General features: G+C 37.1%; 1 protein-coding gene across 4 annotated transcripts; it reads right to left on the bottom strand.

Moving 5' to 3' along the window:
• Positions 1 to 32,007: 32,007 nt before the first annotated feature.
• On the bottom strand, positions 32,008 to 108,491 carry LOC131148940 (calcineurin-binding protein 1). 4 transcript variants are annotated; one of them, XR_009135092.1, is made up of 21 exons: positions 108,189 to 108,448; positions 108,000 to 108,074; positions 101,689 to 101,808; positions 101,537 to 101,577; positions 97,774 to 97,985; positions 95,629 to 97,538; positions 83,451 to 83,666; positions 82,650 to 83,321; positions 82,267 to 82,502; positions 81,925 to 82,135; positions 81,635 to 81,790; positions 75,550 to 75,707; positions 75,258 to 75,450; positions 74,588 to 74,982; positions 74,153 to 74,333; positions 73,411 to 73,643; positions 72,421 to 73,084; positions 71,473 to 71,539; positions 70,941 to 71,200; positions 69,952 to 70,224; positions 32,008 to 32,378 (listed from the first exon to the last, which is right to left on the bottom strand). XR_009135092.1 is itself a non-coding variant. In XM_058098918.1 (20 exons), exons 1-19 carry the CDS (start codon positions 108,189 to 108,191, stop codon positions 70,947 to 70,949), a joined length of 5,997 nt encoding a protein of 1,998 aa, XP_057954901.1. In that variant the 5' UTR covers positions 108,192 to 108,448; the 3' UTR covers positions 69,306 to 69,767; positions 70,941 to 70,946. The 4 variants fall into 4 exon arrangements, 3 of the variants coding, with proteins under 3 accessions (XP_057954901.1, XP_057954900.1, XP_057954902.1); XM_058098918.1 differs by lacking the exons at positions 32,008 to 32,378; positions 69,952 to 70,224 and adding an exon at positions 69,306 to 69,767; XM_058098917.1 differs by lacking the exons at positions 32,008 to 32,378; positions 69,952 to 70,224 and having other exon boundaries at positions 70,844 to 71,200; positions 108,189 to 108,491.
• Positions 108,492 to 144,179: the final 35,688 nt, after the last annotated feature.

The raw sequence follows: 144,179 nt of genomic DNA, 5'->3' as shown, positions 1-144,179 counted from the left end.
TGACATAACATGCAATATTCACGGCTTCTGCTTAGAAATATTTGGGTAATTTATGTTCATTTAGCATTGTCCTACCCATTTCTTGCAAGGACCTATTCTTTCTTTCTACAACTCCATTTTTTTGTGGGATCTTAGGTACAGAAAAATTATATGATATGCCCTCTAAGTCATAATAGTTTTCTATGCCATCATTTTTTAATTCAGTTCCCCCATCACTTCTTATGTGAGTGATTTTATAGGCTATTTCATTCTAAATTCTTCTACAGAATTTCATAAATTATTCACATGATTCATCTTTATGAGAAAGGAATAGCACCCATGTGAACCTAGAAGAATCATCCACAATAACAAAAAGCATACAATTTTCCACCTGGACTTTTGAACTTGATTAAGACCAAATAAATCTAAGTGTAGCATTTCAAGTGGTCTAGTGGTAGATATGAATTTCTTTTTCTTAAAACTTGATTTTTCTTGCTTACCCATTTGACATGCATCACAAATTTTATCTTTTACAAAATGTGTTTTAGGTAAGCCTTTAACCAAATCCTTTTTCACAAGTTTTGATAACAAATCCATACTTCTGTGTCCTAAACGTCTATGCCATAACCAGCTAACTTCATTTATTGCAGAAAAACATGTAACTTGTTAAGAAGCTAAATTATCAAAACTAGTTGTATACACATTTTCATGACATTCAGCTGTAAAAAGTACTTTATTATCTTATTCACTCTCAACAATGCATTTATCATTCTCAAAAGACACTTTGTACCAATTATTACATAATTGGATAATACTTACCAAATTATGTTTCAAACGATCAACAAACAGTACATTATCAATAACCAGGGAAGGCTCCTTACCAACCTTACCTACGCCGGTAATTCACCCTTTTGCATTGTCGCCGAATGTCAAGTATCCTCCATCTTTGGGAGGGATGGATGCGAACTTAGTTTTGTAGCTAGTCATATGTTGTGAGCACCCACTATTCAGGTACCACTTGTCATTGGAGGAGGATGATCTCAAACACACCTGCATGAAGGACTAAGTAACTGACACTGGTCCCCAATTATGTTGGGTCCACAAGGATTAGTGTCTGGATCACCTTTGACTCTCTACACTTTTCTAATTTTTACATGCTTATTTATAAGTGGACAATCAAACTGGATATGACCAATTTTCTTACATTTAAAACATATCATTTGACACCTATGATCTTTAGGTGGGATTTGGGATTTTGATTCTCATGTAAAATATCCCAAATAAAGATAAGGTCATCTCACATTTTCAACCCCATTAAATCCAAAGCCTTCCTTGCTAAGAGAGTTTGTTTGGGCCCCTAGGAGTTTTTCAAATTTTCGTTGGCCCTCAATAAATTTAAAAACAAGTTTGGATCTATTCGCCAACTTTCTCCCAAGCTCGGAAATTTTCAAATCTTTTTCTTTAAGAATCCAAGCATGAAAATTCTTTACAATTTCAAACAATTTTAACCAATTTTCACATTTTTTTTTCAAAACTTCATTCTCCTTGGTCATTTTTTTTTAACAATTTGGATACTCAAATATATTCATATTGCAATTCTCTAAAAGTAGGCATGTTATCAAAATCACAATCATCATCAAAATAATACGAAGATAAAGAACAAGATGATAATACCTCATCGTCACGTGCCATTAGGCACAAGTTTGCAATCTCAGAGTCGCTTCTATCTGAATCGGAATCACTGTTTTGTTTATCCCACAAGGTACCTGCTTTCATGGCTTTCTTATTTTTCCTAAACTTCTTTTTCAGCAAAGGGCAATCAGGTTTGATATACCCGACTTTGTTGCAATTATAGCACGTGGTAGCATCAAAATTTTCTTTTCTTTTACTAGACTCTTCCTTTTCAGATGCAGACTCCCTAAACTTTTTGCATGGATTACTGTTCTTCCTGAAGAACTTGCTAAATTTTCTAGTAAGCATAGTCATGTCATCTCCATATTTAGGTTCACTGCACTCACTAGAAGTATTAGTAGACATTTTTAAATGCAGTCACCTTTTTCATCCTATTGTGCTCATTCAGTCTCTCATTAACAGCTAACTCATAGATGATAAGTGAACCTATCAATTCATCTAATGACATAGCCTTGAGGTCTCTACCCTCAGCTATGGTCGTAGCCTTTGCTTCCCAAATAGGAGGCAAACCCCTAAGGACTTTCCTAATCATTTCATATATAGGATAGGTCTTACCTAATCCATGCAGTGAATTAATGATGTGTGTGAATCTAGTGTACATGCTCTGAATGGACTCACCAGTGTTCACCCTAAATGCTTCATACTCACTGGTCAACATATCAATCCTACTATCTTTTACATCTCTAGTACCCTTATATGTGACCTCTAACTTATCTCATATCTCCTTTGCAAATGAACATGTCATAACTCTATTAAATTCATTAACATTAAGATCACAATACAAATTATTCATGGCAGTAACATTTAAACTAACAGCTTTCATATAATCATTAGTGTACTCCTCTTCAGTCTTAGGAACTCTAGTTGTATCTTCAGTTCTCATAGGAACATAGTTTCCCTTATAGACAACTCTCCACACTTTCCAGTCAATATTTCGAAGATAGATGTGCATCCTCTATTTCCAGAAGGTGTAATTGACACCAATGAAAATCGGAGGGTGAGTGGAAGAGGGTCCCTCAGGGAAAGGGGTTACAGTACTATGAGTCATTTCGATCTTTTGCAAAATAACTATTAAGTCTAAGCTACTAGGCTTTGATACCAATTGTTATCTTTACTGTAATCCCAATAGGGGGTGAATTGATATCTTAAAATTTAATCCCCTAGGTTAATCCACTAGCAGCAGTATTACACAAGCCTAAGGTCAATCTAGTGCGTATAAAATAAATCAGTATATTTATTCAACGGAAATTAAACTGCACAAGTAATTTAATTAAGCATGCACGATAAAGCAGTAAATAGAGACGACACTAGAAATGTTATCGAGGTTCGGCAAACTGCCTACGTCTCCACCTTGGCTCACAAGCACAAGGATTACACTATAGGCTCACTTAATAAGTGGAGCGGCACCTAAATACAACCAGGTCAATTAGCACAAGGCTGACCTCAACCTACAAAACCAATCCTTTTGGGCTAGATTACCGTTCCCTCGGGCCACGCCTAGAATACAACAGTATTTCAATACAAGATGTGTACAAATAAATGCTTCTCAATCAAGCAGATTGTACCAATAAAAATCAGAAAACACCAATCATGCAACAACAATATGGTGTAAATGTGCAATCAACACTCAGAATAGTAATTATCTCAAATCAAGCACAAAAGTGTATTTACAAGCAAATATTTGAAACTAAGTAATGACAAAATCTCAATCTCAGTTTAGGGTTTCAAAGATTCAAACCAATGAATATTTAGAATATCTCAAAAATAGTTTTTCTCAATATCAAGCACAAGGAGATATTCAAATCTGATCTTGTAGAAAATAAATTTTGTGCACAAAAATAAAAGCCCTAATGAGTCTTGCAAAAGACCCACAAAGCTGAGATTTTTCCCAACCAAGGATTTATTATATAAATTCAAGGGGAAAAAATCTTTGCTTAACCCTCAAATAAAATCAAATGCACAAGAACAAGTGAGGATTTCTAGCAATAATACTCAATGAATAAAACACTCACAATGCTAGATATATCAAAGGAATGGAAGTATTTGAGTGAATGGGCTTAGTATAGAAAAATAGGGTTTAGGATTTTTGAGAGAGTTTTTTGCTATTTAGTTTGCTAATTGTTGGCTAATCCAAGCAAATGAACCCCTATATATAGAGAAGGGCTAATTTTTGACCGCTTGGGACATAGGGGTAATTATTAAATTTGTCTTAAAACTGTTTAAGAAAATTAACCCCATTTAACCTTTCTTAACCGTGGTAAAAATTAAAACAACCCGAGAATTTCGGGCGCCTAATCCATGATTCGGTCGCCCGAACAGACACAATGAAAAAAGTTAATTTTTTAAGTTCAGTCGCTTGAGTGTGGGTTCGGTTTGCTGAACCAACGCAATTTTCATTCTGTCCGAGGTTTGGTTGCCTAGTCCTGAGTTTGGTTTACCAAACTCATATGTTTGGCAGCCCGAGGCATTTTTGAACGTGAAGTTCAGGCTATCGAGTTGGTGGAAAAAGTCAAAATTATTATTCGGTTGACCATGGACGGTATGTCCCTTTTGGTTCGGTCGCCCAAGACCAAGTCAACATTCTGACTTGTCAAGTGTTCGGTCACCCGAAGTGTTTTAAACACAACTGTTCGGTCACCAAAAGCCTCACCAAAAGCCTCACCAATTTTACCCTATAAGTCCAGTTTTACTTCAATTAATTTCCCTAATAATATATGTGTTTTTGGGGACATCTTATGTGTATGTGCAAAGACCTAAGGTCTTTCTTAGGTCTTTTGAGCTCATTGCATCTACATGCATGATATGCAGTGATTATTAGAGACCTTTTCCTAAGTTACTATTATAGACCCGAATGAGCATAAATAAATTGCAACAAGAATAAGTCTTCTGGGTCTTTAGACATTATTTCTTCTCAGCCATCAAGTAATCTTGCAAATATAAACCTGAACACAAACTTAATAGACATTAAATACTTGAGTATTTGTCATAATCAAAATCGAGTATGACCTATAAGGTCAACAAACGGCCTCAAGTAAACATCAATATCATTACCAGGTGCCCTTGGCCCAAGAATAAGCAGAGACATGTAAATGAAGGGTTCTTTCATATAGAGCCATGGGGGCATATTGTATGGCATCATCATAACTGGCCACATGTTATATGGGTTGTTCATGTTATTGAAAGGATTGAAACCATCTGAAAGTAAGGCCAAGTCTGATGTTGTGAGGATCACTACCAAACCATGGATGCATTTTATCAAACTCAACCCAAGCTTTCGAGTCTGTTGGATGACTAAGGGAGTTTTCCTCTTGAAGATGTTTCTCTTTATGTCATCTCATATCTGCATCAGTCTTTCTGCACATGTATAATCTTTGAAGCCTCAATATTAATGAAGAACATCGTAAAAAATTTTTGGAGATCTTTTTACCCTTCCTCTAATTACTTTTATATCTCGGTTCACCGCATTTTGGACACTCGTTTGCATTTTTGAATTAAACATAAAAAAGTGTGCAATTATACCTACACGCATGTATTGGAGTGTAACTGAGATGCAATTCACACATGTATGTCTTCGCCTCATAGAAATACTTTGGAAGTGTTTCACCATCAGGCAGTGTCGCCTTAATGAGGCTTAAATGTATGTTGAATGTGCTCTAAGATAACTCATGCATTTTACTTGCATGGAGCAACTTTATCAGGTACTTCAATTTTGAGAATTTTTTACAGTTTAAATATAGGGGCACCCGTGCATCCCTCATAAGATTAGCAAATGGTTTACTGATATTATTTAACTGACTAGGATCGCAAGGTATGGTACCTACTGAAAGTAGATTCAGCATCAGTGCGCGACATATTGACATCCTTTGTGTCCACTGCAATCCCCCTTTGCAAGACACTTAACATTTCAATCAACCCTTCCGAATATGTATCACCACCTATTATATTTTTCCCCTGATGTAGGACAGGAATGGTCAACCTAGTCCTACGGTTCAACCCTCACACAAGCACATACAATCAAAACACTTTGGTTTAAGAATTCTATTAACTAACATGAACATCATAAGTTGTGTGACATCTCACATGTTGTTGTATTTTGAGAAGGTGTATGATTTTGTTCAAAAAATAAGTCGCTTGGGTTCCTTATCAAAGAATCAAGATTAATGCATAAAGATGCTAATTTCAAAGCCAAGATCGCAAGTTTTAGCTTAACAAACTAATATTCATACAATTGATTTTAGCTAGCAAGTGTCAATGTTGCAATCTGTGGATTCAAATGGGTTATTCAAAGATGGGTTTTTAATCTACTAGAAATGGTTCACAAAATTTAGTAAGGATTCAAACAAATATTGAAGTTACCAAGAGATTTGTTTGGATGACTTGACGTTGTTCCACACATAGTTTAATCACATTGTAGGTCCATTGAACAAGCATCTAAACACCAAGATGAACACAACTATGGAGTGTAGGGGAGGTGGTTGTGGGGTGTATGATGGTGGTGGCCGTGTGGATGTTTTAGAGGGGAGTCCATTTGGGTTAAAGGGAGGAGGTGGTGATGGTATCTCTAAATAGAGTGGTCTCTCACCACTTGATCTCTAGAGAGAACGTCGTAGCCTTACTGTAATAACCCCAAAAATGATTATACAAGATTATTGGGGTGATTCCCAAAAAAAAATTTTAATTAAATTAAATTAAATTAATTTTTTTTAAATAATTAATTAATTAAGTTTATAAAAAAATAAAAAATATTAATTAAAATTTATTTTTACTTTTATTAATAAAATATATTATTATTATTAATTAAATAATAATAATATTATTATTATTATTTTATGTTTTATATATATATGTAACCTCCTAAAGCATTGCTTCAAGGGGATTGGATTGAAGAAAAAAACCGCAGAGACCCCCGTGGAAGCCTCGCTGATCCTCCGTCTCTCTCTCCCTCTCTCCTCATTTTTTCCGACGAATACTCGCCTGATCGGAAATCGAAAGATACCACTTGACTCTGTTTTCCGTAGCCGTCATTTCTACTAAAGCGGATTTGTGGTAGGAGCGGTGTAGGCGTATCTCCTAAGGTAAGCTAATTTCCCATTCTATCTCAATCTCTTGCAAATTATAAGCCCGATTGACGATCAGACACCACCACGAGAATCCAGGAATGATTCTCTACAAGTCTAGCAGAGCGGATTTGTCGTGGGGTCGTCGTGGGCATAACCCCAAATTTAGGATAATGGGGTTATTAAAGGGCTTATTATCATTTAATTGGTATTAATTTAGAAATACTAGAATGTTGAGCATCTGAAATTGAAGTAGGATTTTAAAAATTTAGGGTCCGGGTGAGCGCCGCGGGTGTAATTTCGGAACCACAAACATAATTTAGAAAATTAAGGGTGTTAAATATTAGTTTAAATGATAATTTGGGGTATATGGAGCCTAGGGAAGGTTAGTTGAGTATTATTTTGGAAAAATGAGTTAATTAATCTGGGAAAAATGCAAATTGCAGGATTTGAGTTTCAAGGGCCAAGGGCGTAGGATTTAGGGTTCTAACAAGACTCTCAGTAAGTCAGGTAAGGGGGAATATATTATAACAGTATTTTTAGAACTACTATTTGAATTAATATGTGAAAATGAGCATATGGTATTTTGTATGGAAATTATTATGATGTAAATATCAGATAAATCGTGTGGCATTTGAGTAATATTAAATTGTGATATTTTGGTGTGTGAAATTAATATGTTATGAATATTAGATAAGAACTATGTGGCATATAACATGTATTGAAAAATGTGAAATATAACGATGAGTAATTTTAGAGAAAATATTAAAATAAGAATTGTAGTTGTGATTAGTGGAAAATAATGAAATATGGTATTTATATGTGAGTAAAAATGATTTTTATGAAAAATGAGATTTTGCGAATTACTGAAATGAGTATTTTGAGAAATGTTGAAATACGTAAAACACGATATATACTATTATTAGATGATGAAATGTGCACAGAAAACGATGAGAACATTTATATTGAGATGAATTGAGATATACTGGTATGAGAATAATGATGTTTATTGATATGGAAATACTGAGAGGTGAAAATGGGAAATATGAATACTGCAATATGGAATTGAAATATGATTGATGAAATGTCAATACCGCAAAATGATTGCGGGTATGTGGTAGTGAACCCTGATGGATGGTTATGATATTGAGCACGGTATCATTGCTAGTGGTTTAATGCAACCACACGGACTCTTGAAGCATGTGGCGTGACAGTCAACTGAGCCATTTTGTAGAGTTGTTAGGCCCCCTGAGTCCGGATCAGGGCTATAGGCCAGCTTGTCGTACTACAGACGCGATATGTGATATGATATTTTGATCTAACCGGGTCAGCCAACCGCAATTAGGTCCAACCTTCGGGCCGCACAATCTTGACCATGGGGGGAAGCATGGCGTGGAAATAAAGATCCTCAAGGTGGCCATGAGTTACAGACGCGATATTGGTATTTGATACCAAGGATACTCATGATCGAGAAAGTAAAATGGAAACAGAAAGTGACAGAATGACAAAATGGGCTAAAATGAGAAATGAAAGAAATAATGGAAAATTGAGAAATAGAGAATGATAAAATTGAGGAATTGATTTGTGTGAGTTAATATTATAAATAATTGAGACGAAGTGAAACTCTTCGCCTGGGGGATTACTGAGTAAGGTGAGTGCCCTGATAGATATCAGATGTGATCATCCCTGGCTGTATAACGTGTTAGGGCAGAGGGAAACTACCTATATGGGCGGGTAATCTTCCCTATTCTTAAGAACTTCATAGGTAAATATGTGTTGGAAATGATTGAATTTGAGAAATGATTTTAAAGCTTATAAAAGCTTGTGTTGTATATCTATACGATTATGAGAATATGGTCATCAGTATATTTTTCTCAGATGAAATTTGGATTTGAAAAGTAAAACGTGTTATAACTGAACTCATATGGCCACACACTATAAATAATTTATTCCTTCTTATTGAGATGTGTTTCACCCAAATTATCTAAATTTTTCAGGGAATAGGGATAGGCCACGTGATAGAGCTTCGTGACCATAGGGAGCTGGGACCCTGACACATAGGGTGAGTTTTTGGATTGGGGAAGGTGTGATTCCCCTAGAGTTGAGTTGTTTTTTATTTTGTGATAGCGATGTGTGTGTGTGTATATATATATATATATATATATATATATATATATATATATATATATGTATGTTGGTACTCTAGGTATTGTATTCTGATTGTTATGCATATACTGTCTTCCGCTGTTAGGTTGTATAAATGAAATAACTTTTTACCCGGTACCCAATGCGGGTCGGGTCATATGAATGGTAATAGGGTTGATAACGTGTGGATATATATTTATTATTGTTTAAAAAAATTTGTACGAAAATTGGGGCATCACAGTTTGGTATCGGAGCCTAGGTTGCTAGGTTCTGTAGACTTTAGTAGACAGCGGAATACAATGCCAGAGTATAGGAGTGGATTTTGTGGGGAATAGGTGATGGGTAGATTGAAATGTGAGTTAGTGATTGTTAGAGGATGAGGTGAGAATTTAGGGTTCTATCTTGCAGCCTAAAGACAAGAGTACTGGGGTTGTTTCTGTGTTTTTCCTGAGTTGACGATTTCAGGAAAACCATGGATACTATCGTTGGGTCTTGTTTTTGAGTGGTAGGGCTAAATCCTAAATGGGGATTAAGGATTTGAAGATAAATGGTCGTAGAAGGGTAATTTATGAATTATTGCAGTGTATAGGTAATGTGATAGTAATTGTATGCTGAGATTAGTTGCTCCCCTTGCAAGATGGATTCGAGGAACAGTAACACGAATGTGGGAGATGATGGAGTGGGACCTTCCAGTATTGGGGGTGGAGACCCTGACGCGGTGTTGCGTTGCATCACTCAGCAGGTGATGGCTGAGATGGCCAGGATTTAGGGCTGCACGATCGAGTAGTTCACGCGTATGCGACCCCCATCTTTTGCTGGAGGAGCGAACCCACTAGTAGCAGAGAATTGGGTTCAGGACATAGAGGATATATTGGCAGTCCTCTTATGTACATATGAGCAGAGGGTGTTATTTGCCACATTTAAATTGACTGGGGAAGCAAAGCGCTGGTGGAGGTCGGTGAGATTACTGGAGAAGTAGAGGCCTGACCCTGTAGCGATGACGTGGAGTCACTTCAGGGAGATTTTCTTCGAGTGGTACTTTCCTGCTAAAGTCAGGAGTACAAAGGCATTATAGTTTTTTTATCTAACACAGGGGCCTTTAACGATGCAGCAGTATGCAACGAGATTTATTGAGCTGTCCCGGTTGGCCCCGTATCTGGTGCCAGATGAGAAGAGGAAGGCAAGGAAGTTTGATAAGGGCCTGAGGCAGAACCTGTATGAGCAGATGGTAGGTTTCTGAGCTCGGACCTTCTCAGAGATAGTGGACAGGACTGCAGTGATTGAGAGTGGCCTACAGAGAGGCGCAATAGCAGAGAGCTAGAGGAAGAGGCCCGCGCCTTCTAATTTTCAGGCAGGGTCCGTGGAAGAGATATGATAGCAGAGGGGGATGATGATAGGGAGGAGGAGATCGAGCAATATAGAGCAGAGGGGGATGATGATAGGGAGGAGGAGATCGAGCAATATAGGGCAGACAAATGCCTTCTCCTTGTCCCAAATGTTTGAGGAGACACCCAGGAGAGTGTCAAGCAAGGGAGGTTATCTGCTATCAGTGCCACCAACCTAGGCATATCGTGAGGAACTGTCAGGCACCGCCAGTAGTAGCGTCTACTTCTCAACCATATAGAGGAGGCTATCACGCACCTCAAGGTGGACAGCAGAGGAATACTGCCCCGGCACGAGTTTATGCATTGACGAGGGAGATGCTGAGGCGGCGGGAGATGTGGTGACAGGTACTGTTTCAATATTGTCATTTAAAGCTACTGTCTTATTTGATTCTGGGGCGATTCATTCTTTTATCGCTCGAGAATATGTGAAGTTGCGTGGGTTTGAGCCTCAATAGTTAGATATTAGTTTGTCTGTTGCTATGCCGACTGGGGATGTAGGGATATGCAGAAAGGTACTCAGAGACTATCCAATGGGTATTTAGGGGAGATCCTTGTCAGCTAATCAGGTGGTTTTAGACATGCATGGGTTTAAGGTAATATTGGGAATGGACTGGTTAGCTGCCCACTATGCCAGCATTGATTGTCATTAGAGAGAAGTAGTGTTCAGACCTCCAGAGGGACAGGAGTACATATTCGTGGGATCATGTGTACGTACCCCACCTCAGTTACTATCTGCTATTCAAGCACGTAGATTACTATTAGAAGGCTGTCAGAGATATTTAGCCTGTGTGAAAGCAGTATCAGAAGGGGAGCTGAGGGTGGAGGATATCCCAGTGGTGAGGGATTTTCCTGATGTATTCCCCAAGGATTTGCTGGGACTACCTCCTAATCGCGAGGTAGAGTTTGTTATTGATCTGGTTCTAGGGACAGCGCCGATTTCGAAGTTGTTGTATAGAATGGTACCGGCAGAGCTGAAAGAATTGAATGAACAGTTGCAGGAACTATTAGATAAGGGCTTTGTTCGGCCCAGTGTGTCGCCCTAGGAAGCACCGGTTTTATTTGTGAGGAAGAAGGATGGGTCGATGAGGTTGTGCATCGACTACAGGGAAATAAATAAACTATCAAGAATAAATACCTGCTCCCGTGTATCGATGATTTGTTGGATCAGTTACAGGGGACACAAATCTTTTCGAAGATAGACTTACGCTCCGAGTACCATCAGGTGAAAGTTAGGACATAAGATATTCTGAAGACGGCATTCAGAACACGGTATATACACTATGAATTTCTAGTTATACCGTTTGGATTGACGAATGCTCCTGCAGTGTTTATGGATTTGATGAACAAGGTCTTTCACCAGTATTTTGATCAGTTTGTGGTAGTATTTATTGATGATATACTGGTGCATTCAAAAAGCCCAGTGGAGCATAAGGAACATCTGAGTATAGTGCTTCAAGTGTTGCGAGAAAATAAGTTGTATGCGAAGCTCAAGAAGTGTGAGTTCTGGTTGGAACAGGTTACCTTCCTGGGACACGTTATATCCAAGGGTAGTATTTCTATTGATCTGAGTAAGATTAAAGCAGTAGTAGACTAGGTACAACCAAAGAATATGCACGAGGTTAGGAGTTTCTTGGGATTGGCCGGGTACTACTGCAGGTTTGTTGAGGGCTTCTCTAAATTGTCAAGTCCATTGACCAGATTGACTAGGAAGGGAGCGAAGTTTGAGTGGTCTAATGAATGTGAACAGAGCTTCCAGGAATTGAAACAGTGACTCATCACTGCACCTGTGTTGACAATTCCTTCAGGAGAAGAGGGGTTCGTAATTTACAGTGATGCATCCCATAAAGGGCTCGGATGCGTGTTGATGCAGCGAGGGAGAGTGATAGTCTATGCCTCACGATAATTGAAAGAATATGAGAAGAACTACCCTACCCATGATCTGGAGTTGGCAGTGGTTGTTTACGCACTGAAGATTTGGAGACACTATCTATATGGGGGTAGGTGTGAGATATTTACTGACCATAAGAGCTTAAAGTATTTCTTCACGCAGAAGGAATTAAATATGAGGTAGAGGAGATGGCTAGAGCTAATAAAGGATTATGACTGCACTATCAGCTACCACCCAGGAAAGGCTAATGTGGTCGCTGATGCTTTGAGCCAGAAATCAGTGGATTCATCTATATATGTAGTGGAGATTTAGCATCTGATCCAGATGGATCTGGAGAGGCTCGATGTGGAGCTGGTAGAGGGTGATCATCAGACGTTTATTGCTGACTTGGTTTTGCAGCCAACTCTACAAGAGAGAATTAAAGTAGCTCAGAGGAATTGATACAGAACTAGTAGAGCTTATGGGGAAGGTACAGGATGGTCAGGAAACAAAGTTCAGCATCTCAACTGATGGAGCCTTGAGGTTCCATACCAGGTTATGTGTTCCTTGTGACCTTGAGATCAAGAAGGTTATTCTAGAGGAAGCACATCAGTCCATATATAATATACATCCAGGTAGCACTAAAATGTATAGGAATCTTCGAGAGTCCTTCTGGTGGAGCAACATAAAAAGGGAGATAGCCCAGTATGTGGATCAGTGTTTGACGTGCCAGTAAGTGAAAGTTGAGCATCAGAGACCGGTGGGATAATTACAGCTACTCCACATTCCTAAGTGCAAGTGGGAGCACATAATGATGAATTTCGTCACAGGATTACCGCCGACGTTGCATAGACAGGACGCTTTCTGGGTAGTGGTGGATCGACTAACAAAGACTGCCCACTTTTTACCAATCAGAGTTAGCTACTCCATGGACAGATTGGCTGAGTTATATATCGAGGAGATAATTAGGCTCCACGGCGTCCCAATGTCCATAGTTTCAGACAGACACCAAAGGTTCACATCTCCTTTTTGGAAGAGTCTGCAAGGGGCCATGGGTTCTCAATTATTGTTCAGCACAACTTTTCATCCTTAGACAAATGGGCAGACGAAGAGGACAATACAAATTCTAGAGGATATGCTGCAAGCATATGTGCTGGACTTTGGAGGTTGTTGGATACAGTATGTGCCACTGGTCGAGTTTGCGTATAACAACAGCTACCATGCCAACACTGGGATGGCACCGTATGAGGCGCTGTATGGAAGGAGGTATCGATCCCCGTTATACTGGGATGAGATTGGGGAGAGACAGATATTGGGGCCAGAGCTAATACAGTAGACTCAGGATAAAGTCAGACTCATCAAAGACAGGATCAGAACAGCACAAAGCCGGTAGAAGAGTTATGCAGATACTCGCCAATGAAAATTGGAGTTTGACACAGGAGATCACGTGTTCTTGAAGGTGGCACCAATGAAAGGTGTTATGAGGTTTGGGAGGAAAGGTAAGCTGAGCCCTAGGTATATTGGACCATTCAAGATTCTTGAAAGAATGGGTCCAGTTGCCTATCGATTGGCATTACCACCGGTCTTGTCTAGAATCCATACCGTATTCCACGTTTTTATGCTAAGGAAATATGTCCTAGACCCCTCTCATGTGATCAGCAATGAAGCACTGGAGTTGGGTGACACTTTAGTTTATGAGGAAATGCCAGTGCAGATCATTGACTGGAAGGAACAGAAGCTACGCACAAAGAAGATTCCACTGGTGAAAGTTTTATGGCACAACCATGCCATTGCGGAGGCTTCCTGGGAATTGGAAGATCAGATGCACCAGAGATATCCACACTTATTCAGTGGAGTTTAGTATTCAACCAATCGGAATAAAAGGAATAATATTGTGTATTTTTATTTGTATAGTGTAATGTAGGATAGATAGAGTTTCTAGTTTTGAAACGTGAATGGCTTTGGGAGAATTTTGAATAGTTGTAATCTCCCAAAACCCTCGTTGTAATTACGGTATTCCTCCGCCATAAGTGAGGGTAATTAATAAACTTTGAAGTGTTTTCTCTAAGGATGGGAAACAGATGAATAGCAAATTTCAAGGATGAAATTTTGATAAAGAGGGGAGAATGTAATAACCCCAAAAATGACTATACAAGATTATAGGGGTGATTCCCAAAAAAAAAATTTAATTAATTAATTAATAAAGTTTATACAAAAAATAATAATAATAATAATAATTAAAATTTATTTATTTTTATTAATAAAATATATTATTATGATTATTAATTAAATAATAATATTATTATTATTAATTTATATTACATATATATATATAAATATATATATATATATATATATATATATATGTGTGTGTGTGTGTGTAATCTCTTGAAGCATTGCTTTAGAAGGATTGGATTGAAGAAAAAAAATGCAGAGACCCCCCTGGAAGCCTTGCTAATCCTCCGTCTCTCTCTCCCTTTCTCCTCATTTTTCCCGACGAATGCTCGCCTAATTGGAAATCAGAAGATACCACTGGACTCCGTTTTCCGTCGTCGTCATTTGTACCGGAGTGGATTGGTGGTAAGAGCGACGTAGGCGTATCTCCTGGGGTAAGCTAATTCCCCCTTCTATCTCAATTTCTTGGAAATTATAAGCCCGATTGACAATCGGACACCACCACGAGAATCTAATGATGATTTTCTACAAGTCTAGCAGAGCAAATTTCTGGTGGGGTCGTCGTGGGCATAACCCTAAATTTGGGATAAGGGGGTTATTAAGGGGTTTATTATCATTTAATTAGTATTAATTTAGAAATGCTAGAATATTGAGCATCTGAAGTTGAAGTAGGATTTTAAAAATTTAGGGCCCAGATGGGCGCCGCGGGTGTAATTTTGGGACCCACAGGCATAATCCATAAAATTAAGTGAGGGGGTTAGATATTAGTTTAAATGATAATTTGGGGTATATAGAGCCTGAGGAAGGTTAGTTAGGTATTATTTTGGGAAAATGAGTTAATTAATCAGGGGAGAATGCAAATTGCAGGATTTGAGTTTCGAGCGCCAAGGGCGTAGGATTTGGGGTTCTAACGAGACTCTCAGTAAGTCAAGTAAGGGGAATAAATTATAACAGTATTTTTAGAACTACTATTTGAATTAATATATGAAAATGAGCATATGGTATTTTTTCTGGAAATTATTATGATGTAAATATCAGATCGTGGGGCATTTGAGTAATATTAAATTCTAATATTTTGGTGTATGAAATTAATATATTATGAATATTAGATGAGAACTATGTGGCATATGACGTGTATTGAAAAATGTGAAATATAACGAAGAGTAATTTCTGAGAAAATATTGAAATAAGAATTATTGTTGTGATTAGTAGAAAATAATGAAATATGGTATTTATATGTGAGTAAAAATGGTTTGTATGAAAAATGAGATTTTGCGAATTACTGAAATGGGTATTTTGAGAAATATTGAAATACGTGAAACACGATATATACTTTATGAGATGATGAGACGTGCACAGAAAACGATGAGAACACTTATATTGAGATGAATTGACATATACTGATATGAGAATAATGATGTTTATTGATATGAAAATACTGAGATGTGAAAATGGGAAATATGAATACTACAATATGGAATTGAAATATGATTGATGAAATGTCAATACCGCATAATGATTGCGGGTATGTGGTAGTGAAACCTGATGAATGGTTATGATATTGAGCACGGTATCAGTGCTAGTTGTGTAGTGTAACCACACAGACTCTTGGAGCGTGTGGCGTGACAGTCGACTGAGCCATTTCGTAGAGTTGTTGGGCCCCCTGAGTTCGGATCAGTGCTATAGGTTGATTAATCGTACTACATACGCCATATGTGATATGATATTTTGATCTAACCGACCGCGGTTAGATCCAGCCTTCGGGTCGCACGACCTTGACCATGGGAGGAAGCATGGCATGGAAAGAAAGGTCCTCAGGGTGGCCATGAATTACAGACGCAATGTTGGTATTTAATACCAAGGATACTCATGAGCCGGAAAGTAAAATGGAAACAGAAAGTGAAAGAATGACAAAATTGGCTAAAATGAGAAATGAAAGAAATAATGGAAAATTTAGAAATAGAGAATGATAAAATTGAGGAATGGATTTGTATGAGTTAATAATATAAATAATTGAGGCGAAGTGAAACTCTCCGCCTGATGGCTTACTAAGTAAGGTGAGTGCCCTAATAGGTATCAGATGTGGCCATACTTGGCTGCATAACGTGTTAGGGCAGAGGGAAGCAACATGTATGGGTGGGTAATCTTCCCTATTCTCAAGAACTTCGCAGGTAAATATGTGTTGGAAATAATTGAATCTGAGAAATGATTTTAAAGCTTATAAAAGTTTGTGTTGTATATCTATACGATTATGAGAATATATTTATCAGTATATTTTTCTCATATGAAATGTGGACTTGAAAAGTAAAGCGTGTTATAACTGAACTCATACGGCTACACACTATAAATAATTTATTCCTTCTTACTGAGATGTGTCTCACCCAAATTATCTAAATTTTTTAGGGAACGGGGATAGGTAAGGTGATAGAACTCCGTGACCATAGGGAGCTGGAACCCTAACACATAGGGTGAGTTTTTGGACTGGGGAAGGTGTAATTCCCCTAGAGGTGAGTTGTTTTTGAGTTTGTGATGGTGATGTATATATATGTATGTTGATACTCTGGGTATTGTATTATGACTGTTATGTATATACCATCTTCTGCTGTTAGGTTGTATAAATGAAATAATTTTTTACCCGGTACCCAATGCGGGTCGGGTCATATGAATGGTAATAGGGTTGATGACGTGTGAATATATATATGTATTATTGTTTTAAAAAAATGTGTACGAAAATTGGGGCGTCAGACTTACACTACACAATCAATAGATTGGACAAAGCTTTCAAGCTTTAGCAAAGAAAATTCTTTCAATATTCAATATCAGCTGCCATAAGAGTTCTTACAGTGGAAAGATATAAAGTTAGCATGGTGGGAGGATAAGACATTAAACAAACTTTCACTTCCCACACAAGCATGGGAGACAAACATATTAAATTCACTTACTAACTACTAACACATTTACTACTCTCACAACTTACTAAGAGCACATGAGATAAGTTGTCTTGAAATATTACAAATTAAATGTGAGACATTTGCCAAAAGGGGGGTCCAAAATCATGTGGGGCTCATGGAGTCGGGGCCCACGTGGGTCTTGAGGTGGATCTTGCTTCAATACTTTACTTGGGTCTTCAAGCACCTAATTGTAATGACCCAAAAAAATTTTAATTAATTAATTAATACTTATTATTTAAATAATATAGAATATTAATATATTAATATAATATAATAATACTATTATATATATATATATATAAAGGAAGTGAATCTTCTTGAAGAAGATTCAATTCCAATTTACAATTGCAAAGACCCCCTCCCCCACGGTTTTCTCTCTTTCTCTCTCCTCAAACTCCCTCTCTCTCTCTCTCTCTCTCTCTTCAATTTCTCTCTGTATGTAAGGAAAATCGAAAAACGAACATCATATTCGAGTCCCAATTCCACTCTTGAACGTTTTAACCGGAGTGGATTCATCGTTGGGACGTCGTAGGCACCACTCCAGAGCTAAGGTAAGGGATATAGATTATGTCGGGTTTATTTTAAAATATTTTTGATTGAATTTGAGTACGTGAATTTAATTAGATTTATGTTAATAAAAATATGCCCGGTTTAAATTGAGCATGTGAAATTAATTATATCTATGTTCAGATTTTATTTTAAAAATATGCCTGAATTAAATTAAACTACAAGGATTTGACTATATCTTATTTTTGCGAATATTTTAGAAATAAATTAATCTACAGGGATTTGAGTATATCAAGTTTTCTTGGAATATAATGGAATGAAATTAAATAGGTAAAATTAATCATACCCAAGTTTTCAGCAAAAAATATATATTTTCCCCTAGCAGTTTATTATACTATGATTTATCAGTCAAATCGTGTGGCATGAGAACAGTTATTATTGTATGATTAAACATGATGGTTTTTATATAATTATGAAATGACAGTTCAACCGGCTTTATGCCGAGTTCAGACAGTTTTATGCCGAGTTATCAAATGACAGTTTTATACAGAGATATGATATGACAGACTTTATACAAAATTGTGAACATGTCAGATTTTATACAGACTTACGAAAATGAGGTCATGTTACAATTTTATTATATGAATTATATTTTATAGTAGCAGAACCTTGATGGACTAATTATGATTCAGAGCACAGTACCATAACTATTATTACATGTAGTGCAACCATACTATCAAGAAGTGTAGGCGGATGCAGTCGATTGGCCCTTGGAGTTTTAGTATTGCAGGAGTTAGGTTACCCACCGGGTCCGGACCAGGTTGGGTGGGTAATCGTACTACAAACATAACAATTTTGACTTAACCTGGTAGGCCAGCCATGGCTAAGTCCAGCCTTCGGGTCGCACAACCCAATCATAAGGGATCATACATGATATTATATGACAGTTCAGTAAGGGGAAATTCTTCTATGTATATATGTAGATTTACGAAAACAGAATTATTTATTTAGCTACAAGTTTGTTTGAGTAGAAAATGTGTATTTTAAATGTTAGAGGTGTGAGTTATGATATATGCAGATGCCTTTTCAGTTAAAGTTAAATTAAAGGCTATGTTTTGCTTATGTAAAAACTCATCTACCACACACTAATAAAAATCTATTCTGTCTTACAAAAAAGTGTCTCAACTCATCATTATCTAATACTTTTCAGATGCCATGAGGAGTAAGTAATCAGAGTAGCATAGTGGAAGCGTGGGTGGGATAGAATGCCTTGTTTAGAATTGTTAATATTTTATTTGTATTGTGATGAGTTCAGAGCTTTATTGTGATATGCATTATTTGATAAGTTTAGATCTTTATTATGATATTGTGATAGTTTAGTACTCTAGTAATTAGCATTTGAGGACTTCCACTATCTTTATCAGTGATTATTAAAATATGAAATATTTAAGTTATTACAAGTGGTATCAGACAAATTTAAGCGAAATTTTACGGGTCGCTACGATTGGTATCACAGCCTAGAGAATAGGTTCTGTAGACTCTAGGGATGATTATTACCAGAGTGTAGGCATGAAGTAGGGTGAAGATAGGAATAGGTAGGCTGGGTGTTGTAGGAGCGATCAAATATAGGATGCATAGTGGAGTAAATTACAACAAGAAAATTGGAATTTTTGAGTTTTGACTTGCAGCTGAAAGCATAAATTCATCGAGGGTTTTCTATGACTTTTTCTAAAACTGCTGGTAGTTCAAGAAAAGACATGGCAAACCATTGACATTTTTCTTCCAGAATGCTGCACTATAATCTTGTCTTATGTAGATAGTCATTGCAAGGAATGAGATACCATTTGCAATACTAGAATATTTGAAATAGAATTTTGTGTGTTTTTGGAATGTGCGAACCTTTGCAAATTGGAGTGTACTCCAAGTTTGGAAGGAATTGAATTTAAGGCAAAGGTGGTGGGTGGAGTATTTGGAAGATTAGGATTTTAAACTCCATTATCATCTAAGGTGAATGATGTGGTAGATGCTCTAAGAAAGAAATCTCAATATACATTGGAAAATTTAAAAATTTGAAGGTGGAAAATGTTGGAGACAATAGATTCTTTTAACCATCAGATGACCCATAAAGGAGATAAAATTTGTATAGATAACTTAAAGGCACAACCAACTTTATTGGTGTGAATTACCAAAGGACAAGAGTAGGACCCTTAGTTTTTTTTAAAATAATAATAATAATAACAATAATAATTGAGAGGTATTGAAGTGGGAACACACTCTGAAGGGCGGACAAAATCTTTTCATGGGGGACTTTGTTATTTGGGTAGGTTTTTTGTTGCACGTGATTTGAAAGAGGAAGTCTTGTTGGAAGCACTTTGTTCTAGATACAATATCCATCTTGGCAGCACTAAAATGTATAGACTCTGACAATGCCTAATCGCTTATCCATAATAGCTAGGAACATAGGCATTATGGAGTTTGGATGTTCCAGATATATGATATTTCTAGTTTCTTTTGGTGGAATGTTTAGTAGCACAAGCATTCGATAATGGACTTGGCCTTTTAGCCAAGGCATGATGAGAGAAGTGAACAAGTTGAAAGTTGCATTCAAACCTTGTGGATATTCTAAAAGGGATATTGTTATTCCAATTGTTTAAATATGATTGAAAATTTATCTCCAATGAATGCATATGAAGACTGCATGTTGGCTTACTAGGACAGACATGACATGGTTTAACGGTTAAGAAGAAATTAGGAAACGTGTTCGCATGTGTGATCAATTACATTGTAAAAAATGTCTGGAGATTACCTTTTTCCAAGTCTTTGAATTTTGAGCTAGTGTATTGTTGTAGCCTTCTTCTAGGGACGGTGTTGAAGCGGTGCCTCCCAAAACTCTTTAGACATTGTGTTCCATTACGTGGCATCTAAAACAAGGCCATTTTGTATTTTGAAGCTGTTAGACATGTTCATGCTTGTGTTTATGCTTGTCCTTTATATGATTGTAGGATTCAAAAAAAAAAAACAAAACAAAACAAAATAAAAACAAAAACGAAAAAAAAAATGTTGATTGAAAAGTGTAAGTCTGTGTATTAATTTGGCATTGAAAAGGAATTGGGTGATTAGAATTCCAGGGAATGCTTAGAAACCCATATAATTTTTGCTTAAATGAATTACAAAGTTATGATGAGAGTTTTGAAGTGTCTTTTATACATTTGATCTGACAGACAAATGATTACACATCCTAGTTTGAGATATCCCAGCAGGTATGGTGCTTGATGAGCATAAAGTCATCATTGCAAGTTCTCTATTTAAAGGTGAGGCTAATTATTGGTGGGAATCTATGCAATGGGTAAGAGATGTTGAGGGTTGAGGCTACGAGTTAGGACTGACTTTAAAATAGTTTTCAATGGGAAGTATTTTCGAAAAGCACTCTAAGAAGCCAAATTACAGGAATTTATGTAGTTGAGTCAAAGGAATTTGTTTTGTACCTAATAATATAAAAGCAAATTTGTTGAATTATCATGGTTTTGCCAAGAACTAGTCAACACTGAGGAATTAAAGGTATGATTCTTTTACACAACACTTGGGCAAGAGTTTTATTTGATTTTGGTTCTACCCACTCCTACATTGTTGCATCCTTTTTGAATATGTTGTGTTTATAGTTTGAACATTTAGAGTATTGTCTTGTGAGTTGCTTCACCTATGGGGAAGACTAAAAATGTGGACAGAATATGCAAGCATGCATTTTAAAATATTGGTGGGAATGACTTCCCAGTTGACTTATTAACATGGATATTTTGGATTATGATGCAATCCTATAAATGGAGTGGTTATCTATTTATCATACACTTAGTTGATTGTTTCCAAAAGAAAGTAGTACTCGAAGATCCAAATGGAGTGACGATTTCCTTCCAACTAACAAGCTCTCATGTTTGATATCTTGAGTGCTTGTGAAAGGATGGAGTTTGGGCACATGTCTGGGGTTTGTAACAGCAATTAAAGAAAATACGCAAGTTAATGAAACCCAAACTTCTTTACCCATAGGTGATGAATTTCTAGATATTTTTTCAGATGATTTATTGGGGCTACCTCCAAAAAGGAGATTGAATTTAATATTGATTTGGTGTTAGGAATGGAGTCTTTGTCAACTGCTTCATATAGAATGGCATTAGCTGAACTAAGGCAACCTAGGGTGCACCTAGAAAATCTCCTTGACAAGGAATTTATTCGATCTAGTGTATCACTATGGGTTGGACTTGTGTTATTTTCTAAGAAACGTAATGGGTCCTTGAGGCTATGCATTGATTATTAAAAGTTGAATCGGGTTACATTAAGAATTGGTATGGACTTCCAAGAATTGGTGGACAATTTGATCAATTGGAAAAATCCCAAAATTTCTGAAGATTGGCTTACAATCAAATTATCACCAATTGAGATTTGGGAATTAAACATCCCAAAGATGGAATTTAGTACACAGTATGATCATTACAAGTTTCTTGTGTTACCATTTAGGGTTACCAATGCCCCTTGCATTTTCATGGATATGATGAATCAAGTTATTCAATCGTACTGGGATCAATTTATTATAGTTTTTATAGATGATTTTTGATATATTTAAAGACTCAAGAAGAGCATGAACAACATTGGTGATTAACTTTACAAACATTATGGGAGCATCAGTTATATGCTAAATAGGCAATGTGAGTTTTGGACAACTAGTGCAAAATTTTTGGGTCATGTCATAATCAAAGAATGGTTTTTATTGATTCTTCTAAGGTTGACGTTGTATTGAGTTAAGGAACCCCTAAAAATGTGGCTTAAATTCATAGCTTCCTGGGTTTGGTAGGGTATTATCACAGGTTTGTGCAGAATTTTTTCTAGAATGCATGTGTCGCGGATCAAGTTGACAAGGAAAAGGTGGTTGCCTAGGGATCATGACACTTAAAGCCTCACAAGTGCAATTATCTGACCCATGACTTGGAATTAGCTGCTATTATGTTTGCATTAAAATTATACCGTTCATACTTATATGGAAACAAATTTGAACTGTATTCGGATGACAAAAGCCTTAAATACTTGTTTATTCAGAAAGAATTTTATTTTGGAGCTAGAGGATGATAAGAGGGTGGTTACTAGGGATCCTAACAGTATTGCAACTTAATTACTGAATTTTGTAGGTACCACTTTTAAAAAAGGATTAAGAATATATTATCTATTGAGAGAGAAAGGTTATGTCGGTGTTAGATCTTTGGGAAACTAGAAATGAAAATTAAAGTTGTAGAGTGTTGGTGCTGAAATAAGGGGTATTAGGATAGGATGTGTAATCCATCGTTTCGTGCTAGTTACCAGTTGTTGATAGAATTATTTTCGGGTTCAACTCAAACTTGCTGATTTACAAAGGATTTTATTCAAATTTATATTTAACAAATTTGGAGGACGAAATTTTAATGAGGGGAGAATGTAACGACCCAAAAAAAAAATTAATTAATTAATTAATTAAAAATAATGATTAATTAAATAATATAATATATTAATATAATATTATATTATATTATAATACTATTATATATATAAAGGAAGTGAATCTTCCCAAAGAAGATTCAATTCCAATTTACAATTATAGAGACCCCCCCCCACGGTTTCTCTCGTTCTCTCTCCTCAAGCTCGCTCTCTCTCTCTCTCTCTCTCTCTCTCTCTCTCTCTCTTCTCTCTCTCTCTCTCTCTCTCTCTCTCTCTCTCTCTCTCTCTCTTCAATTTCTCTCCATCTATAAGCCAAATCAAAAGACGAACATCATATCTGAATCCCAACTCCGCTCCTGAACATTTTTATCGGAATGGATTCATTGTCGGGACATCGTAGGCACCACTCCAGGGCTAAGGTAAGGGGAATAGATTATGTTAGGCTTATTTTAAAATATTCCCGATTAAATTTGAATATGTGAATTTAATTAAATTTATGTTAATTGAAATATGTCTAATTTAAATTGAGCATGTAAAATTAATTATATCTATGTTCAAATTTTATTTTAAAAATATGCCTGAATTAAATTAAACTACAGGGATTTGACTATATCCGATTTTTGGGAATATTTTGGAAATAAATTAATCTGCATGGATTTGAGTATATCGGGTTTTCTTGGAATATAATGGAATTAAATTTAATAGGTGAAATTAATCATACCCTAGTTTTCAGCAAAAATATATATATTTTCCATGGGCAGTTTATTATAGTATGATTTATCAGTCAAATTATGTGGCATGAGAACAGTTATTATTGTATGATTAAACATGATGGTTTTTATATAATTATGAAATGATAGTTCAGCTGGCTTTATGTCGAGTTTAGACGGCTTTACGCCAAGCTCATACAACTTTGTGTCGAGTTATAAAATGACAGTTTCATACAGAGATATGATATAATAGATTTTATACATAATTGTGAACATGTCAGATTTTATACAGACTTATGAAAATGGGGTCATATTACAGTTTTATTACATGAATTGTATTATATGGTAGCAGAACCCTGATGAACTAGTTATTATTCAGAGCACAATACCGTAGCTATTATTACATGCAGTGCAGCCACACTATTAGGAAGTGTAGGCGGATGCAGTCGATTGGCCCTTGGGGTTTCAATATTGCAGAAGTCAGGTTACCCATTGGGTCCAGACCAGGTAGGGTGGGCAATTGTACTATAGACATAACATTTTTGTCCTACCAGGATAAGTCCAACATTCGGGTTGCACAACCCAATCATAGGGGATTATACATGATATTATATAATAGTTCAATCAGGGGAAATTCCTCTATGTATATTTGTAGATTTACGAAAAACAAAATTATTTATTTGGCTAAAAGTATGTTTGAGTAGAAAATGTGTATTTTAAATGTTAAAGGTGTGAGTTATGATATATACAGATGCCTTTTCAGTTAAAGTTAAATTAAAGACTATGTTTTGCTTATGTAAAAACTCATCTACTATACACTGATAATAATCTGTTCTGTCTTACTGAGAAGTGTCTCACTCCATCATTATCTAAAACTTTTCAGATGCCATGTGGAGCAAGCAATCAAAGTAGCCCAGCAGAAGCGTGGGTGGAATAGAAGGTCTTAATTAGAATTGTTAATATTTTATTTGTGTTGTGATGAGTTCAAAGATTTATTGTGATATCCATTATTTGATAAGTTTAGATCTTTATTGTGATATTGGGATAGTTTAGTACTCTGATAATTAGTATTTGAGGACTTCCACTGTCTTTATCAGTGATTATTATAATATGAAATATTCAGGTTATTACAGGTGGTATTAGAGAAATTTAAGCGAAATTTTACGAGTCGCTACATAATAGTCTTAAAATAACATATGTAAGCAAAATATAAAATTAACATAATTATAAAGTCTTCAATAAAAGTCTTCCATTAAAAAAGTAGATAATCTTCAAGATAGTCTTCAATTAATCTAATGTGTACCTATAAAACAGATTTAATGATAGCGGAAATCTGGAGGTCGTCCACGTGCCACCATATCAGCAAAGGAGTAGACATCGGGAGTGTAACGACCTGCTTATCTTAATATATAAATAAACACAATAAATAAAATAGTCAACTCGAACACATGGGTAACAGGGACATCTGTCATTCACAGCGGAAACCTAAGCAGCAGTAGGTAAAAAAATTACAACCATCCAACTATAAAACATAATATCAGAGTCTACTTACACCAAAATAACATACATATATTTTCAATCTCCCATAACATTCCAAATACAACTAGGATCTCACAACAAAATAATCCTGATCCTAGTACAAAATTTTACCCTCCTAGTAGGGTAACTCAACAAACTCAATAGTGGCCACAACCCGCCGGTCTTTCTGGGTTCCCTGAAAATCATTTAATGTTCAGGGCTGAGACACTTCTCAGTAAGGGAAAATAAACTAAATACAACCGTGTGGCAATATGAATACTAAATGATAATATAGATATATAGTACAAACTTCATACCAGAAAACATTCATCATTTAATAATTACAAAAACATATACTTCCATATTTCTAATACATCATACTAATCACAACTGTCTAGTATAGCTAATAATACTGAAAACATACACAGGATGAATAGCTAGCTGATGTCATGTATTACCCCCCATGATGAGTTGTGCAGCCCGAAGGTGGGACCCGACAATGGTTGGCCGACCACTGCGGAGTCAAAAATGTCTGTAAGTACGATGGACTCGCCACACCCTAGTCTGGACTGCCAGGTGGATGTCTACAACTCTACACTGAAAGTCACATCAACTATCCATCTCCCACCCCCTCGTGGGGTGGTTAGCACCAATATGAACATAGATATATGATCTATAAGCTACGGTATCGTGCTCTTGAACTAAACTAAACTAAAATTCGGGTTCTGATAACATATAATACATGATAATATAGCGTTTAACATAAATGGATTGATAGCATTTTCTATAATTTCACAAATACGGTCTCGTGCCGAACATTTCATAAATACGGTCTCGTGCCGAATATTTCATAAATACGGCCTTGTGCCGAAAAGTATACATAAAACATGGTCTCGTTTCGGCTATCAATCACAGCCTTGTGCCGAATATCTCATACATATCATTCTGAATAATAGATCAATTATCATGTATTTTCAACATCATAATGTACTGCATCTTTCATAATCTTTGAAAAACATACTTCATTCATAACATTGTCATATCATAATATTTCTCACGTAAAGTAATATTCATGCTACACATTTGTTGTATAAAACCATACATTGTTTTCTATGATCATAATTTTTGGCATCTCATACATATATATACATTTCAACATAATAGCAGTATTTTCCCAAAAGTACATTTCTTTCATAATATACAGATATAATAAATGTTTTCCTGAAAATTAATTTACTAATAAATAATAATAATTTGCATGAAAAATAACTGGTTTAATTTATTCTCTTACCTAACACTGAAAGAAACCCCTTAAAATTTTCGGTCCTACACTCATAGGGTTCCCCGTTCAACTCCCTGAAAATAATAATTCGCAGAACTAAAATTTGGTATTTTCATGTGAATATCATTTCCTATAACTACAGTAAGACCAAATTTGGCATAAAAAGCCTTACCTCAACTCAGGGATGAATTTTGACTAGCTTCCACCAATGATTCGCTCCGGCAGATTTGGTCAGATCGTCAATCCGGCGAGCGACGGAGCCAAAATCGAAGAGATAAGAGAGAGAAACTGAAGGGAGAGAGAGAGAGAGAAAGAGAGAGAGAGAGAGAGAGAGAGAGAGAGAGAGAGAGAGAGAGAGATTTTTTATTAATTTACTGCATTTAAATTCGGGTTTTTTCTATTTATAGGGTTGGATTCGTCGACGAGTCCTGTCGAAAATTCGTCGATGAGCCTGCACCTTTGTTGACGAATTTCAGATTTCCCCAAAATCCTTTCTCGGTATCTTCTCGTCGACAAAACTTGTCTTCATCAACAAGGCCCTCTTATACCCTCGTCGGCGAATCCCCTGTGTTCGTAGATGAGGACCTAATGAATTCCCTCGGTTAATACTCGTAAAGTGCAATGTCGTCGACGAACGCTCAACTGCCTCCTTCTATTACTATTTCCATTTCCCTTTCTCTTTATATTTAAATGCCATTATTATTCAGGTTGTCACAAGGAGGTTGTCCATGTGTCACCATATCAGCAAAAGAGATAAACAAGGCATGTTGATCCCCATTATCTCTCTCGAGCCCAAAAGAATTCTTCTTCAAAGAATGAGAAATGATGTATCGAGAAAACAACTCCAGGTTAAGACGAAGGAGGTCCTCTTTAAGAATCCAGAGCCTCTCGGAAAGTGGTTTGCCTCTCCACTTGACCAAGAACTTTTGGTATGATCCTACTCGTGTCAACGTAGTCTTGTCATCCAATATCTCTTCAATCTCATCAAGGTTCTTTGGTATGGGTAAAGGTGGAGGCAAAGGAAATTTTGGGTTTTCATGCTCATGAAGGGTAGGGAAAGGAGTAGGATCACCTGCAAGGTTAGAATTTGAAGGCTCCACAAAAGATAATGCTTCGAGAAAAGGGGTTAGATCTTCAACATTAAACACATTGCTTATACCACAATCAATAGGAATATCAAGCATGTAAGCATTAGAACTAATTTTCTTTAAAACTTTGAAAGGTCTCATATTTTTTAGCATGCAACTTTCTTACTTTTCCTATAGGAATCTAGTTGAGATGAATACGGACCATAACCATATCATCCTCTAAAAATTCTTACATCCTACGATGTATATTAGCACTAGATTTATAATGCTCATTATTCAAGTTAATTTTAATTCTTATTTCAGATTGTAAATCATGTATATGCTTTGCAAAAGCATCAACTTGCTCACTCACTCTAGCCTATGGAGGTAATGGAAGGAGATCTATGGGCTTCCTAGATTGGTAACCAATGACAACCTGAAAAGGACACAATCCTGTTGTTCTATTCACTGAACTATTAAATGCAAATTCAGTCATAGAAAGACACAAATCCTGCGTACCTATGTTTTCACCCACTAGGCATCTCAATAGGTCACCAAGCTCCTATTAACTACCTCAGTTTTCCCATTAGTTTTGGGGTGGTAAGCACTAGAAAGCTGGAGTTTGGTACCTAGAAGTAGCCTACGACCTTCACATCCCTATTGAAAACAATGGTTTTGAGAAACCTATTCTTGACGATAATCTTGTTGATTGATCTATTATTGATGCATGTTCTCCAAGTGTCTTCTTTTTTTCGAAGTAAGGAGAGTAGGGCAGCCACATGAACTTATGCTTTCTTGAATAGAGTCATGTTCCCTCAATTCATTCACTTGTTTCATCAACTCCTCATGTTCTCTTGGGTTCACTCTATGATATGGTAAATTAGGTAAAGATGAACTAGGAACGAGGTTAATAACATGTTGAAGGTATCTCATGAGAGGTAACTCATTAGGTGGCTTAGTGATGACATTTTTAAAACTCGAAGAGTATGGGTGATACTTCTAGTGGTGTTTCATGCTCAGGAAGGGGTGTTTAAGTCTCCCTAGTTGTCACAAAGTTTCGTGGCGAACTAGACAAGGTGGTCTTAAAAATATTTTTGTGAAAAATAAGGTGTGATGGAGTCGCCACTAACCTTTTGGAGTGTGGTTAGAACACTTGATTATTACCCAATTAAGGATAGAATTGGTCTACGTTACTAGAGTCGAGTTTGAGAGTTTAGTTATGCGAGGGGAAGGTATTAGCACCCCCTACACGCTCATTCTACGAACGGGACCTACTTAATTAAAAATTATCCCACAAATTAAATTTAATAAACCTTCGAAATTACTCCCTTTCAAATAATTATGAAGAAATGCACAAACTAAATATTATATGAGTATTCCTCAGAATCGAGGCATATCGTACTCCGAAGAGCTCATGCCTCCCTTTAAAATCATTGGGATGGAAAATCGAGAAGATATTGTACAAAAAGTACACTCCCAGGATTTTTGAAATTTCTAGGATTTTTTTAAGTATGAAAATACTATTCTGGGAGGTTTTGGAACTTATTTGGGGGTAAAAAGTTTGCAAAGACAAATTTCCAACCTCAAAATATTTTTTTATATATTTCTGTGATTTTTCTAAATTTTTATAGTATATATATATTCCTCAAATTTTCAAATAACAAAAATTCAATTAAAGAAAAATAGTGAAAATCAAGTTAAAAATATTTTTAGAATTTTCTCATGAGTTTTTTTGAATTTTTTTTTATTTGTTGCATTATTTTATTTTTTGGTGTAAAAACAACTTTTGGTCTTGCAAATACTTTTGTGATTTTTTTTATTTTTCTTAAGTTTTTTAAATGACCAAAACGATGATTAAGGCAAAACAATGAAAATTAAGTATGAAAATATGTTTTGGAATTTTCTCCTAATTTTTCCTAAATTTTTTGTGATTTTTTGAAATTTTTATGAATTTTTTTGTGAATTTTTGAATTATTAAGGGTTTAAATGATAATATCATCAAATAATTAAACCAGTTCCATACCGGTTCAGGGAACCCAACCAGTTTGGGAATGAACCAATCAAAGGGGGAGGCCCGGTCAGGGCCAAGGCCACATGTCAGCATCTAAACGGTTGGGAGCGTACAAGTTGAATCGGCTACGCGGCACCATCCTGTTCGTTGATAAGGGCAAAGATCCAATGGCAGGGAGTGGGGTGCTTTATGCATTAATTGCCCGGGGGACAGGTAGCCATGTGTCGATAAGCAGACGGGAGAAGCAGGCGTTCATTATGGCTTCTGATAAGGGGGTGATCACCACCATTGATGCAGAATGGGGATCTAACAGTAAAAAGTGATTCCACACCTCCAATGAGCAAAATTTCATACGGCCCTAATTCAAACACGTAGATCTTCAAATTAATGGGTAGATGGAGCTTTACGTGTCATCGTCCTACAGTTCCCAAGCTTAAAATACTTAAACAAATTTTTCTTTCTTTCCCCCATTTTCAATCTCCCATTTTCCCACATAGCAACTCTCTCTCTCCCACTCTACTCTCCTTCCTCTCTCCCCTATCCTTCTTCAAATACTCTTAGAAACCCTAGGGCTTCTAAGATCCTCTCTGCAACTCCAACCTCTCTTTCTCCTTTAGATTCTTTGCAAAAGCTCTTTGGTTATCTTCGAGCAAACCTCACACTTAAACCCAAATTTCTAAAGCTCTTCTGCTCTTCTGGTTTTCTCTCTACTCGGAACCCTAAACTACCTTCTCTACTCTCTTCTCTCTCACCTATCTCCTTTCTCTCCTGAAACCTTCTTGCCTGCAAACAAAACCCCCCCTGAAAATCACTTTCCCTCTCTCTCTGATCTCTGCTATTTACAAAACGAAGACGCTAATTCCCCTAACCTTATGCTCGAAACTTCTTCTCTGAAGCTTTCAAAGCCCTAGGTCTTCCTAAGCCCCATCTCAGTCTCTCTTGAACTCTCTTCCTAAATCTCCACGATGATCTCCTTTTCTCGCCACAATTCTCTCTTCTAAGAAACCTTTTTCTCTCTCACTCGTAAGATCTGAACTCTAAAAAGAGAGAAAAACCCTAACTCCTTTTATAACGACCCGAAAAATAGTGGTTTTTAAATAATGAAGAGGGAGGGAAATGGAAACAGAAACAGAAGGAGGCAGTAGGCTTCGTCGACGACATTGCATTTTGGATGGAATAACTCGAAAGTAACATATGGGGCCTCGTCGACGAACATAGGGAACTATCGACGAGCGCATAAAGGGGCCTCGTCAACGAGAAGATACCGAGCAGGGTTTTTGGACAATTTGAAATTCGTCGACAAGGGAGGAAGTTCATCGACGAGGTGACATTTCTCGTCGACGAATCTAGCTCTATAAATAGTGAAAACCCAGATTTTTTATGGAATTTCAACATAGGAAAACCTTCTATTTCCCTCTCTACGCCCCTCCCTCCTTCTCTTTTCGATTCCGAGTCCGTTTCACGCCAAATCGACGATCTGAAGTCACCACGACGCTCCTGACGAAATTCTCTGCAAGTCTGTTGGAGCTTATCGTTGGTGGAGTCGGTTTGGATTGCGTCCCAATCTCAGGGTAAGGCATTTTATGCGGTATTTGTCTTTCCCTCAGTTATAAGAAATACAATACAAGAAGATATACTGATATTTTGTTATGGGGGATGTGGTTTTTAGGGTGTTGAGTGAAAAACCCTGCGGGTATAGGGTTAGAGTACAGTAGGGACTTTTCAAAGATAAGTTAAGGGAAATATGCTATGCTAGGAATTTTTATAATGTTACCTGAGATTTTACGCATATGTAAACACCAGCTTATTACCTAGTTTTACACAATATGAGTTTTAAATGCTTGTGTGGCCTGAGTAAATATTTATGTGATGAATAACTTACATAGTTTTTACAGTATATCATACTATACAACATACACAGATATAGACAGTATATTATAATTTTACTCAGATCAGTATGTTATAGTTTTACACAGATTAGTATATCACAGATATTTATCCAGAATAGTATATTATAGTTTTACTCAGATCAGTATATTACAACTTAATTCAGAACAGTATATACAGTATTTATAGTATGCATGTTTCCTATTACCATAACATACAGAGTATACAGACAGAGTATACAGATAGATATACAGAGATAGCATCAAGATGCTACTGATACAGAATATAGAAATTACAGAGTTTACAGTACAGAAAGATAGTGTTATGGTAATTTTGAAAACATGATGAAAATAGTAAAAGGGTATATATGTGTATATATATAAAGTATCATTTCCCTGAGGAAGATTACAGACAGATACAGTATAGATAAAGAATACAGAACACGGTGCCATTGCTAGATACAAATAGAGTGCAATCACATATCTCAGATAGTATGTGTGTACCGTCGACCGTCCTTGGAGAGTATGCAGCTCCCCAGTTCACTGGGTGGAGGGGGCCAGTTTGACGAGGTAGCAGCCAGACCCAAGCCTATGAGTGGATGTAGTTTTGCCGTGCTGAGGTAGTATAGAGTATATTGACTTATCTGTAGGGCCGACCAGATTAAGTCCCGCCTACGGGCCGCACAACCCTGTCATGAAGGGTCAAATCATGACATACAGAGTTCTAGGGATAAAGCACAGTTATGTATATGTATACAGTTTTACAGTATTTGATGAGAATAGTATGATATTAGTAGTACGAAAAGTAGAAAGTATAGATGATACAGTTATATTTTAAATTATGAAAAGAAATATATGCTTCACAAATTTACTATTGTATTATAGTTCAGTTGTTATTTAAACAGTATTCCTAACTTAGTTGCCACACACTAGTAATAACATATTTTCATTTACTGAGCGTCGACTCATCCCATGACTTCAACATTTTTCAAGTGAGCCAGCTGGGCGAGTAAATCAGGCTTGCGGATAAAGAGTATATTGATTACCCTGGTTTAGAGAGTAAGTTTGTGCAGGGTTTTGTATTTTGGGACAGATATTTTTGGAGAGAGATGTATTATATAGTTATGGTTTAGAAATACAGATCTCTAATATTGTATGATGTGTATGGATGTATGGATTATGTTTCCGCTGCATAGGTATGATTTTATATTCAGATTTACCCTGGTGCCTTCTGAGGCTCGTGTTTCATAGCAGAGGGTACCCGAGTTGACTCGCACAAGTCAACACCAGGGGAACTATGTTGGCTTGGGTAAGTCACAAACTCGGGTAAGCCCGAGTAGGCTAGGGCACATGTAAGGTTGACACGTGAGGGCTCGGGTTGATTTTTTTAAAATATTTTTTTGAAAGCAAAGGTCAGTCCAAATTTAAGTCAGGGCCCAGAGAGTTTTGAAATGAGACAAGCTCAGGGGTTTCAAAATTTGAGGGTTGGGCCTCAAACACTTTTGTTTAGAATGGGCCTTGGTTAAAACTATTTTAATGAAGCCTGAGGGTTTTTTTTTTTTAAATGAAACGGCCCCGAGAGTATTTGAGGTTTGAGAACTGAGCCTTCATTTTAAAATCAAAACTAGGCCTCAAGTCTTTAAAAGAAATGGGTGCTGGTTTTTACCTTAAAATTGAAACCAAACCTGAGGTTTTTTAACGTCAAGTTGGGCCTCGATTAACTTAAAAATAAATGGGCTTCAGGGTTGACTTCAAAACAAGGCCAAGGTTAGTTTTAAGACACATGGGCTTTGGGAGATTTCAAAATGGGCTTGTACTTTACAACTCAAAACGAGCCTAAGGGGCTTCCAAAACAAAGGGACTGGGTCTTTTGGAAATGGAATTTGATGGGTTTCAGTTTGGGTAGTTCGAACCTGAATTCAAGTCTAGGTTTGAGGCTCGAGTCTGGTGGTCTGGTTCAATCGGTTCGAACCTGGATTTGGGTCTGATCTAAATCAAGGTCTGCTCAGGTTCCAGTTTGAACCTGAGGCTTAGGGGGTGATCCTGCATTCAAAACCCTACATTCATACTCATATACAATTTATTATGTAGAACAAAATAGGGGTAAGAGATTTGAATTTTACGCTCCTCTTCTTCTTTCCTCCTTTCTTTCTCACTTCTTTTGTGTCTATCTGTGCCTGTCTAGTTTGTGTTGTGTGCTCTGAATATTCTGTGGCTGGATTGCTCCACCTTTGCTTCTAAATTGCTCCACCTCTGCTTCTGAATTGTTGTTCTATGCTCTGAATGTATATTGTGCTTTACGAATTATTGCTCTGCTTCTACTTACACACAAACACACACACTGTAATGCTCACAAATTTTTGGTAGAGTTTTTCTTATCCTTCCTGGTTTCTCTCGATTTTTGGAGAGTGCTTTCACTATACCTTTTTTTTCTTTTCTCTCAATTTCTGTAGGGATTTTCTAATCCTCCTTCTTTTTTCTTTTCCCCTCAATTTCCACAAAGTTTCTCTGTTGCCTCTTTCTTCTTGTTGCTACAGTGCGAGCCTCCCTATTTATAGGGAGGCTGGGGGTATGATTGGCGCCAAAATTCTCTCCCCTCCAACATAATTCCCCTGAGCTGGCAGGGAGTATTTTCTTACAGACTCTTTTTGCACATGTGATTTCATTCTTATTTTGAATTTCATTTGCTAACTGATGTGCAATTTCTCTTTTTACGTAGGTGAATTGGAAGATGCTTCCAGCTAGCAGGCAGGGATTGGAACTTTGCTTGATTTTTTTGTTTTCCTTGTATTCATTTTCTGTGTATTTCCTAAATGTATGTACCCCCATACCCCCTTTTCCTGCAAGATTCTTTGGTAACACTTTTTTTGTTTTCCTGTACTTTTGCATCTTATTTCCCTGTATTTTGTATTTTATTTCCCTGTATGCTTTCAGTTGTTACTTTCTACATCTACAATCTTTCTTTGTATTTTCTCCCTGTGTGTACGCAACACAATTTGCAACCAACTCACTGTACCTCAAGATTTTGGGCACGTGTTCCTCCCTCTTTTGCAATAAAATGTGACCTCAAGTCTTTTTTCAATTTTGACCAAAAACCAAAATCCTAGTTGACATTACCTTAACACCCAAACAAATACCCAGTTTTAAAATTAACAGACCCAATTTTGAAAATTAAAAGGCTAAATTTAAAAACTTGGAAAGGTTAGACTCCAATTAAAAATTTCTAGACTTAAATCCAAGAAATGAAAAACTCAATTGAAGGCTAAAATTAAAAGGACTCAAAATTTTTTTTTTTTCAAGACTTAGACCACAATACCTATCCAATAAAGGAACCTGGCTTTGAAATTACGGGGTCTCGGAGATTAATTTTGCAACTAAAGGAACTTACACTAGGATAATAAAAACTAAGTTTACAACTAGAATCAGGGGGCTTATTTCAAAAATCTAACAACTTGGTCTGAAAATTCGAGAGACTCTATTTCAGAAAATCAAGGGCTCAAATTAAAACATTACAACACTTAGTAAATGAAAAGAGAAAAAAGATCAATGTTTTAGAATTTTTAAGTGACTCGACAAACTGAAATCAAAGGGACTCAAATGTTTTGAAATTGGGGAGACTCGGGGTCTTAATTTTAAGACTCAGGATCATTCAGGACTCAAAGTCAAACTTTACTATGTCGTGTCTTCGCGGGAAGGCCTAGTTAAAATTGAGGTGTCTACACTAGTAATAACCACCGACACTACCTGTGTATCTCGGCTTTGCTGCTCAAATTGATTTTTACTTATGATATTTAATGATTCACCACTAGTTTTTGTCTTTTCTTTCTTCTTTTTCACATTTCAGCTCTAGGAGACTCAAAATAATTCTTTTGCCATTACACCTAAAGGTATAGGTGTTGTCACGACCCACTTATTTTTCTCTTTTTTAAAAAAATAAAAAATAAAATCAATATCATATATCTCAAAACCCAGCTCAACCAATCATAATCCACCTGGACCCGTGGGTACCAGGGATACATCAGAACACAATTGGAAGCCTAAGCAGCAGGAAATATATATATTCACAATATTGTAAATACAAAACATCCATCATTTTACGACAAATACCAGAGCCACTACAACCACCGTATTTCCATATATGCATCTCAAAAATAAGACCTAGGGACATTTCCCCAAAAATCTAACCATCCCTACAAAACTTACCCTTCAAAAGGGCAGATACACAGCACTAGTTCAACGGGGCTTTTCCCACTCTCTTATCTGGGGTTCGTGAAAAGTTAATAAGATTTAGGGGTGAGACACCTATCAGTGAGGGAAATAAACTAATACTAGGGTCTGGCAACATGAGTATTCTGTATTCAACATATATCATACATAACATGTTCAGTACTGTTTATCAAATATGAGAAAACATACATATACCATCAAAACATGGCAGAACATACTGCATTTTTCATAATCATATTTCATCTCATATAATAATAATAACATAAAACATTTTTGGTAGGTTAGCTGGCTGTTGTCATGTATTACCCCCACATGACTAGGTTGTGTGGCCCGAAGGCGGGACCTGACAATGGTTGGCCGACCACTACCAAGTCAAACAGTAGTCTGTAGGTCCGATGGGTCTGCCAGACCTGGTCCGTACACCAGGGGCGATCAGCACACTTCTTATAAACCATATCGACCATCCAATCTCACACCACTCCGTATAGCGGTGTTAACACAAATATCATGATCACGAAGACCATGAACACATAGCAACGGTACCGTGCAAGTGCTAGCCTAGACCAAGGCAACCAGGTTCTGATATCATATACATATACTAAAATCGTGATACATGGATATCTCATATCAATAATTATCAAATCAATCATATCATTTTTCACATATACATATTTCATGAAAATCATCGGCTCGTACGCCGGAATTACACATTTTATCATAGCTCGACCTGTACGCCGGCAAATCACAGTCACATAGCACGGCCCATACACCGGCAAATCATATAAAAATCTCGGCCCGTACGCCGATTTTTCATCATAAAAATTCATATCATCCACATTCCTAGAAAACAGTATTTCACAACATTTTTACTCATGCCACACAAACGGATTTTTACATATTCAATCATACGATCATTTTCACAATATTTTGCAAATATAACATATATATATATATATTTTTCATAAATCAGATGCTAAATATATATATATATATAAGTATTTTCTCAAAAAAAAACTAGTTTAGTTTATCCCCTTACCTGACTACTGAGAAAGCCCCCAAAACAATCTAGTCTAACCCCCGTAAGATTTTCTTGATCGTAAGATTTTCTTGACCAATACCTTGAAACTGAAAAATTCTCAATATTAAATTTCAGTATTTTCGTACGTACAACATTTTCTATAATAGCCACAAAGTAAAATTTGACTTAAAAAGTCTTACCTCAACTTAGGGATGATTCCTAACGTTTCCAATCAACACCCCTGGAAACAAAAACTCCCAGTATTAAACTTTAATATTTTCAACGCGTATAATAATTTTTTCAATTGTCACAACTTCAAATTTGGTTTAAAAAGCCTTACCTCAACTTAGGGATGATTTCCAAGTTACTTTCTCCAACAATCCGCTCTGGCAGATTTGCAGAGAACTTCACTAGGAGCGTCGTGGTGGCTTCGGTTTGTCGATCCGGCATAAAACTGGCCCAGAATCGAAGAGAGAGAGAGAGAGAGAGAGAGAGAGAGAGAGAGAGCACTAGCGCAGACACAGGAATCCAATTCAAATTGGATTTTGGCTTTTAAAGCTTCCTAGAGAAGCTTGTAGTATTACATATATATATATATATATATATATATATATATATATATATATATATTAATATCATAATTACTTACTAGTTGAAGCAAAGCTTCCTGGAGAAGCTTATGCAACTTTATATATATATATATATATATATATATATATATATATATATATATTTCCTTATCATACTATTCATTTTACTTGTTAATTTAATTAATTTATTTTATTTTATTATTTTATTATTATTATTATTTTATTTTTTAAAATTTTATTTTTCCCGGTTACTACAGGTGTTGGCACGACCATTGTGTGAAACATCAAGGTTATAAAGCCAAGGTCTTCCTAAAAGAATATGGGCAACATCCATAGGAAGGACATCACACCAGATTTCATCTTCATACTCCGCAATTTTGATGGGGACTAAGCATCTATGGTTTACGGGCATTGTTGCTACATTTACCCAAGCAACTTTGTAAGGATGGGGGTGGGGTTCAACTTTCAAATTCAATCTTTCTGAAGCTGATTTTGACATTACATTCATGCAACTCCCTCCATCAATCATCATTTTGCAACTTTTATTCCCACACTTAATGTAAGTATGGAAAATAGAAGTATTGCGCCAATCCTCTTGTTCTCAAGGAGTCACCATGATGCATCTCATGACATTCACAGTAGCAGCATCATTTTCACCAATTGACAACCCATTTTAACTTGCTACTTCCTTGGGGATATAGGGTTGTTCTTCTCCCAAATCTTCTTCTTCATCCTCTCTTTCAATTGCCAAATTTCTAGTTGGGCATTGCTTAGCAAAGTGGCCTCTTTTGTGACACTTGTAGCACACATCATTCCCCGAATTTTGTTTTGAGGACCCATTCATGGGTGCCTTTCCTTTATCCAATGGTTGTTGGATGGTGGGTGTAGGAACCTGAACCAAGACAAGAAAAATAAAAGAAAAGAAAAGGAGAAAGAAAAAGAATAGCAGGAAAAAGGTTTGGCACAGGACCAAACCATCGATGGTTTTAGGGAGCTCAGGAAAACCGTCGACTGTTTCAACAACCGAGAATTTTTATATGTATAAAAGGGAAAATTGGTTTGGTATTACTTAAGTGAGAAGTAAGCTTAAATTTTATAACTTTTCATACTACTCTCTATCTCTCCAAAAATTAGGGTTTCACACTCACTCTCTCTCTAGCTCAGGATCTCTCCACAAGTGCTCTCTGGTCCTTTCTCCCTCCTCTCGGCTTGCTGGTTGTCTCTCCTCGGTAAGTTAAGTAAGCAGGGTTTCCGTTCTCCGAACGCTGTAGGCAGTTTTTCAGGAATAAGTAAGAGGATTAGATTATGTCAACTATTTTTAAAATATGAACCGATTAAATTGAAGTATATGATTACAGGAACAGTATATATGTTTTTTTTTTTTAACGAATCAGGCATATGAAAGTGATAGTTTTGATTATTATTTGTATTTGGGGAAAACTAAAGTGAATGGGTTGATCATCTAATTTTCAGTTATACGGGTGAGTATAGTTTTCAAATGTCATTTTCTATTTAGTTAAATAAATGGAAATATAATGTTCACAGTAAAACTTATGTTACTCATACACTGATGATAATCTAATCTGCCTTATTGAGAAGTGTCTCACCCCAATATCCAACTCATTTTTCATGTCTTACAGGGAATCAAGCCTAGCGTGCTATGGTGTTGGGTTTAGTTTTTGGTAGATATTGTAAGTGTAAGAGAGACACTTATTTATTATGTTTATGTTTTATTTTGGGATGTAATATGCAAAACATGGAGATATATATGTGTAACTGGGATGGTTCAAAACTCTAGTAAACTGTTTTAAGGTTGTATGTCTTCCGTTGCATGTTTTGTTTTCAATTATGGACAGGAACACTCGGGACCCCTTTCGGGTTCGTGCGGTTATAATAGATATGGTATTAGAGATAGATAGATATATATATATATATATATATATATATATATATATATATATGCATATATGCATGTATGTATGTATGTATGTATGGAATAATAGCACTATGGGCCCCACCGGGTTTGGGGCGCTACAGTGGGATTGCTACTTTTAGAAGTCACTTGACCCGTGTTTGTGGGTCTTATCTTCTCATATGATGTGGCCTTTATTTAATAAGTGTCATTGGAAGTGTTTCCAAATTTCCTTCCCATTTGATCTTTCCTCATTTATTCATAGTCATGTGCCAAATTAAATACATGCTCAAGTGAATCAATGTGATGGGGAAACAACTCTTTTCTCAGTTCGGGTTTCAAGTCAATCCTAAAACAAGAAATTTTTTGGCTATTACTTTCTTCCACATCACACCTAATGGAAAGTTCATCAAATTTGCTCATATATTCAGTGACACACAAACTTCCTTACCTAAGGCTATAGAGTTGGTCCATGAGGCATTCTTTATAGGAGATTGGGACATACTTTTCTTTCAACCTTTCTTTCATCAAATCCCAATGCTCTATAGGCCTGTGACCAAGATGAACTTCTTGTCTTTCAACATTCACCCAATGAAGCGTAGTTTGTCTAGTCAACCTCATTTTTGCAAATCTCACATGATGCGGGTCACTCATTTTATACCTACCAAAATATGAATCCATTTCAGCTAATCAATAATGAAAAAAATTTTGATCCATTTGACCATCATATGTAAGGGCTTCAATTTTTACTCTTTTCATCACATCCACATATGGATCATGATTTTCCCTACGGTATGGTAAATTCCTCTTCATCATAATCCTCATCATTCCAATGTGGAACATAAAGGTCATGACGTTGGAACCTTCTAAGAGCATTTGGTCTTTTGTGGGGGAGGAATGGGAGGTCATTGTTGAGCTGGTGTCCTCTCTCTTGGAGGCTTGTTTGGCTCCCTAGAGTAATGGGAAGCAAGCTCACTGTCAACCTCAAAGGGTTGTTCCAAATTTTCTTATGGTGGGTTAGGAGCTAAACTAGCTTCCAGGCTCTCAATTCTTGTTAGTACATTGGTCAATTCTTGGGTTAAGACATGGACTTGGTCTTGTAGGTCATCTAAGAGTCTATCATGGTCCATATCATTTCTACGGCCATGATAACAATTCCCGACTCGGATTGCCATCAAAACACAATCCTCCTCCTTGGAGGTTTTTCCCCTAAACCTAACCAAACTAATGTTCCAAATATCAAAATTCAGAATCTGTGTAGGTTGTTCTGGACCAATTAGTCGACTGTTTGTGGTAATTAGTCAACTGTTTGTGGCAATTAGTCGGTTGTTTGGGGCAAAATAGAAATAGTCTGAATTTTGGAGCCAATTAGTAGACTATTTGGGCCAATTAGTCGATTGTTTTAGACAAAGACTATTTTTTTCTGCTACTCTAAGGAAAAATGGGACTTGGAGGGTTCGCCTAAGCTCTGATACCAAGATGATGTAGGATGGGAATGGTTGACCTAGTCCTATGATTCAACCCTTACACAAGCACATACAATCAAAACACTTTGGTTTAAGAATTCAATTAACTAACATAAACGCCATAAGTTGTGCGACATTTCACATGTTGTTGTATTTTGAGAAGGTGTATGATTTTGTTCAGAAAATAAGTCTCATGGGTTCCTTATCAAGGATCAAGCTTTATGAATAAAGATGTTGATTTCAAAGCTAATATTGCAAGTTCTAGCTTAACAAACTAATATTCATACAAATGATTTTAGCTAGCAAGTGTCAATATTACAATCTATGGATTCAAATGGGTTATTCAAAGATGGGTTTTTAATCTATTAGCAATGGCTCACAAAATTTAGTAAGGATTCAAACAAGTACTGAAGTACCAAGAGATTTGTTTGGATGACTTGACGTTGTTCCACACATAATTAGATCACACTGTGAGTCCTTTAAACAAGCGTCGAAACACCAAGATGAACGCCACTATGGAGTATACGGGAGGTGGTTGTGGGGTGTATGATGGTTGTGGTCGTGTGGATGTTTTAGAGGGGAGGTGTAGAGACCCGAAAAATATCATAATAAAAGAAATGGGAAAAAGTGGATTTTTGGCTTAGGGACGAAAAAATCGGCGACGATTTTCTGAGAAGTATAGAAAATCAGTGACGGTTTTGGTATATTACCGCAGGTCAATAACAAGTAAAATGATAAAATCTAGCTGGTTAAAGAGAAAATCGGCGACAATTTTCTCGGAGTGCAAGAAAACCGATGACGGTTTTCTCGACAGTTCTAAAATATAAGAAATCCCATGAGCCCTCAAATGAAATTAAAAACCAAAATTCTCTCTCTCTCCTCTCTCAGACCCTACACTCCCCCACCCTTCCGCCTTCGATTCTGGCTCCGTTAAGCCCTTTTTGACTATTAGGAACCACCAGAGGGTTCCTGGGAAGATTCTTTACAGCTTAGGTGGAGCGGAATTTCAGTTTGGGGTTTCAGGGCACCATCCCAAAATCAGGGTAAGTGAAGTAATATAGAATTTTATGGTTTATTTGGAGTATTTGGGTCCTAGGGAATATGAATTGATAATATTCTAGTGATTAAGTTGATTGATTTGGGAAAAATATAATTTCAGGGATTTGAACTTCGAATGCCACAGGGGCGTAGATTTAGAGCTTTAGCAGGCTTCATAGGAATCAAGTAAGGGTAATATGTTATGCGAGTTAAAATTTAGAAATTTTATCAGTAAAACATAGTATTTGATTATGGGGTCTAGAGTATGATTTTAAATAAATCAGAGCATGAAAATTATACAACTTTACAGATTACAATATAAGGGTCGTATTTATTTAATTGTGTGGTATGAGTAAATATTAGTTTAGTACAGAATTTACATAGTTTTCAAAATATCATGATTTTCATATATATATTTATACAGAAAGATGTTTTATAGAAATTAAAGAATTATGATTTACAGAATACACACAGAAGGATATTTTATAGCATTAGCAGAATATCATAATATACAGATTACAGAACCATAACATATTACAGTTTATTCATATTAGATTTTACAGTGTTATGGTTATTACAGCTGAAACAAAATCATGGTAAAATAGTAAGATATATTAAATAGTATTATAAATTATTAAACCCTGATGGAATATATCATATTATAGAGCACGGTACCGTAGCTATTCAGTATAGAGTGCAACCACATATCTTAGATAGTGTGTGGATTTTATGAGTAGTCGATCATGCCCTGGGAAAGCTTGCAGACTCCCCAATAGTCCGGGTTGAGGTGGCCAATCTGACGACATAGGTTTCAGTTGACTTATCCTAGTAGGCCAACCAGTGTTAAGTCCCACCTGCGAACCGCACAACCCTGTCATGACAGGTTAAATCATGACATATAGTCATCCAGTTAAGTTTTCACAGTTTTATATATATATATATATATATATATATATATATATAAAACAGCAGTTATATCTATAGATACTAAAAGTATGATTAAATAGAAAGTTTAAAAATAGTTTTACTTTAAGCCACATAGGTGTAAGTTATATTGTATTTCTCAGTTTCAATTGATTAACAGTATATTGTTCATGTAAACTCAGTTTCCATACACTGGTAATAGCATATTTCGTCTTACTGAGAGTTGTCTCATCCCGGTAATTTAACACATTTCAGGTGATCCAATTAGACGAGCATATCAGGCTCGGAGATAGAGGGGATTTTGTATTTCCCTGTCTATAGGGTAAGTGTATGGTGGGAGATGTATTGTTGTGTAGATTATAGATGATCTAGTGGAGAATACTTTAGAGATATGTATATAAATGTTTCAAGAGATACTGAACTCTGGTATTATAATTATGGTTGTATGATTTTATGTTTTCCGCTGCATAGGTATGTTATCTTATGAACAGGGATTCTTCGGTGTCCACTTTGGGACTGAGATGTTATAGTAGATGTTATCATGGGTATCAAAGTAATATGATTTTATAACACATAAAAAAATGGCAAGAATTTTTGGGTCGTTATAGTTTGATATCAGAGCCTAGATTGTTAGGTTCTGTAGACACTAGTGTACAGCGGAAAACAATACCATAAGATAGAAATAGAATTTTTAAAAGGATAGAAAGTGGGATAGAATAGAATTTTAGTGGGTTAATTTTGGGAAATAAATATGAGAATTTAGGGTTCCGTTCTGTAATATGGAAGCGGGAACTTCGAGGTGGTTTCTGTGATTTTCCTAGGGTGACGATTTCAAGAAAATCATAGTAAACTATCGTCGGTTTCTATTTCCATATGATAGGACTAGACCTTAAATTGGTGATAGGTGGTATAAGGATATCTTAGTTAGATTAATGTAAGAATAGCAGTATGAGGTCCGGATTCTCAGAATAATTTGGTATTATTACAGGATGGACCCTAGAGATAGTAGTGCTCATGCTAGCGGCGATGATGGTGCAAGGCCTTTTAGCATATATGATCGGGAATCAGATGTTATTTTACGCAGCGTAACTCAGCAGGTTATGGCTAAGATTGCATGGAGCTCCAAGGAGCATGGAAGCCCGTCTACCGTCCAGGGGTGTACGATAGAGAAGTTTACCAAAATGAACCCTCCAGTGTTTTCAAGAGGAGCTGATCCTGCAGTTGCTGAGAACTGGATGTAGGAGCTCAAGAAAGTGCTAACAACGCTCCACTGCACCGATGAGTAGAGGGTCTTCTATGCCACGTACAAGTTGATAGGCGAGACCGAGAGATGGTGGACGACTACGAAATTATTAGAGGAGCAGAGACTCATACCAGTGGCTACGACCTGGAGCCGGTTTAGGGAGGTATTTTTCCACATATATTTTCCTACCATCGTCAAGAAGGTTAAGGTAGTAGAATTTCTGAATTTGACACAGGAAAATCACACACTTCAGCAATATGCGGCGAAGTTCATAGAGTTGTCACGTTTTGCTCCTTACATTGTACCAGATGAGGCTAATAAGGCAAGAATGTTTGAAAAAGGATTGAAGTAGGAAATCCATAAATAGGTGGCAGTTCTAAAGGTGTAGGACTTCTCTAAACTTGTAGACAAGGCAACAGTAGCAGAGGAGAGTATATTGAAGGATGTTGAAACGTAGAGACAGAGGAAGAGGCCCATGCCTCCGGGTTTTCAGGTGAGTTCCAGCCGGGGCTCATGGAGAGGAGACCGGGTATAGTGGAGGCCAGAGGCAGATGACGGAACACCGTGGTTTTCAAGGTGAGCAGACTTATCCCACCTGCCCAAGGCGTGGCTGGAGACATATGGAAGAATTCTGGTTGGGAGAAAACGTCTACTATCGATGTGGGAGACTCGGTTATATAGCTCGAGTTTGTCAAGGACTGCTGACCCACGCACCAACTTCGAGACCATTCCAAGGAGGTTATATGGCACCCCGAGGAGGTCAGCAGAGGAACACAACTCCGGCGATGGTTTATGCACTGACGCCGGGAGACGCTGAGGCTACCGAAAACGTTGTGACAAGTATTCTTATAACTTTACCATATAAAGCTGTTGTTTTATTTGACTCAAATGCCACTTATTCTTTTGTATCATCGGGATATGTTAAATTATCTGGGGTTGAGGCACAACTGTTAGATGCTGAGTTGTTAGTAGCCACGCCGACTGGATCAGTAGTGAGGTGTAGGAGGGTACTTAAAAACTATACAATGGGTATTTGTGGGATCATGTGTGCGTGCCTCGTCAGAGCTAGTGTCGGCTATTCAGGTGAGGAGGCTACTTTGGGGTGGTTGTCAGGGGTATGTTGCTTATATTAAGGAGATGCCAGAGGAAAAATTGAAACAAATTGATATTCTAGCAGTTGGAGAATTTTCATATGTTTTTCCAGAGGAATTACCTAGTTTACCACCAGATCAAGAGATTGAATTTGTCGTGGATTTATTATCAGGGTCAACATCGATATCTAAAATGCCCTATAAAATGGCTCCATCTGAACTGAAAGAATTGAAAGACTAATTGCAGGAGTTGTTGGATAAAGGATTTATCAGGCCTAGCATGTTGCCTTGGGGAGCACCAGTTCTGTTCGTAAAGAAGAAAGACGAGACTATGAGGATGTGCATTGATTATAGAGAAATAAATAAAGTGACAGTCAAGAATAAATATCCTCTTCCCAGAATTGATGATTTATTTGATCAGCTCCAGGGGACCCAAGTCTATTCCAAGATTGACCTTTGGTCGAGATATCACCAGGTGAAAGTAAAAATCCAGATTTTTGATATTTATAGGACTGGATTCGTCGGGATATCACATCATCTCGTTGACGAGTCCTTCAATAATTTCGTCGACGAAATCCACTCCTCGTCGACGAAATTCAGACTGTTCCAAAACCTCTCTCGGTATTTCCTCGTCGACGAAACCAAATTTCATCGACGAGGCCCTCATCGGTGAATCCCCTGTGTTCGTCGACGAGGCCTCTGATAATTCCCCTTTTTCTTTATTATTTTTAAATACCATTTTTATTTGGGTTGTCACACATTATTAGTGACGGTTCTAAAATCGTCACTAATATAAGACTGCCGTCACTAATATATGACTATTAGTGACGCTTTGGATTCGTCATTAGTACCCGAAAAAATGTCGTTAATATTTTCCCGCTATAGTTTTCACAGAAAAAATGGTTTTTAGTGACGAATGTATTAGTGACGCCTTCAATTTCGTCACGACAAGTGCAGTATTAGTGATGGTTTAGAAAACTGTCACTAAAAAATAGTGTTTTTGTAGTGTATGGGATTGGCTAGATTGGGTTGGGTTTGTTTTACTTGGAAAATGGGTAGATTTGAACTCTTGGTCAAGTTTGACCAGGTTCAAGTTTGGTTGACTTGGGTTTGCGGGTCAATTGACTTAGGTTCTCGAGTTGGGTTTGTGACACCCCGATTTTTCATACCATTTTTTTTCATACAAATAATACATACACCACATATCAGCCACATCAACTACTGATACCATAATACATAACCTGACCCGAAAGTGGGTATCGAGTATACAATCAAACTCATATACATAATCCTAACAGCAAAAGTCATTTCATAAACATATACATACCACAACGATACACATACCAAAGTGCTATGCCATCTATATATACAAGTTTAATCCATAAACCTCTAGGTGAATCAAACCACCCTAGCTCAAAATAGTCACCCTGACCACACAACGTATCCACTCCCCTCTACCTCGGAGTTCTATCACCGGGTCTATCTCAGTTTCCTGAAATATTTAAATGATTGGGCGAGACACATCTCAGTAAAACGGAATAAATTATTTATAATTTGTGGCAATATGAGATTCATTATATCATAGCTTATAAACATATTTGTGACAATATCTTCCGAAAAAATTTAACATTTCCATAATCATATCATATAGATATACAACACAAGCTTTCATAAGCTTTTTCTTCCATTTCCAAAATCATTTATTCTTATCCCAAGTTTACCGATGAAGTTCTTGAGAATAGGAAAACCTACCCGTCCAGAAAAGTAGTTTCCCCCTGTCGTGATATCATTTGCAGCCTAACCCGATTAACTCGGGTTCAGCTACAACTGATACTTATCAAGCACTCACCTTACTTAGTAAGTCCTCAGGCAGTATGTTGTACTTCACTTTAATTATTTATTAACTCACGCTATTTCATTTCCCATTCTCTTTCTCGTTTCCATTCCCATTTCATTTCCATTTTCATTCCATATCCATTATCATTTCCTTTTCATTTCCATTTCCATATCAAGCTTATGAGTGTCACCTTAACCGATACATCTGTGTCTGTACTCGTGGCCATCCTGAGGATATTCACTACCTCATGCTTCCCCCTATGGTCAAGGTTGTGCGGCTCGAAGGCTGGGCCTAACCACGGTTGTCTGACCCAGTGAGATCAAATACCATCATATATCTCATATCTGTAGTACAGCTGGCCGGCCAAAATTCGTTATCCGAACTCAGGGGACACAACAACTCTACTATATAGCTCAGTCGACTATCATGCCACACGCTCCACGAGTCTGTGTGGTTGCACTAATACCACTAGTAATGGTATTGTGCTCTCAATATCACAACCCATCATTAGGATTTCCATATCTATCATTCAGGGTTATCACTGCCACAAACCTGCAATCATTATGTGGTATTGGAATTTCATCAATCACATGTCAATATTCCCCTTTCAAAATTTCACATTTCTTTTCTCACAATTTAATATTTATATTGCAGAATTAACGGTGCAATATTCACATTTCACATATTTACATTTCCCATAATCATATTTCTCATATTCGCATTTCTCATTTTCATATTGCAGAATTAAAATTGCAATATTTTCATTTCACATATTCGCATTTCACATAATCATATTTCTCATATTCACATTTCTCATTTTCATATTGCAGAATTAACTTTGCAATATTCACATTTTTAGTTTTCACAACTCACTTCATCTCATAAATACATATACATATTTCATTTCATGAAATTCACATTTCTCAATAAAACCTTTCTATATCTCATATTCATCATTTCTCAAAAGATGTTCATTTTTCAGTACATTTCACTTTCAACATTTTCCCCCATTTCAAATCCCATATCTCAATTCATATTTTCAATAATCTCGTTTCAACTTTCAAAAATCATTTCATCAATTCAGTAATCACATTTCCATATACACATTTCAACATAAATCATATGTCACACAAGTTTTCATCTGATATTTATATCATAATAAATTTCAAGTAAAATAGTATAATTCCATTTTCACATAATAACTCATCTAGTAATTCTCAAATCAATTGTAATAATTTATTTCCCTTACCTGGCTTACTGAGATTTCACAAAAACACCCAATTTCTACGCCCTTTGGTGTTCGCAGCCCAAAAACCTGCAATTCACATTTTTTTTTTTCCTAAATTATTCAACACAACTCCTAGAATAACTTCCATATAACACTTCCTACATTTCATATACTCCAATTTAACTTAAAAACCCTAAAATACACCACTTACCCTGATTTTGGGATTGTGCCCTAGAACCCCAAATTGAAAATCTGCTTCGCATAAGTTGCATAGAATCTTCCCAGGAAACCCGTGGTGGTTCCTGATCGTCAATCCGAGCTTAATTGAAGCCAGATTCAAGAAGGGAAGGACGGGGGGTTCGTGGGTTTGGGAAGGGGAGAGAGTGAGTTTTTTATTTTGTTTAACAAAATCACCCGCGGGATCTTCCTTATAGAGCTCTCAGCACAGAAAATCATCGACGATTTTCTCCAGCTCTCAAAAAATCGTCACCGATTTTCTATTTAACCGGCCCAACTTACCTTTTCACCTGTTACTGTTCCAAGGTAAATACCAAAACCGTCGCCAGTTTTCTCCTTCCCCAACCAAAAATCACTTTTTCCCCTTTTTTTTATTATTTTATTTTCCCGAGTCTCTACATTCTCCCCTCCTTATAAAATTTCATCCCCAAAATTTGTCATCCTCCACATTTCCATTCTTAAAGAAAGACACCACCATTTTTATTAATTACCCGCACTTATAGCGGAGGAATACCGTGGTCACATAGGGGGTTCTGGAGATTACAACCATTGAAAAAAAATTTTTCCCAAAACCATTAAAACCAAAACACTACCTATACTATGCAAATTCAATTACATAACTTAATCATAGTTTTAGCTAAACAGCTGTCGATATCTCTAGCGCATCTGCTCCTCTGATTCCTAAGAAGCTTCCTCTACTGCGTGGTTGCGCCATAAAACTTTTACCAGTGGTATGCTTTTCTTACGCAACTCCTATTCTTTCCAATCTAAAATATGCGCTGGCGCCTCTTCATAAGACAAAGCATCACTGAGCTCCAGTGCCTCATATCTGATCACATGGAAGGGATCTGGGACGTATTTCTTCAACATAAAAACATGGAATACGTCATGAATTCTTGACAAAACTGGCAGTAATACCAACCTGTAAACAACTGGACTCACTCTTTCAAGAATCTGGAATGGTCTAATATACCTAGGGCTCAGTTTACCCTTCCTTCCAAATCTCATAACTCCTTTTAACAGTGCCACCCTAAAATATATGTAATCTCCAATGTCAAACTCTAATTCTCGTTGGCGAGTATCTGCATAACTCTTCTGTCGACTCTGCGCTGTTTTGATCTTGTCCCTGATGAGTTTGACTTTATCCTGAGTCTGTTGTATCAGCTCTGGCCCCAACATTTGTCTCTCCCCAATCTCATCCCTGTACAATGGGGATCGAAATTTCCTACCATACAATACCTCAAATGGTGTCATCCCAATGTTGGCTTGATAGCTGCAATTATACGCAAACTCTACTAGTGGAATAAACCATAGCCAACTGCCTCCAAAGTCCAACACACATGCACGCAACATATCCTCCAATATTTGTATCATCCTCTCCGTTTGTCTATCTTTCTAAGGATGAAATGTTGTGCTGAACGATAACTGAGAACCCATGGCCTCTTATAAACTCCTCCAAAAAGAGGATGTGAATCGTGGGTCTCGATTTGAAACTATGGACACTAGTACACCATGCATCCTCACTATCTCCTGTATGTATAACTCTGCCAAACGGTTTAAAGAGCAGTTAACTCTGATAGGCAGGAAGTGGGCAGTCTTCGTAAGTCGATCCACAACAACCCAGATGGTGTCCTGTCCATGTAGTGTCGGCGGTAACCCAGTGACAAAATTCATTGCTATATGCTCCCACTTCCACTCAGGGATATACAGTGGCTACAAAGACCCTTCCGGTCTCTGATGCTCAGCTTTCACTTGCTGGCATGTCAAATAATGTGCTACAAATTAAGAAATCTCTCTTTTCATTCCGCTCCACCAAATAGATTCTCGAAAATCCTTATACATTTTAGTGCTACCAAGGTGTACCGTATACAAGGATTGGTGGGCTTCCTCCAGAATTACTTTCTTAATCTCAGGATCGGCAGGTACACATAACCTGGAACAGAATCTCAAGGCCCCATCATATACGATACTGAAATCCTCCTCCAGACCATCCTGTACTTTCTCTATAAGCTCAACTAGCTCTACATCGCTCCTCCGTGCTGCTTTAATTCTTCCCGGTAAAGTCGGTTGCAATACCAGGTTAGCAATAAATGCCTGACGATCACCCTCTACGAATTATATCCCCAGCCTCTTCAGATCCATCTGAATCGGATGCTGGATCTCCACCGTAGATACTAATGCATCCACTGACTTCCGGCTCAAGGCATCAGCCACCACATTAGCCTTTTCCGGGTGATAACTAATGGTGCAATCACAATCTTTTATCAACTTCAACTATCTTCTCTGCCTCATGTTCAATTCTTTCTACGTGAAAAATATTTCAAAGTCTTATGATCAGTAAAAATTTCACACCTACCCCCACAAAAATAATGTCACCCAATCTTTAGTGCGTATACCACCGCTGCTAATTCCATATCATGGGTAGGGTAATTCTTTTCATATTCTTTTAACTATCGTGAGGCATATGCTATCACTCCCCTGCTGCATTAGAATACAATCAAACCCTTTATGCGATGCATCACTGTAAATCATGAAACCCTCTTCACCTGAAGGAATCGTCAACACCGGTGCAGTGATAAGCCGCTGCTTCAACTCCTGGAAGCTCTGCTCACAATCATCAGACCACTCAAATCTCACCCCCTTTCTTGGTCAATCTAGTCAACGGACCTAACAATTTAGAAAAACCATCAACAAACCTACGGTAGTATCCATCCAATCTCAGGAAACTTCTGATTTCCTACACACTCTTCGGTCGTACCCAATCTACTACCGCCTCAACCTTACTCAGGTCTACTGAGATACCACCTTTGGAAATTACATGTCTAAGGAAGGTAACCTACTCTAACCAAAACTCGCACTTCTTGAATTTCGCAAACAGTTTTCTTTCCCTCGACACCTCAAGTACTATCTTCAGATGTTCCTCATGCTCCTCTGGGCTATTGGAATACACTAGTATATCGTCGATAAACACTACCACAAACTGATTTAAATACTGGCAAAATACCCGGTTCATCAAATTCATAAACACTACAGGAGCATTTGTCAATCCAAATAGCATAACCAAGAATTCATAATGGTCACATCGAGTCCTGAACACCATTTTTGAAGCATCCTCTGCTCTGACTTTTGCCTAATGATAACCAGATCGTAAATCTATCTTCGAAAAAACATGTGTCCCCTATAGCTGATCAAACAAATCATCGATGCGGGGAAACGGGTACTTATTTTTAATAGTCACTTTGTTAATTACACAGTAGTCGATGCACATTCTCATCAACCCATCTTTCTTTTTCATAAATAATATCGGCACTCCCCAGGGCGACACGTTGGGCCGAATAAATCCCCTATCTAACAATTCCTGCAACTGGTCATTCATTTCTTTTAATTCTGCCGGTGCCATTCTGTACTGCACTTTTGAAATCGGCATTGTCCCTGGTACTAGATCAATAGAAAACTCTACCTCACGATCAGGAGGTAGTCCTGGCAAATCCTCGGGAAAAACATCAGGAAAATCCCTCACTATTGGGATATCCACTAATCTCAACTCCCTTTCTGATGTCTCCTTTACACAAGCCACAAAACCCTAACAACCCTCTAGCAGCAACCACCTCGCATGAATGGCGAATAACAACTGTGGTGGGATACGCACACAAGACCCCACAAACCTGTACTCTTGTCCCCTTGGAGGTCTGAACACTACCTTCCTATGATGACAAACAATACTGACATAGTGAGTAGCTAGCCAGTCCATACTCAACTTCAACTCAAATCCATGCATATCCAAGACTACCAAATCATCTAATAAAGATCTCCCATAAATACACATTGGACAGTTAGTAAGTACTTTATCACATAACCCCACAGCCCCTGTTGGTGTAGCCACTGACAAACTGACACCCAACTGCTGTGTTTCTAACACATAAAATTTAACAAACTCCGAGGTGATAAAAGAATGAGTTGCCCCTGAATCAAATAATGCAGTAGTTGTAAATGACAGAATTGAAACTATACCTGTCACTATATTCCCTGCTGCCTCTGCATCCCCCAGTGTCAGCGCGTAAACTCAAGTTGGGGCAATAATCCTCTATTGTTTGCCTCTAGGTGCCTGATGACGTCCCTGATATGATCTAGGAACAAGTGCGGAAAATGGCAGTGCATGACAATCCCTCGCCATATGCCCGGGCTAATAACACCAACAACATATCACCTCCCTAACCCGACATTCTCCCAAGTGTCTCATGTAGCATATAGGACAAGGAGGGGGCATCTAATCACCATATACAGCCCGATCTCTCACTACCTATCTTCGTACACCCCTACTGTCCTACCTTCTCCAAGGCCCTTGACTGGACCCTACCTGAACATCTGAAGACGCAGACCTCTTCCCCTGACTCTGTTCTACGGTGCCTCTCTGAAGGCCACCCTTAATCACTATAGCCTTGTCTACTACCTCTATAAATGTCTGAGCCCGAAAGCCTATAACCTGCTCAAAAAAATTCTGCCTCAAACTTCCTTGCTTTCCTCTCCTCATCAGGTACTAAATACGAAGCAAACCGAGACAGCTCAATAAATCTTGCCTCATACTATTGTACTGTCATCGATCCCTACATCAGATGTTGAAACTCCACTGCCTTCGCACTCCTAACTGTATCAGGAAAGTACCTCTCAAAGAAAATCTCCCTTAAGCGGCTCCATGTTACCGCTACAGGGTCCGGTCTCTACTCCTCCAATAGTTTCACTGATCTCCACTAGTGCTTTGCCTTACCTATCAACTTAAACGTTGCAAATAACACTTTCTACTCATTTGTACATTTAAGAACTTCTACCATGTCCTCCATATCCTGGACCCAGTTCTCAGCCACAAGTGGGTCAACTCCTCCAAAAAATGATGGAGGTTTCATCCGCGTGAACTGCTCAATCGTGCAGCTCCGTCCTCCCAAACTCCTAGTCATCTCTGACATCACTTACTGGGTGACGCTACGTAGTATAGCATCTGGGTCTCCACCACCCATACTAGAAGGCCCTGCATCATCACCTCCAGCATATGCACTTCTATTTCCTAGATCCATCCTACAATTGAAACAACATAGTCTCAGAACGCTATCATCATATCTTACTAACACACCCAGCATACTAAAATCCACAAATTATGCTGCTACAAACATTCCTCAATCCCCATTTAAGATTCAATCCTACCACTCAAAAACACAATCCGACGATAGTATCTATGATTTTCTAGAAGTCATCACCCCATGAAAAACACAGAAACAACCGCGGAAGTCCTGCTTCCAGGTCGCAAAATAGAATCCTAAATTCTAAATTTCATCCTCTAACAACATTTAACTCATATCTCATCAATATTCATTCATATACTCTGGTATTGTATTATGTTGTTTACTAAAGTCTGCAGAACCTAGCATACCTAGGCTCTGATACCAAATAGTGACGCCCCAATTTTTCATACCATTTTTTTTCATACAAATAATACATACACCACATATCGGCCACGTCAACTACTGATACCATAATACATAACCCGACTTGAAAGTGGGTACCAAGTATACAATCATAGTCATATACATAATCCTAACAGCGAAAGTCATTTTATAAACACATACATACCACGGCGAATACACATACCAAAGTACTATGACATCCATATATACAAGTCTAATGCATAAACCTCTAGGGGAATCAAACTTCCCTAACTCAAAATACTCACCCTGACCACACAGCATATTTGCTCCCCACTACCTCGGAGCTCTATCTATTTTGGTTTTTTGGAAATATTTAAATGATTTGGTGAGACACATCTCAATAAGACGAAAAAAATTATCTACAGTGTGTGGCAATATGAGATTCATTATATCATAGCATATAAACATATTTGTGATAATATCTTCTAAGAAAATTTAACATTTCCATAATCATATCATATAGATATACAACACAAGCTTTCATAAGATTTTTCTTCTATTTCCAAAATCATTTATTCGTATCCAAAGTTTATCAGCGAAATTCTTGAGAATAGAGAAACCTACCCGCCCATACAAGCTATTTTCCTCTACCCTGATATTGTTTGAAGCCTAACCTGATTAACTTGGGTTCAACTACAACCGATACTTATCAAAGTACTCTCCTTACTCAATAAGCCCTCAGGCGGTGTGTTTTACTTCGCTTTAATTATTTATTAACTCACGCTATTTCATTTCCCATTCTCTTTCTCGTTTCCATTCCCATTTCATTTCCATTTTCATTCCATTTCCATTATCATTTCCTTTTCATTTCCATTTCCATATCAAGCTCATGAGTGTCACCATAACTGATACATCTGTGTCTGTACTCATGGCTACCCTAAGGATATTCACTACGCCATGTTTCCCCCCATGGTCAAGGTTATGCGACCCGAAGGCTGGACTAACCACGGTTGGCCGACCCGATTAGGTCAAAAATATCATCACATATCTCATATCTGTAGTACAAGCTAGCCAAAATCCCTGATCTAGACTCAGGTGGCACAACAACTCTACTATACAGCTCAGTCGACTGTCACGCCATGATTACGCGCTTAAATTGCTTAATTAGATGGTTTAATTCATGCATTGGGGCTTATATTTTTAATTAAGTACCTAATCACTCTCAATATTTTAACATGGTGTCCTATTTATAATACTTCGGTTTTATTCAGCAATTTATGACTTTTTAGCATTTTTTTTATCGCAGGAAAATTATCGGGAGCTAAAACCGGCATCAGTTCGTAATTCACACATAATTTTTCCATCCGAACTCAGATCGAGACGATTCAAAATTTTAGAAAAATATGAGAAGATTATCTACGACTTTCGTGTTTTGAGTTTTGAGAGAAACGGGCTCTAAGATGGTCAAAATCATCTGTGTTCGCTAAAAAAGAAAAGAAAAATAAAGAATAAAAGAAAAAAAAAATATGTATATATATATATATATATACCTGATGTGACTCGGCCATGCAGCTGGGTCCGGACCCTCTCGTGGCTAGGCGTAGGGCATCTCCTTTCCCCCCTTTATATTTTTCCTCGTAAACACCTCGAGCTCCACCTTCTTCCTTCCCTTTTCTCCCTTCTCTTCTTCTCTCTTCCTCTTTTTCCTCCCTTTCTTTTCCCTTGTTTTTTTTTTTTATTGCTCTCGTTACACAGTGCCGACCCTCCTCTATTCTTCCTCAACTCTCCTCTTCCTTCTCCTTCCATTTCTCCTTATTCCTTCCTTCCCCTTCTCATTTCCTCTCTCTTTTCCTACTGCACCAAGCCACCAACCCGAGGCAGCTACATTGCTGTTGCTGTAGTTGGCTGGACCCGAAGACCCAAAGCCCTACTCTAGCTCTCTCTCTCTCTCTCTCTCTCTCTCTCTCTCTCTCTCTCTCTCTCTCTCTCTCTCTCTCTCTCTCTCTCGGTGGCTGCCCAAGTCTCCCTCTATTGCTGCTGCTGCTGTGAAGGTTTGCTGCAGCTTCTTCCCTATTCTTCCCAACCAAAGACCCGAGTTGCTCCTTCTTTCGTGCTGCCGTGAACCAGCAGCCTAAGGTTCCCTTGTAAAGAACTGCTGGTGTTGTGCTGCTGCATGTCTAGAGCCGAGCCACCCATGGGCTAACTCTCTCTTTCTCTCTTTCTCTCTCTCTCTCTCTTCTCCTTTCCCTTATTTATATTTAAATGAATCTTGTTAGTTTTTTTTTTTTTTTATTAAGGATTAATTTAAAGTTGTAAACTTTGAATCTTGTTTGGGGTATTATTATTATTATTCAAGCAAGTTTATTTATTTATTTATGTATTTTTCTCAATTAAAGTTATTATTAGATTTAATTATTGTTCGAGTTATTTAGCTAATTAATTAAAGTCTGGTTTAGTTCTAAAAAGAAGAATAAAATACAAAAAAAGGAAAAAAATATTTTTTTTAGAAGTTAATTTAGTAGTTTTCCTTAAATTTTAATCTTGTTTGTCGAAGTTCGATTTAGTTTGGGTTTAATCTTATTAAAGTTCTTGTTTTTATTGTGTTTAGTTATTGTTTAAGTCATTAAAACTTTAAATTTTGTTCGAATTCTTGTTTGCATTTAATTTTTTATCTTGATTCAGGTTCTTGATTTTGTTAAAAGTTCGGTTTTTCTTGTTCGCGTTTGAATTTGATTGAGTTTTCATTATTGTGTATTTTAATTACGTGTTAAAGTTTTCGTCTTTAGTTTTTATTCCAAAGTTTAAATGCATATTTCAATTCTGGCCTGATTAAGCATAGGATTTCTATTTCTCGTTATTAAATTCAGTGTGTGTTAGGATTAGATTTTAATTTGCATGTTCATTTAATTTGTCAAAAGAAATCTCAAACAATCCTGAAAACCCCGAATCTGAACTGAGTTCAGAAATTTTTTATTTTCGATTGGAGAAAAAAGTAAAATTTGATATTAAAACGCATTCCCTGAGGAAACGATCTGGCATTTGGGCTGAATATTACACGACAAAACTCTTATACTTGGGATAGCTTCCAAGCTGCTCATTTTTAGAGTGAGTCACACCACATGCTCCCCAAGTCTGTGTGGTTGCACTAACACCACTAACAATGGTACCGTGCTCTCAATATCACAACTCATCATTAGGGTTTCCATATCCATTCATCAGGGTTATCACTACCACATACCAGCAATCATTATGTGGTATTGGCATTTTATCAATCACATATCTATATTCCCCTTTCAAAATTTCACATTTCTTTTCTCACAATTTAATATTCATATTGCAGAATTAACGGTGCAATATTCACATTTCACATATTCGCATTTCCCATAATCATATTTCTCATATTCACATTTCTCATTTTCATATTGCAGAATTAACTTTGCAATATTCATATTTTCAGTATTCACAACTCATTTCATCTCATAAATACATATACATATTTCATTTCATGAAATTCACATTTCTCAATAAGACCTTTCTATATCATATATTCATCATTTCTTAGAAAATGTTCATTTTTCAGTACATTTCACTTTCAACATTTTCCCCAATTTCAAATCCCATATCTCAATTCATATTTTCAATAATCTCATTTCAACTTTCACAAATCATTTCATCAATTCAGTAATCACATTTCCATATACACATTTCAATATAAATCATATGCCACACAAGTTTGCATAATAAATTTCAGGTAAAATAGCATAATTCCATTTTCACATAATAACTCATCCAGTAATTCTCAAATCAACTGTAATAATTTATTTCTCTTACCTAACTTACTGAGATTTCACAAAAACACCCAATTTCTACGCCCTTCGACGTTTGCAGCCCAAAAACTTGCAATTCACTTCTTCTTTTTTCCAAATTATTCAACATAACTCCCAAAATAACTTCCATACAACACTTCCTACATTTCATATACTCCAATTTAACTTAAAAACCTCAAAATACACCACTTACCCTGGTTTTAGGATTGTGCCCTAGAGCCCCAAATTGAAAATCTGCTCTACGTAGGTTGGAGAGAATCTTCCCATGAACCCCATGGTGGATCTTGATCGTTAATCCGTGCTTAATTGAAGCCAGAATCAAGAAGGGAAGGAGAAGGGGTTCGTGGGTTTAGGAAGGGGAGAGAGTGAGTTTTTAACAAAATCACCCATGGGATCTTCCTTATAAAGCTCTCTGCACAAAAAACCGTCGACGGTTTTCTCCAGCTCTCAAAAAATCGTCGCCGATTTTCTAGCTCCTCTAGAAAACCATCGCCGATTTTCTCCTTCCCCAGCCAAAAATCACTTTTTCCCCTTTTCTTTTATTATTTTACTTTCCCGGGTCTCTATAGGGTTGACCGAGTTTGGTTGACCAGGTTATTAGGTATGTCTAACTCAGGTATTCGGGTTAATTTGACTTAGGTTCTTAGGTTGGTTTGATTGGGTACATAGGCTTGGCTGATTAGGTTATTGGGTATGTTTGACTTGGGTATTCAGGTCAGGTGGACTTAGGTAATTGGGTCAGATTGACTAGGTTATCGGATTGAGTTAATTGGGTTTAAGGGTTAGGTGACTTGGGTAATTGGGTAGGTTGACTTAGATAATTGGGTAAATTGGACCAGTTTTCAGGTTTGGGTATCTAGGTCAGCTAGGTTGCATTCTGGTTTTGTGGCGGTCTTGAAATAAGATAAAGATGTGGAGACCAACTCACTCGATTATACTTATGCCAAACCAAAGTTGAAATAATCCAACCATTTCACAATAATTCAAATGCAACTCAGTTTACTTTTGAAAATGGTTAATCATTTTTCATTCCAGGATAATGTAGCTCCAAAGCATGCACAATCAAGCCTCAATTGGCCATGTAATTGACCTCACATTCTTAAAATACATAAATTATTCGTGTAATGGATCCTAGTTGCAAACTGCTCTACAACATTCAGTCAATCAATCCATCAAGACCTCCAATGACACTTGTTGAGATAGATCAATATGCACATACCACCATACCAACACCTAATCACCTAAAATTAATTTAGGGGTTCCCCTCAACATACGCTAGAATAGACTAATTGAAAAGGCAAGAGTAGAATCCTACCTTAAGAGCTTCTTTGCACTTCCTTTTTGCCTTGCTCCTTAAAATCCTTAACTCGAAGCTACTTTGCCCTTCCTTTCTTCCCTATAGGTCTTCCAAGTATGCCTTTCTATACTCTTCTTCTCTGGGCCTCCTTCTCGCTCTCCCTTTTCTTTTTCTTTTTTTGGTAAAAGAGGGCGGCACCTCCTAACTTTATTAGAAAACCCCTCACTTATGGCGGAGGAAGACTTTGGGACAATAAAAGCAAACTCCAAAACCCTAAAACTAACTTAATCAACATAAACCAAACAAAAAAACCAAAGACCAACAATTAAACAAAAAAACTAAGAACTAAACCACTAAAAGTGGAAAACAAATAAAACTCCAGAAGATAACACAAAACATCATGAGCGCAAAGAAGGAAAACCCAACAAATCCAATCGAATCATTCCCCTGACTTGTTGAGGAAGATCATCCTGGCAATTATATGATCGAGAAATACCAGATTCACCCTATTTAGCAAAGAAATCTGCACTTTTATTCGCCTCCCTGTAAACATGTTCCACTTTGAACTGTATGTCTCTCAATGCTAGCATAAGCTCTTCCCACAATTCCCATAAGTTCCAAACCGAGCACTTTCCAGAATTTATCCATTAAACCAACAAACCAGAGTCACATGCAATCTCCACTTGATCAAATCCAAGATCTTTGCATAGATTAATCCCTAAAATAATTGCCCTCAATTTAGCCATGTTATTTGTTCCATAACCCAATAATGAGAAAAAAAAAAAAAAAAAAAAAACTGCTTTAAATAAACCTTTTTCATTTCTTATCACTCCACCACCACAATTACCTGGGTTATCTCTACAGCTCTCATCCACATTCAACTTAACCCAACCTATCCCAGGTTTACACCATCTGACTACACGAGGAAGAAGAACCCCCACATTTTTTACTTGATATCCAAAGCATGAAGGATTGCAATATCCGTGCAAGAAGTAGGTGCACATTTATTTAACTTTTCAAAATTTGGATTTCAACCAATATTTAATATCAAACCACACAGTTCTCACCGAATCATGAATTAATTCCATCCTGGCTCTACATCGACGAGTCCAGAGTCTCCAAATGATGAGACTAGGTATAAGACCTACCAAAATGCCTAACTGTAAGGCCCGTCTTGCACAACTAAACCAAACATTAACTTTGCCTTTCCAAATACTCGTTGCCATACAACTAACACCCAATGTCACTGCTGCTTTTTTCCATACCTCCTAAGCAAAAGATCCGGTGCAAAACACATGGTCTAGAGATTCAATCTTGGCATTTGAACAACAATCACATCGAGAGGTCATCTGAACACCTACTTCTTTAATACGAGTATCAACCGGAAGACAAGTGAATCAAGACTTCCACATACAAATTGACACCTTGTTTGGCAACATAGGATGCCAGATCCATTTTGAAACTGAGAATTCCTCTTTATGCTCCCTTATAATTTCCCAAGCACTTGCCGTGGTGAATTTCCCATCTGTTGAAGGTTCCTAAATTACTGTATCTGGACCCTCCTTGCAAGAAATAGCAGAGTTCATTACTTCCTCAGCCTAATCTTCACCCAACAGATCCACTAATAAATCAACATTCCACCCATCTCTATCCCAACAATCTCAAGTTCATAGCTTATAATTACTGATTTCCTAAACAATAGCACAAAGGGGACCGAAAGCTAACCAACGATCAAACCAGAAAGAAGCCGACCCTTCTTTAATTCGAACACAGACATACTCTAAAACTTCAGGAATCACACGAACAATCGATCTCCAAAATATGGTTCCTTTATCTAGTTTCATTTCTCTCAAGTGATGTTTCTTATACAAATACTTAGCTTTAAAGAATTGAATCCACAGATTATCCATAGTTAACAATCTCCACACAAACTTCATATGCAATGATTTTTTTACCTCCTCCAAATCCCTAACACCCAAACCACCCTCAAAAATAGGCTTACATATATTAGACCAGGAACATCAATTCCTTTTCCTTTTGTCATTTACTCCACTCCAAAAAAAATTCGATAACATTGAATTTATCTTTTTGAAGACAATATTAGGAATGTCCAATACCACCAATTGATGAACCGCCATTGATGATAATACATGTTTAATTAAAATTAGGCGCCCTCCTTGAGATAAAATCTTAAATTTCCAACCCGCTATCTTTTTTCTCAATTTATCAACTAGGGGCTCTAAAATACGAGCCATAAGTTGTCCCGATTCCAAAGGAACACCCAAGTATGTAGCAAGGAAACCTCCTTCTTGCTCTCCTTTGCTTTGCCTCTCATCCCTCTTCTAACTCCTCTAGTTTTTTAGAATTGAATAATAATCAAATGCACTCTCCCAAATTGCTTGTTCAATTGCTCTCCCTCTCTTTTATTCGAATGTTCTCTCAAAATCTCCCTTTCCAAACTCTCAAATCTTTTATTTTTCTAATCCTTCTACTCTCATTCTTTGAATGAATGGCTTCCTCCCAAATTATTAGCCTCTAGCCTCCATTTACAGGATAAGGGGCAATAGTTGGATTCCCTCATAATTTCCATTTCCCTTAACTTTTAGGGTTGCATAAGATTTTTGGGGAGGATAGCGGAGTAGGTTTTGTTATAGGCCAGTGTAGTGGAGACAAGGTAGTGGGAAGCAAGGTAATGGAAGCAAGTTGTAGGGATCAGGCTCTACTAGGGGCAAGGTAGTGGAGTGGGGTTAGCAAGGAAATATAACTTAAGATGGGAGTCTAACTGCACCACCTAAAGGCTAAGGAAAGGAAAGCTTTGTTGGGAGATTAGCTACACCAACATAGGGGGGAAAAATAACCTTAGATAGGAGTTTAACTGCACTATCTAAAGGTTGGGAGAGAAAACTATGAAGGGGCAGTGAAATAGACACCAACGTCAAATGGCCACACATGCAAAAATGATGCATGACATGTTTTCCTACACTAAGTATGCTCTTCATGTTATGCATATGTACTTCAAGGCTAGGGATGAGGTTTCACTACTCGATTGTTGCCTCTATTCCACTTTTGAATCATCAAGTGATAAGGCAAATACTACTCTGCCTGACCCTTCCCTAACTCAAAATTCCTTTACTTTGTCACTGTTGGTAACCTTATTGGACCAATCATTCAAAATTGATCCTATGAGTGCTCCGAGCTTCTAAAAATGAGAACAAATTTACTCCATAATTTCCTATTACTTTTGAGTCATTTATATCATTATTGAATTTCATGCATGAATATATATATATATATATATATATATATTAATGTTGTAATAACATGAAATTTTTTGCCACACATATAAACTTTCCTTGGATAAATTTTAGCATATTTTATGGTGGTTAGTCACTTCCATGCAAAATTTGCTAGTACTATAGGCATCTTTTGTGATAAACAATTCCTCATAGATAGTAAATTTTGTGTGGCATTTCGATTAGAGAATTTCATCATCCTTCGTTTGAGGATCGATATTCATTACTAAAAAGTTTAATCTTACAATGAAAATGTATCAATATTTACATCATCCATCATCGTATTATTCCAACAATAAACATAATAAGGAAAAAAATGTAGACAAGATACATAAATTTATGTGGTTTGACTATAAAGCTTACATCCACAAGAAGGGGGCTATTGCTCCACTATTGAAAAACTAGTACATCGGGAAGATTTCTACTTCAAACTTACAAGTATTACAAATGGAAGGCAAACATTATGATAATAATATGGACAGAGAAAAATGAAAGAAATATGAATAATAAACACATTAACTTAACATCAATGTGATGGTCCGGCTCCATCGTGACCTACAATCCTCCTTAGACACCAACTGCGGTTATGACCTTCTTTGTGACAAAAACCATACCTCATATTCCTCCTACCCTCTCACATGTCCAATTCTTTATGCGATCTCGAGCTCTGCAAATGACCTTTATGTCAAATTAAATGTTGATTCTCGTACAACATTGTTACTACTAGATCTATCCAGTAATCTTCATGGAGAACAAGGATGCGACGGTACCCCACTCTCCTTGACCCACACACAGCTAACAAATGTGAACAAGGGTAGTGTAGATTTTGCCACTTCCCATATGTACAGCGTCACTCCTTTATATAAAGGTTTGAACATTTCGACCCTTATTTGGTTGGTGTGGTGTGGTTCAAATGCTGAACAATTCCTTTTCAATATTAAAATTTATAATCTTATACCCAGCATATGTCCTTTCCCTCTTTTACATTTGCAACAACAAATATGGGATGTAATCATTCCCCGACTCTATCACTTGTCGAGATGCCTCCCACCGAGCACTAAAGTACTACACAATGCGTATAGTAAAACGTCATCTATACAATGATAGCCATCAATGAACTATGAGTTTCTTCTAACTCGAATTGCCTTCGTTGGCCTAGTATTGTACTCAATACCGATCAATCCATATATAATTTCTCCATCAATGTATAATAAAACCATAATTTTGTTAGCAGACGAACTTGATGTCATTCTGAAATTTCAATATAAAATCTCAATCAGTTTTCAATTATAAGTGTTGTGATATGTGGCTCATATACTGAGTGGAACGCATGTACAAAGAGAAAATATGGTAGAAAATAGCAACTGAAGTTTACAGGGGTTTTTAGGAGCAAACCGTCGATGGTTTGACTTAGGAACCCAGCGCAAATTTTCAAATTTTGAATAAGGGACGTTAAGTTGGTTGGGGTTTGGAGGGAAAGCCTCTAGGAACTTTATTTATGTCAATTATGATGTATTTGTTATGATTGTTCATGTCTTTGACACAAGATAGTAAGAAAGATTGCTAATTGCTCCCGTGGATGTAGGCATTATCAAACCACATCATTCCTTTGTGTCTTTTGTTATTGCTTTCATATAATCTGCGTGGCTGTGTTGTTCTGTATTTTACCATTGAGTACTGCATTTGTTTGATCCAATATTCCGCTATGCAATTCAATTTTCACAACAATACGTAATAGATTCTTCTATTTGAAATCCTTATTTATTGATTATTATCCTAAAGATAAATATCTTCGTACTCTAATTTCCAAATTTTAATGAGTTATAACTTCCTAACCGTAATACTCACTAATAATCTTTTAAAGGAACCTAACCAATAGAAATAATACTCATCGTCACTAAAACTTTATTATACTCACTAATAATTAATTCGAACATCACTATGCGGTGTTCTAAATGATTGCTAATCATTATTAATTATATTTTATATAAATAAACGTAACCTTAAAATAGAAAGACTAATTTTAATTCTTATTTCTTGAAATCTCCTAATACTTAATCTAACCAAACATATATATTGCTCACTAATACAATTTTCAAATTATAAACACTAACTAATCACTAAAACTAAATTATAATAAGTAATTACTAAGTGGCAAAATCGTCAATTTTACTTCTAATTTATACAAATTACCTACTACTTAATCTAACCAAACATAAATATTGTTCACTAATACTATTATGAAATTATAAACACTAAATAACTATCGCTAAAACTAATTTATAATCAGTGATCACTAAGTCACAAAATCACTAGTTTTACTTCTAATATATCAAATTACCTAATACTTAATCTAAATATAAAATATTGCTCACTAACACTATTCTCAATTGCAAACATTAAATAAATATCGCTAAAAAACTAAATTATAATCAATAATTACTAAATCATGAAAACACTATTTAAGACTACTAATGAATTTAACTACATTTTATATAACTAAAATCAACAATTTTAATTGTGCAGTTTGTAGTAAATCAAGATATTTAAATTTTTAACTCAATAATGTAAATATTTTTTTCTCATAAAGACAAAAAATTAATAACAACTTAGATATTATTTCAATTTTATAAAATAAAAAATTATTTTTGAAGTAAAAACTAATTGTTCAATTGACTACGTTTCACTAAATAACTAATTTCAAAACAAATTATTGTTATTCCAAATATCAACAAATATTAAGCTCTATTTAGAATAAATATCTCAATAAAAAATTTTCAACAAATATTAACTTCTGTTTGCTTTAAATCAATTTTCTTTCTAACAAAATTTCAGCAAAAAAATGATTTTCATGTCATTTAAAACTATTATTTTCACAATGATGTATTATCGGAATTCAAACAAATAATTTCGCATGTAATCAAATAATGCAAACAACTCTTATTTCATCTACATCACAATAATACCTCAATAGCAGCACAATAATAAATATTATGATTAAATAACAAGAAAATCTTATTTCACATACATGTTGACTTTTGTTCAACTTGAACACACGCAGCGGAAGCACACAATCAAATATGAAACAATCAACAACCACTAATGCAATCACTCAATGATGAAATATACTCAAGAAGCAATCAAATGATAATAAGAAGAATCAAAAATACAACTACAACACACAAGATATACGTGGTTCGGCAATAGCCTACGTCCACGGGAACAACACTTCAGTTTTTACTATGAACAATGTCAAAGCTATAATCTTTGAAGTTTACTTGAAACTTAATCTATTCTAGGGTTATATAATAAACATTATATAACTTTCTAATGTATATATATAGAAGTATTCTAGTATACCTAAACTACATCTGTAGCAATCCCTCGGAGGAAAATCCTCTAAATAAGCTCAATCTACAAGCCCCTAATTTGAAAATATGCAATCTACGCCAACAAAAACTATCGACGATTTGACCAAACCATTGACGATTTGGAGCAAAAGAAAAACACTTTGCAACTATTTCCTGAAACCGTTGACGATTAGGCCCTAAACCGTCGACGATTTGCCCTCCTTGACTGCACCTTACTTCTGTCTCTTTCTCCCTTGCGACAGGTAGTTTTCTCCGGTACATGTGATCCACTCTGAATATGAGTCACATCCCCAATAATCTCCACCTCGGCAAATATTCACCACCTTGGAGATCTAAAAGCATAATCGCTGCTCCACCTGAGCCTGTAGATTGGGACCCGCCTCCCCTCTAACACTTGGAGACGTAAACCGAGTCCAAGCCACGCTTGAACTTGATCGTGGTAATAGGAACTCCACCTAGTTGAACACCTAGCTCCTTAAACGATCCTCTGAACCACAATACTACCTCGGCAGCCTCTACCTCTGCCAAGATTTCCGATCTAGTTGTAACCAGCGCACCCTGAGACTTTATCTCGAACTTCCAACAATTAGCCATTCCCACAACATACCCCATTGCAAGCCTCTTGTCATCCAAGCCCCCTACGTAGTCTCCATCAGTGAATCTCACAACTGATGGAACCCTCTGTTGCTCGTTGAAGCACCCAACTGTACTGGCGTAGGAAACCTTGAATATCACCGTCCATCCTCGAGTATTGAGCGATAGACTATTTACTTAGATTCACCAACGGTGTACCAGTGACAAGTTTAACATCAACTATGCTAAACCTCACCAACACCTGATCCCCAAAAACCACCCTGAGATAACCACAATCTCCATGTAGTTTTGTCCACACAACCGCTCTGAGATAACACCAATCTCCTCGCAACTACAAAGTCACCCTGAGATAATCTCAATCTCCCTATAACCTTACGAATCTCCAACCCAAGAATACTTTTGGCAGCACTCAACACCTTCATATGAACTTCCTTTCTCAACAAATTTCCCGACTGATTTACCTTAGTTGGAACCTTTCTAGCAACCAGCATGTCACTCACATAAAACAATAGAATATGTGCCCACCTGCAGCCTATCTCCCGCTCCCTCTCTAGGAACTCCACCAACCCCCTTATCTGATTTTTATACAATACCTCCATCTCCTCTACCATGGCACCTATCCACCTACCCTTCTCCTGGTCATGCACTACCTCCTAAAAGGTAGTAGGATCCTTCCTGATAGTAATGGTTGCATAAGACATCAGATCACACCTGAGCAGTGGCCTGATAGTGCCTCTGAGCTCATTCCTGAGTTCAAACTCCTTGCATTATTACCAACGTCATCTCTATCCTGAGTCTGAAACTCCATCGGCATGACAATCTCCTTTCTGTTTAGTTCATCATGTGATACCACAAGTCTCCTGAGTTAGAACTCCCTGCACTCCTGCCCTGAGTCTCCAACTCCACCTACGCGACATGCTCATTACTGCTACTACAGCTTTCTGGCACCTGTTTCTCTTCATATACATGAGTACGCTATCTTATTCCTTTAACACCTAAAACCATGTCTCCATCAATCGCAACCCTGTTTGTCATTGGATCGCCCAACTTGAACTCATCTTTCTTATATACCAAAAAAATGCACTATCTGAACATAACACCAAGCCTAAATCCCACCTCACTAGAAATATGCAGAGCTGGATCTCCAAAGTCTACTACCTAACCAGTCCAAGTCTCTCCTGCAACTCTCCCATCTAATGATACCTTTGGCGATCGATTAATAGAGAAATATGTCATACTCGCTAACTTTACCAAGAAGTCTCTTGCAAGGCCTGCATGCACCATGCCCTTCAACGCCAGCGTACTTAGCAACAATATCTGACTTTAGGAACTCACTCCATGTCTGATACTCCACCTCAACCACAAGTTATACCTAACAAACATCTCCAACTTGTGCCGCATGAGATACCCTCATACCTTTCGTGAAAACCTCATGAAATACCCATGTCCAACCTGTGATGCTACCCTCACCGGTCCCCAAACATCCACACCGATGTAGTCAAGAATACCCACCGTTTTGTGTGTGGTTACATTACACAAAACAGTATTTCCTGACTCAAAACTCTCAGCTCCAACTCCACCTATAACTGTGTTACCCTGCAGTGCATAGAGATTCCCTGCTATCCTCTGTCCCTTCATCACTATCAATACGCCGTCACACACCATCATCGTCCCACCTTTGGACTTGTAACTATACCCGTCACAATCCAAAGCACCAAATGATATCACGTTCTTTTGTACATCGGGTACATGTCTTACCCCACACAACGTCCTTACCACACCATCGTACATCATGATCCTGATATCCCTCATTCCAACAATGTTGCATACCATACTATTTCCCATTAGAACGGAACCAGCGCTCACCAATCTTTAAGTGGTGAACCAGGCTCTGTTGGACATCATGTGGAAAGAACATCTCGTGTCTAGGATGCAAGAATCTGTTAGGCATTTTGAACTTGATGAAATAAAAAGCATCTCACCATCACTACTACCCAAGTCCCCTTCTTCAACTACATTCACAAATTTTGATGAACCCTCTTGAGCTTTTGCCTTCCCCTTCTCCCACTCCGGACATTCCGATTTTAAGTTCCCTAGTTTTTCGCACTTAAAACAAAGAACATCCTTCTTCCTCCTAAACTGAGTTTTATTACCACTTAGTCCACTCCATGATTTGTCTCTCCCACGATCCTGATTACCCATCGCCACAAGCCCTTCACCATGTGAACCCTCATCGCTAACCTTCATCCTTTAGTGGAACCCCAACAATGCACTCGTGATGTCCTCCAACTCCAGGGTTTCTTTCCCTCAAGTCAACGTCGTAATTAACTAAATTCTCATATGAAAGCGATGTAGGTAGGGAATTCAGTAACATCAACGCTTTGTCCTCCTCCTCGAACGTCACATCAACTCACCCCAGATCACTAATGATCTGATTAAATGTGTTAATGTGCTGAGTTAAATTTGAACCCTTCATTATCTTAAGTCAATAAAGCTTTTGCTTAAGATACGGCTTGTTCGAAATCGACTTGAACATGTATCGGTGCTCCAATTTCAACCAAACCGCCGCCAGCGAGCCCTCATCCATGACGTGATACAACACGTCATCGGCTTGACATAACCTAATCGTGGAAATCGCCTTTGCTTCAAGCTCCTTCCAACTTGCGTTGTTCATGTCGTCCGCCTTCTTTCCGTATAACACCTTCACCATCCCTTCTTGTACTAGCAAGTAATTCACCCTTCGTTGCTCGAAATTACCAGTTTCATCGAACTTGTTCACATCGAACTTAATCAAAGAGACCCCAGCCATTATAGAATCAATAGCTCTGATACCACTTGTTGACGTTTGTTCAACTTGAACACGCATAGTAAAAGCATACAATCAAACACGAAACAATCAATAACCACTAATGCAATCACTCAATGATGAAATATACTCAAGAAGCAATCAAATAATAATAAGAATAACTAGAATGCACAAGATATATGTGATTCAACAATAGCCTATGTCCATGGGAACAGCACTTTGGTTTTCACTATGAACAATGTCAAAGCTACAATCTTTGAAGCTTACTTGAATCTTAATCTATTCAGGGGTTACATAATAAACATTATATAACTATCTAATGCATACAGAAGTGTTCTAGTATATCTAAACTACATCTATAGCAATCCCTCAAAGGAAAATCTTCCAGATAAGCCCAATCTACAAGTCCCCCATTTGAAAATACTTAATCTACGCTAACGGAAATCGTCGACGTTTTGACGAAACCATCGACGGTTTGGAGTAAAAGAAAAACACTTTGCAACTACTGCCTGAAACCATTGACGATTAGACCCAAACTGTCAACTATATGCCCTCCTTAGTTGCACCTTACTTCTTTCCCTTTGTCCCTCGCATCACATAACTTTCTCCAGTGCATGTGATCCGCTCTGAATATGAATCACATCCCCAACAATACATAAACCCTAATTTCAAAAAATACATTAACACAAATACACCCTAATCATAAATATCTCAATTACAATGAAATGGAGGTAAGAAATCAAAGCTCAAATCACAAATGCATGCTTCTAATATAATACTAAACAAAAAAGTAGAGATAACTTCAACTTCAAATAAAGAGAGGAGGGGATTTTTTTTTTTAAGTACCAGCTTTGAAAATGAAGAGACTTTTATATTAGTGATTCTTCTTCTCCTCAGTGAAAACGTTCACTGACCATGCTTAGTGACCGTTGGAGGAGAAAGCAAGGAGGCAGCAGTAAAGAGGAGGAGAGAGAAGGAAGGAAGGCTCGCCCATAAGTCAGTTTCTACACAGAGCACCGACTTGTGAGAAGATGGTTTCCTCTGCACCGATGCAATGCAACACTGGCACTGATTCAGTTGACTGGTGCGGATGGGATGTCCGTCAGTAACCGTTTTGAACTAAAACCAATGTATGGTGGTAAGTCAGTTGCCGACATATGGCAAGTCAGTTGGGTCTACTTTTGTAATTATTCCACCAACTTTCATACAATTGTGTTTATGGCTCTAACTATTAGTAATTTTGCAATTCCCTCACCTGCCATCTCATGGGGAATTTTTTAGATGTGAATTTAATTGGTATAAAATATTTTTAAAAACTATTTTTAACATCTTAATAAATTTATAGACACCTTTAATTAATTTTGGATTAATTCATTGTATATATTAGAAGTGTGGAAACAAAAATAGCTCTTCTAGAATAATATAGGACTAACCTATGTTCCAATAATATCATTCAGCTTCAAAAATACAATCAGAAGGATGTTTACAGTATTTTCAAAAAAACTCAAATTAAATGGTCAAAATAGTTAATAGACATTTTGATGAATTTTTGAAAATGATCCTTCTAAATTTTTTGCTTATTGATTTCTAACAATTTTTGTACTATCATTCTCTCAATGATAATGAGACATTTTTTGTAAACTATTTGGTTTTTATATTATGACCATTTTATTTCTAAAAATAAGCATTTCTTAAACCTAACATAACCAAAAGTATCTATTCATCAAGAAAGATGACATTGATTGAATACTTTTCTCATATTTTATTTTTGAGAAAAATTTGGTAGGGAAATGCAATGTGTTCCAAAGCCCTATATACAACAATCAGTTGAATACCTTAAGCTATGAGTTATGTTCTCCATCACTTGCAGATAGGCTGCCCCTTTGGGTTTGGGTTTGTGCAATCGTGCTGTTACAATGCTGCAATTGCGGAGCGGAAGAGAAACCCTTTTGAGTCTCACCAGAAGGAACTGGACTTCGGCCATGTGCGCTCTCGCCCTCAGTCATCAAAACAGCAGATGCCGGTGTGGGCAGTGGAGGAACTTCCGCTTCCACGCCTCCTCCATGGCCAAGGCCAGCTCCATCTTTCCCACCACCTACAACCATCATGGCATTTAGAACAGCCATCAGTAGAATGAAAATTAAAAGACCCTATTGTAGAGAGAATTTCATATGGAACAGCAGTAAAGACAGCAACCAAAAAACATATGGAAGACTGTAATTTTGATTTGTAGCCATTTCTCTAAGGGTAAACCCCAATTCAGTGCTTTTTCAATCAACACATTCTGTCTAAAAAATGATAAATGCAAGAATGGAAAAAAAAATAAAATAAAATAAAATAAAATAATTAGTCAGAGAAACAAGAAACCTGTATGAGCAATAGTTGCAGTGGATGCACTTGTACTCAAGGGCGCGGATCCCTTTTTCATCTTTGACTGTAAAACACGAAGACCCCACAGCGCATTAGTTAAAAATCTCCCTTCCCCCTTGCGGCTTGCTCACATAAAATGCACATTAACTTTAATAGTCAAAAAACAGATCTTCTGGCTCCCTATTGGAGAGACCAGAACTCAAATCCTCCCGAGGTAGGATTTCCCCAAATTTCATTAGGGTCCATTTGGATCAAAGATTTTACATTAAAAAAAAAAAATAAAGCAAAAAGAAAATAAAGAGGAAACTCATTTTTCCTTATATTTTCCTTCTTTATCAAATACTATCAAAATAAAAGTGTGTTTTAATATGACTAAAAATTAAAAAAAAAAAAAAACAAAAACAAAATATTAATGTGTAAAATCAAATTTTTGTTTAAATATTTGGTATACTTTTTATTTTCTTTTTCATTTTCCTTGATAACCAAATATGAAAATGAGGATTCCTTCATATTTCCTTTCCTTTTCCTAATATTTTCTGAGTTCCAAACGGGCCTAGGGGATTGGGTGAGGGTTATTTGGAGCAGGGGTAGGGGTAGGAGTGGGGGTGGGGGTTGGGGAGGTAATTTGCTGTGGGAGGGGTCCCTAAGGGAGCCCTAGGTAGGATACCACAGCCTGTCCCAGAAAAAAAAAAAAAAAAAATTAGAGATAAGAGCAAGAAAAGATTTGAAGAACAGCACATTTCACAATTCAATTTTCCATTTGGCTCAACACTAAAGACCAGGTGTTTTCCAACTTCAATAACTAAAAGAAACAGTGGAAAATACCATCTAGAAAACCATTTTGCCGCCCATATTTTAACACAAATGTAAAGCAACAAACATTCATAAAACCCCACCTTCGCATCTGGCAGGCGGACTAAATAACATTTAGTTGATGATACATACCTTTATGTTTTCTTCGCAATGCTTTATGACAACAGAGATGTTTGAGCAACGGCCCTGCAACAGAGTGTACGCCCACATGAGAAGCTTTCGTGGGATACTCAGATCTAAAATTTCCACCCCATCCATGCCTGGTCGAATTTGTGCTTCTGTTGCTAACCGAGATGGCACTAGATAAAGGTCAACTCCTGATGGCAGCAACACACATGAGCTTTCCCGATAGAAATTGTAGGAACATCTAAGCAGAGAGTTGGCGGTCTCCAAATTTTCCTCTGAAGCCCTCTTCACCAGAACATTTTTGAGTTGAGACAACAATGGGCTCCATTTTGTTTCCATATGTTTCAGGTGGGTTGAATCATCAAGCAATGAACTCCACAATTCATTTGTCTGCAGATCAACACAAAGAAGCAGGCTATTTTCTAAGCCACCATCTGACACATTAAGAACCTGCATCTCACTTGAGGGACCAGTATGTAATGGAGTGATCAACGCCAAGCTAACTATAATGGACCGACACCAAACCAAAGAAGCCTGCTTGCAAACTTTGGCACAGTTACTATTTGATAATTTTGGATTCTTAAAACGTTTCCTCATTTTCTCAAATATTCCTTCAAGGGTTTCCAGCCTGAGATTTTTCTCCAGTGACTGGATATACTGGTAGAGGTAGCTGCAACAAGCAAATATATGTCAACAAAACATACAAGGAAACCCCAAATTTAGGGACCATATCATGGAATTCAGCAGTGTAATAAACAAGTCAGAATGTTATTACAGCTATTTGGGACAAGATATTAATTAAGAGAAAATAAATCAATCTGGGAGATGTGATGCAGGATTAGGAAGAAGAGCAAAAGGGTATATGCAATCATTTGGTGCCATTGTCATGGTAATATTCACACCACCTTTGTGGGCAGCCATGCATACACAAACTCATATAATTCAAGACTTCAATGAAATTTTAGAAAGGGGAGGGGTGAATTTTCTGTAAATTACCCATATAAACTGCTCTCTGATAACTCTGGGCTCTTGATCTCAGGCAAATTGCATACATCAAACCATAAATTCCCCTGTTCCAAGAACGAAGCAAACATCTTCTCCTGAAGATGCTCAAGTGAACTGCTTGCTGAACCAGATCCAACACTCTCAGCTTGGCATATGGATGAAATTAAGGCCTTGATGTACCTCCCAACAGCTACAGGAACAAGATCTTCAAGACATAACGAGAACTGGATTTATAATTAAAATTAGATAATGCTCTTTTTAATCAAGAAAAAAGTCAGGAAACAAGACAAGCACAGGCATGTAAAATACTGAAGATATTGTCACCAAGTTAAAATTCTGGGAAACAATATACACCAGTGCAGTTGGATGAGACATAAAACTATGAAATACCATTACCAAGTTGTCACTAATGAAATATATAATAAGATGGATGAGGCAAACATGTAGAGCATGAATACGGGGAAATTTTTAGAAATTGAAGTTCCAATAGCATAGAAAGAAATTGTCTCCATGAGAGAAAGGATACGAGTCCACAAAAAGAAAATAGTTTTCAGATTTCAAGAAAGTGTCATTGAAAAGGTTTTTTGGCACAAGTCACAAGAGAAGTAGAAGCAGCGGCAGCAAAGCATTTTCTGGGTCCATTTCCAAAACCAATATAAAATTTGAAAGTATCACATGACATCTACTAGAACATTTCTTCACCAAAGTATTCAGTAAATTGAATTGTTTGTACCCTCTTATCTGTCCGAAGGGATGTAAAACCCCGGTCAAGAGTATAAATGTCTCCAGTCTCCTCCAGAAGTTTCAAATAGAACAACATATACTTCCGAATGCAAGTGATAAATTTTCGGGAACTTTCTGGTAAGTTGACCTCAAGAGCTTTTTTGTTGCCAGAAAGACCTAGTGTTTTGCGCCTGAAATCCAGAAAGTAAGGCAAATTAAATTGTTTTACTGTTTGAATTAACTATCCACTTTTAGAGATGACAATTCTCTTTGTAATAAGATATACAAGCTCTCTCCCCCTGCTCAAAGCCAAAAGATTAATTCATGCCTTCAGGTACTTAATGAATCGAAGTATTATTTTTCCATTTCGCCTTGGATATACAAGCTGTCCAACATCAATAAGTTCCAATTAAAAATTCAAAAAAGAAAAAAATGAAGCTTTTACCTTCCTTTCTTGACCATACCATCAATCTCCCACATATTAATTGTAAAGGAAGAACGAGATGATTTGAAGCAAAAAGAAAGTTCATCCTTTGCCCTCTCCAAATCACCTCTCTCACCTCTTCTGTACAGCCCTTGAGCAAGCATATATCGGGCCCTATGAAAATGTTTGAGATCCCCTTCCACGCAGATCTGAAGGGCGGACAGGCAATCTCTGTAAAGCATCTGCCACACCTCTACTAACTGATGGGATTCCACAGGGTTTTGCTCAGTAGGATTGAGTTGAGTGCCTCCGCCTTCAATATCAACTAGCACCTCTGGACTTCTACAACCCACTTCCCCAAGAATATTCATGACAGCCTCCTTTGTTGACTTACTAAAAGAATATACACTAACAATCTGAAATAGATACATGAGTAAATAAATAGGATGGGCATGGCACATACATGCGCACTAACATACACACACACACACACAACACATCTAAAAGCTTATGAACTTTAAATAATCAAAGCTACAAGATAATCAACTATATATTTAAAGTTGATTTGCAGTGAAAAGCCTGTATGCATTTGCAAGAGTGTGTCCAATTTAGTATGTGCATAAAAAATAAAAATAAAAATAAAAATTGATAATGAAAAAATAAATAAATAACATGATGTAAAAGGACAAACCTTCAGAGCATCAACATTCTGTTTTCCGCATGTACAAAGTAACTTCAAGCGTGAAGCATGCATCCTGTAGATAGGATCCACAGCTGAAGGATTCAGAGCAATAGCTTTATCATAATATGTGAATGATAAATCATATGAGCATCCAAGCTTTTCACATAGTTTCCCCAAATAAAACGCATGAGACCAATCTTGCCTGCAAGAGTGAAAAAATACCAAAGTTGGTCAAATCTGCAGCTTACAAATTCATAATAAAGAAGTAAACTAAGAATGACAGTTTTGAAAAGCAGAATACTTCTGTGCAAAGGCCTCCTTGAAATGTTTCATCGAATTCCTACAAGCAGTCATCCATGCTGCATCCTTTGTAGGTATGACAGACCGCTGATCATAAAACGGTGCCACATTTTGAAGGCTATCGTAGTATACAAGCGCCAGTAACTCATGCATCTCACACTGTAACCACACAGAGTTCATCATCATGGTTCACGACAAAGGCAAATAATAACTACAAAATCAATAATGACTCCATAGTTCAAGAGAATTAACCATTAAAAAAACACCTAAAATGGCAACGTCTTACAAAAAGCATCCCTAAATTTTCCAATTCAGTAATCTTTGGCAGGAACTGCCCTGTCACGCCCTAACCTTCTTCTATTGTGTATAAATGTAATGACATAAGCACCCTAAGCAATGGCAGATGCAGAGTGGCAGGGGGAAAGCATATGTTGTGTTCAAATTTGCATGAAAACATAAAAATTATATCTAAAAGACACTGATCTCCTGATGCAGGGGCAGCATCAAGGATCTGCAGCCATGGGAAAACTAAGAAGAAGTTGAAGATAGAAAAGAAGGGGAAGAGAAGAGAGGAGAAACAAAAAAAGGAGAACCTCACGTTCAATTCATATCAAATTGAACATCAACTGCTTATAACATAGCTTTCACACACTATTTATAAGAAAGCCTCTAAACACATGAAACTACACACACACCCATAACTAGATTACCTTACAAACATACGTTACTCCATAGAAACGTTTATTCCAAGCTACAAAATAAGAGCCATTTTCCATTTTTCAATTTTCAATTTTCAATCTCAATATCTTTCTTCGATTCAACATCAACTGCTTACAACATGGCTTTTATACACTATTTATAAGAAAGCCTCTAAACACATGAAATTAAACACATACCCCTAACTAGGTTACCTAACTTACCTTACAAACATACCCCTAGAATAACAAATACTACAAACAAGCCCCCAACGTACATATTCCTAATACAAGAAAAACTACACATACTTAAACAACTAACTGATTAAGCACATTTAGGTTTCATACCCAATAAACCATTGACCCTATTCTTCGAGATAGGCCTCCAAATTGGATTGAAATGAACCACCCAAATACCCATTTCTCGTCCTACACCAATTCCCTCCTTCCGAAAAGAACTCGACTCCGTTGAGTTGGAGAAAGTACCAAGGAGCCCATCACCATGAATAGAATCATCTTGTTTCATTAGAAAAGAATCAATGGTACGTTTCAACTTGGTGGGTGGGAGAATTTATGATGGCATCAACTTATCCTTATTGTTGTCAATGGAATAAGAAATCTCAAATCCATGCTTCACCTTCCTATCAAATGACCCTGGTCAGCCCAAAAGGATATATTTTCTAGGAAAAAATTAAATTAGATGTTGGTTTGGGAAAAAATTAAGTAGTTGGCCTTACTGTGGTATGTTGGTTATGGATTCTTCACAGTGGCAAGCTTCCTATAGTTTCAAAGAGATTGGAGGAACATGCTGACTTGATAATCTCCTCTCTTGGTTTTTGTTATTTTTATTTATCTTTTTATGAATTGTCCCAATTTGTCTCGAGGAATATCTCATTCTCCTTCTTGTAAATTCTTTATCTATAATTGAAATCTTCTTTTGTTATCAAAAAAAAAAAAATTTGAGAGGAAGGATGTGACATTGCACTATCCCCACAATGGAACCAATCTTGAAGGTAAGTAAGCAAGGAGAATGGACCTTCAAGTTGGTATAATTCACCCGAGCAATTTTGTATAGTTTAGGCTAAGGCTCAGCTTCCAAATTTAACTTCTTCACAGCTTCTTCAAAAACTACATTAGAGCAATTACCAGGATCATTAACCAAAGTACAAAGCTGCTTTTGGCATATCACCTGAGTTTGAAAGATGTTGGGCCACCTCCAATCTTCTTTTTCATCAACCTTGTGGGAAGAGAGCATGTGTCAAAGCACTAAACATGTTTTCACATTGCCATCAACATATAAGTCACTTGGGATTTCTGTTTCAGTTTCAACTACTTGAATGCCATTATCATCATTATCTCCTTTTTCTGCGACAGCCATGACTGTTAGGACATTGTGCATCTCACTGCCCAAAACCTTGACATTTAAAGCATTTAAGTGATGGTAGGATCTTAGAAGTTGTTTCAAAATGCTCAAAAATCTACCAAGGGGTATTAGTCTGAATTCCTTTACCCAATTGCTCAACTATCTTCTCTGGTACAACTCTTCTAGTATTCTTCTCAAACTGAAGACCTAATGTAGCTCTAGGAGGATTAAATTGCACATCCTCCTGAAAGTGGCAACCTGTACTGCATCCCTAATTGTAATGAGACGACATGCAGCAAGTTTGGAGGCAATACATGGCCTCAACCCTTTTCTGTACATCCTCTTTCTTCTATGTTGGCATGAGTGGCCAAATGATAGAATCTACTAGTGTACTCCGTAACTATTTTTCTTCTTGCTTCCAGTCAAAAGAGTTGGAGATGAACACACTGCTGATAATTGGGAGACACAAATTACTCCTGCATGACTTGCTTCATCTCATCCCATGTTGTAATCTCACCAAATCTCCTTCTTTTAAAGATCTTCCGTTGTTTAATCAAACAAATTTGCACAGTTCCCTTTAATTTTGATTCAGCCAAGTACAACTTTCTAGCCTCATTTATGTCATACCATCGGAAATAGAACTCCAAAGATACACCCAATCATCAAATTCATTGGGAGAACCATGGATCCATCACCATTAAGATCTGAGACTTCTAGTTTAATTCCCTTACTCAAATGATTATTTCGGCCTTCACACGACTCAAAAGTATGAGGGACAGCAGTTATTCCACCATCTTGTTTGGTAGGAAATTCCATGGGCCTTTTACCTAAGGCTGCAACTTTGGTTGTTAGCCTATTCAAATCATTGGTAATTGTCTCCAAGGCATTTTCCATGTTTTGTATCCTAGCAGATAACAATTCCACCTTTGCAGACAACTCAACATTAGTCACCATGATGCAATTACATGATGCAAATCACAAACTTCACTCTCAATTATTTAATAACAATCTTCAAGCTACCTTTGATCTTGAGTATGACCTAGAAATGAAACAAATTCACTTGGAGAACTCACAAATGCAGCAATAAAACCTGATTTTCAATGCTGGCAGCAGCAATTTCTTGCTTCTCGTAGCAAATTATCGCGCTTCCTTGCACAATATCAAGTCTGGAACCAAACTATCATGCTGCAAATCAAAATGTCAAGCGAAAACAGCAATTTCTCAGGTCTGGAACCAATTTCTCATGATTCTGGCTGCAGGAGGGGAGACTGGCAGAATAATACTCAGAGTCACTGGTGCATAGGGTGCGTGCAACACCAGTAATGGAGCTCTGGTGATGCTTTTTTTCTGGCAGATGGTAGATCAAAGGGTGGTGAGTAAAATGGTAGGGATGGTATCTCGAAACAACTATAGCAAGGGTGGATTTTGAAGGGGTTGGCAGCTGGAGAATTTCAGGTGGCGCGTGGGATTTCACAGCTAGTTGGATGGTGGTGAAATTTCAGAGGAAGGGGTTTCAAGGGGTTCTCTTTCTTATGTTGGTGATGGTGTCACAAATTTATTCCAGGAAATTAGGATTTCAAAAAAGTGGGGACATGGCCGAATTTTTGAAATTGTTCAGAACTGTAGAACTGTTTTCAGTTTTTTTTTCTTTTTACACTGAAATTTCAGGGCAGAGAAGAATTCAGAGAGAGAATAAGGAAGAGAAGCAGAGAGAGAAGATAAAAAGAAGGAAAAATAAGGGAGGAGGAGGAGGAAGCAGCAGAGAGGAAAGGGAAGTTACAAAACTGTGGGGAGAAAGAAGAAGAGTAGAAGAGTCAAATGGAAGAATGAGATCATGGTTGGGCTCTCGTACCAAATAATGCAGGGGCCGCATCAAGGATCTGCAGCCATGGGGAAATTTAGAAGAAATTGAAGAGAAAGGAAGAGGAAGAGAGGAGATGCAAAGGGGAAACTGACGTTCACTTCAATTCAAATTCAACATCAACTTCTTACAACATGGCCTTCACACACTATTAATAACAAAGCCTCTGAACACATAAAATTACACACATACCCATAAACTACATACATTACAAACATACCCCTAGAATACACAAATACTACAAACAAGCCCCGAACATACATAATCCTAATACAAGAAAACTACACACACATACTTAAACAGCTAACTAATTAAGCACATTTTGGGTTTCAGACCCAATAAACCATTGGCCCTATGCTTCGAGATAGGCCTCCAAATAGGATCGAAATGATCCATCTCTCGTCCTACATCATCTCCCCTTGTACTTGAGCTTTATTTGTAAATCCCTCTCTGGCTCTTATGAGATTCTTAACTTCTTGCCAAAAAATAAAGGCACTAATACCTCCCGTGAGATTTGAAAAATTCTAGGGACCCTTGAGGTTTAAGAAAAAGACGCATACCTCCTTGAGGTTGCAAAAACTCAGAGTTCCCCTCAAGCTTGCCAATAAGACGCAAGCCTCCCCTCATATTTAGCAAGACGAAAGCCCAAAGAGGGGTACAAGTGTCCTAAAAATCAAATATCAAAGAGGTTTGTAGGATTTTTTAAACCAAAGGAGAGGTCCATGAGATTTTTGAAATGTCTTGTATGCACAGAACTATACATGCTAAAATCAACATGAACATCCATAAATTAATGAAGTTCTTTTTAAGAGATAAAAAAAGAAATTACATAACAATGGGATATTACAATACATTGGAAGACAATGCGTCCTCAGAGAATATTAACAAAAAAAACAAACTAAAACAACAGAGCTCTTTAGTTTCGTTGCAAATCAATAATTCATAACCTGGAAACAAACAAAAAGGCACAACACATATATAAAATAATATATTTTTTGTATGCACGAACTGAACATAATATTAAATTAACATGAACATCCATGGTTTAAAAGTACCCTATGCGCCTAAAGGGGCATCAGATGAAATTCTTTTTTTTTTTAGATGAAAGAAATTATATTATAAAAGGAGATTACAATGTATGAGGACATGAAGTCCTTCAAAAAATAATAAATAAAACAAACTGAAACAAGGAGGCCCTCTAATTTCGTGCAAATCTATAAGCCGAACATACCCTTGGAAACAAGAAAAAGGCAGAACATCATAAAGAAGCCAAAAAAAGAACCTTACTCCACCGCATCTCAAGATCCATCATCCTACCCTTAAAAATTCTAGAACTATGCTCCAACCAAATACTCCACACAATAGCAAAGTAGCTGATCTCCTAAGTATTTCGCTTCCTTACAAGTAAAACCCGTGTAACTAAAAACCCTTTCAAAGATGCAAGGGACATCCACAACTCCGCAACCACACTTAAAAGTCTATGCCAAATGCCCCAAGAAAAAGGAGAATGCAAAAATATATGAGCATTAGAATCACTACCTTGGAAACAAAGAAAGCAAACAACTGGTGACAAAGGTTTAAAAGCTCTTCTAACTTGGAACTAATCATTAGTATTGACCCAGTCAAGAATAGCACGCCAAATAAAAGCCACGATTTTGGATAGTGTTTGGCTTTAAAAATCATGGAGTATAAAGGAAAACTGAGAACAATTAACTCACAAACAAGCTGATCAAAAAAGGACTCAAAAGAAACTATCCCCCAGCCATCTAAAACTCAAACTCTACAATCAATACAAGAAAATGAATAGAAGTATCCAACACCCCTAAAGAGTTGGGTAAACTCCCCAGCTTATCGCTCACTCAAATTCCTCCCAATATAGAAATTCCAAGAGACAATAACCTCCTTGAGAACCAAAAAGTTAGAAATTGGAGCATTATGAAGATTCAAAAGACTATGAAGGCAAGGAAACGCACTACAAAAACTGTCCCAATCCACAAATCCTTTAAAAGGGATGTTTTATCCTGATTGATCCATTTCTAGAAATTGAAGAATTGCAAGGAGCCTTTTTTTCCTAATTTGTAGTAGATAGAATTGGGAGGTGAGGGAAAGATATGGTAAATATAAAAACATATATACACAACAAATAACATAAAATAGAGGGTGAAACCTGTTGAACTGTTGTCTTTGCTAAAGCCAAACTCATCAATAAACATCGTCTACTCCTCCTTCGACTTGTCTCAACTCTCTGAGGTAAAGTAGCATTTTTCCCCCATCCTGCAACATTTATGTGTTTACTGCCATCATTTAGCAATAAGTCCACCTCCTGTTTCGAAAAAAAAAGCCAAGGAATTTATTCAAGGATTCAACACAAGGGAAGTGATTATGAAAACACACCAATTTAAATTTTTCTCATTCGGCAACTTTTACATAAGTCAGAAATGAAAATGTTGAGAAGACCTCATCATAAATATTTGCAAGTCGCTGCCAACTCTCAAAGCGTAGAGGGTTGTAAATTAAATCATATTTGAATAGGTTTGCATTTTGCTCAACAAATTCTTCCCCTTCCTTGGTGAGTACAAAGCCAGGCCATTTATCAGTAGCACTCATTTCCTCAGACTGAGCTAAAAGATAATACAAGTTGCAATAAACCTCAAAATACGGTTCACAGCTGCAATCAATTGATTACACTATAATCAAACAGTTGGATCCCAACTAGAGACAGATTGACAAATTGCAATGGTAACAAGATGAACTAAATAAATTTTATTAAGAATAAATTAAAGAACACTATGTTAGCACCTTTCTACAGATGACCTCCTGCATTGTTTTATGTTTCCAGCATCAGGAAGTATTATCTTCATTATTGACTCAACAAACCCATCAGAACCAGCTGCCTCTGAGAGTTTATCTTCAGGCAGATCACGGTCATCTAAGAACCTATCTATAACATTTCCAGCCAAAACATCTTCGGGTGGCTGTGGAAAGTGCTTTCGTATAGCTCTTAACACTCTCCGGAGTTTGACCAATCCAGTTCTCTGACAGATGCATAAATCATGCAGCCAACTTAAGGTGAGATGGGTCACTGTTTGGTAACTTCAGTACGAAAGCATAAGAACTTGCACAAGTGGAGAAACTAAAAAAGAAAAAAAAAACTGAAAAAGAAAATGAAAGAAACAACTTACAGATGAAGCCTTTGCACAGGGCAGTATATACTGGAAAACATCAGCACATTGTTCCTTTGTTTGATAATCTCCACGGCTAGTATTTTTATGTATGGCCAGATCATCTTCATAGGATGAATCAGATCTAAGATTTAAACCATATAAGCAGAAAAAACACTGATCCAAAGCATTATCAATTCCCAGCTCAAGTTCCTCTCTTTCATCTTCAGTAAGTTCATTGCTGCATTCAACAAGTCGGTCACTTGCTTTTTCTCCTTCACAAGACTTGCCATCAGGCCCATCACCACCATGTTTTCCACATTCCACTACTGACTTGTCGTCCTCTAGACCTTCATAAGAAGAAATTCCCTTGAAATTCATTCCTTCAAGAGCAATATTCTTCAGAGCAATGGTTTTTTCTGTTTCAGTTTGACCAAGTTTTGCATCTTGTGCATTCATCTTCGATTCATTTAGAGATTTTTTTTTATGAATATTATCAGCAAGCTGCTCTTCGCCTTGAATTGTAGTCGATCCTCTATTTGAGTTAATGTTGGATTTTAGCTTCATATCCAAGGCCAGTAGATGCTTTATTGCAAATTTAAGAAAAGTTCCCTCCTCCCCTTCACCTTCTCCACCCGCACAGCAGAGCCCATACTCAGCAAGCAAGTCATGGATTGCCACAATTAATTCAACCTAAAATAATAAGTCAAAAAGCATCCCAAATTAAATCTCTTACAATGAAAAAAATAAAATAAAATTTGCTTCCTGAACTACCATAAATCTGCAGTTCATTGCCTTGGGAAGCAGAAAAATATGACTCACTTGACTTTTGACAGGTGCATTTGGGTTGAGGTGCTGAAGTTTGCAAAAGGCAATGGCTGCATCAATAAAGCAGCATCTTTGCCTTTTTTCGGTTGAATCCAGAATTGCTAAACTGGAAGACTTCTTTGAGAGAAATATGCTCACAATGTTGCACATGACTGTCACCAGCACAGACTGAATATCACCAATGCTCCTAATTGGAAAAGTAAATCCATTCTGTAGACACAAAAATAATCACATGCTGAACTAAAATATAGCAATTCAAAAGTGGCAGGACAGGTGTACTGCTGTATTTCCAACAATATTGAAACTTTGCTTTGGATGCAACGTGTATTTCAATGATAAATCACCATTCATTGAAAATTTGGTGTAAAATAAATTACAACCACTTGAACCAGGACTATATTTTAGAAAAAAGCAGCAGCAATGCCAGATAAACAGTAATTATCAACCTTTAGGTACAAATGCTTTACTTGCATCAACTAGAAACATAATGTTCGCATTTTCTCAATTGATCATGAAGTAAAAAATTTGACTGCATGGGGGAAACTACTTAGGTACTGTTTCGTTCTCGGAATGCCTAGCCCTAGGAAAAGATTGGTTATAATAAAAGAATTTGACAATTTATACACAAAAATGTGTAATCACCATAAAGCAAATAACAGTGCAAAAAAATTATGAATCCATAACAACGAATACTATTCTCAAATTTCATCATTGGAATGTCTATCCGTTCCTATTCCATGTTTGATAGAATAACATAAGTTTTGGCGTAGTCTTCTTTTTAAATTATGACACCTCATACAATTTTCATTAGATCCCCATTGTCATGCCTCAAACCTGTTAGGGTTTAATGTGCGACTTTCTATAAAAATTGCACAGGTGATGTAAGAAATAGAAATAAGGGAAATAGATAAAACCTCAAACTTTTATACCAAAGTGCTAAATAACTACATTACATGAGTATCTCCAACATCAAAATTAACATTCTTAAAAATTCCAAAACATAAAAGCATTTCCAACTAATATATTTATTCTAAACTACTCTCTCTAATCCCGCCCACGTGCTTACTATGTCTAATTCTCAATACGCCCCTCAAAGTTGTCTGAAAGGTAGGAGAATAAATTAGTGAGACGACGCACAGTAAGTAAGATTATATCCGTTTGAAGTTGTAACAGTTAACATTTAATACTGTAATTTCAAAACTGCATTTGTAAAACTGTAAAACATTTATAAATTTCTACATAAAATTATTTCCATTAAGCTATAGCTGTAACTTTTGTAATTGTATATTGTATACTATAAATTGTAAACAATTAGTTGTAATTGTACACTATAATTGTTAGTTGTAACTACTTTTTAAAACAGTGAACTATAACTGTAATACTAAATATATATATATATATATATATATATATTTTCTCTATAAAACATCCCTTAGGCTATAACTGTAAAATGTGGGTCATGTTTACCCCCATGGCAAGGGTGTGTGGTCCGAAGACTAGACTTAGCAGAAGGCCAAACCAAACTAAGTCAAACTATAAGTGTAAGTGAGATTTTCCCTATTAAGTCCTAATCCGGAACCAGGTGTGCACTCGGGAGAATCCACTACTCTGAAAACCACTCTGTAGAACAATGTGGGTGCACTCTCTATAACAGTAAACTATAAGCTATGGTACCAAGCATCTGTAACTCTGTAATCTCTGAGTCATAAGGATTTTAAAACATACTAATATATAAATCATGCAATAAAAATAGCATTATAAAAATTTCATCATTGCTCGTTGTTTCATAAAACATGTAATGTACCTTAGTAAAAATAAGCTCATGCCACACGGTTTTCATGCTGGAAACATTTATTTTCAATAGAACATCATAATGTTGTAAATTATCGAAAGAATTAAAATATTTTCTTTAAAAATAAACTGAGGTATATTTTATAAAAAAATTGGCATAATCAAACCCACTTACCTTGATCTCCTCTGGAATTGAAAACTTTCTAATAAATCATTAACCTATCACAAGATAACCACAAATCCATGATTTAGAAAATGAATTATAATTTCGCATTGAACCCCCTCAAGGTCTAATTCTAAATTTGATTGTATTTAATAAACCACTATTCAGAAAAATATAAGGCTTGTCTCGAAATGATCTTCTTTTTATGCTTAGAATTTAGAGACAAATTTTGTATCCATACAACATCATTTGGTCACAAAATTTGATTTTTTTAAAAAAAATTGACTTTCAATTGTGCTAATTGAACTAGGCATCCCAGAATTCAACACTTACTTTGAAAAATCAAAAAACCATCTTCTCAAACTTCAAAAATCACCAAATTAAATCCATATGTTCCTATATATGTTATATATGTGCCTAGTGCCTACCAAATTTCATGGTCAAATTCGAAGAAGAAGTTAAAAAATAAATTCAGAACCTATGTCTGATTGTAACTCTAACAGCGTGCTGACAGCATACCAACTGTGGTTTCGAAAAATCAAAAACCATATTAAATGACTTTAGAAAATTCTGAAATTTAATCCCCAAGAATATTGATATATTAACTATCAGCCCACCAAATTTCAAAATTTTTGGGCATAACCTTGGCCCCAGAGAAATCCTCATCTTTTAGATGTTCAATATTCCGGCAAGATTCAAAATATAAATCTTGAAAATTCTAAAGACCATACTAGGATACCTCCAAAATTCAGAAATTGAACAACTAAGATAATGCTTATACCATAATAAAAATCAAAGTATACCACCAAAATTTTATTTAGAAACATACATTGATTTAACCCTTCGCGCTACAATTTCTCGAATCCAAAATTTCAATCCTCAAAATTTTGGACTCTCGTATTTTCTCTCGCTTTCTCCTTCTCTTCCTCTCTTTCTCTTTCTCTTCTCTTCCTCTCATTCTCCTTCTTTTCCTCTCCTTCTCTTGCCTCTTGCAATTCCTACGTATGGCACCCCTCCCCCCCTTTATATAAATGTGTTAAGGCACATTAATGAGGGGACATGTGTCACCCATCCCTCAACCAAGGGGACACACGTCTCCTTATCATTTCTCAAAGCATGCAAGTGACATGTGCCCTCCACATGTCACCTTCTCAATTTGTATTTTTATTTTTATTTTTATTTGTTTATTTTCAAAGCTTGCAAATGACATGCATGCCCCTTCATAACTCCAAAATTACTCAAAATACCATTTAATCTTCCAAAACTACCCTTGTACTCTAATTATATTCCTTACTTGTCCTATCCTTTTACAAAAATATCCCCACACTTTTAATTAAATACCCATGTTAACTCTGTATTCTTCAAAAGAAGTTGGATTCAAAATTTGCATTTGGTTGAATTTGCCTACAACAGCAGTTATCAACCAAGCATAGAGATGACACCTTATGAAGCATTATATGGTCGAAGGTGTCGATCCCCATTGTATTGGAATAAGGTCGGAGAACAAAGAATTTTAGGTCCAGAGATTATACAGAGAACATCCAAGCTCAGACTCGACAAAAGAGTTATGTCGATACTCGTCGACGAGAGTTGGAGTTTGAAGTGGGGGACAAGATATTTCTAAAAGTTGCTCCAATGAAAAGGATCATGAGATTTGGAAAGAAGGGTAAGCTAAGCCCCAAGTATATTGGGTCATTCGAGATATTGGAAAGGATTGGTCCAATTGCTTAAAGAGTAGCCCTACCTCCTGCACTATCACAAATTCATGATGTGTTTTCACATTTCCACGCTGAAGAAGTATATTCTAGACCCATTTCATATGATAAGTTAAGAGTCGTTGGAAGTCAACGATACTCTATCATATGAAGAGATACTAGTCCAGATTTTAGACCGCAATGATCATGAATTGTGTACCAAGAAGATTCCATTAATAAAAGTTCTCTGACGCAACCATGCCATTGAGGAAGCATTGTAGGAACTAAAGGAGGAAATACGCCGGAAATACCCACATCTTTTTTACGATGAAAGGCTAGACTAAAAGCTTGGCACTAGACAAACTACTGATTTAAGTGACTCAATAGATTTTAATTAGAGTTATATTTAGCAATTTTCGAGGACGAAATTTTTATAAGAAGAGGATGTAATGATCCCAAATATATATATATATATATATATATAATAATGATAATTGATACAAGGTTAATATGGGTATTTAATTAAAAGTGTGGGGATTATCTCCATATATTTGTATATTGTATCATGTTTTTTATAACAAAAGAATTTCATTAATAGAAAAGGAATGTGCAAGCAGGAGATAAGGCATCGCCTTTCAAAACTTTGGGTTACCCCAGAAAAATTAAAAATAAAAATAAAAATTAAAAAGCCAAAAATGCACTTGAAACAACCCGAAAAAAATAGCAGGCCCTATCTATTCAACAAGGAAAGCCAATCACGCTAAGCATCTGAAAAGCACATCCCCCTGAAGTTCCCATCACCCAAACACCAAAGAGAAGCCAAATGTTGAATCCTCTCCCAAACCAGCAAAAGAGACGACTTCTTCCCTGAAAAAGTGTGCACGTTTCATTCCATCCACAAACCCAAATATACAGCAAATAGGGCACAATCGCATAAGTCCTTACCCTCCTTTTCCTGCCAAAACCAACAAAATGTACTGCCAAAAACTCCTCCACTGTCTTTGGACAAACCCAGCATTCCCCAAAATAGTTAAATAGCTTATTCCAAATCCTCCGGACAAAGTCACAATGTAAGAGAAGATGTGAAGCAATTTCAGAGCAATTAAAACAAAGCACACAAATGCCTGTAGTTAGAGCCTTTAACAATCTTCAAATTTGTAACAAGTTACTAGTGTTGAATCTATTAAGCACAACCAGCCCTAAAAGCTTTGATTTTAAAGGAGACTTTAGCCTTCCAGATAGTTTTATAGAGAGGAAAATAAAAACCAGAGCTAGTCAAGAACTCATAAAAAGATTTGCAAGAATAAATCCCCAAGGGATCCAAGGACCAAGAACGACTATCAGCTTCCAATGAGACTTGACAATTTTTCAGCAAGACTAACAAGGAGGATAGCTCCTTCATCTCCCTATCATTCAAGGGTCTCCTAAAGTGAAAATCCCAAGAAGGTAAAGGACCACCCAGCTCCACAATGAAAGAAGAAATAGATCCATCATGTCTTGAGCTCAAGCGAAGTAAGCTAGGAAAATAGATGGATAAAACAACATTCCCCAACCATAGGTTTCCAAAAGCAAATATTCTAGCCCCTACCCAATATAAATTTAGTATGGGGAATAAATAAAGAGGGAATAAATCTGAGAGATGGCTTTCCTCGGACTTTCCAAAGAACACCTAACACCCAAATTAGTATCCCACCCATTTCTATCCAGTCCAAATACTTTTTATAACTATATGCCACAAGGAATAGGAAGGAAGAGGCCTTTAAAGGAAACCGCCAAAGCCATTTTTGGCCAAGAGGGTCATGTTCTTAGACACCAAATTACCAAGACCCAAGATGCCCTCCCGTTTAGGCCTACTAACCACCACCCCCCAACTCAACAAATGATCCCTTACACCCCCCACCCTAGACCAAAGGAATAGGCCCCCACCCCCCACCACCCCCCCCCCCCCCCCCCCCGGGGCCCCCCCAAACAGGAATTTTGAAAATAGACAAAAAAATATAGCAAGATACTAGAAAGACAAGCTTGAATGACAGTAATCCAAACTCCTAAAGAAAAAAGAACACCCTTCCAACCATCTAATCACTTAGACACTCTCTCAACAACAGGGCTCCAAAAACTAGTGTATCTAGGATTAGCCGCCAAAGCCACTCCTAAGTAAGATAACAGTCAATCCAAAGCACCGCAACCTACCTCCACGGCTAACTCCCTACCATATTCCTATGACAAATTAATAGTGGCGATACTGTTCTTTCCCAAATTGATCTTAAACCCTAATACCCTTTCAAAAATATGAAGAAACCCTAAACTATTCAAAAAAATGACCTATGATCCTCTAAGAAGAAGATAGTATCGTCAGCAAACTGAAGATGCAAAACCATTACCTCCTGCCCCCCTCCCCCCCACTTACAAGCCTTTCCCTAAACCTCTAACTACAGCTCTATCAACCATCCTACTCAATGCATCTGCCACTAAAATGAACAAAAAAGGGGAAAGAGGGTCTCCTTGTCTAATCCTCCTCGTAGTTCTAAGCCAATATTTAGGTTTCCTGTCCACTAACACCAAATGAAACACATTATACATACAACCTTTCATCCATCTCTGCCATCTCTCTCCAAAACCCTTCTTCATAAAAATCTTATCCAAGAAATTCCAATTCACCCAATCATAGGCTTCCTCAAAATCCAACTTAAAAATAAACCCCTTCTTCTCCCTTCTCCTAATGTCCTCAATGACTTCATTCACAATCAAGATCACGTCCACTATTTTTCTACCCCCTATGAAAGCACTTTGGGCTTTAGTAATAGTCTTATCAAGAACCAAACTAACCTTCAAGCTAGTACTTTAGCGATTATATAAACGATGGATACTAGGCCAATGGGTCTATAATCAAAAATCTGATAGACCTGCTTTTCTTGGGGACCAAAGTTATGAAGGTAGAGATTACTCTTGCATAAAATCCCATTCCAATAAAATTCATTAAAAACCTTCATCAAGTTATTCTTAACTCATCGGTCTATATTCATCTTCCTCAGAAAACAAATTACAATAAAAGTCAGTGATCTCCAAAGCTCTCCTACTATTATCCAATATAATTCCCCCCCCCCACCCTAAATCCAACTCCAACTCCCTAATCAAATTTTTCCTCAATTTCCCGCTTGCTAACCTATGAAAAAGTCTAGTATTACAATCAGCTTCTCTTACCCATTTAAGCTTCGTCTTTTGCCTCCAACTTCTCATTTCCTTGAAAATCAACTCTTCCAAATCGTTCTTCAAAGATATTCTTCTCAACTCCTCCTCCCTCGAGAGAATAGTAACTTCTTCCCTACTATCTAGCTCAGCCAACTCACCTAGAATACAGGTCTTCTTTAGCCTAATGTCCCCAAACACCTCACCATTCCACTTTTTCAATTTTTCTTTCAGCCTCTTCAATTTCATGAATTTGAAACCTTCCCAACTCCCAACCACCTCCTTGCTTAAAGATTCCTTCACCAAAGGCTGAAAGGTTTCATATTCCAGCCACATATTTTCAAATCTAAAGGGGATAGGACCCCAAGACACCTTCCTAGATTCCAAAAAAATAGGAAAGTCGTCAGAAGTGGCTCTAGGAAGAGTGACTTAAGAAAGATTAGGGAACTCATCCTCCCACTCACTAGAGAAAAGGAACCTATCAAGTCTACTAGCCACAGCGCCCTAGCACCGCCCACCAACCAAGAAAAGTTGTGTTACTCAAAGGAATATCACATAAACCACTCTCCTTAATAAATAAATTAAATTTTTGCATTGTTGGGGTAACCCTACCTCCCCCTTCTTTTCTCAGGGAAATCTCACCGCATTAAAGTAGCTCCCCACTATCCACTTAAGGGAACATATGCCAAAGACAAAGTATAGATCATCTAAAAAAGAAGCTCCTTGGAAAAGGCCTAAAAGGACCATAAACTAAAGAAACCCACCATTGACCCTAGTCTCTCACCTCTAACAAGATAGAAAGAGAAAAGAAGCCCACTAGATTGTCCACTATAGATATGGTACGGGTGCCCCACAACCCAAGAATGCTCCTACAAAGACCCAATCCTTATTATGCCCTCACCAAATCCCTCTTACAACCTTCCCATCGACTGATTCAAGCTTAGTCTCCTAAATCAAAACAATGTCAGGAGAACTCCTAAGCCAAACCTCCCTAACCAAGCTTCTCTTCCTAACATCCCACGACCCCTAACGTTCCTGCGTACAATCTTCATAATTTAACCCGTTTACCCCTCTATGTTCCCTTTCCACCCCAATAACTGATGGAAGAAATCAGATTCTTTAATTCTTTCTAAACTTTCTTCTTTCTCCTCTCGTGTGTTTTAGGACTCAATCCTAATCTAACCTCAATTCTAGCAAGGCTCACAAGTTTCAAACCCAAGTCATTCAGGACTTTGTTTCATCTCTATAGTCTCTCTAACTACCCCCTAGACCAAAAGCAAAGGCATCACCCCTAACAAGACCTTCCTTGTGGCATACAGTATCAAAAGAAAGAGAGGACTAAAAGGGAATAGGAAGGATACCTTTTCCAAAATTGGATGAGTTTTGATTACTTGAAGGAATACCTACCTCTTCATCAATACCACTCCCAACATCGTGAGGATAATCAGCAAGTTCCACCTTTACAAGAGTATGCTCAAGAGTAGGGGACAAAGGCGCCTTCTCAAATAATTCTATGCTCTGGTTTAAGTTGTGCTTTTATAGTATCAACATCCTCATGCTCAGTGTCAAAATACAAATGAAGAATCTCATCTCCTAGATGTTAAGTGTCTTTTGAGGGAAATAAGCTCATCTTTAGTATATCCTCATCTTTAGGAGCAAGAGTTCTCCTTAAGAATTGGTCTCAATCACACTCTCCTTCCATAACTAAGTCGTCCCATAACTGGTCGACCAACAAACCATTTTGAAAGTCATAGAAACTGCTTAGATCATCATCTAAGTCAAAGAGCTTTCCCTCAACTTTGTCATCCCCAACTTTTTTGCTACCTCAAAATCAGATGACGTTGGAAGGAGAAGGCCTGCAGCAAAATTGCACGCAAATCCCTTATTGTAAGATAGAACCTCTTCCGACTAGTTGCTGGCTACCAAAAGAAGCTTTGCTGCCTTTTTATCTTTGCAATTCCTAACCCCACCTAAATTTGGGAGCTTTGACAAACTGACCTTGTTATTAGGGGGAGGGTCCTTCAAAGAATTGTTTAGTTGGTTGTCTCCTTCCTTGTCTGCAGTGAATGGAGGAGTCGAAGAATCTATTCTATCTCCATCCGTCGCATTGATTCCAGCTAGGCTTAAGGTTAATGGACCCCCTACCTTAAATCCAATGAAAGCCTGAGATTCCCTTTGAGTTGGAATGGGCCCAGTCCCCATATTTTGTCTAATGACCCATTTTGCCACAGTTTTGGGCAGCCCACTATAACCCGGCCTAATCTTCTCCTTCCCGCACCCAAAATTAGAATAGGAAACAAAATTGAAGGTCGATCTAGGAAGAAAAGCTATCCTTCTGCCCCAAAAATCATGGGATTCACCTTTTTTTGTCAATCTCCGCATCCTAGCTGGTGTTGTCCAGATGATGTCAGCAAAGGTCAGTTTCTCCAATAGCCTCTGCTCTCCACTCCACTTCTTCGGATGCAACTCATGACCAATGAGGTTCCAAGATCCACATTCTCTGCACCGAAAAGCAGCTCCCCCAGCAGCTTATGTCATAAGCTTCAGAATAACTTTGAAAAATTTTCTCCACCCTTCGCTACTCTTACCTTCAGGATTACATAGGGCTTGGCATTTTCCTCCTCCTATCCCCTTCTCCACGCATAGAAATCTCCCCTTCCCATTGGATCGCAGCTCAATGGTGACCCTTGCGCCCCTATTACTGAGGTTAAGACCTCCTTGAATCAACTCTTTGGCATCTCGTGTACCCTTATAAATCACCCCCAGGGCGTTGATGATTCAAAAGAATTCCTCAATCTTTAGAAGGATGTAAGAGAAGCATCTCCCGAAGAACTTTGATATCTTGACAGTCAAGGGATCGAGGCGATTAGAGCATAGGGTTTTGCGCTCCACCTTGACAGTCAAATGACTCCCCACACAAACTCTAGAACCTTCGTAGTTTTTAACTCAACTTTCACCTGTACCCCCATATTCAACATTCTTTTTAAGTTTTTCTATGTGCTTCGTACTCTATTGAAGATGAAAGTCAAACGAGCCCTAATGGCCCAGGATGACTTACAGTATGGAGGCATGAGAGTATGGTGGGAAAGGATTACGATATTTGACTAAGATTTCTAATTGATTAAGGGAAAATTGGGTTTGGTTCCTAGTGGTATGTTGGGGCTTTGGTTAGGTTCCTAGGTAAGGCTAACATAGTGAAGTTTCAGGTCAGAGGATTTAAGATGAAAGTGATCGATAAAGGTTGCCTTGCTCACTGTTACGAGGATGGAAGACGTCGGGAAGGAACCATCGCGATACAACTTCACGGCCATTGTTAATCATTTTAGTATAATGCGTCATAGTATTGGTGAATCTAAAAGATGAGATTGAGGTCTAGCAAAAAAAAAAAAAAATGAGATTCAGGTTCAACAATATAATGTGTCATAGTATTGATGAATCTCAATCTCATCTTTTCTAGAATTTGGGTATTCGGAACAGAATTTTTGGTTTATTTAGAAAGTAGTGGATTCTTTACCCAAATTTATTGGATGGTTCTACCTTTTTTTTTGTGGGGATTGGATTTGATAGGGATGAGAAGGTGTGGATTTTAAGGAGTTGTTCAATGTTTGTATGATTTGATGTGGTGGTGGAGGAACAGATGGACCTTCAAGGGACAACATTTGCCTTTCAGCTTGCTTTGAGATATAATAGTTTTTCTTGTTTGTGAGCATCTGCAGCCAGAGGCAGGAAAGCTTTAATGTTTTTTTTCTTGTTTTCTTTCTTAGTTTTTGATGATTGGGAGGATGTCTTATCCTCTTTGTCTTGTTTTTGTTTTACTGAGTCTTCTCCTTAATAAATTTCTTCTTCAATAAAGAGTTACTTCTCACTAGAAATCTCATGGAGAAGGGGGAGGTAGGCTAAGCCTAATCACTTCAATATGTTTACTCCTTTGCCACGAGCCTCAAGCACTCCCTTTATAAAGTCGAGAAATTATTAAAAAAAAAAAACAAAGAAGAAAAAAAGTACAAGGCATAATTAATTTACTTCTTAGAAATGTCCTCCTACATGAAATTGATCCATCAAAAGGCATGCAGTGATTTGCACAACCCTCTTGAAAGAAACCTTCTGCATCAGTTCCAATTATTCTAAAATAAACACACAAAGAAAATACTGCTTCAATTGTATTGTCCACTTTCTGAAGAATTTTTCTCATCTTTGAACATGGAAAGTGGGGAACCCCCCAACAATAAGAAAAAACATTTTGTTCTGACGACTAAATAATGCAAGCAGCTAGCACTGCTTTTTATTTTTTCTTCTTTTTTTTCAAAAGAAAATTCTCTTTAAGGGCGTGCGGCCCAAGGACAAAAACAAAGATTAAAAGTGTGAATCGATGAAATAAAAAGCAGTTTGAATATTCACAAATGCTGACCATTGATCTATAAACACAAAATTTTCAGCCAACAATCTATAGTTTTGCTGGCTGTCAATCCATACTCTCAAAAGATATCCTATTTCTTTAACTCTAGCCGAAAATGGAATGAGAGATCTTAACGTATTTTTAAGATCTTTTGCAAGCCCAAAATTCACCCTAGAGTCCTAGACCCAGTTTCTGATTCCCAGCACTGCTACAGTACAATCCCACAAAAATCTAGTCCACCAACAATTAATCAATTAATGAACCATGGTGCAGCTTCAATTTTACACCAAAAACAGCAGTTAACCACACACACACACACAAAAACCCTGAAATTTGTCAAGATTCCGAATCCACACAACCACTCATCTGAAGAAAGCAACTTTGGAGGATTGGGAGGTGTCTTCCAAAATGGCACTCCTTTGGAGATTGCTCCTGTCCATTCCGTAGTTCCCATTGATAAAATCTTGCAGATCTGGTAGTAGTATTTCACCCCAAAATTCTCACTCCTGCTGTTCTTCCACCTGACTATATCCCCCCTCTCTTGTCCTTTACTCGATTTGCACACAGACTTGAAGAAACTAGAGAAACTCTCCAGTTCCCCATCATGAGCTGCACTCCTGAAATACAAACAGTTTGTATTTCCTACATTTTTATTTATTCATCTTTTTATTTATTTTTATTTATTGCAGGAGTTCATAATTATAAGAAGATAAACACAGCAACTATGGGTGCAATAGTAACAATTACTAAAAGTGAACTCTCCAAAATAGTAGTGATCCAGCTCAAATGCAGTAGTTTATATATTATGTTGGACTCTTTGGCAGCAAGCCAAACATCTCAAAGAAAGATAGAGAGGTATGAATTTATCGAACGAACAGCACTCCTTGATAATAAAAAATATATAAAAAATAAAAAATAATAAAAATAATAAAAAAAACTTACAGAATCTGCACATTGATCAATGGAATTCTTCACTTGTGACACACATTGTGAGACTGCCTTCACCTCCTCTGCCACTAAGTAATTCCAGTCTCTGCTTAGATATTCTCTTGATTCTGAATCAGATTGAATCAATGTTTTTGACCATGACATCTTGTCAAAGGGCTTACGTGAAGAAAGGTATTCCTCCATACCAGCTGCTACCATAAGCATCTGCAGCCTCCGAGAGCGACAATTCAAATACACCTCCGTGTTCATCGGCTTCACCTTTTCACATGCTCTGATTAAAACATCCAATGCCGATAGTTCAATAGATGTAACCCCTTCACCTTCCTTATTGGCTACAGGTAATAAATCCAGGTGAACATCTTTTTTTGACAATAGAAGTGGCGCAAGCAAGTCTATGCACTCTGAATACATATCTTTCTCCATCATCTCACCTAAAGTCCTCAAAAGCAAAAAATCAATCTCTAGTAAATTAATTTCATGGAGAACCCTATCTGTTGTTAACTCTTGAACTATCCTGCAGTACGGACGGCCAACAGAGCCAAGGGGATCACTCATATTGTTGTTATTTGTCAAAAGTGACAATGAAACACAAAACTCATTGTGAGCCTTTGCCCTGTTGCCATCCAAACTGGATAATCGCCCACTTAACCAGAAAAAACGAACCCAGAAGGAGCGTTTATTATTAAACAAGGAATTGTCCAAAAGAGAGCCATGACAAGCAGAGTTGCCAGTTACAATTTGGGCAGTAGTTTGAGCACTATCAGTGGATAAGCTATTTTTGTTCCCTGACATGCCACTCAAGTGGAAAGGATAATCCAAGGCTACAAACTCAATGATTTTACAAAGATGATATGATGCCTCTGACATGAACTCAGACAACATGGACACATCCGAAGAGCAAAACCCGAAGTCATAATACAGCTCAGCAAGAAAAAGACTACATTCTGGACTCCTATCCTGCCCCCAATGCCTGGTCAGCTTTTCCAACTCCAGGAACTTGACAAAAGCATCCTGATGTGAAGAACCTCTACATGCAACCTCTTCTAAAAGCAAGTGGGCCACATGGTAAGCACCATGGTTTTTTGAAGTTGTTGTGAGAAATCTTGCAACATCAATAGATTCAGAATCTGATGGATTAGCAAGAACTTCAGGACTGTGAAAAGAACAATTAGTAGTGGCATCATCTGAATCTTTAATATCAGATCCACCAACAATAAAAGGTTGCAGACACTGAATTACTACTTTAGCAAGATCCTTACTGGTAGCAAACTCCATTTCCTCTTTCCCTGGTTTACGATTCCTAAGCCTCTCAAGACGAGTACTACGTCTCTCCTGAGGTTGTTCTTCAGTAAAACTAGCTTCTTTTTCTTTGACAATTCTAGCCTTCTCAGAGTTACAATCACCAATAAACATATTTTCACCAATTTTGGTGTTAGTGAGTCCTTTTCTCTCTATAGACTCCATAACTTTTTCTGAACCAGGAGGTAAGTGTATTACCAGTCTGACATCCCCAGACCTGCATAGTTCTTCAGCACCTGACTCAGAATTACATCTGCTTAATGGCAATAATATTTCAAGAAGTGCATCAGCAAGAGCTGTCCAAGAAGCTTCTGCAATGTGCAGTTCTATAACATGATTCAACTTTTTAAACACAACGCCTTCATCAATATTCTCATCTGTTGCCTTTCTCTTGTCAAGGAATTTAAGCCGGACATGTTTTGCCTCCAGCTTATCTATGCCTCTGGGAGCAAATGGTATTGGTTCTGCCTCTTCAATGGTTCTTTTGACATGCAAAGCACGAGAATGCGAGGGCCAATGCCTCAAAATCAACTGTGCAACAGAGAGACAGGCAACCTCATCACCAATAGCAATTAGAACTTCCAATAGTTTCTCCATACAATTCCCTGCACATAAAATCCAGAAAGGACATAATTATTGCAATGTATACTTGTGGAAAATAAGGAAAGGAAATCTGGAAAAAAGGAAAAAAGAAAAAAAAAAAAAAAAAGGATAATGAAATGGTTAGATGCCCCCTGTTTTTTTTTTTTTTTTTTGAAAAGGAACAAAATAAGCATTAATTAAAGTAGCTGACTATAGAACGAAAAAATTAGACAAATCCATCAAGTAGCAAAAGCTTACAATTATTGGGGCTGCAAAATAGCCCTTGCTCGAATGCCCAACGTGAAATACTCAATGAACCCATTGAACATGAAAGTGTTCCTAGCTGGTTCCAGACAACAGAATCTTTGGTATCAATCTCCACAGCTTGAAGATAGCAGCGCAGAGCTTTCTCATAATGAATAGGATCTTGTTGAAGGAAAACAGTGGCAAGATTCTTCAGCGCTAAAAATCTGCAAACACACACACACACATATATATATATATATATATATATATAAAAGAGTCATATAGACATTTTTAAGGATGTATGAGTAGCAAATATCTCATAAAATGGATAAAATTAAGCATAATCACCAGCAACAAAATCAAAACCTGAGAAAAGAAAATCTATTCAACTACAGATTTTTCCCACATGCTTGAGAATATATATTTACACACACACACTATAGGGCACGTGCGATGCACATGCAAGGGTCTAACTTACATTGACGTCAAATTTTTGAACAATGACAATGATAAACAAGATTTCTTGAGTTATTCTAATGCCCACAATAACGAACAATTTTTAGTAAATGGTTATCTAGCCATAAGAATCAATTGTTTCAAGATAAATTGAACGCATAAACCCTTTGAAATCTATATAGGGAACAATGAATTAAGGAGAAATAATGTCAAAAAAAATAAAAGAAAATGTAGAAATTACTATACAACTGAACTAACTCTAATTTAGTTACATCCCGCATCAAAATTTTTTTGCGTAGACCATTATGCTTCTTCTCGAGTGAGCAACTATAAACAACGTGTCTTGCATGTGTCCAAGATTCAAATTCACGCAAGGTAAGTGAATCGGCTGCCAAGTAGCCCAAGAAAATAAGAAAATAATAATAATAATAATAAATAAATAAATAAGGTGCTCACATTTTTACAACAATGTAGATGTTCATGGCTGCCCTACGTTTTTTTGCACCCTATGAATTGGGAAAATTTGAATGCCACTAATTACAAGTTACGGATACTATTCTAAAACCGAACTTAAGACATAGGTAGGTTCATAACTAGCAACATTTTGTTTCATACGAATTAATTATGCAACGAACTTCTTACGAATCACTAAACGAAATTCAACAAGTGATTGCAGATACCAAAACTAAAAAATATTTCCAATGTTTCACTCTGACCATCTTAATAAACAATTTATATGCACCCAATTTGGGGGGGGGGGGGGGGGAACTTAACTAAAATCCTCAGGAATCGCATGCCTATTAATGCATCACTAAAACATTAGGAACATATTAATGGATTAGTAAACAATTGGCAAAGGAAAATCACATATTCAAAAAAAAAACACAAATTTCAAAAAAATAATGGAAATTCAAGTATCACAACATCCAAAAATCAACCAATCAATTCATGCAATCACCGCAAAAGTTATGACTCATTCTCATGATGAAAGCAACCACACAGATAACCAATAACCTTAAAAACTAAACTAAACCAAAGTTAACAAAAAACACACATAAAACCAAGGAGGCCAATTGTGTTAATCCCCAACAAAATACATAATTTTATTTTAATACACTCACTCATCTTAAAAAAAATTAAACATATGATCAAAACCACAATTTGATTTCCTATCGGGACCAAATTCTTTTCTAAGACAAAACCAAACCAAATCAAATTCAGACCTTCCTCTCCACCTAGACCAATTTCCCTACTTCCCCCCACCCTGTCCTGCATTATGGACTTAAGGCTTGTAACACAAAACAACACCAGCAACATGAATCCTTTTCCACTAATTTATGCGACCATGGACAATCTCCTTCGACAAATTCAAGGCTTATAAGATAAGAACTGACGTTAAGATAGATCAATAAAAATTTAGGCCATTCTTTTTAAGCTTGCTGATTTTTAAGGTAATGCAAGAACTGAAATTAAGTAAAATAATTCAGAATTTTATATTAGAATTTAGATGAATTTGCAAATGATTATATAGAACAAACTTCTTTACTGCAACTCTCTGCGGTTAGTTGATCTCTCCAAGAGGGACACTATGATGAACACAAGTGGGAAGCCCAAGTTGAGCATGCATATTATCAATTTGAAGATGTTAATTTATTGGTATGTGGTACAAAGATGATCGACCAGAGTCAGGGGGAGGGAAAAAAAGTTGCCAATAGTTCAGCTTCCATAATTGAATTTTTGAACCAAGGTGGGCTGCCACATTTACAAGAACTCCCATTTATAGGCAAATGGAATAGGAGAGGGTGAGGGGGAAGCAAAACAGTCAGAATTTGTGCAGACATTGGGTAGAGAAGGGAAGGAATGAGCATTTAATACTAGCTTTTGAGATACATGTAGAATTGCAAATTCCATGAATACATAATGAAGATTAGAATTGGAATTTTGATTTTTGTCACTTTGAGGACGACTATGATTTTGCCTTTAGTCTTATAGGAGTAGTTTAATGAGGTGCAATTGTCAGGTGCTATGGTGAAATCCCAATATGTCAAACAAGATGCAAGCATTTGAGTCTTGAGAATGACCATTTTCATACAAAATTGATGAAGGTTAGGATCATATCCACACCTTCCCTCCTTGGAGCTGCCTAGGCAGAACCAACGACAGATAATGAGTAATCAACTGTCAACATGACCATATACACAAATAAAGCACTCAACTTGATTCTTCCATAAACACTTGAGAGTCTGTGAGCAATCTTTTCACATTCTACTCTTAGGTCACACTTGGTTCACGGAGTTTCTATTCCTAGGAATCAAACAGTCATGATATAAGGCTTTGATAGCTTACAAAGAAGATATGTTATCGTCATTAGAGCAAATGACAATGTAAAAATTTACAACATGGGCTGTTGCATGAGTTGACTTTTTTGCTAAACTATTATATCATACAATTTTAATCACATTCCGATCCTATTTTATTTTTATTGAATAGATATTCTACAAACCAAATGTAACAAGTAGTTTGGTTATTCCAATTAGGCAATTTCAAACAAGCCATGGGGGTGTGGTGATTAGATTACTTAATTGCTCCGGTTCCACATTACATGTAAGATATGGAGTTAAAATTGTCCCTAAGAATCAAAACAAGAAAAAGAAACTGCACCAAAAAATTGAACTAAACTAATAAGTTTTAAAGGTTGAATATATTTATTTTGGTAACTTAATATAAATAAAAACTACAAAGAAGATAAGAAAGTCCATCACAGATGTGCAATTAATCTTATAATTGTAACATCTGACAATATGAAGGAAATTATAATTCAGTTTGAATTGATTTTTTATTATGAGGTCGAAAAGATGCTTAAATAATAATTGTAACATCTAACAACATCTCAAAATCTTTAAGTTTCTAAAATGCACATTAGGATCAATAATTGGTTTCTTAACCATCATTACTTCAGATGATATTTATGATACATCACATCCAAAATTACTCTTGAATGTTGTTATTTGTCTTTTAGTTGCTTTCATAAAAACAAAAAACAGTCACCAGAAAAATATGACTTTCAAAGCCAGATATATTGGAATGGTGAAATACCACCAGCATCACTAGCCATAAAATAGTTTGGATAATAAAATTAAACATGATTGTGCTGCTGGTTATCATGGTGATCGACAACTAAGAATAAATAAATTTAACATCGGCCAGCTCCTGGAAATGACTAAAAGAGAGAAGCAAAAATAAAATTAAATAGGACAAATAATGTACATAAAATTTTATAAAAAAAATTTAAAAAAAAAAACAGTGTTTGTAACAAAACCTGAGCTGTAAGAGATGACCATCACTAGCATTATTCTCCACCTAAAAAAGAAAATTTTAAAAAATGCCAACAAATAATAGAACAATGAATGAGAAACTACTCAATTACATAGAGATAATTAGGAATCTAAAGTCCATTGGAGCAGGTGAGACCTGTGCACTTGATAATAAAGGGTCTTTTAGGACAGCCTCCAAAAGTTCACGAGCATTCTCATATTCTTTGGTTTCCAACTTAAGGAGTCCTTCATGATAAATTTGTGAAAGGTGAGATTCCTGAAAAGAGCAGACAGAAATAGTTTTCAGAATCAAGTAATTCTTAGAAAGAGAATAGCTTAAAAATTTAAAACTAATACTAGAGAAAAACAATGTTACAACTTACACAATGATGGGCAAAGAAAAGAGAATTTATTGCAATAGAACCAAGACAGAAAGGCAAAGAAGGCATATAGTGAGGAACACATAGCACCACAGCATTTTAGTTGGAACAGAATTGGAACTATAAAATATTTTCAACATAAACAAGAAGCGCAGTACCCATAAAAAAAATCTCTTTTCTTCATCTTTTTTTTTTTTTGTATCATTAAGTAAACCCAAATAGAGTACTTCACACTGCAAATTAATATAACTAGCTGTTTAAATTTCGGACCTTGCAATTACTGTTGATATATTACCAGCAGGTCACCTAAGCTTCTGAAAGTCATAACATAAGCAACTCTTATACCAGAGTTAACAACATCATAATATCACATTGGACAAACTCAGATCAACTTGAAAATACAAGCTACAAGACAACATTTTTTAATATCTGATATTACATCTCAAGAGTTCTACCCATTTCTGCAAGAGCAATTTTTCCATTACACCATGCTAATTTAAAGGACATTCAGAAAAATAAAACAATGGAGAATCGATAAACATTCTGACCATTTCTGAAGAAAAACAGCGGATTTGCATTCCAAAATTTCATACCAACCAAGTCAATTTTGTAATGACATCCAATTCTCTAAACATCTAATGCTGACAACAAGAAGACTCGACTATAAAGAATTGATGCCTCAAAATGCCAATAAACCCAAAAGGTAGAATTTAAATTTGTTATTGGTATTGCTTAGTATTATTACCTATGCTAGGAACTAAGAGTTAGCGAGGTTATTATGGCCATTATGATGTACTTGGCATATATTATAATAGAAGGAAACCTATTGCGCTGAATAGGTCTTCCAGTTTACACATATTGCTAACATGGTTTTAGAGCATGGCCCCGACACCTAAACCATAAGTGCAGCAGTGTCACGGGCTGAACACTTCACACCTTGTTAAGGGCCGTGCGGCACTAACTCAAGCGCTCTTGCTTAACTAGTCAGGCAAAGTATACGGTAGTTTACCATAAGAACACAATCACAACAGTTGAATGAAAATTAAACGGAAGTAGTAATCAATTCATGGAAGCAAATGACAAGCATGCAGTAAGCATTGAAGCAATGTAATTCATTAACAACACCTCCATAAGCAATGTGTGTTTAGCGAGGGCAGCAAGTTGGCTAAACACATTTATAAAAAGCTAGTGAATTTTACAAAGCTAATGAACATTCAACCTCCCCTTAACAGCTTTATATTCTATTTTAGCTCTGGCAGTAGGAAACATCAAAATGTCCGAGTCATACTCCCATTTACACTAAGGCATTGACATACTCAATTAACAAAATCTATACTATTATTTACATAATGCTAACCCATCTCACATACACAGGACAACCAGCCACAGGCAAGCATAATCAAGCTTGGATCATGACCCTAAGTGCCCACAGCCACCATCAAACTGAGCCCAAAACCTAAATCAACTAATATCTACCACAATAGGCAAGAAAACCAGCCGGCAGCTACCAAAACACAGCACAGTAGCCAGAAATTTCCTGGAGAACACTCCCTGTTAAGGAAAACTAGAGCCCCTTGGAATCTTGCAAAACCAACACCATCTGCCAAGCATGCTTTTATCCTTTGGCTGGGTATTAAAAGGAAACTGTCTACAAACGACAAGTTGCAAGGAGAAGGAGTTGAGCTTAATTGTGTGATATGCAGATCTGAAGTTGAGATTCTGGAGCATCTCTTCTTTAAATGCAGATTTTCCTCAACTGTTTGGGGACTAGTTAAATCTTGGTTGGGGTTGACTAAAGCCATGACTACTTTGAAAGCTGCTTTGAAATGGCTTCATAAAGAGGCAAAGGGCACAGGGATTCAAGCAGTGGGGAAGAAGGTCTGTTGGCAGCAACTGTTTACTACCTTTGGCACTTCAGGAACAGGAGGAAATTTGATGGCAAGGCTATTTCTCCTGAGGAGGTTCTTAAGGTGATTCAAAGTCACACTTATAGAGTTGTGCATGACAGATTTGGCTTGCATTCTATTGACTGACCTGAAGGTTTGTTTTGCAATTGTGTTAGGGGCTTGGTTTCCCCATTCCCTGTTTCACTTGTCTGGATGTAACGTTAGTTACTTGCTGTGGTTGGCCTTGGGCCCTGGGTAGGTATGCCCAGGTTTTATGTAACTTGCTTTTTGCTTTTTGATTTATTGCTTTGCAATTGTGGTGGGGGCTTGGCTTCCCCTCTGCCTGGGTATGCCCAGTGTATATTGTACATATCCATTTGATCAATACAATTTACCCTTAACTGATCAAAAAAAAGTTGCCCATTTGCCAATCACCGAATTTCCATCGCCTGATCCTCTCTCATGCGTCCTCACGCACCGGTTGAAGGCCGGCAGTGTGGTCGAAGGTTGGCAACAACAACTTCATGCACCAGCGCATTAGGCTTCATACAGCTATGCTTTTGGCCTGGACTGATCCAATATTGTTCCAATCCTTCTATAAACCATATTATTGAATTTTTGGTTGTTGTATTCTTTCAAAAGGTCCCACCTTCTAGTTGTTCATATGCCGCAACGCAGGAATGGTTAGGAGGTACTATTATTGTTAACTGGGTTCATTGGGGCCTGAAACAGTGTTATGTTGCTGCGACAGTGATTTGTTCCATTCTTTATCTTGTTCATTTTGTGTTTACGATATGTTCTGGTGGTCTGGGTTGTGTGTGTGTTGGGATGGAGTCTATGAACCCCAAAAGCATAATTCCTTCTTTGTTGTCGCAGATTACAACCAGAAGTTGGACGGAAGAAATTGTGTGCAAAGGTTTAAGGCTGACTATCTATTTGGCAGGCTGAGGCAAATCCAAATACTTGTTTCAATCAGGGCCCAGTGACAACAAATGGAAGAAGCATGGACTCAAGAAGATGCGTCAATTGTCTCCCTACTGTCAATGGAACTCCAAACTCCATAGATGTGCATGCATTCAGATGCAAGGAGGAAATTTGGGATTATGTCAAACTTATATTCGCATTACTCATATGTATGATCTCTCCCTAGAGTACGTTGAGCTACGACAAAGAGACAGGAGTGTCATAGAGTACTTTGCATAGACGAAGAGCATCCACAAGGAATTCAACATCCTACAACCCATAATAGCTAATGTTCATGAGATGGAAAAGCAGAGGGAGAAGATGATAGTCTTGGCGAGTTTAAAAATCCAAGTTCAAAGGCCATAAATTCTTGGTAGTGCACAGCTGCCATCCATGACTTAACGTTTATTCTTAAGTCCTTCATGTTTACTCCAACACCCATTCCTCAACCCCTGGTTATGGTGTTAAGATCTCTAGCCCTGGGAAGACTGCCTTCATTACTCAAGGCGGTTCTAGTTTTCAACCAAATAGCCACAAAAGTTCCTAAAGTGGTTCAAGTGGTCGCAACAGAAGGGATGGACATGGTAGAGGCCCCCTACAAAAGTGTACTCATTATGGATAAGAGGGCCAGACAATTGAGCAATATTGGATCTTCAAGGTAATCCCCCATAGATTGCCAATGCAGCCACCACTAATTCCATTCCTCCCGGTTCAGCAAATGGGGAGCTATATCTATTTCAAATGAAGAGGATTCAAAGTTCATGTAGTATCAAGCATCATAGCAAGCTTCTCTTCTCATTGCATCTCTTGCTCCAAATAGATAACCCTGAAAGTCGGTTGCTCTCCAATATTTCTCTCACACAAGTCCTTGGATTATTTAGCCACTAACAACCAATTTTTCCACCCTCCTAAAAACTTAAGTCTTGCTACCCCCATGTACATGGATCCACTGCCACCATTAAGGGAATAAGGACAATAAATCCTACTACCACTGTCTCTCTTTCTTTTGTTTTATATATCCCTAAGTTTCCATGAAGTGTTGAGGAACATTCTTGTACTACTTTGTTGCAATTCAGGATTTAAAGACTAGGAAGATAATTGGCAAAGGCCATGAGACGGTGGACTTTATTACTTGAGTCACTATCTCCTTCCACTAGCTGCACTACTACTACTACTACTACTATTACTACACCACTTCAAATCCATTGTTGCCTTGATCACCCCCATGTTCTAAAAGTTAAAACACTAAGTTCCTATTTTGAGTTAGGTGTCTAGCCTAGAGTGCGACTCTTGTTATTTAAGAAAGCATCATCGCGTTATGTTTGTTTCTCGAGTCAATGAATGGGAAATAACCCTTTCATGTTATTCCATTCTAAAATTTAGAGTCATGATCAAGTATGTCAAAGTTGGATTTCCGGTACTTTCCCACTTTTCTAGATGAATACTCAAGGATGACTTGGCTTTATTTAATAAAGGATGAGTTATTTCATATCTTTTTTGCTTTTTTTATGAGATCAAGACTCAACTTGATTTACTGATAAGTACTTGGGTACTGAATTCATCAATCATGGTCGTCACTCTACAACAAAATGGAGTCACAAAGCAAAAAAATAGACATGTCCTTGAAGTCATTCATACCCTAATAATGTTCATTAAAGTGATGTCAAGCTCAATACTCTCTTATCACAGAATACCATCCTCTGTTCTTGGAAGTAAAATGCCCTATTCTGTTTGCTTTTTAAATACTCCTTCATTCTCATTACCTCCTCATATATTCGCGAACGACCCTTTGTCCATTGGTTAACTCCAAGGGTGGACAGTCCCCTATAAACTTCTATACTAAAGAAGCATGGAACCATCTTGTCAAAAAAAGTATGTTCAGCATCTTTTAGATGCGACTGGGTGGTTGGGATCCAAACCCATACATCTAGATCCTAATAGCAAAAAAGGTGATTTTTTCGGCTAACATTGGATAATATAGGTCGAACATTAAGCTCCCTTACAATCACAATCTTTTGAAATGAGTATTGTGAGCCAATTCCCACAATCTCTTAGAATGATCCACTAGAATGTTCTCATTTGTATCTTAGAATACCTCAAATGTGCATTGCAAGGAAGCCTCTTATATTGAAATCGGGGTCACACTTGTATAATTACAAATGCAAATTGGATTGGATGACCCTCCAACACGAGATCCACAGTCAGTTACTATACATCTGCTGGTGGTAACTTAGTATCTTGGACAAGTAAAGAAACAAATTGTTATGACATGATCAAGTGTGAAATCTAAACATAGGGCCATGGCACACTACATGTCAATTGGTTTGACTAAAGCATATGTCGGATGAACTTGGTTTCCACAATGTCAAACAATGGAGTTGATGTATGATAATCAAGTTGCTATTCACACTACCTCCAATCTAGTCTTACACGAGACAATAAAGCATATCAAAGTTGACTATCCAAAAGAAACTTGTGCAGAAAGGTAAACCACTCATGTGAAGTCTAGTTAAATTGAAGTATAACAAGCTAGGATCAGATGATATCTAAGTTCCAGCTTGAGGGGGAGTGTTATTGGTATTTCTTTTTTATTATAATTACTAAAGTTAGTAGGAGTTGGTGAGGTGGTTTTGATCGTTATAATGTACTTGGCATATATTATAAATAGAAGGGGAGAACTATTGCTGTGATTTGGTCTCCCAATTACACAACACTACTATTAACAAACTCAAACACTATATTGAATCCAGAAAGCAAGCAGTTTAATACACACTCAATTGCCATCTCCACAATAATTTCTGCAGGGATCTCTCCCAAGATATAATATTATCCCAAAACAGTTCCATTCGAAAACCCTCAGGAAGAAACCAACTGTGAACTTGGATATATGAAGAGATCGCACTTCCTTTAGCCTACCCTTACCCATTAGTCTCCCATGTAAATTATGTAGTAATCCAATTTGCCAGTACCCTTCTCAATCACAGCCACACCAGAAAACAAAAATAGAAATCATCAGGATTGCATTCAACACATAAATTTCAAGAACCGGCATTGGTTACCCAGGACACTGGCATAATATCTATAATGTAAATTGGGTTTTCAATTCAACTCAACTGATAAAATTTAAAATTTGTATAAATTTTTGAAATTTCTGCAACAAATGCTTCCTGTTATAGCTAACCCAATGGGAAGCTTATACTAACCCATGTCTCAACTTAGAGAGAGAGAGAGAGAGAGACCTGGGCTTCTTTTGTGGGAGCTAAAGGTTCCCAGTGACCCTTTGAGTCTGTATCGTTGATAGCTGAGATTGAGAACTGAAATAGAGAAAACAAGGAAAAATCGCCATGACAGATTGCAATTATGGAGAAATAACTGTAGTTGATATCAAGTCATCAGCCATAAGAATAAAGAACATAGAACTATCGTACCATTTTCAATCTTTCAACGTTTCTTCACGTGCCTCTGAAGTTTGACCGCCTCGAAGATAGGCAGGTCGTGCTTATGACTCTTCTCAGTCTTCTGCTAGCTTGGTGAAGATGAGTCTGGAAATTCCCCCAAAATGGAAGCTCAGTTTGTGAATCGTGGTCTCACGCACCAATCATTAATCCCTAAGGGTTGCCGGTGGCACGCCGGCCGGCCGCCCAACCTGAAATTGGGAGCTATAGGCATGAATTACCCGCCCGCTTTCCCCCCCTCCCCGATAAAGAGCAACATGTTTTGTAAATAAATATAAATACATATAATATTTGTATTGTTATAAAAGAGGTAGGAAAATAAATAAAGATTAAATAAGACGGGATAGATATTTTAGGTACTTCAAATATACCTACTATACGGACGAATTAGATTAGAACTTCATTATTTTGAGAATAATTACAATATGATATAGATCTTGTCTTGTATATAATATCTCTCTATTTATTTTATATCTCTCTTCTTTCTTTCTACTTCTTTTTTTCTGTCTTCTTCTTTTTTCTACTTTTGACTATGTGGAATAAGGTATTTATAACCTTCACAAGCTAGTTAATGCTGACTTTATTAGTGTAAACATATGGGATAGGTTCACATTGGGACATAATCAATGCAAACATATAGGGCAGGTTCATGCGGATGTTAAAAGGTGGACAAGATATTGATGAATGACAGTCACCATCATTCATTCATAACACTCCCCCTTGGCTGTCACTCATATATTAATTTATTCTGTTAAGATCTTTAAGATGTCTCATTATGATAAGATGAACTAATTTCTTGAATGTTGTAGTAGGTAAAATTTTAATGAATAAATTTGCTAGATTATCATTTGATCAGATCTGTTAAATATCTATATCGTCATTCTTCTAAAGTTCATGTGTATAGAGGTATTTTGGAAAGATATGTTTTGTTCTATTGCCCTTTATGTGACCTCCTCTCAATTGAGTTATACATGCAGTATTGTCTTCATATAAAAACTGTTGGAATATCCTTGATTGATTGAAAACCACAATTTACTTAAATATGAGAAATCATTGATATGAATCACACACATTCTCTACTAGTTTCATAGATAGCTATTATTTTTGAATGATTGAAGGATATTGTTGTAATCGTTTATTTTACTAATTTTCAAGATATAGCAGTTTTTTTCGTTAAGAAATACATATCTAGTTTGAGATTTAGTATTGTGAATGTAACGACCCTGACCCGCCACGTGGGCCCGAAGTGCTACTTTAGTAACATATGTGTACCTAATACCTTGTTCATCATATATAAAACACATATATGCAGTGGAAATAAAATACAAAATCCTTAAATTACATTACTAGAGTTCTAACTATCTTTATACACAAATAAATCCATTTCCACATAACTATATCCCATAAAACTAAACAAAAATTACATGAATTTACACCTCTAGCCCGCTAGACCCGATTTATAGGATTTCCTGAAAAGATAGTTTGTAAAGTAGGGGTAAGACACAACTCAGTAAGGGAAATACTAAGTTAATGTCAATGTGTGGTCAGCATGCATTTAGTGTACAGAAAATAACTAGTTCACTAAGCAGATAAACACATTTATGAAAACATTGTTATTTTACACTCACATACACAATTAGCCAAGGATAGGGAAGATTACCCACCCATACAAGTAGCTTCCCTCTGCTCTAATATCATTACTGCTACTAGAGCACTCACCTTTCTCAGTAAGCCCTTGAAGTTATCTTATTAATTAACTGTATTCACATAAATTAATAGATATGCATATAAGACACTCCCTGTGACAAACACGCCATTTACTTCCCCATGGCACGGGTTGTGCGGCTTGAAGGTTGGACTATTGTCCTGGGGGATCCACCCAGACAATAGTCATTTGTACTCTCCGCTAACATATTCCGCGGGTCTATGCAGTTCCAACTGCTGGTCCAATTGCCCTCACCTAGGGGGTGCATTCACCTCACGTAGGCAAATTGGACAAGGCCATCCAACACCTCTCAGTACAGGTGTGAGCGTACACGACCACATAACAAATCTCTAGCAATGGTACTGTGCTCACAATACACTGGTCCCCAGGGTTCCTAAAGCATATCATGCAATTTAGATAGTAGAAATCACCTTTTAAAACATTAATTCACATATATTTTCTGTTATTCCAAAAACCTGACCCCCGGCCACAAAATACAATCCAACATATAGTCATTAATTAAAACTCGGCCCTCGACCGACAAATAATAATCTTGACCCTTGGCCAATCAAACAATACCCGACCACTGGCCGTTAGTTTAAACACCTGCATTTTATAAACAGTTCCAGTATTTTCACAAGCATTTCCAGTATTTCTCAAACAATTCAGTATTTCAAAATCCCAAATCCAAATATACAATAATTCATACCAATTAAATCATCTGTCACATGATATTCCACATTTTAACACATCTATATAAACAAATAAGCTTTCCACCGTTCATTTTATTCAAAAATACCATACCATATATCATAGGTTTGTATAATCCATTTCGAACGGTTGGTTTTTGAATTAACCTTTAAATTCTCAAATGAATAAATAAATAAATAAAATTTATATAAACGTCACATGGCTTGAGCAACGGCGACGGCATCAGAGAAATTAGGAGATGGAGAGATGATGGAAGAGTCCAGATCTGCAGGAAGGTGGTCGGCATCGTCTTGTGTGTATGAATGTCGACGGCGTGAGTTTCAACAATTGTGGTGATGGTGGTGCCACGGGAGAACACGGCAAGGCTACTTAAAATGATAGGAAGAGGAGGGCAGAGCTACTAGCGACGGAGGCAAAGACAAAAACAACAAGGAGCAGGGTTGGCGATGGCGACGGTGGTGATGTCAGTGACAATATCTTGTTGGTTCATCGGGTGAGTGAAGGTTGTGATAATGGAGCTGCAAATGGAGAGTGGTTGTGGAGCATTGCTGTGGGGGTAGAAGAAAAGAGGAAAGACGAGCACGAGGTGATGTGCTGTTGTGCATGGAGAAGAGGGCGGCAGTGATGTCGTACCTACAAAAGGGTGGTCATGCGAGACAATTGCTAGTCAGCGTGGAGCGAGGAGGTAAGGGTGATGAGTTAGTTGTGTGCGTGAGAGAATGGAAGGACGGATGGAGAAAGACGGAGAAGGGGCGTGGAGCTTGCCAGTGTCGAGTCTTCCAGAGACGTGGAGGCGTGGGTGAACGAGAGAGATGAAGAGGGATGAGATGGGAAAGGTGTGCAGCTGAGGGAGTAGGGAGCGGGGAGTGGTGTGGGCAATGACCATGAGGGTGAGAGAATGGGAAGAGAGGGTAGTTTTTTTTTTTTTTTCTTTTTGGTGAGCCCCCGCCCCCAGCCGTGTGTGTTGTGTATCCTAAGAGCCTTTTTATAGGCTTTCTTTCCCAAACCCTAAAAATAATAATAATAATAATAATAATAATAATAAAGTTATTATAATAATATTTAAAAATAACGATAATATTAATAATAATGATAATAGAAATAATAATAATAATAATAATAATAATAACAATAAAAATAAAAATAATGAAGTAATAATAATAATAATAAAGTAATAATAATAATGTTTAAAATAATGATAATATTAATAATAATAATAATAATCTTATTTGACCTAGGCAAAAATAGGGTGTCTACAGTTGCCCCTCTTTATATGCTTCGTTGCTTCAAGATAACAGTTGGCGCTCTTCTACGTTACCTTTAGCAACAAGCTTATAAAGATAAAAGACACATATTTTAGTTAGGCCACACAACTGCCCAAGGCTTTTCAATCAGGTACTGTTCGCTTCTACCAATTAGAGATAACAAGCAATCTAGGAATGTTTAGCACGATTCTCTGGAAGATGACTTCTTGAATGAACGAGGTAATCCAACTGAAATTTTTGAAAGGGTTAATAGGAACTGAAGAGGATGACTTGCATCAGGTTTGAGGACCCAAGCGTCGAAGCACATGCGGATGACTTGCATTAGGTTTGAGAATCCAAATGCCGAAGTATATGATGATGACTTGCATCGGGTGTGAGAAATCCAAATGCCGAGGTATACGATGATGACTTGCACCGGGTTTGAGAACCCGAGTGCAGAAGTATATGACGATGACTTGCACCGAGTTTGAGAATCCAAATGCCGAAGTATATAATGATGACTTGCACCGGGTGTGAGAACCCAAGCCGAAGTATATGAGGATGACTTACACTGGGCTTGAGAATCCAAATGCCAAAGTATATGATGATAACTTGCACTGGGTGTGAGAACCCAAGTCAAAGTATATGAGGATGAATTGCACCAGGTTTGAGAATCCAAATGCCAAAGTATATGATGATGTCTTGCACCGGGTGTGAGAACCCGAGTCGAAGTATACGAGGATGACTTGCACTGGGTTTGAGACTCCAAATGCCGAAGTATATAATAATGACTTGCACTGGGTTTGAGAACCCAAGTGCCGAAGTACATGAGAATGACTTGCACCGGGTTTGAGAACCCAAGTGCCGAAGCACACAATAATGACTTACACCAGGTTTGAGAACCTGAGCGCCAAAGTACATGAGAATAACTTGCATTGGGTTTGAGAACCCGAGCGCCGAAGCACATAAGAATTACTTACGCCGGGTTTGAGAACCCAAGCATCGAAGCACATGAGAATGACTTGCACTAGGCTTGATAACCTGAGCGCCGAAGCACATGAAAATGACTTGCACTGGGTTTGAGAACCTGAGCGCTGAAGCACACAATAATGACTTGCGCCAAGTTTGAGAATCCAAGCGCTGAAGCACATAACAATGACTTGGCCTAAAGAAGCTTTACTTATATATATATATAGGTAAAGCTTCTTTAGGCCATTTGAATCCAATTTCAATTAGATTCTCAGTATGCGCCCAGAAAGCTCTCTCTGCTTCTCTCTGTCTCTGTCTCACTCCTCCGTCTCCGTCTCTCTCTCCTCATTTTATCGACGGATATTCGGTCGATCGGAAACGAAAGGTACCATTAGGTTCCTAACTCCGCCACCAACATTTCTACTGGAGCGGATTTGTCGTGGGAGCGGCATAATATCAATTTTTCCTTAGATCTTCAGCCAAATCGATGATCGGGCACCAACATGGGGTCCTAGTCGCGATCGTCGTCATTTTGGCTAGAGTAAATTTCCAATTTGGGTTTTCTAGGCCCCGCTCCAAAGCAAGAGTGGGATTTGGGAAATTAAGTAAATTGGTTATATTTTAGGGTATAACTGTTTATTTGGTATTTAAGGGTTTAGGAAATATTAAAATAGTATTTTATTTAGGATTGATTTAATGAAATTAGGAATTTTGATTTAGGGTCTGAGTAAGCGCCGCAGGTATTTTTCGAGGTCCATGTTGGCATAGTTCAAGAAATCAGGTAAGGGGAAAAATATATATTAAACCATAATTTTTATAAATTTAATGAAAAATGAATTGTGTTATGTATACGTGTATATGTTTCAGTATGGGTTTAAAATGCCAACCATTTAAATTATATTTTCTGAGCTTAGGGTTGTTTATTAGATACGTATATATGAAAGTGAACTAATGAAAGTGGATAATATTTTCAAGGTAATTATGTAAGAAATGAAAGGTATTTTCAGTATATAAACGTTAAATGTTGGTTGGCTTATTTTACAGGCAATGTATGAATTTTATTGCTAAATTGTGTGGCATAAGTAAATGTAAGTTCTGTGCAAATATATGTTAAATGTATGAGATGCAGGCTAAGTAAGTAAAGCATTAAGAATGAAATATGATATGAACCATGCTACTTGTGTATGTTAATGAAACCATATAAATGTAAGATAGCTGAAAGCCGTGTTAGCAGATTCTAGTGCATTTCTATGTGGACTAATTGATTACGGCTAAAGATCTGTTTTACTATGAATGAATGAAATGAAAATAGAATGAAATGACAATGGAATGAAATATGAAATGTGAACGATGTAAATGGGAAAGAGTCACTTAAAGTGAAATGCAATGCAATGTTTAAGCTAAGAACATGAACAGATGTGAATGGTTGAATAATGACAAAAAGAATAATATATTATGATATTAGAAATATCTATGATCGTAGAACATGTTACGAATGGGCGGTGTGTACTCTTTGCCTAAAGGCTTGTTGAGAAAGGCGAGTGCGATAGTAACTTCAGATGTGGCAGTAGCTGTATAACGTACTAGGGCAGAGGGAACCTACTGGTATGGGCGGGTAGATTTCCCTATCCTTGGGGCTTTCACTGGTGAACCTTTGTTTGAAGTGTGTGAGTACAAGATTAATATAATACTTGAGGGCTTACTGAGTAAGGTGAGTGCCCTAGTATGCTTCAATAGCAACCCTTGGGTTGTCAAATATATCAAAGCAGAGGGGTGCTACTTGTATGGGCGTGTAATCACCCCTATCCTTGGGTAATCTCGTGGGGTTAAATATTTTGCATGTATTTGATTAGGATTAAAGAATGATTTCAGTATTTATGATAACGTTTTGCAAATACTATTAAAATGATATTTATGAACCTCATGTTAGCCGCATGCTTTTTTAATATACTGTTTCTTCTTTTACTGAGATGTGTCTCACCCGAATATGAATTCATCTTTTTCAAATCTTCCACGTGCTCAAGCTTAGAGAGCTTGAGGTTTTATAGCATTTTTGGGAGATATAAGAAAAATGGTATAAATATTTTAATGATGTTTTTGGGAATGTAAATATTTTATATTTTATGTTTTAAGTCTTCTAGATTTTATGAATGGTTGTGAAACATACTGGTGTTGTGAATATTGAAAGTGTAGGTTATGTTTTGGAGATATATATATATATATATATATATATGTGAACATAGGTGGATGCATGGTTTATTATGGTGTATAGATAGGAGTAGAAAACTCTAGTATTATATTTGTTGGAAGATTATAATTATGTTTTCCGCTGCGTACATGATATTAAAATGTGGATTATCAGATAAATGAATGGATTAGTAGCACTCCGGGGCCACGTAGAGGGTTAGGGCGTTACAACCTGCCATCATTTTGGTAGCGACCATTGCTTCAAATGACTTTTCAAATACTAAGAGACCCAAACCCAGGTTGAATTTCTGACGAACTGACTTTTAAGAAAAGATTAGTTTAACATTCAGACTCAACTTGGTTAACAAATGGTGAATCATTGTTTGACCCATTTTTTTTATGGGAATACTGGTCACCCCTTATTTGATCAGAATATAATCATTATACTCTTAAGACACCAATCACAATTTAGATAATAAAGATAGGAGATTTTGTACATCGATTTCATCAAACAAATGTATAACAAAGCTTGATAAGTCATTTCTATATACTTCTCCTATGACTCTTCATCATTTTGAAATCCACATCCCAACCAGGCTCTTGACTACATCTTGAAGTGGGGGTCTTCTAACTTGGAGGCTTTTCCTTCATCATTTTTTTTTTTTTTTTTTGCCCCATTGAATAGACTCCCAAAACCAACTATTGGCTCCAAGTCCTTTGTACTAACAAAACTATTTTCTATGTCACTTTACACAAAGTGCAAGCAAAAATAGGCAAAATTTGGCATAGGGTGATGATCCAAGGAGGATAGGATGAGATGAGACTGAAAGACATTTTTATTTCATTCAATTTCAAAATGATTTAAATGAAAAACATGGATGCATTCCTCTTGTTATCGCCCTTAGCTGATCTAGCACATCATTTTTGTATCACGTGAGCTCACTTCTGAAGTTGAATACCACTCAATCCTTTAACCCGATGGCATTTGCGACATTTCAACTATGATCGGGCAACGAGTTCCCATGATTCTAACATTTCGCCTAGAATAGAGAGATCGTTTTTGTTCTGTTCAATGATGGAACCCTGAATCTTTAATTTTGCCACCTCGACACACCGATTTTACAGAAAATTGGGATGTGATTACCGACTTATTAGAGATGACTATGCATGCATGGTTATGAAATTGAGCATAGGATGCATGATTATGTTGTGCAATGGGTGTTTATGTATGGGTGTAACTAGTGCAAACATACATAAAAATAGGGAAATGAACATGCGTGCAGCCTATCGTGCATGACTATGCATGAAATTATGCATGAATGCATGAGTGCAATGCAACCTAAACAACCACTTTGTCAGAATTCTGAGAAAACTCTTATCAACTAATGAAAGACTTCAAAATTAAACCAACCCTTGATAGACCACCATTTCAATTCAATTCATTTCCCTGATAATGGTCTATCTACCATAGATCCTATGAAGGATCAGATTATGATCTAAGTTTGGGGTTGACCTAGGCTAGTCAACCCATTGGATTTGTTCAATGCAGGCTTGTGGAATTTAATGTGCACTTGGACCTTGAGTATTTTAAAATATGGGTTTCAAGCTATTTTTTGATGGGTTGAGGCGCGAGTTTAAAAAGAGTTTGACCTAGATTGCATAAGAAATGTCGGTCTGGATTTTCGGGTAATAGGGCCAAAGCCCACTTTCGAAATCTGGGTTTGGCTTTTGAAAATCAGGTTTGGGCCGGGTTGTTTGATTAGAAAAAAGTTGGGCCTTGGTTTGTTTTAAGAAGAGTTGGACCCGAGTTATTTGAAAAGGATTCGACCGACCCATCTTTTAAAATGCTTAGGCCAAGTGTTTTATTTTTTGAAAGGATGGGTCATGGTCTCATTATTGGGCTTTTCCAGAATAATGGCTAAGTAGTATGGATGCCTAGAATGGATGCAAAATGCATGACATAATACAAAGTATCTCAAAAACATATATACAAAAGACTGTACGAGGATAGGGATGTGGCTCCTGTCCTGACCCAGGGTAAGTTTGTATATACGGGGTTCTTCAGGGTTCTATCCTATGGAGGGAATCCTAGGGGTGATCACGTGTGGTTAGGCTCTAACCCTATTGACAATAGGTTCGCAGCCTGAACCCTATCTTCACCCAAAGGGTTTGGACAGAGTTCAAATTGAGCGGAGTGGTTCGCGGGTCCCCACAAACCATGTGTAATGACCTGCTTATCTAATTATATAAGAAAAGCAAAATAAATAAAATAGTCAACTCGAACCCGTGGGTAGCGGGGACACCTGCCATACACAATAGAACCTAGACAGCAGTAAATGTAAATCACAAACCCATAACCACAAAATACATAATACCAGAGTCAAGTTTATCTAAAAATATTGTGTTTATATACAATCTCCAAAAACTACAAAACATCTCTAGGACCTCACATCAAAATCCCCTGATCCTAGTCCAAACTTACCCTCTTAGTGGGATAGTACAATCGACTTAACGGTGGTCGCGCTCTACCGGTCTTTTTGGGTTTCCCGAAAAATCATTTAATGTTCGGAGGTGAGACACTTCTCAGTAAAGGAAAATAAACTAAATAAAGTTGTGTGGTAACATGAATATTTAATGCAATTATATGTATACAGTACATTTCATATACCTGAAAACGTTCATCATAACATATCTAAATAAACATAACTTTCATAATTTCTAATAGTTTACACTGATCATGAAATTGTCTGATATAACTGATAATACTGAAAATTTACTCAGGATGAATAGTTAGTTGGTGTCATGTATTACACCTCATGACGGGTTGTGCAACCCGAAGGTGGGACCTGACAATGATTGGCCAACCATTGCCGATTCAAAAATGTCTGTAAGTACGATGGGCTCGTCACACCCTGGTCCGGACTGTTAGATGGACGTCTATAACTCTACACTGAAAGTCATATCGACTATCCATCTCCCACCCCCTTGTGGGGTGGTTAGCACAAATCTGAACATAGATATCTGATCTATATAGTTACGGTACCGTGCTCCTGAAACTGAACTAAACTAACATCTGATTTTTGATAATATATAGTACATGATAATATAGCATTTAACATAAATGGATTGATAGCATTTATATACTTTCATAAATACGGCCTAGCACTGAACATTTCGTAAATACGGCCTTGCGCCGAACATTTCATAAACATGGCCTTGCGCCGGCTATCAATCACTGCCTTGCGCCGAATATCTCATACATATCATTCAGAATAAATAAATCAATTATCATGTATTTTCAAAATCATAATGTACTGTATTATTTCATAATTCCTGAAAACATGCTTCACTCGTAAAATTGCCATATTAGAATACTTTTCATGAAAAATAATATTCATGCCACACAAAACTGAGTAAATTCGTACATTTGATTCTAAAATCACATTTTCTATATAACAGCGGTGTTTTCCTAAATATGCATTTTCCCAATAATACTCAAATATAATACATATTTCCCTAAAAATTAATTTGCTGATAAATAATAATAATACGTGTGGAAAATAACTGCTTTAGTTTATTCCCTTTGACACTGGAAAGAAACCCCCTGAAAATTCCACTCATCCTGCACCCATAGGGTCCCCCGTTCAACACCCTGAATTTAACAACTTTCAGAGCTAAACTTTTGTATTTTCACGTGAATATCATTTCATATAACTATGAAAAGACTAAATTTGGCATAAAAAAATCTTATCTCAACTCAAGGATGAATTTCAACTCACTTCCACCAACGATCCACTCTGGCAGATTTGGAGAGAACTTCTCCAGGAGTGTCGCGGTGGCCTCAGATCGTTGATTCAGTGAATGATGGAGCCGAAATTGAAGAGAGAAGAGAGAGAAATCTTAGGGAGGAGAGATAGTGAAAATTTTCTGATTTTTCTGCGTTTAAATCAGAGTTTTAGGCTATTTATAGAGCCAGATTTATTGACGAGACACGTCACCTCGTTGGCGAGTCCTTGAAGAGTTTCGTCGATGAACCTTCACCCCTCGTCAACGAAATTCAAAATTGTCAAAACCGTCCTCAGTATTTTCTCGTCGACAAGCCCAATTGCCGCATCGTCGACGAAGTCTACTGTGCCCTCTTTTCAATTCCCATTTTTCTCTCTCTTAATTATTATTTAAATACCATTATACTTCGGGTCATTACACCCTGCCACGTGGGGACAAACGGTATTACACTCCTTTCTAATCTTAGCAGGTAAAGTCTGAGTAGAAGGCTTGTGAAAGTGTGTGAATTCCAGTTTAGCCTAATCCTGCTATCCCCCACATTTATTCACATGCTATTTCAAATATATATGGAAACAAATATTTACAATTTAATCAACTATACCCAAGTATCCATTCAAACCTACATACAATCAAATCTTCAACCTGCATACAATCAAATCTTCAAAGTTATACAATTAGTTATAGAAACAAATTGATCTTTACATGCTATTTAGATAAGGATGGAAATAATTATTCACAATCAACGAAAGATATTTACATGCTTATTTAAACAAATATTCATAATTAATGAAATATATTTAAATGCTTTATTCAAACAAACAAGGAAACAAACATTCTCATTAAATCAGGGATATTTTCAAATACGGGAACCAAATATTCACATTAAATCTAGAATATATATTTACTAATATAGTAGCAAATATTCACATCAAATCAAGGATATTTATAAATATGGAAACTGAATATTCACATTAAATTCAAAATATTTTAAAAATATAGTAGCAAATATTCACATCAAATCAAGGATATTCACAAATGTGGAAACTAAATATTCACATTAAATCAAGAATATTCACAAATATGGTAACAAATGTTCGCATTAAATCAATGATATTCACTAAATATTCACATTATCTCAAGGATACTTACGAATATTGACATTAATTCAAGGATATTTACAAATATTCACATTAACTCAAGGATATTTACAAATATGGAAATATATACCCACACTAAGTCAAACATATTATAATTTTCACAAACCAATTACTCCAATATTGGAGTATATTATTTACAAAATAAAGTGGAGTAATTAAAAGACTTAATAAATTTAAATTTGGGATAATTCCTAATTAATTATTGGCTCGACTCTCTAATGTCCCCAGCGGCGTCACCAAGCTGTCGCGACATCTCAGAGCGCGGGTGCCCTGGGGTCAGCGAAATAAAAATTATGTTTAATTTTTGGAAAAAAATTAGAGTGGAGTCGCCACTAACCTTTTAACGTGGTTAGAACACTTGATTACTACCCAATTAAAAGTAGAATCAGTCTGCGTTACCAAAGTTAGAATCAAGAGTTCGGTTACGTGAGTGGAAGGTACGAGCACCCCCTACGCGCCCGTTCTTATGAACGATACCTAATTAATTATGAAATTATCTCAAAGTAAATTAAAAATCCTCTTAGGTTACTCATTTTGTGAATTTAAAAAATGTACATTTAAAGAAATAAATCACACAAAAATATATATAATAAATATTCCCTCAGAACTGGGGTACGTGAAGCTCGAAAGCTTATACCTTTTTTTGAAATCATAAGGAAGAAAATCGCGAAAATACTTTATGAAAATAACTCCCAGATTTGTTTCAAAATTTTGTAAGATTTTCTAAATAATTTTATGATATTTTCAAAATTTCTGGGAGGTTTCAATATACGATAATAGGATATTAAACTACCACAATAATAATAAGAGTACATATCTGCTAAAATATTATAAATGCTAAAATAAGTAATAAAATACCACAATACTATATATATATATATATATTAAGATACCAAAGATACTATAAAAAGTAATACCGTACATATAAGAATACTAAAAAATAAAATACCCTAATAAGTACTACTAAATATAAGCATAATAATAACACCATAATACTCTATATACTAAAATACTAAATATACCATAATACTCATAATAATAGTAAATATAAACTATAATGCCAAATATAAGCATAACAATAATATAAGTACTTAATAATAATATAATAATAATATCTCATAAATATAGACATAATAATAATAACATAAAAAGTAACATAACAATAAATAAAAACATATTAAACATAAACACAATATAAACATAATAACACAACAATTTATAATATCTCATAAATACATAAACATAATAATAACGATAACATATAATAAAAATAATGCATGAAATAAATAAGAAAAACTAGAACAATACTAACAAAAAAAAACTTAATATACAATATAGGCATGAATAACTAAATAAAAGAAAATCTTTTAATCATAATAAAATAGTGCATGCATGTATGAGTGCGTGTGTATTTCCGTGCGTGTTTCAGTGTGCGTGCGAGCATGTTGCTGTGTATGTTTCAGTGTGTGTAGAAGGGTGTTGTTGTGTGTGTTTCAATGTATGTGCGTAGTGCATACAGGCAAGGGAGCTCACCAGAACTCGCATGGGGGTGTTTGGCTGTGGGAGTGACGGAGGGAGGCTGGAAGCCGTCTAGTGCGACGACGGTGGTGAGGAGAGTTGCTGCCCTACGGCTGGAGTTGGTAGCGCCGATGGAGGGGCTCGCTGGACTTGAGGTGGATGAACAGCTGTCGTCTGCCGGTGAGGATGCGGCTGGGTTGGTGTGGCTTAAGCAATGACAACGGCGTCGGTGAGATTGGGAGATGGAGAGATGATGGAAGAACTAGAGGTCCAGATCTGCAGGAAGGTGGTCGGCATCGTCTCGTGTGTATGAACGTCGACGGAGTGAGTTCCGACGATTGTGGTGATGGTGGTGCCGCGGGAGAACACGACAAGGCTGCTTAGAATGCTTGGAAGAGGAGGGCGGAGCTGCTAGCGACGGAAGCAGAGATAGAAACAACGGCGAGCGGAGTTGGTGACGGTGGTGACGTCAGCGATGATGTCTTGTTGGTTCGTCGGGTGAGTGAAGGTGGTGATAACGGAGCTACAAACAGAGAGTGGCTATGGAGCACTGCTGTGGGGGTAGAAGAAAGGAGGAAAGACGAGCACGAGGTGATGTGCTGCTGTGCGTGGAGAAGAGGGCGGCGGTGATGTCATAGCTGCGAAGGGGTGGCCGTGCGAGACGGTTGCTGGTCTGCATGGAGCAAGGAAGTGAGGGTGACGAGTTAGTTGTGTGCGTGAGAGAATGGAAGGATGGACGGAGAGAGATGGAGAAGGGGCGTGGAGCTTGCTAGCGTTGGGTCTTCCAGCGGCGTGGAGGCGTGGGTGAACGAGAGAGATGAAGAGGGATAAGACGGGAGAGGTGTGCGGTTGAGGGAGTAGGGAGAGGGAAATGGTGTGGGCTACGGCCGTGAGGGTGAGAGAATGGGAAGAGAGGCTAGGTTTTTTTTTTCTTTTTGGTGAGCCCCCGCCCCCGGCTATGTGTTGTGTATCTCAAGAGCCTTTTTGTAGGCTTTCTTTCCCAAACCCTAATAATAATAATAATAATAATAATAATAATAATAATGTTTAAAATAATGATAATATTAATAATAATGATAATAGAAATAATAATAATAATAATAATAATAATAATAATAATAATAATAATAATAATAATCATCTTATATGGACCGGGCAAAAATAGGGTGTCTATGAGGATGATTATTATTGCATAACTAAACCTGTTGGTTTTTATGGTATGGTATGGTAAAAGTTATGGTTTTATACTGACCTCGGAAAATGTTGAGAATAATGTGATTTATGAAAAGACGGTTTTATACCAATATGTGAAATGATGATTATGAAATGACAGTTTGATACCAAGTTGAGAAAATGAGATCATGTTACTATTTTTATTATATAGATTGTATTATATGGTATAATAACCTCGATGGACCAATTATGTTGAGAGCACGGTACCGTAGCTAATGATAAGTCAGTGCAACCACACTATTAAGAGAGCGTTGGTAATTAGATAGTCGATTTGGCCTAAGAAGAGCAGGATATCCCCTGGAGTCCGGACCAGGTTGAGGTAGGCAAATCGTACTTCGGAGCATGTTGTGTTGACCTAGCAATGGTCGGCCGGACAAATTGCTAGGTCCAGTTTTCGGATCGCACAACCCGATCATGTGGGGTTAATACATGATGTTATATGATTGTCCAGTCAAGGAGGTTCTTATATATATATATATGAATATTCATGTTATGTTGACCTGGTAGTGGTCGGCCAGCCAGATTGTTAGGTCTAGTCTTCAAACCGAACAACCCGATCATGTGGGGTTAATACATGATGTTATATAATTGTCCAGTCAAGGAGGTTCTTTTATATATATATATATATATATATATATATATATATATATATATATATGAAGATTCATATAAATAGAGACATTTATTGAGCCAGACCATGTTTTGAGAATAAAGTATTTATTTTCAATTATATAGGTGTGAGTACATATTTCAAATGTTATTTCATTTAAAAGTTGAATTAATGATTATATTTTGCTTACATAAATCTCGTTTGCCACACACTGATAATAGTCTATTCCGTCTTACTGAGAAGTGTCTCACCCCAATAATTTTAACATTTCAGGAAATCTAGGGAGCCGAGCTTAGGGAGCTTTGGGGTGGGACTAGATAGTTTTGGGTTGAAGTAAGTGTTTGAGAGAAACTGATATGTACATGTACATAGATATGTTTTGTATACCTTGGGTTGTATTATTGTTTTTGGGGAGATACTTATGTAATTAAGAAGGTTTAGAACTCTGGTATAGTTTTTGAGGTTTGATGTATTTCCACTGCATGCTTTAAATTGAGTTATGGACAGGTGCACCTGATACCCCCTTCGGGTTCAAGTTGTTATAATGATGGTATCAGAGATATATGTATAAAGAATAGAACTTTGGGTCCCACTGGATTCGGGGCGTTACAGGTATCAGAGCCTAGGTTGCTAGGTTTGGCAGACTTTAGCGGATAATAATACCAGAGTATAGGTATGGATTATGATGAGAGTAGGAATTGGGTAGATTAGGATTTTAGTAAGTCATTGTTGGAGGTTAAATTGGAAATTTGGGTTTTGGTTTCGTAGCATGGATGAAGAAATCCCTTGACGATCTTCTGTGATTTTTCTGAGACGACGGTTTCAGGAAAGCCATGGCAAACCATCGACGGTTTCTGTTTCTGAGCAATAAGATTGAACCTTAAATGGGAACCTTGGACGTTTAATTGATTTTTTTGTGCGAGGAAAGTTCCAAAGGTAGCTTGAGTATTTTAGTATGAGGATATAATATATTTTACAGTTTCTTAGTTAAATGATTGTACCGGTCGTATTATGAAATAGGATTCTAAGATTGTTTTCTGTCCTATTTTCAGGATGGACCCTTGGGGTAATAACGTAAATGCTAGAGGTAGTAGCAACGTGGGGGCTTCTAGCGTGGATGATAATGATTTTGATCCAGTGCTGCGTAGTATAGCCCAACAGGTTATGACGGAGATTGCACGGAACTCTAGGGCATAGAATTGCCCACTACCTGATTAGGGCTGCACTATAAAGCAATTTATCTATATGAATCCCCCAGCTTTCTCAGGAGGAGCCGACCCATTTGTTGTAGAAAACTGGATTTAGGAGATTGAGGAAATACTAGCAGTCCTTCCCTGCACTAATGAACAAAAGGTCTTGTATGCCACCTTTAAAATGATGGTAGAGGCCAAGCGTTTGTAGATAGTTGTGAAACTACTTGAGGAGCAGAGGCCAATACCCGTAGTTATGACCTCAAGCCATTTTAAAGAGACCTTTTTCGATCGATACTTCCTCACTACCACTAGGGATGCTAAGGCGGAGGAGTTTTTGTACTTGACTCAAGGGCACTTGATAGCCTAGCAGTATGCAACCAAATTTGTTGAGTGGTCTCGCTTCGCCCTATATATGATTCTAGATGAGTCGAAGAAGGCATGGAGGTTCGAGAAAGGCATGAGATAGGGGATATATAAGCAAGTAGTGACTTTTTAGGTTCAGAACTTCTCAGAATTGGTGGACAAAGCCATGGTAGTGGAGACGAGTCTATACAGAGGTGTATGAGTACAGAATTAGAGGAAGAGGCCCATGCCTCCTAGTTTTCAGGAAGGTACAAGTCATGGCCTATGGAGGAGAAATAGTAACAGTGGGGGCCAGATACAGGAGATGAGGAGTCAAATGTATCAGGGTAATCAATTATACACTACTTTCCCTAGATGTAACAAGAAGCATGAGGGGTAATGCCGAGCTTGAATGGGTTATCGGAGCGGTAGACCCGGCCACATCGCACGAGACTGTCGTGTGCCTCCAACTAATGCACCCGTTCCTAGACAATTTTAGGGAAATAATCAAGCACCCCGAGGCAACTACCAGAGGAACACCACCCAGGTGCGGGTATATTCTCTTACACCTAGAGACGCGAAAAATGCGGGTAATGTGGTTACAAATAATATCTTTATGCTTTCAAATAAAGCTGTTGTGTTATTTGATTTACGAGAAACACACTCTTTCATATCTCTGGGGTATACTAAGTTGTGTGGGGTAGAAACTCAACTATTAGGTGCCGAATTATATGTAGTCACACCGAAAATAACAGTAGTGGTATGTAGGGAAGTGATTAGAGATTATCTAGTGGATATTTAGGGAAGAATGCTACCTATTAGCTTAATAGTGTTTGACATGTATGGTTTCGATGTCATTCTAGGAATGGACTGGCTAGCCTCCGATTATGCGAGTATAGACTGTCACAGGAAAGAGGTAGTGTTCAGACCTTCCGTGGAGCAGGAGTATAAGTTTGTCGGGTCACGCGTGCACTCCTCACCACAAATTTTGTTAGCTATTCAGGCAAAGAGGCTACTCTTGGAGGGATGCCAGGGGTACATAGCATGTGTGAAAGAAACACCAATGAAAGAACTAAAGCTGGAGGATATCGGAGTAGTAAGGGAGTTCTCAGATGTTTTTCTAGAGGACTTACATGGGTTGCCTCCTAATCGTGAAGTGGAGTTTGCTATTGAATTACTTCCAAGAAAGGCCCCAATCTCTAAGGCTCCATATAGAATGGTTCTAGCAAAGCTGAAAGAATTAAAAGAACAGTTGTAGAAATTACTAGACAAGGGATTCATCAAATCTAGCATGTCACCTTGGGTAGCACCGGTTCTGTTTGTTAAAAAGAAGGACGGGTCGATGAGGATGTATATCGCCTACCTAGAAATAAATAAAGTAACGATTAAGAACAAGTATCTGCTACCCTGTATTGATGACCTGTTTGACCAACTTCAAGGAACACAGGTCTTCTCCAAGATCAATCTTCGATTCGAGTGTCATTAGGTGAAAGTCAAATAAGAGGATGTTCCAAAGAATGCTTTCTGAACCGGGTATGACCACTATGAGTTCTTGGTTATGCCATTTGAACTGACAAATACTCCTACTGCATTTATGGACCTTATGAATATTTGGATTAGTTTGTGGTGGTGTTTATCGATGATATTTTGATTTATTCGAGGAGTCCCGAGGAGCATGAAACTCAGTTGAGGTTGGTACTTTAGATGCTAAGAGAAAGAAAACTTTATGCGAAATTAAAGAAAAGTGAAATTTTGGCTGGAAAAAGTTGCGTTCTTAGGGCACATGATATCCAAGGGTGGTATTTCTATGGACCCGAGTAATATAGAGGCGATAGTGGATTGGGCGAGACCAAAGAATGTTCACAAGGTCATGACTTTCTTAGGTCTGGGAGGGTATTATTGCCGATTCATGGAAGGATTTTCTAAACTATCATGTCCTTTAACACGGTTAACGAGGAAACATGTGAAGTATGAGTGGACTGATGATCGTGAGCAGAGTTTTCAAAAATTGAAACAACGACTCGTCACTGCTCCGTTTTTGACTATTCCATTAGGAGATAATGGTTTTGTAATTTATAGTGATGCGTCTCAGAAAGGGTTTGGGTGTGTTTTGATGCAACAAGGGAAGGTCGTGGCATATGCTTCTTGGCAACTCAAGGAGTACAATAGGAATTATCCGACGCATGATTTGGAATTAGCAGTAGTAGTTTATGTATTGAAAATCTAGAGGCACTACCTGTACGGTGGAAGGTGCGAGATCTTTATGGACCACAAAAGTTTTAAGTACTTCTTCACATAGAAGGAACTTATGAGACAGAGGAGATGACTGGAACTAATAAATGATTATGATAGTACTATCAGTTACCACCTAGGGAAAGATAATGTGGTAGCCGATGCGTTGAGTCGGAAGTCAGTGAGTGCGTCAGTATCAGTAGTGGTTACTCACACCAGATCAGGATGGATCTAGAAAGATTTGGTGTGGAATTAGTGGAGGGAAATCATCAAGCATTCATAGCTAATCTGGTAATTCAACCAACTTTGCTGGAAAGGATTAAGACTATTCAGATGAAAGATATAAAGCTGGTGAAAATTATGGATAAAGTGCAGGGTGGATTGAGGGCAGAATTTAATATTTCAGATGATGGGATTTTGAGGTTTTGCACCAGACTATGTATACCCAATAATGTTGAAATTAAAAGAACCATTTTGGAAGAGGCACATCGCTCTCTTTATACAGTGCATCTAGGAAGCACCAAAATGTATCGGGATCTGCGGGAATCTTTCGGGTGGAATAATATGAAGAGAGAAATTGCCTAATACGTAGAGCAGTGTCTTACATGCCAGTAGGTGAAGGGTGAACATCAGAGACTAGCAGTGCCATTGTAACCACTCCACATTCCTGAATGGAAGTGGGAACACATTTCTATGGATTTTATAACGGGGTCGCCACCAGCACTGCATGGGCAAAATGTCATTTGGGTAGTAGTAGAACGTTTGACAAAAATTGCCCATTTTCTTCCAATCAAGGTTAACTGCTCCATGAATGGATTGGTAGAGTTGTATGTTCAGGAGATAGTTAGACTTCACGGCGTGTCAGTGTCCATCATATCAGATCGGGACCCACGGGTCACATCCTAATTCTATAAGAGTCTACAAAGAGCCTTGGGATCTCAGCTGGCTTTTAGTATAACGTTTCACCCCCAGACTGATGGACAGTCAAAGAGGACAATTTAGATACTGGAGGATATATTGCGGGCTTGTGTGCTGGATTTTGGAAGTAATTGGATTCAGTATTTGCCACTGGTTGAATTTGCTTACAACAATAGCTACCAAGCCATATAATCAGAAGTGCCGATCTCCACTGTATTGGAACGAAGTTGGTGAAATCAAATTTTGGGGCCAGAAATTATACAACATACTTCAAAGAAAATCATACTCATCAGGGAAAGAATTAAAACAACTTAGAGTCGACAGAAGAGTTATACTGATATCCACCAACAAGAGCTAGAGTTTGGTATAAAGGATAATGTATTTTCTAGAATTGCACAAATGAAGGGAGTTATGAGATTTGGGAAGAAGGGTAAGTTAAGCCCAAGGTATATTGGGTCATTCGAGATACTGGAAAGAATTGCTCCAGCTACCTACAGAATAGCGTTACCCACGACATTATCTAGAATCCATGATGTGTTTCATGTGTCCATGCTAAAAAAGTATGTCTTGGATCCGTTGCAAGTGATAAGTTATGAGTCACTCGAGCTTAGAGACACCTTATCATATGAAGAAGTGTTAATTTAGATTCTAGACTGGAAAAAGCAGGAATTACGTACCAAGAAAATTCCATTGGTGAAGGTATTTTGGCGTAATCACGCAATTGAGGATACTTTGTTGGCCTAACATGACTTTCGAATCTCATTTTGATGATAACAAATAAAGGATGATTTAACATGTAACGACTTGCTTTTTCATGCCATTTTCTTTCCATTTAATATATAAAATATATATATATATATATATATATATATATATATATATATATATATAGCAAATCTCTCTGTAATATCTGCTAAAAAACATCTCAGGCCCCAAGGGAGCACTGAGGAAACTCTATTCATATTACATTCCAATGCAGCGGTAAACATAAAACTGTAAACTATATTTACAATACCAGAAATCTAAACAAAAAAAGTCCCAAAATATACATCACCAAATACCCAGTGACATCAATCAAAAACCCTGAGATCTACCCAAACAACCAACACACAGGAAACACTCACCCTTCCGAAAAAGGCAGCGCAAGAACAGCTCTACCAGTGAACCTGTTCTGCTTGCTTAGCTGGATCACTTGAAAAATGTTAAGTCGCTGGGATGAGATGATGCTTAGTAAGAGAACATATGCTATCACTAGTGTATGGCAACTGAGTTACGTACTTAATATACTAATATAATACTGAAACTGTAAAACTGTTAGTCTAGTATACCGTACAAATTACATTATAATTTAAAATACAACTGTATATCTGAGTTTTCTAGTTACACATAATTCTAGTATTATAATGAATCTACTGTTGTACTGTAAATCTGTATATATAGAAACAATTGTGATAATACCCTAGAACTGAATGTCATGATTTAATCTCCCATGACAGGGTTGTGCGGCCCGTAGGCGGGACTTAACACTGGTTGGCCCACCAAGTAAGTTAATCTGAAACTCTACCAATCACCAATCTGGCCCACTGCAATCTCTCCGGGCACAATAACTAGTCTTACCTCGTCAAATCGACCACCTCAACCCAGACCTCTAGGGAGACTGCAATCTCTCCTAGCACGGTAGACGAAATCCATGCACTATCTGAGATATGTGGTTGCACACTGATCTGAAATAGCAACAATACCGTGCTCTGCTATCTGAATCTGACTAAATAATTCATCAGGGTCTGATACTATTTAGTACTGATACTTATAATTATCTTACTATTTTTACCATGATTTTGAAATAACCATAACATTTCTAAACTGATTTGCATAATCTGAATATCTGACTGAATAACTGAATAACTGAGTGTTATGGTTCTGAAGTCATGACATTCTAAAAAATACTACAAATCATATTTTTTGAAAAGTACATATTGTTATTTTCTGCTAATATACCATAAAACATGATATTTGTGAAACTGTATAAATACTATACTAAACTGTTATGAACTCATGCCACACGATTAAGTAATTAGATTCTCATGCTCTAAAATCTGTGACCCCTACTATAATAATAATATTCTGGAAAAACTGAATAATAAACTGATATATACATAATTTTCTGATAAACTTTCTAAAATTCCTAGCATAGCATATTTCCCTTACTTATCTGACTGAGAGGCTGACCTCCACCCAACTCTCGCACCCTCGGTGTACCAAACCTGAAAACCTGAATTTACATATACAAATTCTCCAGTAAATCAATTCACCTATATTTCCTGAGATTGCCTATTCATAATATCTCGAACTATAATTCACCTCGGCTTCCAAACATATACTTGCTAGGTTCCTCAACCCCTAACTATAGGGGCCCAAAACATCCTATTCCTAAAAATATGACACCCCAAATTTATTCCACAAAAACTAGTATATTCTCATAGAATACAAAATCTGGCTCCAAATAATACTGGTAATACTGAAAATACCTAAAAATCCACTTACCTAAATTTTAGGATGGTTCCCAAACTGCTTAAATTGAATTTCCGCTCTAGCTAGATTGTAGAGAAACTCCCCAGGATCACTATGGTAGCTTTTGATCATCGAACCGGGGAGAATCAGAGCCAAAAATCTGGAGAGAAGTGGGAGAAACCATCTTCTAGAGAGAGAAAAAAAATTTCCACTGAAAACTCATTTTCTTCCTATTTATAGGTGGCTGGCCACGTCGCCTCATCGATGAGTCCATAAAGGCAGTTTGTCGACAAAGACGGCACCCTTGTTGATGAAATTCAGCCCCTGAGAACAGCCTCTCGGTAATTTCTTGTTGACGAGACACGCGTCCACATCGACAAGCCCAAGAAGGCGATTCGTTGACGAATGCAGAGCGTTCGTTGACGAGAATTTGTCCTTTTTTGTGAAATTTCCCTTTCTTTCTTTCCTTTTCTTATTATTTAATTACTATAAATTCTCCGAGTCTCTACATTCTCCCCTCCCTATAAAATTTCATCCTCAAAATTTACTATCTGTATTATACACCACTCTCTAAAGAAAATTGGCTACTTATCTTATTAATTACCCTCATTTGTGGTGGAGGAGTACTGTGGTTACATTCAAGGTCCTAGGAGATTACAGATGTACTCATAAAAGAAAATTCTCCCAAAACCAAAACATTACCTATCCTAAAATCTAAAATACAACCATATATGCATCACTTTATATTAAACAAAATTTGTCTTTATCTAAACAACACTAACTAATACAATAATTCATTAAATAAGTGTGGGCACTTCTATCTAATTTCTTCCTCAAGCTCCCACGAAGCTTCTTCTATAGCATGGTTCCTCCACAAAACTTTCACCAGCTGAATTTCCTTGGTGCGCAATTCCTGTGTCTTTCGGTCTAAGATCTATACTGGTGCTTCCTCATAGGCTAGTGAATCTCTAAGCTCTATTTTTACATAACTGATTATGTGGGACGGGTCTGGAATGTATTTCCTTAGCATGGCAACATGGAATACGTCGTGTATTCTAGACAAAGCTGGTGGCATAGCTAACATGTAGGCAACTGACCCCACTCTCTTTAGTATCTCAAAAGGGCCAATATAACTATGGCTTAGCTTGCCCTTCTTCCCAAACCTCATAACTCTTCTCAGAGGAGCTACCTTCAAGAATACCTTATCCCCCACATCAAATTCTAACTCCCGGTGGTGAGTGTCTATGTAGCTCTTCTGCCGACTATGAGTTGTATTGATTCTTTCTTTAATTAATCAGACTTTATCATACACCTGCTGCACCATCTCCGAACCCAAAAGTCACTTCTCGCCTACTTCATCCCAGAAAAGAGGAGAATGACACCTCCTACCATAAAGTGCCTCGTAAGATGTCATGCTGATGCTGGCCTAATAATTGTTATTTTAAGCAAACTCAACCAACGACATAAATTGGGTCTAGCTACCCCCAAAATCCAGCACACATGCACGGAGCATATCCTCTAATATCTGGATCATCCTCTCAGTATGATCATCCATTTAAGGGTGAAAAGCAGTGCTGAATGCTAACTGTGTTCCTATAGCCTCCTGAAAGTTTTTCCAAAATCGCGAAGTAAACCGGGGATCTCGGTCTAAGACTATGGATACTTGCACACCATGGGCGCGAACTATTTCCTGAACATATATTTCTGCTACTCTATCCATGGAATAACTAACTTAAATAGGGATGAAGTGAGCTGTCTTCGTCATATGATCAACGATCACTCAAATAGCATTAAATCCTTGTCGCACTGGTGGTAGCCCAGTAACAAAATTCATAGAGACGTGATCTCATTTACACTCTGGAATGAAGAGTGGTTGCAACTGCCCTGCGGGTCTCTGGTATTCAGCCTTTATCTACTGACACTAGGGGTGAGCATAATTTGGGGAAACCCCAATTAATCGAATTAACCGATCGAAATTGGTCAGTTCGGTTTGGTTAAGAACACAAGATTGGTCGGTTCGGTTATGGTTTTACAAAGTTTGGTTAATTGGTTAATTGGTTCGGTTAAGAGGAATATTAATTCGGTTAACCGAAATATCCTATTTAATAATTAATTAAAATTTAAATATAAATTAGTATATGTTAATTTGTTAATATGTTAATTAGTATATGCTAATTTGTTAATATGTTAATTAGTATATGTTAATTTGTTTAGCATTTGGTAAAAAAATCTACAATTATATTATGTTTTTATTAATTAATTTCAAATTAATTCAGTTAAATTCAGTTAACTGAATTACCCGAAAAGGTAATTCAATCGGGTTTGGTTCGATGAGGCTCCTCTATTTGGTCGATTTGATTAATAGTTCTCATTAACCAAAAATTTCAGTTAATTCTGTTAATTAGCCGAATTTGTCTGAACCGGCTGTTTGCTCACTCCTAGTTGGCACGTCAAGCACTGCTTTACAAGTTCAGCGATATCCTTCTTCATGCCGCTCCACCAAAAAGATTCTCGTAGATCCAGATACATTTTAGTACCACCTAGATGTATGGTGTATAAGGATCTGTGAGCCTCCACCAATATAGTTCAGTTGATCTCGGCATCTGTAGGAACACATAGCTTGGTATGGAACCACAGGGCTCCATCATCTGATATGCTGAAATCCTCCTCCTGTTCGTCTTGCACTTTCTCTATCAACTTCGCTAACTTTGGATCAAAATTCTGACCAGCATTAATCCTTTATTGTAACATAGGTTGAATCACCAGGTTAGCAATGAATGACTGGTGATTATTCTCTATCAGATCCATGCCTAATCTCTCTAAATCCATTTGAATAGGGTGTTGAATCTCCACTACTGATAATACTGCTCCCACTGACTTTCGACTCAAAGCACCAGCCACCACATTTTCTTTCCTTGGATGGTAGCCAATAGTGCAGTCATAATCTTTAATAAGTTCCAACCATCTTCTTTGCCTTATATTTAGCTCTTTTTGAGTGAAGAAATATTTTAAACTTCTGTGGTCTATAAAGATTTCACATTTCCCTCCATACAGATAATGCCTCCAAATCTTCAGTGCATACACCACTGCAGCTAATTCCAAATCATGCACATGATAGTTTTTCTCATATTCTTTAAGCTGCCTAAAAGCATAAGCAGTAACCCTGTCGTGCTTCATCAATACGCACCCAAGTTCCTCCAGGGATGCGTCATTGTATATCACGAACCCGTCCTTTCTTGATGGAATAGCTAACACTGAGGCGGTGACCAACTGCTGCTTTAATTCCTGAAAGCTTTGTTCACAATCATCGGTCCATTCAAACCTCACAATTTTCCTCGTGAGTCGTGTCAGCAGACTCAATAATCTGGAGAAACCGCCAACAAAGCGTCGGTAGTAGCCTACCAAACCTAGAAAACTCCTAACCTCCTGGACATTCCCTGGTCTTACCCATCTCACCACTGCCTCTATCTTACTCGGGTCAACTGATAAGCCATCCCCGGAGATCACGTGACCGGGAAACGTAACCTGCCTTAACTAGAATTCACATTTCTTGAATTTTGCATACAACTTTCTTTCTCTCAATGTTTGCAACACCAGCCTCAAATGATGCTCATGCTCCTCAAAACTCCTCGAGTTGACCAGTATATCATCTATAAAAACTACAACGAACTGATCCAAAAACTAATGGAACACCTGATTCATTAAATTCATAAATACTACTAGTGCGTTAGTTAACCTAAATGGCATCACTAAAAACTCGTAATGCCCATATCTAGTTCGGATTGCCATCTTCGAAATGTCTTCTACCCTAACTTTCACCTGATGGTAACCTGACCGAAGGTCAATTTTAGAATAGACCTAGGTCCTTTAGAGCTGATCAAACAAATCATCGATCCTAGGAAGAGGATATTTATTCTTAACTGTTAGTTTATTTATTTCTCTATAATGTATACACATCCTCATGGTTCCATGTTTCTTCTTCACGAATAGAACTGGTGCTCCCCAGGGCAACACACTAGGCCTGATAAATCCTTTATCCAATAATTTTTGTAATTGATCTTTCAATTCCTTTAACTCAGTTGTAGCCATTTGGTAAGGTGCTTTCGATACCGGTGCTCACCATGGTAGAAGATCCACGGTGAATTCAATTTCACGATCTGGTGGTAAACCAGACAATTCTTCTAGAAAAACGTCTGAAAATTCTTTGACCATAGGAATATCGACTTGTTTCAGCTCTTCTTTTGGCAATTCTTTTATGTAGGCAACAAATCCCTGACAACCATCTTGAATCATTTTCCTCACCTGAATAGCTGACACAAGTTGTGGCGAAACGCGCACACGTGAACCAATAAATCTATTTTCTTACTCATCAGGAGGTCTGAAAATCACTTCTTTCAAATGACAATCAATACTGGCATGATTAGCTGCCAACCAATTCATACCCAACATTACATCTAACATCTGCATGTCTAATATCACAAAATCAGCTGGCAATACTTTTACCTTAATGGCCACTGAAAAATCCCTAAGTACCTTTCTACACCTCACCACTGATCCAGTCGGCGTAGCTACATCCAACTCGACATCTAACAACTGTGCCTCATACCCAGTCAATTTAGCATACCCCAACGAAATAAAAGAATGGGTGGCATCTGTGTTAAACAAAACAACAACTTTATACAAAAAGGCAGTAAAGGTACCTGTAACTACGTCTCCAGCTGCCTCGGCATCACCCGACATCAACTCATAGACCCTCGCCGGTGCAGTGTTCCTTTGCTGGCCTCCACGGGGTGCCTAATAACCACCCTGAAATGGTCTGGGAGCTGGTGCCTGGGCCGACAATCCCTGACATGACCAAGACCTGTGTCTGGGTCTCTCATAATGATTGCAGACGTTTTCTCCCATCCTACTTTCACCTGGATGCCTTCGGCCACATCTGGGACAAATAGGAATAGTCTATCCACCCAGAGGACCATTGCGCCCCATCATCCGTCCCTAACTTCCTCCATATCGGTCTCCCTTTTATAGCCCCCGGCTAGAACCCGCCTAGAAATCTTGAGGCGTGGGTCTCTTCCTCTGATTCTAAGCTGCAACACCCCTCTGCATGCCACTCTCGATAACAGCAACTTTGTGCACCACCTCAGCGAATGTCTAAACCTAAAAATCGATGACTTGCTCAAACAAATTTTGCCTCAGACCTTCCTCAAATTTCCTTACTTCCTTTTCCTCGTCTGGTGCCAAGTGTGGGGCAAATGGAGACAACTCAATAAACCATGCTGCATACTATGATACTATCATCTACCCCTGAGCTAAATGCAAGAATTTTGCTGCCTTTGCACTCCAAACGATAGCAGGGAAATATCGCTCAAAGAACAGCTCTTTGAACCGATTCCACATCACTGGAACGGGATCAGGCCTTTGCTCCTCAATTAGCTTTGCCGATCTCCACCATTGTTTTGCCTCCCTTGTCAATTTAAACGATGCAAATGACACCTTCTGTTCATTTGTACATGATAGCACCACCAATATCTCCTCAATGTCCCGAACCTAATTTTCAGCCACAATCGAGTTAGCTCCTCCAGCAAAAGATGGGGGTTTCATCCACGTAAACTGCTTAATCATGTAGCCACACTCCCTCGAGCTCCTAGCCATCTCAGCCATCAGCTGCTAGGTGACTCTGTGCAGTACTACCTCAGAATCTCTACCCCCCATACTGGAAGGTCCTACTCCATCTCCCCCAGTATTCGTACCACTGCTCCCTAGGTCCATCCTGAAAAGAAAAGTATATACTATAAGGACCTCATCTCCCATACAGATCTAATTTATTTCATTCAATTAAAATCTCATATTCACAATGTACTACCCTCCCTAACCTTAATTCAAAATCCAATCCCGTAACCTAGACACACGTCTCGTCAATAATTTACTATGACTTTCTTGAAATCATCACCCCAGGAAAGACACAGAAACCACCATGAAAATCATGTACCCAGACCATAGAACAAAACCTCCAATCCTTTTCCTATATTCTAGTATTGTTTCCACTGCGCTCTAAAGTCTACGGAACCTAGCAACCTGCACTCTGATACCAAATTGTAATGACCTACTTTTTCATGCCATTTTTCCATTTAATATATAAAATATATATAGCAAATCTCTCTGTGATATTTTCTAAAAAACATCTCAGGCCCTAAGGGAGCACTGAGGAAACTCTGTTCATATTACATTCCAAAGCAGCGGTAAACATAAAACTGTAAACTATATTTACAATACCAAAAATCTAAAAAAAAAAAGTCCCAAAATATACATCACAAAATACCCAGTGACATCAATCAAAAATCCTGAGATCTACCCAAACAACCAACACACAGGAAACACTCATCCTTCTGAAAAGGGCAACGTAAGAACAGCTTTACCTGCGAACTTGATCTGCTCACCTAACTAGATCACCTAAAAAATGTTAAGTCCCTAGGATGAGATGACGCTCAGTAAGAGAACATATGCTATCACTAGTGTATGACAACTGAGTTATGTACTTAATATACTAATATAATATTGAAACTGTAAAACTTTTAGTCTAGTATACCGTACAGATTACATTATAATTTAAATACAGCTGTATATCTGAGTTTTCTAGTTACACATAATTCTACTATTATAATGAATCTATTGTTGTACTGTAAATTTGTATATATAGAAACAACTGTGATAATACCATGAAACTGAATGTCATGATTTAACCCCCTATGACAGGGTTGTGCGGCTCGTAGGCGAGACTTAACATTGGTTGGCCTACCAGGTAAGTTAATCTGAAACTCTACCAATCACCAATCTGGCCCACTACAATCTCTCCGGGCACAATAACTAGTCTCTACCTTGTCAAACCAACCACCTCAATCCAGACCTCTGGGGAGACTGCAATTTCTCCTGGCACAGTAGACGGAATCCATACACTATCTGAGATATGTGGTTGCACACTAATCTAAAATAGCAACAGTACCGTGCTCTGCTGTCTGAATCTGACTAAATAATTCATCAGGGTCTAATACTATTTAATACTGATACTTATAATTATCTTACTATTTTTACCATGATTTTGAAATAACCATAACATTTCTAAACTGATCTGCATAATCTGAATATCTGACTGAATAACTGAGTGTTATGGTTCTGAAGTCATGACATTCTAAAAAATACTACAAATCATATTTTTTGAAAACTACATATTGATATTTTTTGCTAATATACTATAAAACATGATATTTGTGAAACTGTATAAATACTATTCTAAACTGTTGTGAACTCATGCCACACGATTAAGTAATTAGATTCTCATACTCTAAAATCTGACTCCTACTATAATAATAATATTCTGGAAAAACTGAATAATAAACTGATATATAAATAATTTTCTAATAAACTTTCTAAAATTCCTAGTATAGCATATTTACCTTACTTATTTGACTAAGAGGTTGGCCTCCACCCAACTCTCGCACCTTCAGTGTACCATTGAAAACTTGCATGTTGAATTAGGTGTAATCCCAAGTGGGGGGTGAATTGGGTATTTTAAAATTCTTTGAATCTATTTACCACTTAATCCCTACTTGTATATTTAGTAATGAGTTCTTATTAACCAATTAATTGTGTGCAATGTTATTCAACCTACACATGCAATATGAACAATTTATATATAGTGCTGAAAGTAAATAGTAAAGGGAAGAGAGAAGACAAATGCAATTTTTACGAGGTTTAGCCAACTTAGCCTAGGTCCTCGCCTTGAGCAACCACTCAAGGATTTCACTAAAATCCTTGCTTCTTAAATTGGGACATAGCTTCCCTTACAATCCGCTGCTTACAAGATGCACAACTCCCTCCTACTCCGTTACTTATAAGAGGTACAACTTTCTCCTCAAACCACGGTTCACACACCGAACCGTGAATACAATAGAATCTGTAAAAAGACTCAAAAATGCTTCCAAGCAAAAGTTCGTGAGTATAATTCAAATTTCTAATATATTAACATATGATAAAATCTGAAGCTCAGAATGTATGAAACGTTATAACCGTTTATGTATGCTATAACCGTTTATGTATGATATGCTTTAACACACAAACCCCTATTTATCAATTCTCCCAAAAATGTTTGTATACAAACAATGCTTTGGAGATCTTAGGTTAGATTTTTTAATATAAAATAATTTTGTAAATTGCAAATATTTGACACACACTTTGTCAAAACAATATTTCTCTCAAGAGTTCAATCTCAATGTGATCTTGGTAGTATTTGCCCATATATATATATATATGTGTGTGTGTGTGTGTGTGTGTGTGTGTGTGTGTGTGTATCTATGTGATGAGAATACCAAGTATCAAATACTTAAAATATGATTTTCAGAAAATATCCTTCAATATGTATAGATCTAGTTATGCACTTCTTAGGATATCTAATCAACTAGTTTAGAAGTAACCCAAAAATCACGCCTTTAACTTTGAACACACTTGAACAATCACTCTTTAAACAATGGCCAAATAAAAAATTTCTCAAGTATTGAGTTTGTTAAAAAAAACGATCTTTATGTGAATGTGAAAACTCAATATCAAGTTTCTCTAAAGATATAAAAACAGATGGTGATATGAGATTCTCTAACAAAACTAAATATAATAACCAAACCTCAAACCAAGTTGAAGCACAAGATGTATGATCGAGATCCCTTTAGATTTTCTGAGGTGATTTGCCTAAAGATGATGTGTAGAAACTAGAGCGTAGGCAAACGTACAACAATCAATTGAAGTGTCTCAGTTTTCTTTTCAACAAGATGTGTTCTTCGCTTTACTTTAATCTTCTTGTGTTTAGCCACCGTACTAAGGTTTAGATAATCAGTATTTATAGTGTCTTACCCTTAGAATTGATCTCAACCATTGGATCAAAAGATAGCTCGCATGTTTACACAATAAAAATTAAATTTTTAATCTTTCCAGCAAGTTCAGATGACTGAGGTCTAGGGCCCAGACGATCGAAGTCACTTTTATCCTTCAAAAAAATAGCCTGGACACAAGGTCAGACGACCGAGGTCAAGGTTCAGGTGACCAAAGTGTCCAGTTCAGACGATCGAGGTCAAGGTTCAGTCATCTGAGGTGCTTCTACCAGTTTCTGTTTTTCACCCAAAAATCTTCAGACGACTGAGCTTATTCTTCAAACGTCTAAGGAAATTCTTCAGTCAATTGAACTTAAAGTTCTGTCAACCGAAGTCCGCATTTTCTGAATTTTTCTTTTCTAATTTAAAATTCTGCTTTTCTTTCCTTCTTGGGTCTTTTATAAAACATCTTTTACATGATTTTAAAAGTATTTCTAAGTCCATGAAAGTCCTCTAATGATATACATGAAATGCATGACTCCTAAAGTTTTCTAAATTATGTTGAGCCTCAAATTAAATCATATGAAAATGTAAATACATGAGATCTAAGTACCCATTCCCAAGATGTTCTTGAACATTGCTGCTTACATCTTGATTCTCGTACTCTTTGAGTTTCATGGATCTTGCCAAGATTTGTGTGCTTTACTTTAAGGCTTCCATGACTCGTTATCCTTCCATGTATGCTTAATATAGTTTCTGTTCACAAACTCAATGCACAGATCAAATACTAAGTGATTTGTCATTATCAAAACCGGATTGGACTCATAGAGTCAACACTACATTTACATATACAAATTCTCCAGTAGATCAATACACCCATATTTCCTGAGATTGCCTATTCATAATTTCTCGAACTATAATTTACCTTGGCTTCCAAACATATACTTGCTGAGCTCCTCAACCCATGACTATAAGGGCCCAAAACACCCTATTCCTGAAAATATGACACCCCAAATTTATTCCACAAAACACTAGTATATTCTCATAGAATACAAAATCTAACTCTAAATAATACTGGTAATACTGAAAATACCTAAAAATCCACTTACCCAAATTTTAGGATGGTTCCCAAACTGCTCAAATTGAATTTTCGCTCTAGCTAGGTTGTAGAGAAACTCCCTAGGATCACCGTGGTAGCTTCTAATCATTGAACCGGGGAGAATTGGAGTCAGAAATCTAGAGAGAAGTGGGAGAAACTGTTTTCTAGAGAGAGAGAAAATTTCTGTTGAAAACTCATTTTCTTCATATTTATAGGTGGTTGGCCACGTGGTCTCATCGACGAAGACAGTGCCCTCGTCGACAAAATTCAAGCCCTGAGAACAGCCTCTCAGTACGGTTTGTTCCGCCCGCAAAGGAACGCGTTAGTGAAATCCTTAGGTGGTCTTGCCTAAGGCGAGGACGTAGGCTGGGGATAAGCTGAACCTCATAAAAAATCTCGGTCTCATTCTCTACCATTTTCTATTTAAATTTCAGTATATACAAATTGTGTTTCAAAGTGCTTGGGTTGCTAAAACTGAGATCGAGAAGACCTTTAAATTTAAGAAAGTACGTTGGTTAATCTTTTACGGAAACCTTAAAAGGAGTACATTGATTAATCGCTTGCAAAAATCTTGATTAAAAGAAGCGTTTAAAAAATCATTCATACAGGGAACTAAAATTTGGCAAACACTGAAATAAGAAAGTGCTGCAAGCTTTCACAAATTGGTTAAGTATTGTGATTGATTGATTAGTTGCTATTTGGTTTGTGATTGGTGTTGTGTTTGTGATTGTGGTTGGTTTAATTGAGTATTTAAAATCATAACATTCTTGTGTGTTTGATTAAGTATACAAAAAGCTGTAAATTTGTAATAACACTTAAAAGAATTTGTATAAACCCAATTCACCCTCCATCTTGGGAGTACACCTTGACTTTCAAGCTTCATGGGAATTAGAGAAAGAAATACGTCAGAAGTACCCACACTTATTCAATCAAGCCCAATGTTAGTCAGATAAATGTGATGGTTCAAATAAATACTTAATTGTTTTGGTTAGTGTATGGTTGTATAGTTAGTATGTTTAGTTATAATCTGTCTATTTTGGTTTTAAGTTATGAGTGGTTTTGTGAGAGTTTTTATATTAACTACTTGTAATCTCCCAAAAACCTTTGTTGTGACCATGGTATTCCTCTGCAAAAAGTGAGGGTAATTCATAAATTTGGGATAAGACCACTATGTGAGTGGTTGCCGACTCTTCTATAATGCAGGGTTACCATTTAAAGGAATTCCAGAGTTGGGTTGAATGTTGGTCAACAAATTTCGAGGACGAAATTTTCATAAGGAGGGGAGGATGTAGAGACCCGGATAATAATAATAATAATAATAATAATAATAATAATAATAATAATAATAATAATAAAGGGAAATTTGGTTTTTGTGTAGACCAAACCGTCGACGGTTTGGTGGAGCTCAGGAAAATCGTCGATGGTTTCAAATTACTGAGGGTTGTTAAATAAAAACGTGGTAAAAATGGTTTGGTTAAAGACCAAACTGTCGACGGTTTTAGGAAAATTATCGACAGTTTTGTTTGGCGCAGCAGCCTATAAATAGGACTTCAGCTCATTTCTTTTCAAAAATTCTCTCTCTCTCTCTCTCTCTCTCTCTCTCTCTCTCTCTCTCTCTCTCTCTTCAATTTCTCTCCAATCCTTAGCCAAATTGAAGAACACACACCTTCTTTAGGTCCTAGTTCCAATCCTCAGCCTTTTAACCAGAGTGGATTCGTCGTTTAGGCATCGTAGGCGCCACTCTAAGGATAAGGTAAGGGGAATAGATTATGTGAGTTATTTTTGGAGTTAACTGATTAAAATGAAGCATGTGATTACAAGAATGTTATATATGATTTTCTGAATAATTGGGAAAAATTGGGCATATGAAAATTATGATTTTGGGTTTATTATATATATATATATATATGTGTGTGTGTGTGTGTGTGTGTGTGCACGCGCGCGTATTTAGGAAAACTAAAGTGAGTAAGGGTAATCATCTCCTTTTTCCTATAAAACCTATATTATGAGTTAAGTAAAATTATGGAGATGATCATACCCCTGTTTTCAGCAAAGTATATTTTTCATGGGTAGTTTATTATATTATGAATTATCACTCAAATCATGTGGCATGAGGATGATTATTATTGCATAACTAAACATGTTGGTTTTTATGGTATGGTATGGTAAAAGTTATGGTTTTATACTAACCTCAGAAAATGTTGAGAATAATGTGATTTATGAAAAGACGGTTTTATATCGACATGTGAAATGATGATTATCAAATGACAGTTTGATACCAAGTTGAGAAAATGAGATCATGTTACTGTTTTTATTATATAGATTGTATTATATGGTATAATAACCCTAATGGACCAGTTATGTTGAGAGCACGGTACTGTAGCTAATGATAAGTCAGTGCAACAACACTATTAAGAGAGAGTTGGTAATTAGATAGTCGATTTGGCTTAAGAAGAGCGGGATACCTATTGGAATTGGTGTATTCCCAAGATGGGGTGAATTGGGTATTTAAAATTTATTCCTAGGTATATCTAAATTAGCAGCAGTAATACTCAACTTAGGGTATGTCTACATACTCAAAAACCCAAATGCGCAGATAAATGAAAGATGCGGAAATTAAATCATGCTTAGCATTCACGCAATAACATACATGTGCAGGAATATAAATTGCAAAAATATAAAACAGGGCACACATGATATGTTATTGGGGTTTGACCAATACTGCCTACGTCCCCGCCTCAGCTTGCTGGCTAGAGGATTACCATTATTGCTCACTTAATCGGTGGAGCGGCACCATTTACAATCAGGTCAATTAACGGGACTGACCTGAACCTACAACTACACCTTACCAGGATGGTGCACCTAGCTTTACTAACCGGGTCAAAGTCAATTCGAGACTATTCACCAGAGCTAGTCTCCCTCTTCAGGCCCACGCCTAGAATACAACAAACAATATAATTTTTTGCGTACAATTTAAATGCTTCTCCAATAAACAGATATGTACCAATATCAATTAATGCACAACACACAAATATGAACTATAAGCTCAGTGCCAAAGAAGTGTAATCACACTCAATCTAATGTCAATAGGCAATCAAGTGCAAGAGTGTATTCTCAAACTATCTTTGAAACAATATATCAATATACCTCAATCACATGTAGGGTTTCAAAGATATCCAAATATAATGATCAAATATCTCAAAAATGATTTTCGAAAATATTATGCACAAGAGATATTTGAGTATAAGCTTGTAAAAAATATTTTGCTTCACAAATCACAATACAAGCTTAGGTGTCTTGCAATACAAATGCTAAGACTCTTAAGCTACCAAGTTTTCCCACACAATAGATTTATTGATTTAATTGGGGGAAAATACTTTGGGCTAAACTCTCAATCGAAAAACAATCACACAATCAAAACAATGAGAGTTATAGCTTTGTAGGATCTCTCAAGATATACTCAAAAAGATTTTGCAAGGGAATAGAAAAAGGATGAGTATTTGGCTTAGTATATGAAGAAAAGGCTCTCAAAAATTCAAAGGATATTTTCGTTAATCAAACTCCTAATCTTGTCTTAATTTTTGCAAATGAGTTCATATATATAGACACCCTCAAAATTTTGATCGTTGGGAGATAGTGGGAATTATTAAAATTATTTTAACCAAATTTAATTTAAATAACCCAATGTTACTGC

This window comes from Malania oleifera, chromosome 2 (assembly GCF_029873635.1).
Source record: "Malania oleifera isolate guangnan ecotype guangnan chromosome 2, ASM2987363v1, whole genome shotgun sequence".
Taxonomy (NCBI): Eukaryota; Viridiplantae; Streptophyta; class Magnoliopsida; order Santalales; family Ximeniaceae; genus Malania; species Malania oleifera.
Note: the sequence above shows the minus strand (reverse complement) of the source record. Positions and strands in the feature narration are given on the sequence as shown.

Excerpts from the sequence above, each read along its gene's own strand:
- LOC131148940 (XM_058098917.1), bottom strand. Across the intron at positions 82,136-82,266 it reads AGGAGGTCATCTGTAGAAAG|CTGTGAACCGTATTTTGAGG; the intron begins GTGCTAACATAG and ends AATTGATTGCAG. Across the intron at positions 73,644-74,152 it reads CCCTTCGGACAGATAAGAGG|TTCTCGTTATGTCTTGAAGA; the intron begins GTACAAACAATT and ends TTATAAATCCAG.